At 45.4% G+C, this 144,179-nt stretch overlaps 2 protein-coding genes across 4 annotated transcripts in view; one reads left to right on the plus strand and one right to left on the minus strand.

The window, feature by feature from the left end:
- Positions 1-4,698, plus strand: part of SKP1 (S-phase kinase associated protein 1) — a 9,333-nt gene extending 4,635 nt beyond the window's left edge. The window contains exons 3-6 of the mRNA XM_066560248.1: positions 489-562; positions 1,713-1,856; positions 2,526-2,666; positions 3,435-4,698. Of these exons, the coding sequence (XP_066416345.1) occupies positions 489-562; positions 1,713-1,856; positions 2,526-2,666; positions 3,435-3,470 (395 nt within the window). The 3' untranslated portion in view covers positions 3,471-4,698. The remainder of the gene's footprint in view (positions 1-488; positions 563-1,712; positions 1,857-2,525; positions 2,667-3,434) is intronic.
- A 4,992-nt stretch (positions 4,699-9,690) lies between these two features.
- Positions 9,691-79,422, minus strand: TCF7 (transcription factor 7). 3 transcript variants are annotated; one of them, XM_066560222.1, is made up of 12 exons: positions 79,225-79,422; positions 79,054-79,120; positions 78,561-78,667; positions 28,523-28,655; positions 25,437-25,527; positions 20,919-21,005; positions 18,928-19,038; positions 18,556-18,718; positions 18,252-18,359; positions 15,701-15,749; positions 14,114-14,186; positions 9,691-10,217 (listed from the first exon to the last, which is right to left on the minus strand). In XM_066560222.1, exons 1-12 carry the CDS (start codon positions 79,420-79,422, stop codon positions 9,926-9,928), a joined length of 1,479 nt encoding a protein of 492 aa, XP_066416319.1. In that variant the 3' UTR covers positions 9,691-9,925. The 3 variants fall into 3 exon arrangements, with proteins under 3 accessions (XP_066416319.1, XP_066416320.1, XP_066416321.1); XM_066560223.1 differs by lacking the exon at positions 20,919-21,005; XM_066560224.1 differs by lacking the exon at positions 14,114-14,186 and having other exon boundaries at positions 10,025-10,217.
- Positions 79,423-144,179: the final 64,757 nt, after the last annotated feature.

Genomic DNA, 144,179 nt, shown 5'->3' on the forward strand with positions numbered 1-144,179 from the left:
AGAGCAGCACTTCTGTGGCTACAGTATTTCCTGCTCCTGCAGAGGACAAGATGCTGTGTCTATTTAACCACAGTAGATTTGAATTCTTATTTAATCATTAATGGAATGGGAGCCCTCAGTTAGAACTTGTGGGTTGAAACTATGTAAGTGGTAAAAATTCACAAATGTTTGTCAGGTTGTTCAGCATCTGAGTTCATATTCAGAACACTGAGTTAGCAAGTGACAGCTTAGCTGATGGTTTGTAGATAGTGTCATTTGATGAGGCAGCCTTATCAACCACTTAACCTCAGCTTGGTACAACCTAGGATGTATAATGCAGCCATAGCTCCACACAGCCTTCCAAAAGCTCCTTACCTCGCAGTCCTTTAGAGGTCCTTTGTTACCAATCTTCAGCCTCAGTGTTGTCAAAATAGTGAAGAACTGATGAAGCATCCCAGTTCAGTAAATGGTGTTGTCTGCCAATTGCTCAGTCATCTTTCCATTTTTAGATTTGGGAATGGATGATGAAGGTGATGATGACCCAGTCCCTCTTCCAAATGTTAATGCAGCCATCTTAAAAAAGGTAAGATGATGAAAGCTGTTGTGCTCCATGGCAGTAAAGAAATGTAAAATTCATCTTGGAGTTGGGTATTATGAACTACTGGTTAGAAAATATTTTTCATGTGCTACAAGCTTAACCAAATCAAGGTGCATGAGCATGGGTGTGTGGGCTGAGGCTGGCAGGTGGGTGATGGCAGAGTGTGTACAGGGGTGACCTGGAACAGCAGCTGTAAGCCAGACAGGCTTCCTAAGGAAGTGGTGCTGGGCATCTCTGCACACTGGCATTTCATGGTGTTAAAGCACTGCTTTTAATTGGATTCTGTGAACTGAGGTGGCTGTTCATGAGATGCAAATGTTTGGAGACTGGATTAATGGACAGGCAGTGGTGAGAGTGGCAGTCACTGTCTCTGGGTGGCAGTGACAGTGCTTAAGAGACACTGTGTGCCCTTGGTGGTATTAAATTCATTACAGACCATGGTCATTGGGTTAAGGGAGAAAAGTGTAGTTGTGTGGTGTCCAAGATTCTTTATGCTTTCAGATAGAAAGAGTAGTGCCAAAGTAAGCACCAAACTACTGTGCCCATTTTGGGGTAAACATAGGGTTAGGAATTGTTTCCCAGTGAACAGACACATAAATAACTTAAATTTGTGGAGTCTCTTGGGTTGGTGAAATGGAACAGGATTTTGCTTGCAGTAGATCCCTGCTTCTTTTATATGTCTAGGTCATGAGATTGCATGTTCCCAAACTAAAAAAAAAACCAACAAAACAAACCCCAAACCAACACTAATGGCAAACTTGCTGTCTGAACTTTGTACTGGGGTGAGTGTGACCTGCTGGAAGCTGTTACCACTCTGCTCTCTTCCCCTGTGCAGTGTCTGCTTAATACAAAGTATGTTTCTGCAAACAGATTAAATGCAGCAAAATGAGGTTTAGGTTTTCTTTGTACAGCCCATGTATGTTAGCCCAGGGACTAATAACTTCATAGCACCAGCTGCTGGCTTTTAAGATTAAGTAATTAACATGCTACTAAATCAGTTGGGATTTTTGAAAGCTGTTGTATTCTGGGATTGGGGATCTATTGTTCTAATTTATTCCAAAATGAAGTTAAGTTATAGTTGGGGTTTCATGGAAGAATCACTTGGATAAAACTTTAATATCAAAACCATAATTAGGTGATTCAGTGGTGCACCCATCACAAGGATGATCCACCTCCTCCTGAGGATGACGAGAACAAAGAAAAGAGAACAGATGACATCCCTGTGTGGGATCAAGAGTTTCTGAAAGTAGACCAAGGAACACTTTTTGAACTTATCCTGGTGAGTGTCCTCAAGAAGGGCAAAGCCTGTGCCTGTGAAGCTATGCTATGCACCTGAGAAATAAAGCCTTTATGCTTCTTGAGTTGCTGCTTCATTGGAAAAGGGGGGATGTGGGGAGGGCAGGTGGCTCTGGTGAGTATTGGCTGAAATCGGTGAGGATGTTGGAATGCTTGTTAGCCTAATGTTCATATACTATACTTGCTCATCAGTCAAAATACTTTACTAAATAGCACTGTCTTTTATTCTTGTTGCTCTCAAGTCCAAGTTGAGGGCCTATTGCTAGTTACAGAGTTCTGGAGATCTGCATAAAAATGAAAATCTGACTTTGACTGTTAAATTTGTACTGTGTATGGACTGTGAGCCAGCATTACCTGCCTTGGCTAGTTAGCAGTACTGCAACACTGAAGATCTTGGATGTTTGCAGACTTCTGAAAGCTATTTGTAAAGGGTGGAGCAGGAGGAGTGTTTTCCTGGTACAAATGACTGCCTTCTATTTGGCAAGCAAGTTTTAGGTACTGTCCTGAAGGTTTTAGCTAGAAGCTTCTCAAAGTGGGGATGATCTGTTTGCATACAGTATTCTAAAATTTCAGTGTAAACTTAACTTCTGTAGTGCATCTACAGACACAGAATTTTGATATGTAGGCTTTAAATCTGAAAACTCTTTCACAGGCTGCAAATTATTTGGACATCAAAGGTTTGCTGGATGTCACATGCAAGACAGTGGCAAACATGATCAAGGGTAAAACTCCAGAAGAAATTCGCAAGACATTCAATATTAAGAATGACTTCACTGAAGAGGAAGAAGCACAGGTACTTGGTCTGGGTTTAATTACAATTTAGATGGCTGTTTGTGCTTAATTACTGTGTGATGCTTCATAACTCAATTTGTGATGCAGCAGACTTGTTACCAATCAATGTAAGCTAATGCATCAGCTCCTCATAATTGGGGAGCTACTAGCAGGAGACTTTTTGCTGTCTACCATGCTTGCAGCCCATTACCTGAAAAGGTCAAAACAAAATGTATTGATTTTTCTAACTCCAGCATGTTTAATAAGAAAGCAGGTAGGATTGTTTGTGGCAGTCTTAGTTCATTGGTTTGGGACAGTCATGGGAATGCTGAAGATGTATTGCTGCATGTGGCTGGAGAGGTAAGTTTGGGTTCTCTAAGTAACAAACTCATTGGTCTTTAAACTTGACCAACAAACCAACTGCAAAATGGCAGAGTTGGGGAGAAAGCAGAACATGATGCCTGGTTTCAATGTGGGACAATGAGTTGTAGGTTTTTGAGGCTATTTTTCAATGCTGTGTCATAAACAGCTTAGACTTCAGATATTCCATTTGCTTTGTTTGGTCAGAAAATTTCAGATTTGATCAAACCTAGGCATGAAAAACCTGGCTTACACTGATAAACAGGCCAGCTTGGAAGACAGATTTTATAATTGCAAAATCTGTGTGAAAAGCATAAAGCTGCTCCAAGTTTGTCTCTGTGCAGTAAACAATCCTGAAAGCTTGTGTGTATTTACAGCCAAAGGCTTAGAATTTCACTGCCACATACTGACAGTTAAACTGCTCTTGCAGGTACGTAAAGAGAACCAGTGGTGTGAAGAGAAATGAAGTTTTGTGCCTGACACTCGAACACTGTAAGGATTGTTCCAAATACTAGTTGCACTGCCCTGTTCATAATTGTTAATATTAGACAAATGCAGCAGCAAATGAAGTTGTGTTAGCAGGATGTTGTTCCCTTTGCATGTGTAGTGTTTTTTTGAGTACAGATCTAGATCTCTGAGTTTTTACTAGTGTAATTGGATGTCTTTTTACTTTGCAATGAATAAAACTGAACTAAGTGTGGATTCTGTATGGGAAGTAGCACTTAAGGTTGTCATTTTCATTACACTTTTAAACTGTTGAAGTCCAGATATAGTGCTAAGGATTGACTCTGTTGTAAATAAAACCATCTATAACTTCTTCCTCAAGAAGAGCAGAACACATGTATTTACAGGGTATTGATAACTTGAGAAAGAAAAACAAACTAGAATGTGTCTTGGGGAACTAGATAATATAAAAAAGTTACTGGATTTCTTACAAAAGCATTGTGGAAAAGTTAAGTGTTACTTAAAGCTATATAATTTTCAAGATGGTTCTTGTCCTGCATTTAAAAAAAATTAAATATTTGACCACTTTCTTGTCCTTTTAGTCTTGCCTTATAGACTAGTGAAAATGTGGTTTAGAACTAAACAAGCTCCTGACAGATAAATTTGAGTACTTCAGCCATGTCTTGAAGACCTGCCTCTAGGTGATAGCAAATAAAGTGTGTTGCTTTATGCACAGGATGGGTGTGTTTTTATACATATTACTGTTTAAAGTGGAATCCAGATTTGACCAAAAATGACTGACATTACCAAAGTTAATATTATTGACCTGTGCATGCCGTTAGTGGCTGGTTTTTAGGCAGTTTTAAAGATCCTTGTGATGTAGCTCTTGGAAACATGGTTTCATGTGTCCACAGGAAATCTTTTGCCTCTGTATGTGATACTTCAGCTTGTAGAGACTTAATTATTGCATACAAAGCTAATGCAATATCAAGCTTAATTTCTTTGGACAAAGCCACTTGCAACTAGTTGAACAGTAACTGGTTTTCTGATTTTTTTTTTTTTTTTTTTTACAGTTCCCTTATAGGGAGTAGGGGATGGTTGTGTGGTAGATCTTTGAGGTGTGCTCTTAGCTTGTATTGCATTCCATTCTCTGTATAAACCTTAGAGTAGAATGAACCTTAATAAACATACTTATCTCACTTGAAATATTGGTGTTTCACTTCTGAATTAATAAAGGGCTTTTAAACTTTTGTTTGCAAATGGTTCTAGTTATTTGGAACTAGAAAGTTTTACTGTCACTTATCACTGAGTGTAGAAATAATAGCATTGAGGCAGTGGTTAATGGAAATAAAACAGATGTAACGTTTTTAAGGGATTAATGCAGGGTCAGACACAGTGGGCAGCTTTGAGATGAAGTTGGCTGATGGTTAAATATCCAGAGAAATACTTTTGATGGCTTACCAGGATTGCCTACGTTTTGGATGTAACCATTATGAAAGCATTCAGAATTTGCTCTAAAGCAGCATTCAGACCCATGCTTTGGGTAGAACTGCTCCTCACTTCTGGTTACTCAGGAGGTTTTGGGGCCTGCTTTTGTGTTGCTGTGCATTATATTGGGTGTATTAGACATTGTTAGTGGGCATAAAATACTGCACTGCTGCACTTGGACATGCTGAGGCCTTTCCAGCAGCCTGTATTGCAAACAATGCACCTCAGTTTAAAAGTGCTACTAGAGGAAAATGTGATGTGCTTTCTGTGGCTATGTTTGTAGTTAACATTCAGAAGCCTGGTGTAATTGTGTTTGGTGGCAGCAGCCTGTGTAAATTCCTTTGGGTGCTTGTCACGAGCCCAGTGTCAATGTTTGTCAGCCTTGCAGGATGCCACATGCTGCTTCAGGGTGAGGGAGGGACAAAGACACAGTTTATCTTCCTCATTGCACTGCTCCAGCTGTGCTGTGCCTGCATAACCACACCTGAGATTAAACTTGGTAGTTGTGAGAGCAGCTGGCCCAAATCTGAGCTGTGCTGGGCAGATGTGCAGTGCTGGAGCCCCAGGTTGTGACACTTGGCTGTTGGCACTGAGGTACCTGTGGAGGTGTAGGGAGGGCTGCTCTGGGTGCTCAAGGCATTGTGTGGCTCTGTCAGATCTGTAATACTCTCACTAGTCTTGGTAGTTAGGATTGCATAAAACTCACATTCTCTAATTGAAATTCCCCTGCAGTACTGACTCAGACTTCAGCCAGATTCAAATTCTGTAGCTGCCTGGCAGGGATGTCAGCAGGAAAAGCCTGGTTTTTTGAATCTCTCAGTTGTCTTACCCATTCCAGTAATACTAGTGCTCAGCTGTAGAGGAGGACACTGGGGAGGTGCTGGGAGTTTGGGCTGTCCTGTGGCTGCTGCTGCCTGTGCTCCATGTTTCAGCTGAGCCTGCTCCTTGCTGCTCTAACAGGCCCTGGCTGTGTACTCTGAGACTGATTTCCCACTGTTAAACTTTCTGTTGCTGTTTAACTTGTATTAAAGCTGCCTTTTTTTTTTCCCCTAACTTTTTTTTTTAAAGTCAGTGCATGATCTGGGATCAGGCTTTTCTTGGATAAAGGGATTGAGTGTGGGGCTAGGGAGAGGCAAGGCTGGGTGTCAGTAGGAATTGTAGGAAAAAAGTATTTTCTTTGTACCCTTGGCTTAGTATTTCAGTCTTACCCATTGAAGGTTATTGGCAGTTATTCTAAAAACTGTTCAAACATACAAATGTTGAAGGGAAAAAACAAAAGCAAGCAGGAATCCTCTTGAATGCTGAGAAATAGTTACTTGAGAGTTTGATAGCATTATAACTTCCAGTGGCCTCTTTTGAACAGCCAGTCTGGCAATTACTTTATTTATAAAGCTATAAACATACTTTGAACATAAAAGCCAAAAAATACAAACTCAGTGAAGTAAAAAAATTACAACAAATGATGGATAGTCATTGGACAAATGAAGGTACAGCTGCAAAACATTTATCCCTGCTACATACATACAGTGGTTTTACTTGATTTAATGAAGTGGTACTTCCATGACTTCTACATTCAGACTGATTCCAGGAATTCAAATACGTATTTCAGGAAGAGTTATAACTGCTGTAAAATAACTAAAAGAAAATTCTTGTTGAGATAAAAACTTCAGGGCAAAGTCTTCCTTTTATTAAAAAAGAGTATTAACACAAAATAGCAACACTTCATATGGCAGTTTGAAAGACACTCTTTTTGGTATTAATAACTTTGTTTTGGCATTGGTTATCAGCCATGGGGCCATGGAACAGAAGTCAGTCATGCTATTTTATCTTGGAAAGGCCAAACAGTAACTTTTCTGTGTTTTGGAATAAAAATAATGACATTTTCTCAGTTTCCCCAGTATAAACTGGGTGCAGTATATCACAAGTGGGTATTCTGAGTTTATCCTGCAGCAGCTGGAAGCACAGGGTAAGGTCTGGCCTGTATGCATAGAGCAGAGCACACAACGCTGTGGCTGTGACTGCTCCAGCTCTGGGGCTCTGACAATGCTGCTGTGCCAGAGGGCACAGGCAAGGGCTCCTGGAGAGGGATGTTGGTGTCACTAAGGAGCTTTGGCAGGAATCAGTGGAATTACAGTGGTGAGAGGAGGCTGTAATGCAGATGAGCCTTTTGCTGGTCCAGGCAGGGACTCCATGGAGGGGCCAGAGGAGCTTTGAAATAAGTGGGTGAAAGTCCCAGGGGGTGAAATGAACGAGGGCTGCTCTGGGTGCCTCGGCCAGTTTAATACTGATAGGACTTGCCCTGAAATTTCCTCTGGTGTTATTTAGATACATCTGCTTTTTCTTTTCTACCTGCCTTTGCTTTGCTGCTAAGTTCCATCTGTCATCCAACCATGCAATAGCAGTTGGGTGTTGAGTTGCACCAGCCTTGCACCCAGGATGGGGTACACCAGGCTGTGGTGGCTGGTCTGTCATCTCTGATGTTTCCAGGAGGTGACACTTACAGCACCTTACAGCAGAGGGTCTCAGAGTGACAAATGATGAGCTGAGACACAACCATTTTTAAAGCTGTTTTTTTTGTTTGAAAATCATATGATTAAAAAGACCATATCAGGTCTGGCAAGTCTACTGAGTTCCTCTGTTCAGCACCGGAACATGCTGTTGGCTACGCTTGCTAAAATAATTTAAAATGAGCAGATTGCATATTGATCTAGTGCTATGAAATTAACCCTCTGAGTGCAGTCAGTACAAAAGTGTACAGTTGGCATTGGATCAGGTCATGCTACTTCTCCAAGGGTTAAAATGATTCAAACTTCAAAACGACTCTTTGCAAACTTGTCAGGCTTGTGCACATAGCTTTCTGTCAGTGCTTCTGAAGTTACATTTATACAGGAGAGGAATAAAGAAATAGGTTTACATCTTCAAAACTAAAACCAGAAATAAAAAATGTACACTACTAGAAGCAAAACTATCTAAATAAAGGGACTAAACCCAAAGCTGCTCTACAGACTAGTTAGGTTTGGCTATTTTTTTTTTTTAATTTTTAAATCTTTGAGGCATAAACTTGGTTAAAAAGTTACATTTAATCCAATGTAAAAAATTATGGTTTGTTTTTTTGCATTAAGAAAAAAATATAAAAATAGTTTGTACATTATAAAGGTCATCTTAAATTTCTTGCAGTTCTACAATAATATTACTACATAATTTGTATTCAGTACTCCAAAACCCATCTATTAAGTAGGAAAAAAATAGTGCCCCCTCTACCTCTGTGTGGTGTAATTTTTCTCTTCAGCAGTCTGGAATAGATTTCTTTCAAACAGGAAAAAAAGTCTGCACTGGACTAGACTGTGGTCTCTGAGAAGACTGTAAACCTGAAGTAAATCCAGAACTTGGAATTATTTGGGATTTACATCAGTTCATGGAGATCATAATCCATCCACAGTGTTTTTTGTTTATCAAATTCTAAGTATAAATACAATACCAGAAACTGGTAAACACTTTAAAGCTGGAGAGCTTTATGAACATTTGGCATCATCATCAGGGTGGAGGGAGAATCTTTTAGAAAAAGCTAGAATAAGGTTTTTTTAAAAAGTTCTATACTGAATCATGACAAAGAGGGTTCTTATCTCACCAAGGGTATGTACAGACAGATGCCTACAGAGCAGGGCAGTGAGTTCTGCTGTGCTGCCACACTGCCCTGCCACAGGAGAGCTCACACCTCCCCCTGAAGGACCTGATGGGCCAACGTGGTCCTGGGCCAGTGAAATCCTGCACCACTGGCCAGTGTGATCCTGTGCCCTGGGCCAGTGAAATCCTGCACCACTGGCCAGTGAGATCCTGTGCCCTGGGCCAGTGAAATCCTGCACCACTGGCCAGTGTGATCCTGGGCCAGTGAAATCCTGCACCCCTGGCCAGTGTGATCCTGTGCCCTGGGCCACTGAGATCCTGCACCCCTGGCCAGTGAGATCCTGGGCCAGTGAGATCCTGCACCCCTGGCCAGTGTGATCCTGTACCACTGGCCAGCCTGCCGGGGCTGTTGGCTCCCCACATGCCCTGCCCTGCTCACTGCTGTGGAGGTGCAGAGCTCGATCAGAGCCTACAAAAGCAACAGACTGATTTCTGAGGCTTTGGCCAGTCTGTCTGGTGGGATTTCTGACCGTCCACATCTGCAGAGGACAATTCCTAACAGCAGGGCAGACCCTGCACCTGCCCGATGCCCTGAGCGACCGTCAGCCTTTCCAGCAGCAGGTCTTGTGCTCCTGTGCCTGGCTGGTGCTCCCTTTTCCTCTGCCTTGCTGTACAACCATGGAATGGGACATTTATCCCTGTTACCTGCAAACAACATCTTCCTGTTCTCGAACAAGAAGTTCAAAAAATTCACCTCTTTAAGTATTTAATTTCTCTTTTACCTGGTCAGATCAGAATGCTGGTATTGGTTTGTTTCCTTTTCAGACATAGGGGCTTTTAAAAAATTCTCCTATTCCAGCTTTTCCAGCTCCTTGGTGTAAGGGCTATGGGACATCTGTGAGTGACTACACTTTGAAGCAGCTCGGAGGGCAGGGAGTGGAAGCCAGGGTTAGACTGACAGCACCTACCACCTACAGCAGCAAGCTGGGGATGTGGCTTTGCTCTCTGCCACACTTGGAGATAATGCAGTAAAAAAGAAACCAAAACAAAACCCCAAACAAACAAAAAAAAAGCATCACAGGGCAGGGACAAAAGGCTTGTTTACTCATCAGCACTTTAACTTTTTGGCAAGTACTTATTTTTTACCTTTTTTTTTTGAAATTGCTTTTCTATCTTTATCACCCCTCCCCTCCAAAAAAAAACCCCAACCAAGTGAGTTTTCCATTATCCTTAAGTCATCCTGTCGCCAAACTTTGCATGTTTTACAGTGAGATGGGGATTTGGCTGTGCCTCTGGTCCTCGTCCGGGGGCAGCGGAACCAGGCGGGCGAGCGGAGTGCCCGGCGTGGCCAGCGGCTGGCAGGGACTATGTCCCCGAGGAGGCGCGGCTGTAGGCGGGGGGCGCCGAGGAGCGCCGGGCGCCGGGTCTGGAGGGGCCGGAGGCGGGCGGGAGCTGCGCGGACACGGGGCAGGGGTCGGGCTGGTCGCGGTGCGCGGGGTCGGCGGGGGCTGCGAGCTGCTCTGACGGGAAGGCGGAGGGGATGCATCGGAGTGCGTCCGGTGGGGATGGAGGGGAGTCTATAGCACTTCCATCGGAAGAAACTGGGCTGGCACAGCGTCCTTCTCCTTGTAGGTACCGAATGCACTTCTTTTTCCTCCTGGAACAGCAGAGAGGGGCCTGTGTGAGTAACGGGAGGGTCCCGGCAGCCCCGCGGAGCCGCCGTCCCCCATCCCCGCAGGGCCGGGACGGCGCTGCAGCGCTGCGGGGACACCGCCAGGCGGCGCCAGCGGGCCGCGGGAAGGGGCTCGGGCAGCGGGGCCCGCGGGAAGGGGCTCGGCCGCCAAGGGAGAGGAGGAGGAGGAGGAAGGCATGGAACAGGAGTAAACACCAAAATATTGTGATTAAAATAAAAACACACACAAAAAAAGAAAAAAGAAAAGAAAAAAAAAGAAAAAAAAAGAAAAAAGCTCCCCCCAAATTAATAATTATCAAAGTCGTGAAAGGAGAATAATTATAAAAAAGTGAAATAATACAATTTAAAAATAATTTTATAAATAATAATAAACACCCCCAAAATAAAAAAAAAAAATTGGAAGAATAATAAAAATCCAACCCATGAGGTCATTCCTCTCCAGCCACCAACCCAACAGCTCGGATTCTGTGTGGGTGCCTGGGTCTCACAAGTTTAGGACTAAAGCATTCCCACCATGGATCCCCTCCCCAGCTGCCACAGGGCCCACGCAGGGCCCATGGGACATTCGTGTGCACAGGGCACGTCAGCCCCAGGCTGTGCTCTGCTGGGACACTGCTCTTCACACCAGCCTTGGCGTTTCTCATCCCAAAATCTGAAGGTTCCAAGAGTTCATTTCCCAGCACTTTCCTAGCCTTGTGCACAGTATTATCTACCTAGAACCATGGACTGGTTTGGGTTGGAAGGGACCTTACTGCTCATCCCATTTCAGCTTCCCTGCCATGGGCAGGGACACCTTGCATTAGACCAGAGGTTGCTTCAAGTACCATCCAACCTGGCCTTAGCTCTCAGCTCTTCTCTTCTGCTCTATGTCTGCATGTGAGTGTACTTCCCATTCATCCCCACCTCCAAGGACAACTCAGTGAGTGATACAGCTGAGCAGAAATGTGCTCAGCTACCATTCAGGAACAGGGAAAGAAAAGGCCTGGGACTGGCTGGAGGGAGATGGTCTGAGGGTGTCTGAGGTCCTGCTTTGAAAACTGGAACAGTCCTGAGGCCTTCAGAGGACTTGTTGCTCCTTGGAGGGCAGATCACCTTTCACCTGCTCACTGGGCTGAAGGAAAATCAACCCTGACAGAGCTACCAATGACACTTCAGCCCATGGGGTTCCTGGAGAGGAAGTGTTGGCTGTGACCTCCCCTTGGGATGTGACCTTTCCCTTGGGAAGTGGAGCACAGGTACAAAGTGCAATGCAGGCAGACACTAGGGAGAGAGATTGGCAGAATGGTCCTGCAGTGCTGACTCAGTTCCATGCTTCCATTCTGTGGAGTGTGACAGAGCTCATCAGCTGGGGATGGCTTTACTGACCCAAAGGGGTTTTTACAGGACCAGGTTTTTACCCATCGGGGGCAGCTCTCCTCCCCCAGCCCTGCTCTTCCAGCAAGAAATCTGCTGGGACTGGGAAGGTCCCTAAGGCAGCAGCACCTGCCTTAGGGAGCAGGGACCAGCCTCCTTTAGTCCCTCCCGGAAGAAACACTCAGGTTCCCCACATGTTTGTATGTTATGATTTGAAGGTATCAAAGATACAAGTCACACATCATTCTTGCTGTAGCTGGGTTTGGCCATGATTCCTTCACATCCTGTGACAATTTTGGCAGTATTTATCCCGAGTTCCAGGTGTCACCTTGTACATCCAGATTGTTTTAACCACCCCTGGCTGTCCAGAGTCAGTCCCTCACACTATCTTGTCTTCAGTGTTTGTTGAGCTGTTTTCCTTCTCTCCATGTGACAGATCCCTCATGTCACCTGCCTTGGGTCCTTGAGCACCTCAGAATAGATCCTCAAACAAAAGAGCTCTCAAGATGTCACCTTAACAGTACTGAAGGGACAATTCCCCTGCTGGAGCCTTTACAGCTAGAACAGGTGAAAGAACACCTCTCAGCCAGCTCCTGCCTCGCTGTCTCAGCTGAGGAGAACTCCCTAATGTGGGCACACAGCTGTCCTTGATCTGCCTAATGAAAAACCAGACAGTGTGAGGATGAGCATTAACTAGTCCAGTATCAAACATGACTTGCACTGGATGTGAACAAGAGCAGTGCTGTTACTGCTGTCAGTGCCATGTTAGCCCTGCTGACCCAATTAATGTGATAGGGAACATGAACTATTTAACCTGAGGGTATTTTCCATGGGCAGTAATTCCCCAGAGAGCAGCCTGAGGAAGAGCTGTGTTTCCCAGAGACATGTTGGGAGCAGCTGCAGGATAGTGTTTCAGCGACCTGTTTAAGATTAGAGGAATGTGCCCATTGATTGATTTGATTTAAAGTTACAGGGGGGAAAAAACACCACATGTGATACCACAGACTGCTGATAACGGCCCAGTCCATGGGCTATGCTGAGGTGGGTGTTACACAGCTAAAGGTGTTTATCCCTCTCTCTTCAAGGGAACTTATCCCTCTCACTTTGGAAACTACAGCACCCTGGAGTGTTTGTCCAGGGTATGGGGGAGGAGTGTGAAAGCTCTGGAGCAGGAACACCCAGTCTTAGCCAGTTTAACCTCTCCTGTGGAGTGGGAATCCTCCTGGGGAAGTTGTTCTCCGCGGGTGAGCAGAGCCCGCTGGGCAGGAGCCCCCGAGTGGCAGCAGCACAGTTAGTACAGAATTGCAGAGCAGCTCTGGCTGGCCAGGGCTGGGTTACACGGGGACACAGAAAAGCATGCCAAGGTGCCCAGGCACTCCAGCAGCCTGTGTTAATCAGGAAGCCGTGCAGAGGAGAAGCTGAGCTCAGAGCTGGAATGGAGGCAGAGGGAAGGTGGAAGGAGTGTCCGTGGCAGAGTGAGGCACTCAGCCTGGCAGCACAGCTGCAGGGGGCATGGGGCACTCCAGCAGCCCCCTCTGGCATTCAAGTGTTAATGAGACACTAAGGGAGCTCTGCCTGGATTCTTAATCAATTAAAAATGGTGCTTGATGACACTACCCAGGGAATAAAAGGCAAACAGGGAGCTCTGCTGTTGTGGCACGCTGAGGTGCAGGAGGGGACTCAGCCACAGGGACTGGAGCTTGGGGTGCAGCAAGGTATGGGTCAACTAAATGATTTTAGTCACTTCAAGCTGAAGTGAACACATCAAGCAGTACTTTACTGCCACCTTTTTCCCTCATGCATTGGTGTAAAACTGCAAATTGCAATGTCTGTCTAAGCTGGGGTCTCTGTGCTTTGGCACCCAGATCCAGAAGCTCCCAGGAGCTTTCTCTGCCTGCCTGCCTTTGCAGCCCCTCTGAGCCCAGCAGCACTTCATTGATGTGAACTTTACTATTTCTTGACCAAATCTATCTCTGGGAGCCTGAGGAGCACAGCACTGCTCTGTTTTGCTGCTTGAGGCTATCCCACCCACCCATGGTGGGTACTGCAAAATTTAAGGCTCAGGAAGAGATGGATCTTGAAATACATAGTTAGCCCACTATAAACAGGAAAAAAACCCCATTAAATCCTCACTTGCTAGCCCTAGGGTGCCACTAATGTGATTTGAAAAAAAAGCCTCATGTAAGGATCACAGAGGTCTCCATCCTGGAAATAAATTTTAAGATCAGGGAAGTCTATCAGCTGAGGAATATGTACAGCACTAAACCAACACTGCCCCGGGAGGGATAAAAACCCCAGAGAACAGCCTGTCCCTGCAGCTCAGAAAACTCCTGAGGATGCCCAAAGCACAGCTCATCCCTGCCGGGACCGAGCAGCCCCTGCTGGTGCCAGGATGGCTGCAGGACACCTGGATGGCTGCAGGGGGACACCTGGATGGCTGCAGGGGGACACGTGGAGCTGAACCCCTGTCCCGGGAACACCCAGCAGCGAGGAGATGCCATACACACCTGCACGGGCCGCACCAGTCCGTTTGTTGGTTGAGGCCAAAGCGAGCTCTGCATTTCTTAGGAGAGGCAGGATCTGAACACAGAAGCATGCGCGGCGAGAATGGGCAAGGCAGAGGCACAAAGAGGAGGAGGAGCACGAGGAAGAAAAGAGGCAACATCATTTTAGCCACTGTGACACACGACTAACAGACCACAATCCCATTATTTTCTGCTACAGAATGGCGCTGGCACCACCTGGAAGAAAGTGAGCGTTAGGTAAATATCAGTGATCACTGCTGGCAGCTGGAGGTGGTTTGGGAAACAGCTTTGAGAAACGTGGGCAATTACGGGGAAATTCACAGCTTCCAATTTCTTAAGTCTGGAAAAGCTGCCAAATCCGGAGGCAATGCCTGACTCCTGTATCTGCATCCTTGCCGGCTCCCTGCCCTTCCAGCAGACACCACGGGCTGCGCACCGAGAGAAGAGGAGGAAACGTTGCAGAAGCAGGCGGAAAGCAGAGTTAGCACCACGGAGACCTGGGCCCAGGTATTCCACTCTGCCCCCAGTTTTAATGGAAAAGCTGTTCTCCACGGCCTTCCCTAAAACACCGCTGTGTTTTGCTGTATAATTACAGGACTCATTAGGGTGAAGCCCTGTTTGCTTTCAGGCACATCATGTTTTTCTCTGGTGTTGGGAATGAGACTGAACAGCACATTTCTGTGCTGGATTCAGCCTCTCTCTTTAACCACCATCAATGTCTCGTTGTGTACAACAAGCTGGTTTTCAATCTGTAACAGGTGAAATTCTAATTTTTGTATCACACAGACAAGACATATATAAGGATATATAAAAATATTCAATACACTCTACATAAAGGCCTAAAACCTTGTATTCTTCTTATCAAACTCGGCACAGAATGAGATCAACAGGGTTAATTAAACTGAAGGTATTAGTGAGACACATCTCTTGATAATGACTCCCTTTTTAACTAATATTGATTGGTACAGATAATATTTATTCATGCTATGGCAGAAATACTTCAGAAATCAGCACATGAATAGCTTGGATGATGGGAATGTGTCTGTGACCAGCTGAAATCTGTCAAAAGGGCCTTTTCTAATTGGCAGGGTGATACAGGGAGGTGGGGTTTATTATGACTTTGCTTCAACTCTGCATTACTTTGAAATGACAACCAAAGTTGGAGTAGTCCCATGAATGATCTTCAGTCCTGCCACTACATTTCATCCCACACACAATATGGATGCACCTGAGAGGAGTTTTCTTTAGTTAATATAATCTGTAGGTCTGAGGGGGACATTCACCTTGGATGTTCTCAATAGATAAAGTTTAGTCATAGTTTACATGAAGTTATTATACATTTGCCAAAATCCAGTCTTTTCAGTTTTCCCTTGCTACCCATGTTCTAAATCAAACGTGCCTATTAAAAAGTCACAGAAATGTTAATTTACCATGGCTTAAAAAATGAGTGTGTATTTCTCTAGTTAAGCTCTGAAGAATAAAAGAAAACATGGTAAAACACAACAACTGCTTTGGATTCTCCCATCTGAGCAGGGAAGCAGGAACAGCTGCCAGGCTGCAGGCACTTACCTGAGCTGGAATCTTGCTGCTTTTCCCGTGTTCGTCTCTTCTTCTTCCCCTAGGAAATCAAAGGACAGGCTGTTACCTGTGCTCCAGAAAACTGAGGGTGCTGTGCAGGGTTTTTGGGGCCGGACTGGGTGCTGGGGATGGCTCAGCCCATACCATGGTGCAGCTGGCTCAGCCCATTCCAGGAGGAGATGAACTGGAAGAGGCTGCAAAGGGACTACTCAGGTTTATCTGTGAGAGTGTCCCTTCCTTTCCCCTCTTCCCATTCCAACTCTCCTAAGAAGAAACTCAAGAGGAACTCTCAAAGAGAAACCCAAATGTGTTTTTGTGATCTTGCTATGGCTTCTGCACAGCACAAATTCATTCTGGGCTTGTGCCTTTTCTCAGGAATTAAACCCTCATTTCCAGTGAGCCCAGATCCAGCACCACAGGCATTTTGGCTCAGCACTTTGAGTGAGATCTGTGCATATTTGGAAACTGCAATAAACCCAAGAGGTGGTGGCAGCCATGTCCCCACTGCTACCCCCACATCTGCTCCATTTTCTCCCTAACCCACTGCTCCATGCTCTGCTTTATGAGTCCAGGACTGTGCTGCAAACACAGTTAGGACCCAGACCTATGGTGCAGGCTGTGTCAGAAAGTGTGAGGGGAAATGTTAGTGGATGTAAACCAGCTGTAATAAAGCCAGTGCCTGTGCCTGTGCTGCTCAGCACCTCTGCAGGTCCCACCAGAGCTCTTCAGCCCACTCTGATGCATCTCACCTGGGGATCCCACCCATTATTGCTTTAGTTAATGAATTGATGATTTAATTAATATGTTTGATAAGATCAATGGAATTGAACAAGATTTGCTGCATGCAATAGAGAGAGTATGATCAATAGCTGATGCTCCTGTCATATTCTTGTGTCTCTAAAACGCACTTGGTCCATTTTAGAACCTTCCCTATTTCCAAAACATGCTTTAATGTGGTGCCTTATACCCAAACTGAAACTGGTTCTTGATATTCCCTGGTTCCAAATGGGAAAGAAAGTTTTAGGAAATCCCCACAAATTTATTTTTAAATAGTACTAATCTATTTCAGTGCTTTTGCAGTTCTGGACTCATCTCTTATTCTTCTTCCACAAATAAAAAAGTCCTATTTTATCCCCAAACTGCCTCTCTGATTCACAAGATGCAGCATCTCCCCTTGTCCCCTAATGAGCTGATTAATGAGGGCACAGCAGCACGGAAGCAAATCTGGCTGTGTGGCACAGGCAGCTCCCAGGGCTGCCTTTGACCTGTGACTTTTTATATGACTTCTTGTGGTTTGAGTGAAGGTGGAAAGCTCTGAGCTGTGGTGAGCTTTTCCTTTAGAGGGGAGCAGCTGTATTTCCTGCCTGATTTCTGCATCACGTGCTGCACCAGTGACCTCCATTCCTCCTCCTCCTCCTCATCCCTGCTCAACTTCCAACAACATCTCTTCCAACCTGCATCTCTTCCAACAACAACACCCAAACCAGCTGGTTCACCGTGCTGGGAGGACCAATATGCACTTTTAGAGCCCACCATCTCTCCTCTGGAGAAAGGAACCACCCCTTGGTTCCCCAAGGAACCAGATGAAGATGATACAGGACTGGGACTTCCATGGAGGATGTGCTCGGCCTTGGAGGAAGATGGTGCCATGCTCTCAGCAATGCTGATGCCCTCCAGATGTGTGCCCATCAAAATGTGGGCTGGTGGCTTCCCATCACCTCTGCTTTTTCTTGGTAGAGTTTTGTCATTCTGGAAGGAGGGCTGGAGTCAGTGTGGGAAGGATGGGCACTCACTGTGCAGTTCCCAGGGGTAAGAAAGTGTCTGTGAGGGAAATGATGGAGATGTGTGGATGGACAGACATCTGAAGACTTATGTGTGCTTTGCTTCAGTTCACTGATGAGCTTGTTAGGCATGTAATATCAAAACAGTTGTGAAAGTCACAAGAAAAGGCCCCCTACAAAAAGAGCTGCTATTTTAAATCACAGAATCATAGAATTATTTGGGTTGAAAGGAACCTCAAAGACATCCTGTTCCAACTCCCTGACATGAGCAGGGATGCTTTTCACTATCCCAGGTTGCTCCAATCCCTGTCCAACTTTTCCTTGAACACTTTCAGGGATGGGGCAGCCACAGCTTCTGTGGGCAACCTATGCCAGTGCCTCACCACCCTCACAGATACCTCAGCTGCTGTCCAAGATGCACAGAGCTGTTTCCTTCCAAAAAATTACATTTCCAAAGATACATCCACAGCACTTAAAACCTTCTCTTCCTTTCTATTTGTATTTGCTTGGACAATAAGAAAATAAAAGCTTGTGGCTGATGGGGGCTACATCGTTCATCCTTCAGACAGGCAATAAGGTGTTCAAAACACTCCTGAAATGTGAATTTCTATGGCTCTTGTGCTGCCAGGAATGGCATTTCCAGGACCAGGTGTTTGTTAACACCAGCCAGTCCCCCAGGCCCTTGTGGGCCGTGCCCACGGTGGGGGTCCCAGCACGGGGGCACTCAGGGGGCACTCAGGGGGCACTCAGGGGGCACTCACGTAGTTGTCTCTGGCAGACCAGCCGGGGTAGAGCTGCATGTGGAGCTGCCGTTCCTTGCGAGCCAGTTCGTAGTACTTGGCCTGTTCCTCCCGGGACAGCGCGTGCCACTGCAAGGACAAACAGCACTGAAGGATGGCCCTGCTGTCCCCTGCCAGCCCAGCCCACCACAGCCACCCCACCCCAGGGCATACCCAGCCCCTGTGTCCGTGGGATAAGAGCAGATGCTTGTTATGTATTTAAATAGCAGCTGTAAGGGACAAAGATGTGGCACTAGGTGATGACACTGGCCCCGTGAGCTCTTACCCTCCTGCCCAAGATCTGGTTGATGGCAGCACTCTCCTTCAGGGTGCACTCAGCGATGACTTTCGCCCGCATTTCTTTCATATACAACATGAAAGCGTTCAGGGGCTTCTTAATAGTGGGCTTCTTGGCTTCCTTCTCTCTCTTTGGTTCTGGCTGAGGTTTCCTTGGTGGAACAAAAGAAGGAGCTGTCAGCATCAGAGCCAGCAGAAGACTCAACCCCAAAACAACCCAACAGCATGAGTGGGGCGGGGGCTGAGATTTGCTCCTCAGATGCACAGCTCAGTGTCCATCCATCCATCCTCCCCCTGTGTGAGCACTGACAGTGACAGATGAAATGGGAGTTGAGGAGCTGCTGCAGCACTTCCCACTCACATGTTTCGGTCGTAGTGCTCCATCTCTTGCTTGCCGGAGTGGGGCACAATGGCGGGGTGTGGGATGCCGGTGGTGTGCATGCCAGAGCCCAGCATGAGAGGGTGAGTGAACCTGCAACAGAGAGCAGGTGAGCTGTGCCAGAGGGCTGCAACAGAGAGGGGGTGAGCTGTGCCAGAGGGCTGTGCCAGGTGGGGACACAGCGAGGGCCGAGCAGCCAGGACGTCCCTTGGAGTGCCAGGCAGCCAGGGCATCCCTCGGAGTGCCAGGGCATCCCTTGGAGTGCCAGGCAGCCAGGGCATCCCTCGGAGTGCCAGGGCATCCCTTGGAGTGCCAGGCAGCCAGGGCATCCCTCGGAGTGCCAGGGCATCCCTCAGACAGCCAGGCTGTCCCTCGGAGCGCGCTCTGACGCGGCGAAGCAGACGGAAAGCGAGGACATGGAAAGCACACAGTGCTGCCAGGCTGGCAGGGGCAGGCAGTGCCCATCAGCCCTGGGTCGCCCTTGTGGCACGGCTGGTCAAGCTGTGGGTATGTGGATGGAAAGGATCCAGTGCCACAGCGAGGGAACCCGCCTGCAGCAGGAGCCAGCCTGGCTGAGATCAAGGGTGCTTTCACCCAGCAGTTTCAGCTGCTCAGGTCTCTATTGCTGCACTATCTCATTAGCACTGCAGAAAGGAACAACAAACTCCTTTGGGAGTTTGGGTTTGGATGGGAGAGATTAGGACCACCCCACACCTTTCTTTTAACAGAAATAGACTAAGTCTGAACATGAACCCAGCTGCAACTCTAGGAGGTGCACCTTGCCTAAGCAATGCTCTCCACAACATGGGCTGAGATCACGAGAGGTCTCATTAGCTCTCAGGCTTCATTAGCTCTCTCCCAAGTTCTGGAGGATAAAGCCAGCAAAGTCAGCTTTGCCAAGCTTGCCACTTTATGACTGCAGCTTGAGATGGCAGAATTGCCCAGGGGAGATGAACTGTTCATTAGATATGCTGGCACGAAAAGAAAAGCTGTTTAATTTAATCCACCAGCACAGTCTGATCCTTATCTGGCCAGGTGTACTTTCTCGGCTGCAGCAGCACTGCTGCAAAATCCACCCCAAAATCCTGCAGGCAGGAGCTCAGGGAGGCTGCTGGGGCTCCACAGGGAACCGTTAGCTCCTCTTGCCTTCACTTTTGAGGCTGTGAATGGGTGATACCTTGTGAGAAAGGAGGGCTGGCACACTCCCTCCCCTCTTCAGCAAGGCTAAGGGGCTCCATGGATCAAGGGCTGCATGGATCAAGTGTTGTATGGATTAAGGGTTACATGGATCCAGGTTTCTGTGTGGCTAAGGGCTTGCCTGAGCAAGGGTTTGCATGGTTTTCCTGTGGGAAATCTCCACTAACAGCTCTTCAGGACAACATGAAGCAGAAGCAGAAGCTGGTGTGGCCCTATGGAACCAGGAGGGCTTTGCCCAGCAGCACACCTGGAAGAGCTGGGCTTAGTGATTCCCATCACAGGTGATGCATTTTGCTCACTCAAAGGCAGAAGCTGTGTTTGTATCTCACAGAAATGACTTGTTCTGATGGGAGGGCAGCAAATCACTGCCCCCTCCTGTCCTGCTTTTAAAACTAAGACCAAGTAAACCAGATCCATCTCTGCAGAGCAAAGCGCTGGTGGCAGCAGGGACACATTCAGGGTTAGTGACATGGAGCAAAGTCCTGAGCAATGGATTCCAACCCATTTCCCAATGCTGAGCTGAAGGCTGGAGTTTTTTTATTCTCTTTAGAGCACTGCTAAATAAAACCCAACCGTTGTGCATCCTTCATCCTTAATATTCCCCTGAGCACCCTTTGGACCAGACACTGCCTAAAAGCGCCTTCTGTCCCTGTGGCTGCCCTGGGAAGGGTGTGTGGCTGTCCCTGGGTGGCTGTGGTCTGCTGCAAGCTCCTGCTGCACAAACTGCAAGCTGCATGACCAGCTGAGCTGCCCTGTCTGCCACAGCTGATACTCACCTGGAGAAAGAAGCCCCAGCAGAAAGCGCTGACGAGTACGGCTGTCTAAATCCACATGACGGGAGCGGATAGACAGACTGGCTCTGCCTGGGATCAGGAAGAAAGAGTCTATAAAGCATCCACAGCCACGGGGTGTTTCCTAAAGATACCCTCTGCTAACGGGACTCGGAGCACTGATGCTCCTGGCTGGGTGGACACTCCATGTCCCTTAGGCTTGAGGGGCAGTGTGGGCTTTGGGTGTTATTTTGAGAGAACCTGGGCCTTCCTGCAAAGGTTGAATCCAGTTCTGAACCCCTCTGTCCCTGGTACTGACTAATGCTGCAGCTCTGAGTTGACCTGGTAACAATGCGAAGTGCAGAGGCATGCTGAAAAATCAGATGTTGCTATTGTACAGGAGAAGTTGCTCAAAAGAGCACAGTGTGACCAAAAAAAAAAAAAATTAAAGCCTGCTCAGATTCTCTGTGTGGTGCAAAAGAAGCTACACCAGGAGGATAAATACAAGGAAAACTTCCTTACTGTGCAGTGACCAAGAACTGGACCAGGTTGATCAGAAAGGGTGTGGAGCCTCCCTCACTGGAGATATCCCAGGATGGTCTGGATGCAATCCTGTGCCATGTGCTCTGGAACAACTCTGCTTGAGCAGGGAGGTTGGACCAGGTCACCCACTGTGGTCACTTCCAACTTTATCTGCTCTGTGGTGCTGTGATGCCCCAAGCACAGGAGACTCCTGGAGCCTGGAGAGGAGGTAGCTACCCTGCCTTTGTGCTTCAGGAATGCTCTGACTTCCTCAGCACACCCTTTTAAGGACACCCATCAGTTTTAAAGAAGCCAAAATCTCAGTCCTGCATTCTTTTTGAAAGCTGTTTCATACTGGGGACCAGACATGTATCAGACCTGCGGCTGGAAATTATTTTTGAGATAGTAAAATAACTATGCAGGAAGTTCCTTGTTGTTCCCAGCAAGGGAACCCCCACATTTTCATATGGAAATAGCTCAAAAATACCTTGGATTGTTCTGCAAACCTGCCAAAAGATGCTTCTAGCCTAAAACTGCACATGGAGATCATAGAATTACAGAATGGTTTAGGTCGGAAGGGACCTTAAAGCTCATCTCATTCCAACCCACCCTGCCATGAGCAGGGACATCTCCCACTAGACCAGGCTGCTCCAAGCCCCATCCCACCTAGCCTTGAGCACTTCCAGGGATGGGGCACAACGGGGTGCTCACAACTGTGCTGGTACTCGAGCTCCTCTGGCCAGGCTGCACAGAGCTGTAGCTAAACCCAGGACTAGCTATTTTCAGCTCTAATGATGAAAATAATCCACAAAAAGTCCATTATCATGAAGTGTGGTGCACTGTGAAGGACCCAAGCTCCTGGATGCCTGAGATTTTTTTGGGCTAAAGAGAAGTTTCTCTCCTGAAGAGGAATAATGACAGCGGGGCAGCATCAGACCTGAGCTGCGCTGGGCAGGAAGGAGGCCCACGTTCCTGCTGCTGTCCGAAATCCTCCTGGCTGGACTGAAATCTGTGGGATGTGTCTGCAGGAAAGGCAGCCAGGGCTGTTTACACCCTGGCAGGCAGGAGCCCTCTCCGACCCCTCAGATGTCGGGGGTATAAACACACCAACAAACAGCCGAGCACCGGGAAACCCAAACAGCCTTTGAAGGTGGAGGCGGCTGCCCCAGGGCCAAGAAAACACTTGGAGCTCATCCAGAAGAGACCTGGGTTACTCCAGGGGCTGGGGTATTGGGATGGGAATGGAGTCAGGCACTTGCAGCTTCATCCAAAGTCCCTCTGACATGAAAATTAAAGCAACTGCAAAATCAGTCCCTGATGGTTGAGAGTGCACGACTGCAGCCCATACCATGGAATTACTGGTTTGGGTTGGAAGGAACCTTAAAGCTCATCTCATTCCAAGTTCCTGCCATGGGCAGGGACACCTTTCACTAGATCCAGCTGCTCCAAGCCCTGTCCAACCTGACCATGAATACCTACAGGGATGGGGCAGCTGCAATGTCTCTGGGCAATCAGTGCCAGGGCCTCACTACCTACCACCCTCTGTGTAAAAAACTTCCCAACATCTGATCTAACTTTCCTCTTTTAGTTCAAAACTGTTCTCCCTTGTCCTATCACTATCTGCCCATATAAAAAGTGCCTCTCCCTCTTTTTTATAAGCTACTTTTAGGTACAGGAAGGGGCTCAGGCCTCCCTGGAAACTTCTCCAGGCTGAACAACCCCAGCTCTCTCAGCCAGTTTGCAGAGGATCAGCTGGTGATGGGAGGGTGGCTCAGTGAAGGGCTGAGGGATGGAGGAGGAGAGGCTGCCCTGGCACCACTGAGCTTGGCCCTGGGCACAGGTGAGTGACACGATTTGCAGGTTCCTGGCTAATGTTTACTGCCAGGCTCCCATAAGCAAAACTCACTTGACTGGACTCTTGGAAGCTTTTATCTGACTGTCATCCCAACTTAATTACAGAGAGAGTGATTGCAGCTCCTCCTCCTGAAGCGCTCGGTGAGAACAAAACCAGTTTGTGCCCAGCTCCTGCCTGCCAGCTTGTGGAGGAAAAGTTGCTTCCCATGTGTGGCTGCCCTGGCCTGGCAGCTGACTTGGTGGCACCAGCACAACCATGGAATCCTGTAATGGTTTGGGTTGGGAGGAACCTTAAAGATCATCCAGTTCCAATGCCCTGCCATGGGCAGGGACACTTTCCTCTAGCCCAGGTTGCTCAAGATCCCATCCAACCTGGCCTTGGACACTTCCAGGGATGGGGCAGCCACAGCTTCTCTGGGATGCATCCCTGGCATGACCATCCCCAGCACACCCATCCCTGGCACACAGCCCCTGGATGCTGCATGAACCTGCCAGGCTTCAGTGCTCCTGCACCCACCCACAGCAGTGCTGAGCCTCTGCCGAGGATTGGTCACTACACGAGTGGGGCTGGGGCTCTTCCAAACATTTCAGGCAAGGAAAAGAGTGAGCAAAACTCTGTTAGACATACATGCCTCAAGGTGCTGCTGCATGTCAGGCCCTTTGCTGCTTTACCATATCTGCTCTATTAATGAAGCCATTAATGAAGACATCTGATGAGGATGCCAAACCCCATGGATGCTGGAGCAGCTCTCAGCCATGAAAGCTCTCTCTCTACCACCAACTGCCCCACAAAATCTCCACAAAAACCCAGACTGCTCTCCCTTCATGAGCCCAGGGCTGTCTGAACAGCACCATCCTAACCCAGGAGTGGATCTTCCATTTGACAAACAGGCTCCTTTCTCCCCACTCCAACTGCTGCTTTCAGGTTATAGCAGAGTCACCCCAGTCCTTGTTTTTCCTGAGGATGAATCACATCATATGAGGAGTTAAATCATCACCCAAGAGTAGCAGATTTAGCACAGAAGGCAAAATGTAATCTCTTTGAAGCCAGACTCTGTATCAAAGGCCTCATTCTCTGTTTCCTTGTGGTTAAATATCTGGAACATGAAATTCATAAACAAAACAAAACAAAAGCTAGCATTTTACTTTGTGCTTTGAGAAGCTTCCCCTTTCCCACTCTACAATAGGTTCTTGTACCTGAAGCTCTCTGCTGGGCTTTGCCAGGGTTTTATCCACTGGCACTGGGGGAATCTGGCCACTGTCCCTGCACCCTCTCCTCATCCCAGCAACCCTGAATTGCCACCTGCAGCCACCAGTCTCCCTGCCAGCCTCTGCCATGTCCCTACATCCTCAGCAGGGATTAAATATTAACCTGAGGAGTGATGATGCCCACATGGCAGCACCTGCCAGACCCGCTCTCTCAGTGTGCTCATGGTCACAGGGACAAAAGCCAGTGGCAATGACCACAGAGAACACACTGGTGTATTTTTAACTTGTGTCCCCAGGGCAGGTTTACCAGCAGGCTGTGCTTTGCAGGATGCTCTGCAGGGCTGGCCCATGCAGGTGGTACATTTTGGGAGTGCTCCAGCTCATGGTCTCTCCTTTCCCATGCCAGCTGGGGCAGTGGTTACCAGCTGGCCAGGCTGTGGGTACCAGGGTTGCTTCCTGGCAGGTCTCTGCCATGATGTACTCTTTCCCTGTGTGTCAGATCCCAAGAAACACCAGGGCCTGGCAGATGGAGCATCCCACGGGATTACTCTGCACTGGTGGTGTGCTCAGGGAAAGCACTATTTGTGCAGAGAAGTCCAGTGAGGGAGAAAATTACCTCCTACTCAAAAAAGAGACTTGTGCTGTGATTAGGAGGGGTGGGTAGGAAGCTCTCTCTGGGTTCCCTAATCCACACAGACAGATGTAAAGCAGGAGGCAGTTTTGCATTGGGCAGGCTGTAACCCCTCTCCAGGGATGCCTCAGCCAGGATGAAACCTTCAGCCTCTCCATGGGTCTGCTCCCACCTCCAAGACAGACAGGGCTGGATTCTCCTCCCTCTTCACACAGCACACAGGAGGGGAGAAGCTGGGGGAGGCACTGTGGAGGACACAGGGAGCAGCAGGAGAGGTGGGGTGGCTCAGTGAGCCGTCCCTCACTCACCATCCCATCGACGGCGTGATCTGCCCCACTCCTCCGGGGGGCAGGGGGTAGAAACCAGGGATGTCTGAGGTCTGGGAAGGACGGTGCACTCCTGCAAGAAGGCAGAAGGAGAGCAGTTGAACGTGGCACTGCACTCCCTGGGTGACCCAGCTCGCTCCCAACCCCCTGGCTGCTCCATCTCTGGGCACTTGAGGACAGCCACATGAAATAACCATCTCCAAGTGGCAGGGTGCTGTTCCCTGTGCTTCTCTCTGTGGGGATGTGGTGGGGCATCCACATTGCTGCAAAATCACAGACATAAGGGGGGGTGGAGGAGACATCTTGCTCTTGCACAAGCATCACAGTGCTCCATGCCACCCTGAGGCCAAGGAGCACCGTGCTTTGGTAAGGATTTGGCTGACTCCAGGCATCCCTCTGCCTTCCCCAGAGAGCCCACTCAGGTGCTCAGGGGATGGTCAAAGCCATTCCTGTGCTCCCTCTCCATCAGTCATCTGCAGGACCTCCTGTGAGCAGGCAGTGGGGATGTTCCAGCAGGCATCACTTCCAACTTAATTTTAAGCAATTTGAGTTCAAAACAATCGTTCTGCAGCTCTGTGAGTGCCAAGGAGCTATGGAGGTGGGTATGGTGCCAGCTGGGAATTCACCCTTTGCATGGGGAATCCCTATGTGATCTTCAAAGCCTCTGGCACAGCAGCATGGCCAGGGGACAGGGCTGCAGCACTGCTCCCTTCCTAGCTGGGCTGGAAAACATCCTGTGCTGCCTGGGGCTGCGGGTGGGACTCAGACAACCACAGTGCTGCTGGCAAAACCAGCCCCCAGCTGACCCCTGGACTGGGAACTGGAGGGTGCTGGGGCTGAGCTCTGACAGCAGCCCAGGGTAGTGATGGCTGCTACTGAGCCTCAGACAAAAACTGGGAACAGGGATTATCCAGTGGCCATCCTGGATGACAAACACATGGACTAAATTGGTGATGAGCTGCAAGCAGCTGCAACTGGATTTTTCTCCTAGGTATTTGAATGATACCTTATTAATTAGAAATGATACCAACTGGATTTTATTAGGAGTCAGCTAAAATAAATACATAGCTGACCTGACAGGAATCTTTAACCGAGTACAAGATTTCCTTCAAGTGGGACTCAGTGGCCCATGGAGGGTCAAACAAAACCAGGCCTGCCCAAGGCAGCTGATGGAACATCCTCAGATCTGCACCCCCAACAATAGGAGTTGCATAAGCCAGAGCACAAGTTATTCTTGCTGGCCCAGTGGTTGGGCCACCAGCCACTGACTCAGAATTCCTGCTTGTATTTCCTGGTCTGTGTGTCCTTGGGCTACTGTGAGAAACTTTAAAGGGATGCTGGGAGAATGAGTATGAGAGTGCCTCTCAAGTGCTTACACTGGGTGATAGTGGGAGCTGTTTCAGTGATGAAAACACAGATGGGGCACTTCCCCATGAACACAGGAGAAAACCCTCACCCCAGCAGTGTAGGCATTGGGCATGTGTGATCACAGCTGCACCACAAAGGCAGGACCCAGCTGAGCATTATGGGCTGAACCTTTCCTTGAATTGCACAAGGGGGTCTCTGGGACACACTCCCTTTGTCTGTAGAAGTACAGGCTAAATGGGAAGGGGAGACTGGACAGTGCCTGCACTGAGGGCCAGGTGGGCAGCCCAAGGACAGTGTCCTGGAATGACTGACCCACTGCAGAGCTGAATGCTCAGGGACTGCTCCAGTGCCAGCTGTAGCCTCCACAGAGGGATACAAGCAGCCCTGCCCTTGGGTGAGCTGCTCTTGTACCACTTAAGGTTTTCCAGGCTGACAGTGAGTCCAGGAGGCAGCTCCTGGAGGGGCAGAGCTCTGCCAGGCACAGCAAAGGCAGCGTGGGGAAAGGTGTGTTGGGCTGACTTCCTGCACGCTTTCTCTCAGACTCAACTCATTACCTCAGCTTTTAGTAGGTTAATTTTGTTAACTCTTTCTGGTTTTCTGCTGAGTTTATTATGCTCTGATGGCTGACAAGCAGTGTCCTGCCTGGAAGACACCCAGGATGTGCCCTGGGTATCCCTTACCCCAGACCTAAATTCTACCCATCAGCATCCCTGATGAGTCCAGAATGTGGCCTCTAGGTTCAGACCAGGGATTATTCAGTGTGTCCTCCAGCCAAGAGCGTCCTCAATAACCCATTGTTTTATCAGTGATGTTAATTTGGTGAAGCTGATGCCTCTGGGACCGTTTGGATCACTCCTGAGTGGAGGCCTTTGCCCAAATCACAACAGTTGGTTTTGTGCCTCTGTTTTGGCACTGTCCTCCTTCCTGAATGCAGTTTGACACAAAACTGTCAGGTTTTTTTGCTTTCCCATGAAATCAAGCCCAGGTTTGTGTAAAAAACTGGGTGATCTGAACAAGATGTTCTGCACTAAGGTAAGGTTGAGAAGTTTGATTTTACACTCAGTTTGCCAGGAACCCATGAAGAATGATGGAATGATGGACTGGGGTGAATTCCTCAACACATACTTGTATTTACAGTTTATTTTAGAGGGTTTAACCTCAACATACTGTACTTTCCCCTATAGCCTCATGAGCCAATTGACACAGCCTGGGCTCATACAGGAACACAAAAAGCCAAACCAGGTGACAACCACATAACATGTGGCTACGGGGACACACATGTCACAGTCCAGTCAACTATCAGACACCAATTCCATTTAGTCAAAATATTTCCTGTTTCAAGTATTTATTTTCTCAAAATGACAACTAGACAACAGTTTGGGTATGAGTCAAAGGAAAGATTACTTTCCATTTTCTGGTTGACTCTTGTGCATTATCATGCAGGCTCTGGTGTGGTCTCAAGGTGCAGGACAGCTTGTACAGAGAACTGAGCACACTCCATCAGCAGGGCTGGCACTTTTGGTATCAAACTGCTCACAGCCAGATCACAAACATTGCCAATAAACTAAAAATAATCCTCTCCTGCTAAGCTGACCAAAGGTGCTGATTTTTCTCATTGATTTGGGAGCAGGAAGGTGCCAGCCTCAGCAGTCTCCAGCTGAGCCCCCCTCCCAGCACAGAGGTCCCAGTGGTGGCCTTACCTTGTTTCTGGTTGATGTCAGCAGGCAGGTGGGGGGAGTGGGAGCCGTGGCTGAAGTGCTCGTTGCTGTAGGGGATGAGCGGGGTGAGCGGGTGCACTCCGTGCGACGGCTGCACCACGGGAACTTTGTTGGACTGCAAGACACAACCACAGACAGGACTCAGGAGTCATCAGGATCCACCAGCAAGGACAGCCAGTGCCCTCTGCAGTCCTGATGCTGGCAGCAAGGCTGGGAATAGCTAAAAACACTAGACAAACACTAAACAAATTACTAAACAAACACTGTAGCATCCTGCAAAAAAACCCAAAACCCAATCCATAAACCAAGGAGGGAAAACAGCTGGAGATGATTTCTTGGATAAGTGGAAAACAGATCAAACCAGCTTGAAGTTTTCAGAGTTCAGAACTTTTTTTTTCCATTCAATTCTAGTATCTTTTGCTCCAGGATGAATGCTCCAAGTTACCCAATGCAAAGCTCTTGTTCTCTGTCCTGGACTACCACAGGATCTAAATCTGGACTTTCACAGTGAATCCTTCATATTCACTGTGAAAGTCATGTTTGGGCTTTCTTAATCAGGGCTGTCATGCAAGGACAGACACAGGATCACAGAATCATTTAGGCTGGAACAGACTTTATAGAGATCATAAAGTCCAGCCATTAACCCAGCACTGCCAAGGCCACCATTAAACACTGAGGGTAATGTCTTTGAAAACAGGACACGGTCACCAGTTAGCCCTTGGGCTGAAATCCCTGTTGGACTGAGCTCCAGTGCTGGAGAAGGAGCACAGGGAGCTGAGGTAATGCTGGAGATGCAAAAAATCCAGGAAAAGTAAGCAAATAAAAATCTGTCTCCTCTTGTAGCTGCTCCTGGTTACGTGCAGCGTGTCTGTCAGAGCCCAACACCTTGGAAAATGCCCTTTTTGGTGAACACAACAGGAAGTCCTCCTGTGTGTTGGAGCAGAGAGAGGGGAAGCTGTTTGGAAGAGCTGCACAGCAGCAAGGAGCACACACAGACACTCACACACTCACACTCTGCCATCTACGCAGCCTCCTCGCCTCGAGCGTCTCGTGCTGTTTCCTACATGCCCAGTTTCGCCCATGGCTGCCTTTAAATCCAAACTGACTTCATCTTGGTGGTGGAATGTTAGAATTTGTCCCAGATAAATCCACAAAAGAAACCAGGACTAACAACACTCCAGAACAGGGTCAGTTTGGGAATGGAGCAGGTCAGACAGCTCTCCAGGGGCTAGGAGCTGGGCATGCCAGCCAGTTTTCATCAGTCTCATCAGAATATCTGCAGATGATTTGCTGTGTGACTTTTGACAAGTCATTTAGGATCCCTGGACTCAATTCACTGATGCTTTCCATTTTGGTAATGATTTTGCTCAGGCAGAATGAGCACAAAGCTCTGGCTGGCTTTGGTGAGGGAGGCACAGAAACACACAGTGGCTCTGATCAACCTGTCCTGGGCCCATCCTTGCTGCTCCAAGTGAACTGGGAGCCCTGGGCAGGTCTTGTGTTTTGCATCCCTGCTCTGAGGAGGAAACCCATGAAGCGGAAAAGAAAACAGACTGATGGAGACACTGCTTTACATCTGCCTTTCCCACAAAGGTTTGCTCATGCAAATAAAAACCAAGAGGCATGCAGGTTTGCATTTGAGAATGAATGAAAACCCTAATTCCTGGTGCTTAACAGGTGTAGATTTACTGCACACAGTGGAGTACTGGGAATGTAATCCCCCTTCCCAGCACAAACTGGTGTGGCACATTCCTGTCCTGCAGCAGGGCCATGGGTTATGTGGTTTTCCCACTCAGACCAGCACTGGGCTGGTTCCTGCTTAGTTAAACACATGTTTGGAGCTCTGAGCTCTTTCTATTCTCAGCCATGAAATGAGATGAAGAAGAGCTTTTCAGTGATATTTCTAAAATTAGCTATGGTTTAGCTTATTTAAGAGCCACAAAGCCTAAATGAGGGATATGCAATTCTACGTGTACATTCTAACATGACACTGGAGCAGAACAAGCTCAATGTTGAGCTGTTTTGAAAACCTCAACTCAAGCACTTCTGTTAAAAGTAGGGCAGATCTTTCTTTCCCATTTGCCTCATGCTTGATCCAAGCACAGCACCATTCAGCAGCCAGCCTCACTGCCTAATGACTGTGAACAACTTTCAGAGCAATGGCAGGAGACAGGGGATTGGAAGGAAATGATTTTTAAGGTCCCTTCCAACCCAAACCATTCTGAGATTCAATGGTTCAGTAGTAACCTGGTGGTACAACAAGACTTGCAGCTCAATTACTCAGTTTTTCCATCAGTTCAGATGGAAAACAACATGCTGCCCCAGTAAGGAGAGCTTCCCCATGACCCTTCTACATTGGCCCTTGCCTCACTCAAAAACTTCTCTACTCCCTAAAGCCATAAAGATCTGGTGGGAAAGGATGGCCAGCAAGGAGACAAAAAATTTCTGCAAAGGGCTATTTATCCCCCTATCCACTTCCTCCATTAGGGAGTTTGTTACAGGACTCCATCTCCCAAAACTAAGGGAAGAAGGAAATGCTGCACAAAAATATGGAGAAATAGAGAAAAACTCCATGTTGATCCTGGTTCAAAGACTGCAGCTGCCAATGGTTGTGGCCCATGGCCACGACTGCAGCTCCTGGTCTTCCCCAGCTGCACTGTGAAACCATACCTGGCTTACAGAAATCCATATCCCAGAGAAATGGGATCAATTCCCCGTTTTTTGCAAGGTCTAGATTGTGCTCCTGCAAATCAGCTGCAGCACGTGAACCTTGAAGAGGCTTTTCAAAGCCAGGACTTAGCAACTGACAATGTTTTATGCCATAAAGCTGCCCTGATGTAAATGTTTTCTCCCAGGAGGATTGAATTGACACAGGGCAGTGGTTTGGTGTTCCCTGAGAAGATCCCCTGGGAGGACAGTGGGTGCTGCTGCTCAGGACATCACAGGGGCTGTGCTGTGGTTTGGTAAAGCATCTCATTTTGTCTCCTGGGTTTCAACACAGCCCAGAGCTGCAGTGACAGAGCTGCTCACTACCCAACCACCAAAAATAACACTGCTGGTGCCAAACATCATGGCCCCAACATCAATGTGTCACCTCCTGTCCTTCAGCAGCCATAGGGGGACCTGAAAGGGCTCCAAGGACAGCTTTGCCTCACTTTTTCCAGCACAGCCCCTTGAGGACAGACTGGGGAACGAGCTGTGCAGCCACGACCTCGTGCAGAAATGAGGAGACACATTTACAGCAACTGCAGAATGGCATTTCCAGAGGGGATGGAGCAGCAAGATGGGGTTTGCAACCCTGAAGGCCTTTTCCCCCTCTCTCAAATTTGCTAAATTGCAGCTCTGCTGAGTGCCCAGCTCCCACGTGAGCACTGTCCCCTCCTCCCCTGTGTGCTGGGCCAGGCACTGATGCTGCAGTGCATCCCCTCCCAGGACCAACCATCCTATCAACCTCCCTGAAAATGACTGAAAAACTCAATGCTGCTGAGGGAAGAAGATCCCTCCTTGAAGCCAAGATGTGTTTAATAACTAGAGGTAATTGGAGGAGCAAAGAGAAAAGACAGTAGCATTAATTATTAAGTAAGATTAATTGTTGGCAAGGCAAAATTAGATCTCCCCAGTCAGAGATGGGTGTGAGAAGAGAAGAATCACACAGAGAAGCCAGGGTGTGTGATTGTGATGGGATCTCAAGGCCAGACAGAAAACTCTCTGTCCTCTGAGCACATGCAAACCCAGTGGATCTTGCATATGAGGATCACCCTCACCACTGGAGTTTCAGTGTATTTGGGCTCCAAGGAGCCTGATCAGGCTCAGCATCCATTGCCTTTGCTCCCATTCTCCATCACACACGCTCTGGCCACAGGAAGCAGTGGGGTTATACAAGCTGCTGGGATGCTGCTGCTTGATCAGAACTATAAATGATTTTAATCAAAATGTGGGGTTTTGACTAGAGAATGGTATGAGATTATAATCAACATTTTCTGGAAAGCACCTTGTGTTAGCAAGTATTTTAATTAATGTTTTAAAGACTTATCTATTTAGTCATGACATGCTAAAAATGAGTAGTTTTACTTTGCTGGTTTGATGGATGATTTTTCTATTAAACTTTAAAGCTAACCTTAGAAAAATGTAGCACAGAAGGCCAAAAGTCAAAATTTGAGTGATATGATCAAACTAAAAAATTTCCATGGCTAGTAAAACTCTTTGAGTTTTTAACTCTGAAAATATTCTAGAAAAAAAAAAAACTTTTTCCTGCTTGGATCAGTTTAGGAAAAGAAGCAAATGAAAAAAAAGGAGGATGTTTTGTAACCTGTGAAAAGTATTCTTTGCTACAACTGAACACAGCTATTAAAAGCAGAGGTGGTGACACCACACTGCCTGGGAGCTGCTGAGGATCCCAACATCCCACCAGTGCTGGGCTCCACTGCTGCTTTTATAGATGGGAATGACTTTAATTAATTTTCTGGTAGAAGACAATTCAGAACTAAAATAAAGCAGTTTAACTCTACTGTCCCTTCCAATAGTGAAAAAATGTTAATTTCATACTGTTAAATTTCCTTTGGGGATGTGACTTCAAGTGGTACTGTGCTCCCCATGGAGGATACCAGGGTGCTGCCTGCCTTGCACAAACCACAGCTCCCAGAGCATCAGCCAACATCCCAAGAGCTCAAACTGCTGGAAAACCCTCCACTGGGGGAGCCACTGTCCATCCATGGGTGCACAGGAGCCTGCAGGGAGAGGAAGGTCCCACAACCTTCCCACAACCCCTCTGTGACCCTTGGAGCTGGTGGATCCATGACCCTGGCCATGCTGAGGAAGGCTGGGAGAAGGCTGCAGGGAACAGGAGCAGCAGGAGCTGGTGGCCCCATCCACGACCCTGGCTGTGCTGAAAAGGGCTGGAACAGGCTGCAGGGAGCAGGAGCAGGTGGCCCCATGACCCTGGCTGTGCTGAGGAAGGCTGGAGCAGGCTGCAGGGAGCAGGAGCAGGTGGCCCCATGACCCTGGCTGTGCTGAGGAAGGCTGGAGCAGGCTGCAGGGAGCAGGAGCAGCAGGAGCAGCAGGAGCAGCAGGAGCTGGTGGCCAGGGTGAGCGCTGTGGTTTCCAGCCTCGCTGGGGAGACGAGCCGCAGTCAGGTGAAATTACTCACATCACTTTCAAATTTTCCCACGTTGCCAGCCCCAAAGACAGAGAAATGAAGAGCTGTGGGCCAGCCTAGCAGTGGCCTGTGTGTAGCAAAGGGCCTGACCAAGGGAAGGGAGCTGGGGCTGGCAGCTGTGCCATGCTGGTGGCCATCACCACCATGGCAGAGCGGGGTTTTGGCAGTCCCAGAGCCCTGTGTGTCACTGGCTGAGCTCTGTGTCTGGCTGCTGGGAGCATCCCCCAGGGCTGTTCTCAGCTCAGATGTCAGGCTGAGCTCTGAGCAGGTCTCTGTGCTCCCTTGCCCTGCGTGGGTGCCTAGATGCAGCACAGGAGCTGCAGGTTGCAGTCCAGCCCCGAGTTGCCCCATCTGTGTTTGCTTTGACATCACTTCTCAGAGAGAGTGAGATGAGTCGATGTGCTGGCTGTGACAAACAAAACCTACCAAGGTTTGCTGCTGCTGATTCAATGAGGAATTAATTCCTCTTCATTGCAAAATTAGTCATCGTGCCACAGAAAGAGGTATAAGGTCAGGCTGCACCCAAGCATGCACTGCTGCTGGGGAAGCTACCTGTGACCAGGGGCACTGTGCCTTTTGCTCTTTATCCTCCAATCAATCCAAATTAGCAAATCATGAGGGATGGATCAGGGACATGAATCCAGCTTGGATAAGGCCCTGGGCAGCCTGGTCCATTGGAAGGTGTCTCTGCCCATGGCAGGTGGGTTAGAACTGGATGATCTCTAAGGTTCCTTCCAACCGAAACCATCCTGTGACTGATGATTAAGGACATTATTAGGCACATCCCACAGCATCAGACGCCAGGAGGGCTTCCAGGGGAATGCTCTCACCTGGGACACAGGGGCCCAGAGCCCATGACTCAAAGCCAGCTCTGCACATTCTAAGTTCTGGTGACACCTCCCAGCTCAGGGCCCCAGACTGTCAGCAGACCTTGGCCCCTCATTTCCCCGTGGTGCTGCAGCAGGAGATGCTGTGATGAGAGATCCCCCCAGGACCCACTGCAGACCTGTGGCACTGGCTGTGATCAGAGAACCCCACTGCAGGCCGTTTGTGGCACTGGCTGTGATCAGAGATCCCCCAGGACCCACTGCAGGCCGTTTGTGGCACTGGCTGTGATGAAGGATCCCCCAGGACCCACTGCAGGCCGTTTGTGGCACTGGCTGTGATCAGAGATCCCCCAGGACCCACTGCAGGCCGTTTGTGGCACTGGCTGTGATCAGAGATCCCCCAGGACCCACTGCAGGCCGTTTGTGGCACTGGCAGTGATGAAGGATCCCCCAGGACCCACTGCAGGCCGTTTGTGGCACTGGCTGTGATCAGAGATCCCCCAGGACCCACTGCAGGCCGTTTGTGGCACTGGCTGTGATGAAGGATCCCCCAGGACCCACTGCAGGCCGTTTGTGGCACTGGCTGTGATCACAGATCCCCCAGGACCCCACTGCAGGCCGTTTGTGGCACTGGCTGTGATCAGAGATCCCCCAGGACCCACTGCAGGCCGTTTGTGGCACTGGCTGTGATGAAGGATCCCCCAGGACCCACTGCAGGCCGTTTGTGGCACTGGCTGTGATCAGAGATCCCCCAGGACCCACTGCAGGCCGTTTGTGGCACTGGCTGTGATCAGAGATCCCCCAGGACCCACTGCAGGCCGTTTGTGGCACTGGCTGTGATCAGAGATCCCCCAGGACCCACTGCAGGCCGTTTGTGGCACTGGCAGTGATGAAGGATCCCCCAGGACCCACTGCAGGCCGTTTGTGGCACTGGCTGTGATCAGAGATCCCCCAGGACCCACTGCAGGCCGTTTGTGGCGCTGGCTGCTCGTGCCGGCCCGGAGCCCTCACAGCCCGCAGGCAAAGGCAGCACTGACTCATTTCTCAGCTCAGCACACTTTTTTCTCTTTTCTCACTTTTGCTGCAGTCCCAGCACCCCAGCCCGCTGCCGCAGAGGAAACAGGGAAAGTTAAAGCCACCCATGCTCGGGCACTGCTCTCACCCAGCCCTGCACCCCTCCAGCAGAGACAAATTTTGGTGGCAGCAGCAGCATCTTCCTGGACACTGCCCAGGTCAACCAATTTGGCTGAGGCACAGAGAGCTGAATCTGGCTCTTACCCTCAGCACAACAAAGGGTTCCTCCATAGACCCCGTCCCCAAGACCAGAAGAGTCCCACTGCCCTGTGCACCCCACCTCTGGCTGGCCCTGACATGCTTATGAGCAGCAGTCAGATGGAGAGGAATGGAATAATTTCCAGTTATTAATTCTTGCATCAATTCTGCTTATGAATTGCAACAAGAAGCTGGTTGGTTTAAGAGACATATCACACACAGAGGAAAATGCTGTCTTGGCTCAGGTTTTTATCCAAACATTACCCTCACTCTGGTTTTTACCCCTGCACTCTACATTTTGTGGTTGACGGAGCATTCATTTCCCCACTCTTCCCTTTCTCCCTGATTTCTTTCAGCTTCTTTAAGATCCAGCTCTGCTTTGTAAATGCTGATGAGGCACCTGGGTAGCCCTGATCTTCTTTGCACATTCCAAGGGATGTGCTTGCCTCAGTGGCCAAACTCATGTCCCTTGATCCTGATTCCCCTGTGAGTGGGACGTGCATCAGAGAACAAGTTCCCTGGCATTTCACACCTTCTGTGTCCCAGCTCTCAGAGGATGACCAAGCTCCAGACAGGATGGGGACAAATCACAGAATCACAGAACAGTTTGGGCTGGAAGGGCCCTTAAAGATAATAGTTACAACTCCCTGCCACAGGCAGATAAGTACCACCCACTAGCCCATGCTGCTCAGGGCCCCATCCAATCTGCCTTTGAACACTTACAGCAATGGGGGAAATACAGGGAAAGAACTTAAAAACCTTCCAAAATTTCTCAGTGCTGCTGCTGGTTTCTGGTTTTAAGCAATAATGGTTATTATTTTTCAGTCAAACTCTGCAGGGGAAATGAGCTGAGTTTTTCACCATTTACGGGCACAGGAAGAGCTGTTTCACTTCTCAAGTATTTATCTTCTAAGAGAAAGATGTAGGTGGTTCTTCCTGAAAATTTAAAAATTAAAAAAGGTATGGAAAAATAAAGATGAAAAGTCCCTCTCAGAGGTTGCTCTCTTAGGGTGACAGGGGACAAGTGTGGAGGCAGCTACACCACATACCAGAGAGGTGGAAGCCTCAAAAAATGCAATTTAGACATCACCACACAATGTTTACAGTTCCATCCACCTCACTCCAGATGCCTCAAACCTGCAAAAAAGTGCCCTCATGCAATGCTGCCTTGCTTGGGAAATGCTCCTGCTGTGATGTTCAAAGCATTTGCTCAGGAGGGTATAGCAACCCCCCTCCAGTGTGCCACAGCCACAAAAGGCAGAGGTGCCATTTGGCTTCATGGAACCAAAATGCTGGGGCAATATAACCCAGGGGCTGCGCTGCAGCACCAAACCCCTGCTATTGCCCAAAAACTGCCCAAAAGACAGGGCAATTTAATTCTGGGGCTGCATCAACCCCCAGCTTGTTCTGAAACATCCATCCCTGGTTATTGGCTCTCTGGTGTTCTGGGCTACACAGAAAAAAAAAAAAATCTCTGTCCCCATCATGCCCTGTGGTTCTGAGAATTTGAATCAGAACTTGCAAACCCTGGAGTTACCGGTAACGCTTGAGGCTGTGAATGCAAAGGCTCCCATTTGACCTGTGGAGGCTGATAGTATCTGACCTCCTTTATTTCACTCCACTTCTCAAAGGCAAGCAGCTGGTCCAGTACCCAGAATTAATCAGGAAAATGTCCAAGAGGGCAAGGGAGGAAAGCAGAACAAAAATATGTCACAGAGGCAAGGCTTGCCCTGTGGGCAGGCTTGAGACATCATTTCCCAAAGGAGCAGGAGTGTCACTCTCCACTGCCTGGCAGCACCAGGGCCAGCCAAACCTCAGGGTGCAAAGGTTTGGTGAAACACTGATGGTCTGAACTGTGAGAGCCATGTTGTGATCCCTTTTGCTGCTCGTTTCAAGGATTTTCTCCTGTTTTGAAAAGCCATTTGCAAACCCCAGCCCCAGCTCCATGCTGGATCTGAACTGAGCAGGCTTTGGCATCTGGCTGTCACATCCCTAGATATTGGGAAGAAATTATTCCCTCTGAGGGTGGTGAGGCATTGGCACCAGTTTCCCAGAGAAATTGTGGCTGCCCCACACCCCAGAAATGTTCCAGGCCAGGCTGGATGGGGCTTGCAGCAACCTGGTCTAGTGGATGGTGTCCCTGCCCATGGCAGTGGAGGTGGAATGAGATGGCCTTTAAGGTCCCTTCCAGCCCAAACCATTCTGTGATTCCAAGATCCCTCCTCTCCAGGGATGTGCTTGCAGCAGCAGATGGAAAAACCTGCAAGATTTCTGGGGCCATCTGCCAGCAACAAGAACCCTCCAGGTGCCAGTGTTGTGCAGTTTTCTGGAGGCAAATGTTTGCTTACAGAATCCCTGGGCGTGAGGAGAGGGGTCCTGGCTGCTGGCTGTGTTTTTTCTTTCCATTTATAACAAATACAAAACCAGCCCGTGTACTTGAAAGTGTGTGTGGGAGTTTACAAAACACAACCCCTCAAAAATACTGATGTGATTTAAGACGTTTCGATTAACCAAACATCAGAGGGGTGAAACCTGCCCCTCCACATCACAGCAGCGCCAGGATGCAAAGCCACCATGGGTGACACCATCCTGCTGGTGCCACCCCTGTCACACCAGGACCTGGACAGGAGATCTATCACAGGATGTTTGCCCCTTGTCTATAGGCTTGGGAAGGGACAGTTGTCAGCCCTTCCTGGCAAGCACTAGAGTCCCTATTTTCTTTTCACTTTTCCTCTCCTCTCCTCTCCTCTCCTCTCCTCTCCTCTCCTCTCCTCTCCTCTCCTCTCCTCTCCTCTCCTCTCCTCTCCTCTCCTCTCCTCTCCTCTCCTCTCCTCTCCTCTCCCTCTCCCTCTCCCTCTCCCTCTCCCTCTCCCTCTCCTCTCCTCCCATTTTTGAAATCTGCTAGTCTCACAGCTCAGCTTCAAGGGAGATCTCACTCCCTGACAACATCACTGGCTGAAAGAAACAGACAACAAACCCAAGTTTCTCACACCGTCTGAAATCCCCAATTTGCTGACAATGCTGTGAAAAAATAACATTAATAACAGGAATAATAAATAAAAATAAAAATGGTACTGTAATGCTGCTGACATGTCCAGAGGGAGCTTTCTCCCATGGCATCCATGGCCAAGGCCACACACTCACAGTGTGAGATGACACCATAGGAAGGCGTTTTACCACGTCAGAGGTGGCCATGTCCAAGCCCATGCCACAATCCAGTAACAGACAAGTCAAAACAACCAGGGAGGATGATATGTAAGATTATCATCCTCCTTGAGTGCACATTTCTCTACTCTGGCAAAATCCCTTCAAATTTATACAAATGTCAAGCACATTTCAAACATGGATGGCCAGGAAGGAATGAACCATGGCTGCTCTGAGCCTTCCCCAGGGTCTGTCCCAGACCCCTCTACATCATCATTCCAGCCCAGTGTGGGGACAGATGTCAGTCCCTCCCCAGCACTGGTGCTGCCAACCATCCCTCCCCACAGGGACCCCAAACCCCCCTGGTGATGCTGGCACGGAGAGAGGCGAGCTGCCCGCTGCCACCCCCACATTATCCTAATCTGACTCACATTTAGCTCCCAGTTTTCAGATAAATGGCTCTGTGGGGGCCATGGAGGGAAGATAATCCCCTCTGGAGCCAAAGGGATGCTCTGTGGACACCCTGCAGCAGCGAGGCGATAGCAGCTTTCCTTGTTGCTCACTTTCAAGGGTGACATGTTTACAAAGAATGCTACAGCCGCTAATCCTGGATGATACCCTGTGTCTGCCTGGGAGAAATCCTAATTTTCTCGATAGGAGGAATTAGTTCCTTTAATGCTTAATACCCTTTTTTTCCTCTGAAAGCAAGCAAGCATTATTGTGCAGAGCGGAATAAACATTTTAATTAAAAAGTGGAATTTATCTTCCAGTCAAATTCGTACGAGCCCCCGATGACACGTCAAACTCTGCTTTCCCATTTTGAATCTTCCTCTGATCTCTTAATGCGAGCAGCTGAATTAAAACCTGGGCTTGGTGGATTTGCATATAATTAGAGAGCAAGGGAAATTAATAGGGAATTGAATGGGTTTCTCCTCTGCCCATCTGATGTTTTTACCAGATTAAAAAGAGTTGATTTTTTTTAATGACTGCAAAAACATATTAAATATTATTTAACCTTTTTTTTTTGTTGGGGATAGGGAAGCAGACAGACTAAAGAAACAAACTTATACATATGATAATGAACAACTCCTATCGTGGGAAGCAAATATCATTGTAATTAGGATTAGAAAGGAATCCTAATTAATCTTGTCCTGCCACTTGACTTCTAGAAGTTCCTTAAATGTTACCTCCTATGAGATGTAAAACAAGGAGCAGTTTAAATGCTTGACAGCTAATCCTGGTAGCCTCAGCAGCATGGGGAAGAGGCTCTTGGATGAAATTTAGGATGGAGAGGTCTGACCCTGTGAGCTGGACTCAGACTGAAGGGGAGCATACAGCTTTGCTGCCTCAATCTCCTAATTGCTCACAGCAAGCCAGGTAATGAGTTAGCAAACCAGGAGAGATGTGATGCACTAAGCACCACAGCAACCCCTGACTCCATACAAAGCATCCTTACAGATCTTTTTCCATTAAAAAAAAATAATATTGTCTATTCAGAAATACTTCTGGGGCTCATTTTCAGAACTGAAGTTCAGTAAGGGGTGGGAATATATGAGGTAACTCTGGTGCTGTGCATCCCCACCCCATGCCTTGATTTCATCTTCTCCACACTCATGATGATAAAGATTACCCACTGTGCTAGTACTAAGTCATACATATTTTAACTCAGCTCTTGTCATGTGTCATCAAATCCTGTTTTTCAGGTATTGAGATTCATAGATTTAATTGCACAAGATTTTACTACAGGAGTGGATGGTCATGAGATTATTTTCATCTTTGTGTCTCAGTATGGAAAGCAGCTTGGAGAGAGCTGGTTTCCAAACTTCAGGGCCTGGATGAAAGTCTCATTTTCCAAATACAGCCAAATACAGTGCCAGGAGGTGCCACAATGGGAGATTATGACTTGGCCTATTAATAAATGCAGCAAACTTTATTTTTATGCTAAAATAAAAATAATAAATGAATCCTGCAATGGCTAGGCTGGCTTCTCAACATATTTTTACCAAGATTTCCCATCAGTTATTGGCTATGGTGTTATGAAAGTGACTGTCAGCAATGGCCCAGGAATGACCTGGTAAGGTCAGATGTGAAAAATTGTCACTTCGAAACCAGAGACCACCCAAAATGTTCCCAGTCTTGGATTTCATTTTAACACTGGCTAATCATCCTTTCACAAGGCAGGACTGATGAAAGGCTTCACACTGAAAAAATAAGAAAGTCAAAATTTCATATGGTTTTGATGAGAAAAATAACTGATGAAACTTTTCTCTTTCAACTTGGTTTTGCCTCGAATTCGGGGTTCATGGGAATACAAGCAGCAACAGGAGCAAACCTGTGAGGGATTAGTAGGGTTCTAATGATGCAGTTCTTCCTGAGGAGCTTACCACCTGCTCCAGAACTGCATGGGGCCAGGAATTTTAAGCCACATTATTTACTTTTCTCAGAAAATCCACAACTCTTCATAGGCCGCACCAAACGTCACCACAGTTTTGCTGGGAGAAGATTAAGTGCATGACAGAATCCTGGTGGATGCACTCACCTTCCCAGGAGGCAGAAGACCCAGATATAAGCCACGTTCATCCCAACCCTTTCTTTGATTCTCATCTCTGGTGACATTTGCAAGCTGGGCTGTCCCCCTGGCTGACCACGGAGAGGGTCCTGGTGGCCTGACCCTGACTGGGGAAAGCAGCCCCAGGGAAGTGTCTGCTCCCATCACCCCAGAGTGAGCTATCACCATTTCACAGAGGTGGCAAAGGGCAAAAATGTTAAAGTACCAACTCTGCTAGCTGAGGTCAGACTTGTTTTCCAACACAGCCTGCCCTGGGAGCTTGCCCTGCCCCGAGGTCAGCCGCGACACAGCGCTCCATGGAAAAGGTTTTCCAGAAAAGTTAAACAAAGCAGAACTGAGCAAACAGAAGGGTGTGTATGGAGTCAGTCCCACGGGAAGCAGGGACCAGGGTGGCTGATATGCAAGCAGCTGCTGTGTCCCAGCACATCCCAGTACGTCAGAGGTGCCAGGTCTGCCTGCACCAGCAGCCCCCAGTGATGCCACCATGGTGCCACCAAAATGCCAAAAGCTGCTTCCATGAAATGCAAACAGATCCACAACTGCCCCAGCATTTACACACAGATGAAAAGAAAAAAAAAAAACATTCAAGAAGAAGGAAGAATGGATGATAACATGAAGCTTCTGGCATAGATTTTTTCCCAACCAGATAATTAACTAACTCAACCAGCACCAGAGATCAGCTATTTAACTGCAGGTCATTTTGTAACACAGATTTTTTTTTAAACTTACTTGTCATGGTCTCTGATCTATTACAGTAACTGACAGCTGTATTTGCTGAATGATGGAACAGAGATTACAGAGAACATTGATTATACTAAAAAACCCCAAAACATCTACCACACCTGTATGCATACAACCTCCACATGCCTATAGTGACATTTTTAAGCTTAGGTATTATTTAGAGCTTGAGCAGGAAGTCCATGTGTCCCACATCTGCTTTTAAAAGAATCTGGGAATGAAAAACTTTTCTTTCCACCAGGACAATGACACAGGCAAAAGATTCCTTGCTTCAGGACACTGTCACATGATTAAATCCTATATTAGTATTGCATTTTTTGTAGTATAAGTTCTTTTCATTACCATGGATTGTACATTTGCTGAAAAAAACAATTAAAACACTATTGCCATTGGGTTAGGATTTACATTCTTCCCAGTGAAGTTTGCAATTAAAAAATAAGCCCATCTATCTTCTGGCCATCATCTAAGCTCCTTAGAATGCAAAAGGTAAAAATCCTACGGATTACAGAGAATTACACTTTTTTATAACTCTCAGTTTTAAGTGAGGTGCTACACAGATAAATTTCTTCTTAAAACACATGCTTAATATAACATCTTCCATCTTCCCTTTAATTCTCTGGCTGGCTCTCTCCTCTATTTTAGGACTTTCTGAAGAAATAAATCCCCAAGCTGAGCTGAGACCCAGTTGATGGGATTCCTAAGGAAAAACCATCTCAGAACATGTGAACTCTGTGTGTCCCCAGCTGAAGTGTTTGGGGCACCTCCAAACACTTTTAGCAAAAGATTAACAATTTAGATTCATGGAACTGAAAATAAGATACAGCCTGTGCCAAAGTCAATGAAGTTTCCCCACTGAGTTATCTCATCGAAGGCCAAGAACACAACATTATCTCCAGTGCTGGCAGGTGTTCATTCGGGTCTTGAATCACAGAATCGTTTAGGTTGGAAAAGTCTCCTAAGATCATCGAGTCCAAATGTTAACCCGGCACTGCCAAAGCCACCACTAAACCATGTCCCCAAGTGCTACATTTACATGTTAAATCCCTCCAGGAATGATGACTCCACCCTGAGTGCCTTGGGCAGCCTCTTCCAGGGCTTGACAACCATTTTGGCAGATATTTTTTCCCAATATTAAATATAACTTTCCCTTCCACAACTTGAGGCTGCTTCCTCTTGTCCTATCACTTGTTTATTGGGAGAAGAGATGGATCCCTACCTGGCTCCACCCGCCCTTCAGGGAGCTGTAGAAAGGAAGAAGGTGCCTCCTTTTGTCCAGGATCAGTCCCCCTAGCCCCTCTCCTCATGACACTTGTGCTCTGGACCCTTCCCCACTCCACTGCCCTTGTCTGCAAACTCTCCAGCATCTCAATGTCTGTCTTGGAGTGAGGCCTCCAAACTCAACACAAAACAGAATGAGGTGCAGCCTCATCAATGACTGTATAAGAGCCAGAGTTTCCCACAGACTGTAGAAGAGCCAGAGTTTCCCACAAGATAAATACTTGTTCATTGTGTTGCGAGGAGACCAGCCATAAAACTCTGCCTTTAGTCCATCTCTCTTATCATCACATCCATCTGCCTTGGCCTGACTGTCTTTTGTGTGTACAAGGCTATATTTGGATCAGTAGTTTAACAGAAGTTGCATTTCTTAACTGTAAAGTGTATTTCAGGGTAGAGACTTGTTATCTCCTGAATCTGAAAAAGATGGAGCTCAGCAGACTCAGTTCTGCTTGTGGTCTTCACCAAGCAAACAGTAAATATTGTTTGTAACAGGAAATTTTACATAAAATATTTCTATAGATTTGATGCAATGGCATAATAATAACTACCAGTGACTGACCAAGGTCTTACAGCTCAGGGATTTTCTCTGTCTGTTTGCTGGCTGACCCCAGAGAAAGAAGGGGAGTGGGGAAATTACTCAGATACAGAGGCTAATGAGCATTTTTCATTATTTTGTCTTTATGACAGCAAAGTTTGCCACTGATTTCAAGAGGAGTACTGTCTACCACTCTGTAGCCACTAGCACAGAAATCTATGAGCATTAAAAAACTTAGGTTAGTGAGGGCATAAATACGTGCACACACACGAAAGTCCAGGCAAACATGCCCAAACATGCATGCCAAGGCTCTCCTGCACCATGGAATCACAGAATCAAATGATCTTGGGATGGTTTGGGTGGGAAGGGACCTCAAAGCTCACCCAGTTTCAACCTCTCCTCAGAGAGCCCAGCATGGGAGGCAGCACTGGAGCATGGGGTGGATCTGGCCCTTACCAGCCCTCCTCATTAATCCTCAGGCTTGTTAGGTTATCAGGACCCAACTACTCCCACTAAACAAAATCCACATGCATGTTCCATTTAAAAAAAGTATTAGTATTTTAAATTACTACAATTTGTGCTTGGAACTAATAAATCTTAATTATTCAGCAGAAAACAAATTGTAGTGTGGGATTTAATTCCTCATGTTTATCTACTACAAATGAGCTACCACTGATCTAAGAATGAGCTACATGGCAATCAGCAATTACATGATTTATTTTTTTATTTTCATTCTCCACTGGGTATTATTTGAATACCTGCAGTGCCTCTGTTCTCACCTGACATGTACCATGCTGTGCTGGCTGCAATGACATCTGCTGGTGGCTACAAACCTTCTCAGCTGGCCTAGGTGACTTTATTCGCCATAATAAAAGAAGCAACTATGTGCTCCTGCACTTTTGGCTTTATTATGGAATTTTTTCCTCCAACTCAGTACAGAGCTGTGGAACAGTATTTAGGTGAAAAAGAGTAATTCTGCTACATCTGAGCAAACTCAAGAGGTAAAACCCACCCCAGCAGCCTATGGCACTGCTCTGCAAGTCTCAGTGGTTTCTCCAAAAATCCCATGTGCCATGGGTAAGAAAGGAAGGGGCGGGTTTCACTGGAATGGAAGAGTTAGTGTAATTATAAGTTACAGGATCATGGCAAAATCCAGATCAAAGAAAGGCATTTCCCATGGCAGATCTCCAGCAGTTTCAAGGAAAGATAACCTCAGTTCTGTCTGGGTGGCAAAGAAAGGCATTGGCCACTGCAGCAAAGGACCACACGACCAGAGTACTGCAGGACTCTGAGCCCACAAACTGGCAAATGTTTCCCTTTTCCTTGCCCTGGGGGTGGGCTGGCACACATTCCCCATGTCCCAGCAGGGCTGCCACTGCTGGGTGCTGTTTCCCATGGAGCCCACAAGCTGTTCCATGGAGGAGAGGCTGTGCCACACCATGTCAATGCCAGGTGGGATGGGGCTTGGAGCAAGCTGGTCTAGTGGAAGGTGTTTTTGCCCATGGCAGGAGAGCTGGAATGAGATGATTTTTAAGATCCCTTCCTACCCAAACCATTTTGTGATCTGTGACCATGAGGGACTGTGGGCTATCAGGGCTGCAGGACAGTCCCAGGTGCCCCAAGGTGCCATGCTGTTCATTGGGTGCCCTTTAAAATAATAAGCATCTTTAAAATAATTCCTCATGGGTCTCCATGAAAGCTATTTATCTTTATGCTAGTGGATAATTCAGAATCCTAGCTCCCTTTGTAATGGGATTCCCACTACCAAACCTGAGGTGTGAGGAGACACACCACCAAAGCCAATGCATTTCAAAATCCAGAGGCATGCTGCAGATGCCAATAGGTAAAAGAATTTGCCATAAACAATCCATAAACAAATGGGCCAGCACTCATGGAGGGTGGTGTTTGATGGCATCTTTCTGTTAAGACTGAATTCCTCGTGTTCCTGCACCACAGACTTGAACTCTGATTACAACAGCCCTGCCCCAGCCAGGGTAAGGACACATTGGGAAGTATTTACAGTCATCCCTGCTGTTTGGGATTTTTTCTTAGAAGGTACATTACTAGAAGAGAAATGCTGCAAAATAATTTTAAAGATTTCAAAGAAAAAGTTATTGCCCTGAGTAGAAAGAAGAGAGCATAGCCTGATACCACAACTACTTTACATAAGGGAACTACTTCTCATCACCACTTACACCTGATGGGATCTCTATTCTGTCATATTGAAACAAGGTAAGAGTTAATTTAAATTCTGGAGATAGTCACTTAATGATTTTAGCAGGAGGGGGCTACAGGCAGATTCCTTGCAGGGAGAAACCTCCAAGCCCAGCAGCCATCCCATGCCACAGCACAACCCAGCCACCATCTGAGGACTTCCAGGCAATGCAAGAAGTGAGATGATGGGTGAGATCAGGGTAGAATGGAGACTGAGGGACATGAAAAGGCAGCTAAATTTTTCATGTCACCAAAGAGTACCAGTCTATGAGCTTAGAAGCTTTGAAGAGTCTGATTTGTAAAATTGAAAGAAATGAAAATAAAACAATTAAATAAGTTAGATGGCAGCTAACAGACTGCTCACCTAGCATTTTCCCACCTCGGGCAGGAGCTCTGATTAATGCTAATTAGCTTATCTTCACATTCGATCCAGATGATTCATCACTTACTACCCCAGGAATTATGACGCACTGGGGAGAGATATATTTGTAGATTCCATGGGTGTATGCCATGTCTGGAACACTTAAATGATTTTGGCATGAAAAGGGACCAACCACAAGCCCAGCTAATCAAACCAGCATTTCTCAACCTACACCTTCCAGTAGTTATAAAAAAGATTCAGAGCAAAGACAAGACTATGGCACTGAAGACAAATTTATCTGCCTCATCAGTGGTGTAGAATCCTTGCAGAACAAAGGGCTTTATTGGCAACCTGCCAGCAGCCTGTGGCTGCTCCTCGTTTGCATATAAATTTAAAAAGAATTTTAATAAGTGTTAAATGCACACGATTATTTCTTATTTATAGCTGAAAGTAGGTGTATGCAATGCTTTATAAAACATAGAGAAAAGAAAAAGTACCTTTGGAAGTCTGAATGGAAATCAACAGAAAAACCTGAGACTGCTTCACTGAACTAACTTTGGGGTATGTGGCTTTGCTCCCCTGTGGACACAGGCACAGTGGGGCCAGCTTGGAATTCCAGCCTCCTCCTTTCACATGTGATGCATCAAATGAGAAAAGATGTGCTCACAGCTGTGTGCTCCTCCCTGGAGAGGTGCACAGATGGCCAGCTGTCCCCGTGCCACCGGGTGACTGTCACTCAGCACGGGGCTGCAATGGAGCAGCTCATCCTCACACAGCTTTGGCAGGGGTGGTCTGCAACACTGGGCGATGCATTTGGGATGGACTTTGGCCTCAGTTGCTTTGCATTCAGTTGTGAGCAAGCATGCAAACAGCCTGGAACTTCTCTTCTGAAAGCTTTTGAACTGTTGATCACATAAATCCCAAGCCCTCTTGTTACATGTAAAACAGGAGTAGCTGTCATACTTCTCCCAACAGAAATTTCTATTCTATTCTATTCTATTCTATTCTATTCTATTCTATTCTATTCTATTCCTCTCTCTCTCTCTTATTTGTCACTGAGCTGCAATGAAGGGAAGGTCATTCCTTCACACTCATCACACCACCAGGACCTGCCACCTGCCTGTGTTTGTTGTAAACAGGATAAAACAAAAAAAAGCTGAATTTTACTGTGGGGGTTGAAGTTTCAGCTGTCTTTCAAAAGCAATGTGGAGTCATGAAACAGAAGAGATCAAAGACTTATTTGTGAAGTTGAGAGTTATTATTGGATACAGTCCCTTCTCAGTCAAAGTATCTTGATCTCTTCTGGAATTCAGAAGAATTTCCTCAGAAATAGATCCTTGCACCACTGTGCAAGGAGCTGCTGTTAAATGTTTGACATTTTATTTAACATTTTATTTACAGGTTGATTGAGGAAACTGTTCCAGCCCAGTCATCTCTCAGTGATGACATCTCTTCCTTGAAGTCCGTTTTTTCCAAGGAAGACTTTTGTCAGACCATGCACCTACAGTACCTGTGTTTGTTTATCCCTGTGAGAGCCAGCAGGGAAATCTGGGGCAGGACACTCCTCACCTACTCACTTGTGTAACCAGCACTAGGGACTGGAGATATGACACTGAAAGTGTCATCACTTTCCCATTTTTTCCTAGCCCATGGGTCCTGTGAAACATGAGCCTAAACCAAATCCTAAGGTTCATTTGGAGAAAAATATTAACCTTGGCCTCAACTCCAGTCCCATCTGATGGGACTCTGGATCTCAGTGTAGTTTCTACCCAAAAAAAGCATTCTAGCAGGTCCACCTGGATTTAAGGCAGGTTATATAGCTTCCATCTTTGTGCCTTTGGTGAGAGTTTTGGTTAGGATTAGTATTAGGCAAGGGGAGAACAATGGCACTGAGGCTGAAGTAGGTGTTAGGATCATAAGTCAGGTCAGGAAGAACAGATAAATTTGGGTCGTGAGAAGATTCAGTGGAGGCAGGTGAGCAAAGTATGGGGAGAGAAGAGGGAGCTCTTGGAGATAATTTTCTTCTGGAACTGGTGCAGGCTGTGTGACTTTGGAAGGTCCAAAAGACACTGATGGGCTAGGATAATAAAGGGATTTGGGGGAGACAGCACTGAAATGGAAAGCTCATGGTGAGTGAATCTGTGACTCCTGTGAAATCTGGGCTTCACCAGGAGTCACTGGAGCAGTGAATAGGCTGAGGTTGAGGTCAGGGTTAGAGTTTGAATCCAGCAGATTATATGGTGGACTCTGCTGCCACATCTGCAGCCATTTCATTTAGTCTGGGAACTGGGAGAGGTTTCTAGGGCTGGGCTGACATTGAATGTAGGGTTAGGGCCCGAACCAGGAGAAACCACTGAGATTGTACTAAGGCATCACTAAAACAACATGAGAACTGCTGAGTGCCCCTGGGCCATGCTTCCAACCGCAGCCAGCAAGGCACTGATGGCCAAGGCTCAAGGCAGTAGGTAGAGCTCAGTTGGTAAGTGCCAATTGAACAGTGTATCATGTCCAGATCATGAGTCCCTAAGCAGCTACACTGTCTCAGGGCTTTTCTCAGATAAATCTTAGCCCTAAAATTTTCCCTTCCTATCCAGTGTCTCCCAACAGCCCTAACCCCCATGCAGATCATTGCTCTGTCCTTGTTCCCAGGCTCACTTCCAGCTTTTGGTCTCCACCAGCCCAAACCTTCACTCTTAAAACATATCCTATTCCAACTCAAAAACCAGATCTCACTTTTTTGCTAAACTGTACATTTAAGCCAAATCCTCACAAAATTGTCGCCATGTGAAAGATGATTACATCTTGGCTTTCCCCTCCCACTGGTGTTCTGCAGCCAGTTCATTCTGGGCCTTAGTGCTAATGAAGAATACGAGGAGTAAATGAGAATGAGAAACTATACCCAAAATCTGTTTCCTCCAGAGCAGGCTGACTGACCTGTGAAACCCACATGTTTTGTGTAACAGACTGTAAACCTTTAACACTGCAGGAGAAATCAAAAGTAAAAGGAATTTATGGATGTGGGAGTTCTGTCAGCCACCCCATTAATGCATGATGATAAACACATACAAGGGTCCTTTGCACAGATCTGTAGTGGGAGGTCTCTTTTTTCCCCCAGTCCAAAGGTGGAAACGATCCATTTCAGATGATGCATTATAAATGTGGTGTACCATACTTTTCCCCCTGACTTACTGGGCAGCAAACAAATAAACCCATGAAGATTCACATCCTGGCTTTCCTTTCACAGGCACGAGTCACTGGAAAACAGGCAGCAGCTGTAACTGTGCTGCCAAGAAACAAGGCATGAAAGGACTCCTGAGCCTCTTTGTGTTTTTGGGTGTTGCTACTTGCATCTTAATCCTCAGCCTGCTTGGAAGCAGAGCAGGGCCAGCCTAAATGAGTTCTGCGCACAAGTAATCCTTCCTGTCTCGCTCAGCTCCAGTGAAGGGCCATGCCCTGCCACCTCCAAGCTGGGAAGATGTGTCATCCATATGAGATGCTGAAACACACAGGTCTTGTATGAGCAAAAGCAAGGAAGATTTTCATACACTTACAAATAAAAGAAAAACTTGAACGTCCTTACAAAGATTTGTAGAATCCTAGAAAGATTTGGGTTGGAAGAGACCTTAAAGCTCAACCAGTCCCAAGCCCTGTCATGGGCAGGGACACTTTCCCCTAGACCAGCTTACTCCAAGTCCCATCCAACCTGGCCTTGAACACTTCCAGGGATGAGGCAGACACAGCTTCTCTGGACAGCCTGTGCCAGTGCCTGCATCCTCAGGGCTAAACAGATGCTGAACATGTGTCCAGGTATGCATGGAATACTGCTGAGGTCACATCCATAAGGGCTGACTCCCTCCCAGCCCAGCGTCCTTCCCAGCAATAATCTTCCTTCCATGGCTCGGGGGGCTGGGGCTCTGCTCAGCCTCTGCTGACACACACACAGCTGCTCACTACAATCTGACTGCTCTGCAAGCCAAAATGGCACCAGGACATCACCCTACAGCAGCCTGGGCAGGTGTGTGTGTGTCTATCTGTATTTGTGTGCACAACGAGGAAGTTAATTTTGGTTTCACATCTGAAATTCTTCACTGCTTTAGCTACATGGTCTCCTCTGTCTTTGGTCTGTGTGTAGCCAAGTTCAGGTGAAAAACACCATGTCTGTATTTTCCATGGTAAGCCACACAGGGTTTAAACTCATAGCACTGTATTTGCAAACATGCAACTTCTGCATGAGCTGAATCCTTTTTCATTTGAAACCCTCAGCCCCAAAGTGTCTGACGTTAGAAAAAAGAAAGTTCTTGACCACAAACAAAAAAACCTCATTCTGGCCCCACTGTATCCTGTGAACACCATTAGAGAAATAGGAGCCTGTGTTTTGATTTCCATGCCATGTTGTCTTTCTGGTCTGGCTAGGGTTGGTCTAAACTGTATTCTGAGCAGAAGGAGAAGCTCATTCCTCACCACCCTCCCTCTGTGCCTCCCTGTGATACAGGACAAGCCCAGGTGTTCTTAGGCATGGGAGCAGGGATAATCACCCTCCAGTACCCCACATTAATTTATTCTGCTCTGTTCCTAAATTCAGTCTCTCTGATTCAATTATCATTTTTCTTTTCCATGCAATCAGCAGCACAAGATTCTGCAGGCTGGGTATTTCAGGCTGTCCAGGTCCTAATTTCTTATTCCTTTTCCTGGTTTCCCATGTTATGGGAGCCTTTTATTTGCTCTATACATTACCTGAAGAATGGGAAGCAAACCCAGGGCTCTAAGACCATTTTTTACCACCCAGACTCTTCATTATATGGCTCCCTTTTTAGCAGGTGCTTTAAACAGAAGCATTTCACTGGGGGAAAAGAAGATTAATCCAGTTGTGAATGACCAGATACTCTCATTAGCACTGGCTGACAGGCTTTTCTTTGGAAAGTTGCACCACCGAGTCTTGCCTGCCTGCATTCTTTGGAGGCAATGTAATCCTCATTTAAAAGTTTGTGGCTGTCCAACGTCACTTGTTACCTCCCTTCCACAAACAGCAGGGGAAGGCAGAAGATGCAGAAATTAGACTTCATCATTGGCTTGTACTCCATGACATGTCACAGGCTTAGTTCACCTCAACAGAAATGAACTAAAAAATTAGGAGAAAACGAGCTGAATTCCTTGTCCCAGCTTCTGCAGCATCAGCAGTGTGGCAGCTCCAGGCAACAATGCCCAGCATCCAGGGACAGGATGAATTTGGGATTCACCCAGCCCTTGCCACTGCTCCAAGTACCTCCCTGCGTACTCACTGAGTAATGAGCATTATACCCTGCTGACTCATCCATTATTCACAAGTAAATCCATGTGTGGTAGCTTGGAAATGAAACATGAAGAGAGATTTTTATATAAATTTCTTTCTAAATGTGTCCTGAGTATATTAGCCAGACTGAAAAAGAAAGTCCAAGACCAGATCAGCACACATTTGCTGTGAGGGGACAGAAATCATTCCCAGTCTTTCCAAGGAGTGGCCCACTGCTCACTGATGGATCAGTTCCAGACATTTCCACTCCTACCCGTGATTACAGCAGCTCAAGCTTCTCCCCTCCCTCTCTCTGGGCATGTTTTTGGGTGACCCAGCAGCTCTCTGGATCTCCATTGCTGCTGGTGGCCCCAGCACCTGAGGACACCACCCAGGCTTTCTCCATCAGGCAATAGAGCTGACTCTCTCCTTTTCAGCTCATTCCACCCATCCTTGTTGCAAGGGAAAATCCAAATCTCTGAGCCTGCTAAGGGAGCAGGAAAGCAGAGATCAACACCCAGTAGCTCTTGGCATGCTCTGCTCATCATTTAAGGAGCTGAATTTTAAAAAACGTATCAGAGTAGCAACACTTTGCTGCTTTTCTGTTCTCTCCTGATCCAGTGTTCCCAGAATGTGTTATGTCCTAACCAAATGCCCCAAGGGGCAGAGCAGTGCACCCCAGTGAGTCACCCTAAATAGCAACGTCCATGCTTCAGCTGAAGTGATGAACCCAACAGCCACTTGTGCTGCAAATGGGAGTCAGGACACTTCCACACATGTGAAACAGAGATTGACACAGTTGATATAGAACAGCCCTTTCCTTAAAGCTGATCAAGAATTTGCTGAGTTACAAGGCAGGGCAACAGGAGGTGCTGTGGGAATAATGGAGCTCCAGAGTAGTACCCAAGGATGCTGCTGTCCTGAGGCACCAACCTCATGGGCTCCCTTGGGAGTTTGGTACCCAGGGGTCATTGGATTAACTCCCTGTTTCACAGGCACTCACTGTACTGCTGCACCTCCTCCCTCCATGTGTGATCTGTCTGCTGTCAGTGAGCAAAGAAGGGGAAAATGGAGAGGACAGAGTGGCCCAGAGATGCTCCCAGGGAATGAGGACTCGGCACCCAGGTGGCACAGGGATGCAGGAGAAGGATGCACTGGAGATTTGTGTTTTGATGGCAATCCTCTGCCCCAGGAAGATTCAAACAAATACCCACACTGCCACTCTAACCTCTACCTTCCCCCAAGGAGGGAATTCCTTTGAGGACTGGGGAAATCCCACAGCATCACTAGATTTTCTGGGAAGGCTGGAGGATAAAAAAGGCACCTGCCTCCATTCAAGTCTCTAAAGCCTTAGAGGCCTCTTTGCCAGCAGAACATCAATGAAATAATACTGAGTGGTTTGTGGGATTGGGATAATTTTATGTAGAGGCATTTTGAAAAGGCTGGATCACCACCACCTGGCAAGTGTGAGTACATCTGAAATCCTCCTCAGCTGCAGAAGGGGTGCTCTTAACATGGCAAAGTGCTTAAGAGGAGAGCTGCTTTCCAAAAAGAAAGCAATTAACTCCTTTGTCTTAATTCAGGTGGATGAGCATCAGGAAGTGACTCCGGAAAATGCCCATATTGGGTTCCATGGTTGTCAGCCTGTGAGTTCATGATGCAATTCCAAGACTGAAATTATATGGCTGTTTTTTCAGTATTAGTCATGCAACCTTTCTCTGGGATCTGAATGTCAAGCTGGGTCAAGCTCTCTCCTTCCTCCACATGGTCACCAATTCTAAGGAATATATAGGTCAGATTCTATGCAGACACTCCTGCAAAGCTATTACTTCAAATTATACATCAATTATATGTGTTGAATTTAGCAACTCTTCCTTTTAAATGCAAGCTTGTTTCATGACTTTAAAACTCTTGGTATCTGCAGTAAAATATTTTGCCTTACATTTGTTGTCCTGAAATCAGACAGGACCAACAGAGCATAGAAGTTTTCTTCTTCAAGGAATTCTGTGGTGGCCTTCAGAGTCAAATTCTGATGACCAGAATTGGCCAGAGAATCTCAGCCCCACCATTGCCCCTAACACCAAGGGAAGGGTAGAGAATTGAATTGACAGAAAATACATTTCACTGTATTTCCTTTCCTGACTTTTCAGTTCACTTAATTCCTCCATTTCTCCTTTCATTACTTTTCATGAAGTAAAAATTCTTCATTTAGTGAAAGGAAATGAAATCTCAAGATTTCAATGAAAATAATTTCATTAAGGTTTAGCTCATTTCACTACACTCCATTTCATTTTATTCCATTTAATTGTTTTCAATTCCTTTCAGAATTTTCTTTTTGTTCACACCAAACTTTCAGCAAGCTTAGGGCTGCAGCTGAGATGCCCAGCCCCATGCATGGCCCTAATCTCAAAGGTGTGGAGGCAGCAGTGCTGTGGCTTTGCTATGATCCTCCTGGCACGAGTTTTCCAGGCCAAGTGTCCAGGGAGCTCAAGGCTATTTCCCTCTCTCAGCCCGAACTCTCTGATGGCAGCTTGTCCTGGGCTGAGGTCCCCATTCCCATGGCTGGTCCAGGTCAGAAGATGTAGCTGCAGCAATGTTGTGGCCCTGCTGTGATCACCTTGGCAGCCTTTTCCAGCCCCACTGTCCCTGGAGCTATCAGCTCTTGGACTCTCTCAACCCCAACCCTCACCCAAACCAATTTTATGATTTCTGCCTTTTCCAGATCAGAAAGATGTAGGAGCAGCAATGTTGTGGTCCTGCTGTGATCTCCCTTGCAGGCTGATCCTGGAGCTGTAGGCTCTTGGACTCTTTCAACCCCAACCCCAACTCGTACCCTAATGACAGCTTGGCACTGGGCCACAAGTCCTCATGTGCCCAAGTGGCACAGGTTGAAAAGTGTGGAGTTGGCAATGACAGCACCCTGCTGTGATGCCCTTGCAATGCCTTTTCAAGTGTCATTGTCCCTGGAAGTGTGGGCTCTGTAATCCTAACAGTAGCCTGTTGCTGGGGCTGAGGTCCTCATCACCATGGCTGGCCTGGATTCAAAAAATGTACAGTGAGCAACCAAAAAAAGGATACACTGATCTAGAACTGTCTACCTCTTTAGCAAGAAACCTTTTCTTCAACAATGAAGAAAAAAATGTATGCTGAAGAAAGCTACGCTCACATGGAACTCAGGTGGAACTAGGGAGACTGGATTAGAGTCAGGATTAAAGAAAACATTAAAGAATTATATTGCTTGTTTTGCATAGGGCAGTGCTCATGAAAAAACACCTAACACACAGAAATAAGCATAACTCATTTTCCTTCACCTAATCTGCAAAGAGACATGGGCAGCATTACACACATGGCAAAACAAAAATGTAGGAAGCCAAGTGCAGCCAATGACTCCAACAAGTAAATGAAGAAATTCAAGCAGAATAAGATGAAGATGTAAGACTTTCTGAATGATGCTGTCCAGAGTTGCTTGCAGGCTTTTGCAGCAGCCTGGTTGGCTCCAACAGCAGGACATGAGATTTTACCAGTTCCATGAGATTTTACCATTTCCTTCATGATCTAGAGATTATAGATTTGGGAGTTGATTAAGCAGAATTAATTTGCTTTTATTGTGGAAGTTCAGTACTGACCAAATGACAGAAACCCATGAGTGATCAAGCAAGAAAAGCCTCATGTGAAATGCAGATGGAGACAAACTGGGAGGGCAAAGGTGCCCCCAACTTTCCAAAGCAAGATTTCACTTGGTGCGATGACCTAGCTGCCCACACTTGGAGCACAGCAGATTCCAGACTCCTGGTGCATCTGCACTGCAAGCCCTGCCAGCTCCCAGACCACATGAATCATGCCTTAGGATTCTCAAATTCAAAACATGCAAGAAAAATGCTCCCTTTTGATACCACAAAGGTCCTAAAATGTCTTTGGGACTGGGATTTAGCTTTCACCACTCTGTCTGTGGATGAGGTCCCCTCCCAAGGGCCAGTCTGCAATGTCTGGAAAACCATGTCCTGCCACAGCAATGGGGTGCACCAGGGTCACTGCCTGGGAACATTTTGGATGTGTAATGATAAAAGGCTTTTTCCACATCTGTCAGAGGTGGAGGTGTTGAGCATGTGAGGAAGCGGAGAATTCACAAGCTAATTTAGCAAAGAAAAGGAAGTTTGAGAGGCTTTGTGGTAAAGTCAGTTAAAGCAATGGTATAGTACTGAGGTAAAATAACTGAAGATACGAACCCCACATCATCCTAATCTCTGTTTAATCAATGCCATTCAAAGAGGCTGAGAAAAAAAATGTGTATTTCATTCTGTCAAAACCAGGCATTTTTGGGCCTTGATTGCTGGCAACACATCATTGGAAATGAGGCATCCTACAGTGAGCTGACCTGAAGAAACATCCTTCAGTTTATAATAAATTTGAAAAATTTTTAAGTACCTAGATCTGCTCAAGAAAGGCGTACAAGTGCTTTTCATTGAAATTCAACAAGATTTATGCAGCAGAGACCTCTGGGTACACAGTCAGCAAAGCTTTCATGTAGCAAAACAAAAAAAATTTACAAATTAAGTCCTTGATCTTGCATGTATAAATCCAACACTTGCAAATACAAATATATACAAATAATTTTATGCACCAATTGTTAGGCTGGTTTTGACGAGACCATCCATATATGTGAAATCATTTCCCTACGTGAGCATCTGCAGGTCCAAGCCTAACACCAAGCAAAGACTTTGGGAATGCTGCCCATGGAAGAGGCAGTAACCATGAATTTAGCAAAACAAAGCATTTATGGCCATAAATCCTTGGTATTCATACAAATCAGATGAGACACAAATTTTTAATAATTAATAAGTTTGCTGTGCTGTTTGGCCCTGGCAAGGGCTGCCCAGGAATGCTGTGGATGCCCCTTCCCTGGAAGTGTTCAGGGCCAGGTTGGAAGGGGCTTGGAGCAGCCTGGTCTGGCGGAAGGTGTCCCTGCCCATGGCAGGGGGTTGGATTGAGAGGAGCTTTAAGGTCCCTTCCAGCCCAAACCATTCTGTGATTCTGTGACTTTGGTACTCTCTCTTTTGGACTCTGATAGCCTGCATTCCTTATTTAAGAGAATTACAGAACTGAGAAGGGATTAAACCAATGTAATATGCAGATATTAAACAGCTGCCTGCAGAATTTTATCTAGAAACCTACACAACTTTTAGAGAATGATTTATTTAGTCATGAGCACATTGATCATGGTCGGGAAAGGAGTGAAGAATTCTATCTCTGATCTTTATTCAAGAATTACACTCCCTATCACAAAAGTACATAGAAATAAAACCCACCCTAAGATGATCTTACACCCTCTGGGAGTCTTGCACATGGGTACACAATATCCGGAAGTTTCCTAGGAATCTGAGGACATGGCTGTTTTTTGGGAATAGTTCATAAGCAACAAGAATAGCCAAAAAGTAGGAAGACCTGCTGCTGGAGAGAGTACAACAGTGGATCAGACAAACCAGAGGAAAACGCAGAGCCCCAGGAAAACAAAAGCTTCAGGGCTTTCCCAGCTGCTGACAGCACACAGAGCATGGCCCTGCCAACTCACCAGCTGAACATCCAGCCCTAGCTACAAAGGCAGCTACCCAACATTGTCATATTCCACCTTCAGAGCTAAAGAAAACAAATTACCCACCAGCAAAGAGATAATTTTTGCTACTAGCGTGTTCTGCAAGTGTAGGATACAGCACTCCCAGCTTCTGCCTTTACTTGTCATTTTGTGAGCAGAGATAAAGCATTTCTGCACAGCCCTTATAGCAAAGGCAAATTGTAAATGCAGGGTTATAATTTATTTATGTACATTAGAAACTAGCTAATTTGCACTAGTGACTAGATATACCCTATTGGAGCTTTTCATATTTTATGAATCAGCAAGTGAGCTAATGAACTAACAATTAAAGAGTGAACAAAGAAATGTACTTTGTTTGTTACTTTTAGAGAGCTCTAGTAATATATCATATTAGTGAATACATTTGGTTCAAGTGATGCAGTCTAGACAGTAACCCACACCATGTGCTGCTATATTTTAGAAAAGAAGGGAAATGTTTGTGCAGGGCATGATACTGAGAAAGAAGGCAGGGTTGTGCACAGTGGTGGGCAAACCCAAGGCAGGCAGGGAAGGTCTGTCTGATGGGATGGGAAGATTACCAAAAAGGAGCAATGCTGCTCTGAAAGATCTGGGTTGCTATCACAGACTCATAGAATGGTTTGGGTTGGAAGGGACCTTAAAACTCTTGCTCAAACAATCCTGACATGGGCAGGGACACCTTCCACAAGACAAGATTGCTTCAAGCCCCATCCAACCTGACCCTGGACACTTCAAGGTGTGGGAATCCTTAAATACAGTTGTGGGTCAATAAACATGCAGCTATTATTTGCCCAGAGAAAATCAATATATTTAGAGGAGGTAGAAATTAAAGCAATCAGCGCTGCCCAAGTAAGTGCAAATGCTGCCATCAGTTGAGGAGGTGCAGGCTGCAGGAGGGCTGCAGCTCTCAGCTCCCAGAAAAGAGAAGTGAGGTGCTCCAGTAGCACATTCCCCATTTTTAGACCAGCCTGGCCCTCTCCAGCCCTGGCAGGAAGTGTGCATTTGCACCCCACCATGGCAGGGGGAGCCTGGCCTCCTGGTGCAGTGCCACAGTGTGCAGGTGTCAAAGGAGATGTGTCTGCAGCCATGGGCCAGTTGCTGAGGGGGCACCCCGGCCACCCCAACCCTGCTGCCACAAACAGGGACCATGGCTATGTGCTGACAGCTCTGCTGCCAGTTTCTGCACCCCAGCTCTCCTGCCATCAAACAAGCCCAGCAGCTCCACTAGGGACCAGCAGCTCCAGCTCTGGCTGGCTCTTTTTAGGCCAGCTATAAAGCTGGTAAACACTTGGACTTGTCTGACAAAACATTCAAGCAGGAGGAAATGGGGTGTGTGCAGAAATACTCCATTACATATTGTAATGGCAGACGTTAATTCAATGTTAATAACACTTTGCACTTTTCAATCACATATTCTAAAGCCCTATAGATAGGTGGGGAAGCATTTGGCTGATGATTACTGGGCAGAGCCCAAAGGTGTATTTTTCCCTTAGGCATGAGGAGATGAAGTGACTTGTCAAAGTGGCAGAGCTGGGAAGGGAATCTACATTTACCCATTTCTAGACCTACATTCCCATCTAGTTGCCAGAAAGAGGAGTTAATTTAAATATTACCGTTTGCTGACCTACTTACAACGCTACCATCAAAACTTCCAAGCCGTGATCAAGAACATTCCCCTCTATACTTGGGCTTTTTTAGGATAACAGAATCTTTGAAGTACGCCTTTCAGCTGCATTAAACATATGGATCATTATTATTTGCTCCAGTTTCTTAACGAGTCCCTGTTTGCTGCAATTCAGCTGCTGCAGACTCTGAATAGACTCCGGCTCAGCTTCACAGCCTTGAGAAACACCTTCCCAGTGCAAGGATTGCCCTCTGCTACTGTCACCCACGGCCATTGCCACCCTCTGCCCAAGGAGCCTGTGCAGAAAGAGCAGGAAATGTGACTGTCCCTGTACCTGCTCCTGTTTGTGCTCTTCTCCTTGGTTCTCTTTCTAAACAACTTTCTCTTTCCTCAGCCAGCCCATCTTGGGTACTCAGTGGGACATTTTGTCACCTTTTATTGTCAGCCTTCCTCCCCCCACCGAAACCCCAAACCCTTTCCTGCTTGCAGAGAGAACTACAGGCATAACCGAGCATCAACAACCACAACATGCAACGTGAAAGACAGACTCACAACACACTGGACTCCTTCCCAACAGGCACAGCACCCTTTATCACCCTTCACATCACCCACCACAGCTCTGCTCCTGCAGTTCCCTGTGCCCCAGCCCCCACAGCTCACCAGGCACCTCAGTGCCAGGCAAGACAAACCCCTGACGGAAGCTTCAGCCGCTGTGCTAGATTAAAAAAGCTGATAAGCAAAAATTGGATGTAAGAGGACAGAGGACATGGCCAGCAGTGTGCCCAGTTTTGAGGGCTGACCTTCCCAAGTGGGTCACACTGTGAGGAGGTGAAATCATGGCTGCCTGAGCCTGCTCAGTGAGAGCCTCCTGGGTACAGTCACCCCTGCCACACTCTGCTTGTCCCACACACTGCCGGGAAAGCCGACCTGCACAGCTGCCTACGGCCATGAAAGGGCAAAATCCCCATTTTAATCCCCTGGGCAATTCCACCCCAACCAAAACACCATCCCCAAACCTTGGTGTACCTCTCCCTGCATCTCCTGGAGCCGTTAGCTGTCCTCAGCCCCGCTGTTACCTCACTCCATCCAGACTGTTTACAGACATTTTATCGAGGTGCACCAGGTGTGGATGCGGTTACCCGGCTTTGAGACTGTTTACCTCATCCTCCCTTCTGCATCACATTGTCACCAGCTGTATGTAAAAATCAGATAATGATGGTGCTTTGGTCACAGCCAGCTCAGCCTCTGCACCTTCCCCTCACACATGCACTGGAGGACGCGATGAATTTACAATCCTCACAGCAAACCACACACGAGCTGCTGCAATCAAATATCTACCTTATCTATTTTTTTGCTGAAGTAAATTACACTGAATGGTTTTTTTTTACCCTTTTCAAAGCTGATACATAAATGACAGGATGTTGTTGAAGGAAAATATGAGCTTTCATAAGCTATTATTATTAGCACATGTGCACCTCTCTGCTGCTTTGATCTTACTGTAGGTTTGTGTTTATTCCTCCTGACTCCGTACCGACTGAACTCAAACCCGATGTCTGCTCCGATAGAGATCATGAACAATTAAAGCTGGATTTGTTAGCCACAACATTGTGGAGCCAGAGCTATGGGATAATTACCAGGGTGACATTCGCCCCAATACACTATATATAGTTTTCCCAAGGTCTCTGGGCTGTGACAAGGTGTTTGCTGTGAAACGGAAGGGCGGTGATGTGTACTGAATAAGGGCTCTTTGATATTTCACATGTAAGTTAGAGCATGTTCAGGTTTTGTTTGCAGCGGAACTGTGCTGCTTCTATTGTTTTCTGAGCAGAAAAAAAAAAAAAACCAATGCTCAAAAAACCATTACAGGCCTCCTTAAGGATGGTGTCAAGGATTCACAGCCATCTCAGCTGGGTCAGTGATGAAAATAAATGTATATATTATTATATATAGGGTTTTTAATACTTCAGCTGGCAGCATGGAGTCAACATTGCTGCAGATAAGGAATTCCTAGCGTGGTTCTGCTTCGATCATCAGGGAATCCTCTGCTGAGCTCCAATCCATAACACAACCCCAATCTCTCTGAAGGCAAAGGAGTCATACAGAGCAGTTGGATGGGGCCTGAGCGACTTCATCTCTTGGGTGCTATCCCTTCCCATGGCCGGGAGGATGGAATGAGAAGGTCTTTAAGGTCCTTTCTGACCCAAACCATAGTGTGATTCTGGGACTCACTGACTCCAATCAGGCAGGTTCCATTTGTGCTTGGTACTGTGCAGGCTTCAGCTGCAAAGGCAGCTGAAAACAACCACATTTACCAGGGCAAATGGAGAGAATGACTTAAAGAGAATAAAGTAACAAGAATGGGACAAGTGTTTTTAGACATTGGCTTCATGCACAATTAAAGATTGAAGCCCAGCCTAACACATGCTCTAACACATCAACAGACCATGGAAGGCAGCATGTGGGGACAAGCACTGCAGCGGTGGGACACTCATGTCTGGAGGCTGGACTAAGTCTGTCTGTCCTTCCCCGCATCTGTGGTGGTACAATCCCCTTCTTTGTCCCCATGGGGGACACAGAAATGCATTAAAAACATCCCCACAAAATGGGGATTTCTAGAACCCTGCTCAGCTCATTGACCTCCACAGTGCCCCACCAGTGCCTGCAGCCCCAGCCATGCTGGTGGCATGTCAGGGCTTGTGCAGAGTGATGCCACCAAAGTCTCAGTGAATGCCACCAGGTTTGGTGGTGACACACAGGTGGTAGGTGGCTTGCAGTGCTGGCACAGGTCCGCTGCAGGACCAGATGTTGTTTGTGTTGAAGGGCGATGGCAAACTGTGCGACAGCAGCATCAGGAGGCTGGAGAGAGCCATGGGAGAAATACACGAGGGAAAAAAGAACATCAAGGCACAATGATGTTGAGGAATGTGTCTGTGAAAATTCTAACCTGGTGAAAAATGTTACTTATTCAACCAAGGGAGTGAAAAATAACCACAGAGCCCAGACAGTTTTTGTAAAAGACAAGAAGTTTGCAGAACTCTGAAAATCAGCCCTAACAACTGTGGAAAAGGAATTGGGAATGGCAGCAATCACAGGAGACAGCGGCTGCCAGCACTGCTGAGTGATATTTACATCAATGTCCTGCCAACAATACCATTACTGGATTATCAGGGTGGATTAAGCCTTTAGCCAATTACCCCGACTGGTAAATTGTAGATTGTCTAGACTTTTTCATGTTCAACAATATGCATGAAGTTTCTCTTTATCGCTACAGCATCACACAATGCTCCTGTGGGATGTAATCCTGTGCTTCCCTGGGAGGTTCAGGTGAGCCCTGCCTGCAGCTCCAGGTTGCCTTAGTGTGGCCCTGTACACAGACAGATTTATTTCAGACAGGATTCTCATAAATTCAGAACGACTTCCAAATTTCTTGACTAGGAGATCAAAGAGGCAAGCATTTGCTTCATGCCATCTGGGGAGCTGCTCGACAGGGCAACGCAGTCTGGGGAGGGGGGAGGAGAAGGGAAAAAAGAAAGTCTTGGAGATTATGCCCTCAAAAACAAACTCAAATGCCACCCTCACATTAAAAAGCACTGGTTGGCAGTAACAATTAATTTCTTAACTGAAACCCGCCCAACTGTGTCCAAGTGTTTTAATTTGCCTATTGCTACAATATGCAAGGGAGCTGGCAGTAATGGATTTGCAATTAAAACTAAAACTGGCAAAGAAATCGCAAAGCTGGCAAAAGAGCTAATCTGCAAGCCATGATCACAAGATTACAAAGTGTTTATGAACATGTTAATTACCGAGCACATCGCTGAGAATGGCTTGTAGCAGAGAACACTGGGTTTGCGTGATCTAAATCCCTGGATCTACAAGGCCAGTGAAGTCGGTGCTCTACCTAATTCCCACAGCTCCCAGCAGCTGGGGAACACAGGGAATTGCTGTCTGGAAGCAGGAAGAGGGACAAGGGACTGAGAGACAGAGGGTCCCTGTACCCTCCTGCATCCCAGCAGGGGAAGCAGAGATGGCAATTGCCTCTCAAGCAGGTAAATGCTGGTGGTCACTGGGACTCAACCGGAATATGGAGACCATCAGTGTGAAATTAAAATCAGCCTGAATAAAATAGTGCCCTATTTACTTTCATCCTGCTATCTTTTGGCTTTATAAATAGTTATTCCAGCAGGTCCTGGATATTGCCGGTTGCAGAGCACATGGCCCATGCTGCAACCTCTGAGAGCAAACAGGCATCTACTGCCACGGGCATGAAACCTTCACAAATTACCTGCAAGGGACAGGATGGGAAGGGAAAAGGGCTTAAAAAGTGATCAAACATCCGTGCAAATAGCTCATAACAGCAAGTGACAGTGGTCAGGGGCACCGTGAAGAGCAATTTTGAACCACAGGAGAGCATTTCAAGGAGAAAACAGAGTGGAAGAGTAGTCCCAGAATAAAGGGCTGCTGGGAAAACTGAGATTCTTTAATATATAGGATTAAGGATTGCCAGTATCCTCAGGGAGGAAATGCAAATGGGGTTCAGACCATTTTTTCCATAAAAATTAGGAATGAGAAAGAATAGACTTTGAAGTTCAACATGTTAGCAAATGAAAGCAACAGCAAAGGAGACACAAAGAGAAAGCAAGCCCTGGACGCCTGGAATTATGTCTTAAACACTTGGTACCGAAAGACAGAACCTGAGGTGATGAGGAGACTTCCCTTAATGCCATGCACAGATCCCAGAAAATCTCTAGATTAGGAACTGCCTGAGAAAAAAATTATTGCACAACCAAGGCAGGATGGAGTACAGCACCCAAATGGATTCTTGTTTTATTCAACCACACTGGGATGGATGATGAGGCAGCGCGGAGCAGAGCGAGGAAGACATGGTGGGTATGCCAGGCTGCTCTTGGATGCATGGAGCAGGAAAAGGATTTCTGGATGGTTCTCTTTGCTCCATGAAATGGTGGCTAAAGTTGGCATAGAAGGAGCTGACAGACATCTATGGAGATGTCAGAAATCCAACAGGCCCCTCTGCAGAGATCTGCAGGGCTGGCTGCACTGATGGGCACCGACCACTCCCAACACTCCCATGAAAGCCAGGCAGTGAGTCCAGGCTGCAGAGAGGTGGTGAAGGACCAGGAGGACACTGTGAGGACACAGAGCAATTGTCATTGCTGGCTCTGCCCGAGGATGGGTGGTCTTTGTGGTGACTCCTCAGAGGCAACAAGGGTCTCACTCAGATCTGAGAGCTGGCTGGGATGGGCACTTTGTATTGAGCTGACGGACATTTCAACCTGAGTACTTGGGTAAGGCAATTACAGAGTGAGTTCAACCCATGGTTACTGGTGGCCATGGAATGCCATGTGTCAGGAAATGGCACCCGACCAGCACTGATGCTGATTAGCGCTGTGGAGTTAATTGGTGCTACAGAAAGGGTGGTTCAAGGGAGAATTGCTTGGAAATTAATTTATCCATGCCTGCCTCTAGCGCACTGTCAAGCAGTTAATGTATGTTCAGATGGGGTAACTGAGAGCAACTTGGGAGTCCATGGCCTAGAGGAGATGGTGCACCAGGATAAAACAGAGGTGAGATGATGTGGGTCCCTCAGACTATGAACACTGTGGCTCTACAGCTGCTTGCTCCTTCCTCAAAGTGAGATGTGTGGACTCTAAAAGTTCAAAAATTATAACACAATCACAAAATCTTCAGTTGTGCCTTTTTTTTTCTTTAAAAATATATACTTGGGAGAAATATTTCCTAACACTGAGAAATTAGGTTAGCTCCTGTGTGCTTTTTATCCAGCATCTAAACCAGATTCTGCTTCTGCTGGGGTCTGCCGTTCTGCCTCTTACAAGGAAAGCCCCAGATACAACTGTTGCCTATTTAAAGTCATCTACAAACCAGTTTAATAAAAGCTGACTGCATCTGCTTCCATGTTATTAGTTCTGCCCCAAAACTCTGTTCCTGGCAACACAATGTTCCACGCTAATGAGCCAAATCTTCCCCTCCCATGGCAGTACTCCTAAACCTCCACACCATTCAGTTCACAAAGTTACCACCCTGTTTTTCCCTCGGGGGAGGGAAGGATTGCAGCTGCAGAGGGGGTTCTTCAAATAATATGAAGGCCAAAGATCTGTGGGAAAATCTGCTCTCAGACAAATAGCACTTGGGGGCATCTGCAGAGAGAACCAGCCCCTCTTTACTTCTGTCTGGGTCCCACGTCCTTCTGGCAGCGGAGTTTTTTATGAACCAAGCTGCCATTAATCCCCTGCCAGTTCCTACACACTACCATCCTCTGTGGGCAGACAGCACTGAGTGGGAGATAATGCTGCAGGGAAGTGGCATTGACTTCAGCTGGATTTTGTGGACTCTTGGGAGAATTTCGACTCGGGGCAGTTATTTCTCACCCGCACCTGCTGCAAAAGGGAGGAATTTGGTGCAGACCAGGGCAACTTTTCTCAGCTCCTTTTCCAGTGAATTTTCACCCATTCTTGCCAATTTTCCTCCTGCAGCACTGAGCATGAGATAAACAGCAATTCGAGGTTATCGCACTGGAGTGATGCTGGCCAGATTAAAGGGAAATCAGATAACTCATTACCTAACTGAAACTCGCTGCTAGACTTTTAGAGAGAAGAGATAACATCTGAGAGCTGGAGGACTCTGCTGCCCTGGCAGACACCCTGCAGCACCCCAGCTGAGCAGGGGAGGCTGTGCCCTGGCTCTCCTGGCTGGCTGACTCCGCACCTGGGATGGGGGGATGCCTAAGGATGTGGAGATACCGGGATGCAGAGATGCAGATGCCCAGGGTGGTGAGAAGTAGAGATGTCCAGGATGCAAAGATGTCCAGGACACATATTCAGGATGCAGAGACACAGAGATACGGAGGATACAGAGATGCAGAAATGCCCAGGATGCAAAGAAGGGAGGCAGAGCCCCAGCCACCACAAACACACGTGGTTTTGGCCTCCACACACTCACACCTGGAGCCTCCAGTAAGGAAAATTTCAGCTTAGAAGCTGACATGGGTGCAACTGATGGCGTTCACATTCTACACATGATGTGCTTGCAAAAGCTGTCTTTGCCCTGTTGTGCTGAGTTTCCTCATGATTGTAAAAGTTGGACTGAACTCATCTGACCGCCTCCTCTCTTGCTTTCTGCTATAAACCTTTCTGCACCCCGTGCGACAGCAGCATCGCCCTGGAAAAGTTTTCATCTGCTTCAGATTTTGCCTCAAGCCATTAACTGACAAACTGGCAGCAAACTACTCTTAAATGATTTCCTAGAGATTACTGTTTAAGTAAAAAAGGTTCCAAGATAAATAGACTGATTCTTCATGACAAAGAATTTGAATTATGCATCCAGAGGTTTGGTACATGTGTCCAAAAGCTACGCTGTGTGATCCTGGAAGTTGTTCTCATCACCATATTACAAGTGGGTAAATAAATTACATTTGTTCCTGGTTTAATAACGAGGATTTATGTGTCATGTGTATTTCAGACAATGTGTTGGATCATGCCATCATTGCTGCCATCCAGCTAATGCCACTATATGAAATTATCATTTAGGCTGAGAAGATTATTTGTTTTTAAAGCAAGACATCAGCTGCCTTGAAGGAGCTGTGGTCTTAGGGCCACCTGCAACTTCCTAAAAGATTATGAAATTGCAATTTATTTATTAATATGTTGAAGTAAGTGGTCTAATAAGCAGCACAGCTTACTCTTTTAGGCTAGTTCTTCTCTGATCATTTCTGAAACATCCCCTCTTGCATCAGCCCGTGTGGGATTTTATGTTTTGTTTCAGTATCGACACTGCCGTGCTCTCCAAGCATTGCTTGCACATGAAATAATAAAGCTCCTAATGCTCCTGGGGGAAACTGAGTCACAGAAAAACAAGCTCCTGTGGTACTGGGAGCTGAAGCTGGGATAAAACCCTGCTTCCTCTGCCGTGGCCATGCGCAGCAGTTACAAGACTATCCGGTTCCTCTGCTATAAAACTTGGTAACATGCCTCACTTCTTACCTGATTTTGAGAACATCCTGTGTTAACACATAAACAACTGGTGCTACTCATGTCTGTTTATTTGGCTATTTACACCGTCTGCCACAGCACCTGGTGCTCTCTGGTAAGAGGATCACTCAGATCCCATATCAAACGAGCAGCTCCTGCCCACGGAAACAGCAATGCTCCCACCCCACAGCCAGGCATTTACCACTGCTTTCAGCAGGAAATTTGGATGAAGAGTGATGCTTTTGGATATGGGAGCTGATCTTTCAGGGATTCACTGCAGCCTGCCTCATCCATCGCTATGCATTTATAAGCAGATCCATGTGCTAGAGCTGTACAAATAGCGTATTGCAATTTGAAAACATTCTATTTTGGAAAGTGAATACATGCATGTAGTTATATACTAGTTCCAGTAAATGTCAACAGCCAAACAATTGGCACTAACATATCAGGTAATTTTCTGTACTCTTGAGTCAAGAAATTCAATTTTCTGTACAACAGCTCTTGCATTCAAGCACTGTCAGAAGTCCCAGCCAGGAACATTTAGTGCTTTTACCTGAATTCTGCTCCTAGCAGAAAAACCTGAGCTCACCAAAATAGTAAAAAACTGACGTTGCCAGATATAATCTCATTTTCAGATACCCAATTAATTATGGAAAAGAGAAAAGGGCTTAAGCATGACACCAGCTTCAAGCCAGAAGCATTAAAACTTTTTAGCTTTTTCTAAACACCGCTGTCTGTTGCATTGTAATAAGCAGGATGCCAAAAGGAGCCAAAATTTTTCAGCCCTCAGTTGGAAAGAGATCCTTCAATTACTGATGATTTCACATAGAAATTAAGTCATTTACACTATAAAACTATTGCCTTGTCAAGGTGTTCCCATGTCCCCTAGTCCGGCTGTTCTAGGGAGCTAAATTAGCAACAATAAACCCACTTCCTTGATGTCATTTTACAGCATTTGATTCTTCAGAATTGTTAACAGCCTGCAAGAAATCAACTGACCAAGGTAAAAACTGGTGAGCCTTGGAACAGGACCCCCACCCAGGACAAGGGACAAGAGCTGCCCTGCAGTTAAAACAACCTGGAACAACTGCACACCTCCCTGTAAATCCCTTGGAGCTGCATTGCTGGGCGAATTTGTGTCCTGCCACAACAACCAGATGTACATCTGATTTGAATGAAACTTCAGACTTCATGATTTTCATGCCAACTATTTCAGAAGCAATGTCATTTTCTTCAACACCCTGTTATTTCACTTGCCATCTCCACAGATTCTGCTCCAGTTCCAGAAGCAAATTTATTTTGAGGATATAGACTGTTTCCAAGTGGTTTTAGAAGGGCCACACACTTAAAATCCAGGACAGGCTTAAACCACAGACTTCAGGAACCCTCAAGTGAAGGTGTGCATCTCCAGCACCATCATATTTCTTATAAAAGAAAAATGCAAAGAAGAGATCAGGCTGAAGATTCTGATGTTTTTCAGAAAACGATCCCTATAACAATGCTTTCAAACAAATAACAAGCGAAAACCAAAACACAACAGCAATAAAACCAAATTTGATGAGCTCTTCAAAAAGATCTCGAGAGATATCAGCTGGCAGGACTCTGTTGTCTGTCCCAGAGCTATGGCAGTTGATCTCAGCCAGGGCTTTGCTGCGAACACACCGAAGGCAGGAGGCTGCAGCCTTTCATATTCCAGAACAAAAGCCAAGTTCTGATCGCTGGGACAAGGAAGAAATCTTTTCTTGTGGATACATTACTGTGTAATTACTGCAGATTTCATTTACTTTCTTTTGAGTGCTACACCAGATACAAAGGCTGTATAGATGTGGCAGCTTCTTGTGTTATTATATAATGCTCTAGGTTTACATTTTAACAGTTAGTTCCCCAAAATACTGGGGATGTGTGCATCTATTGAAGGAAAGAAAACATGTATTTCCCTGCTGGGAGACAGGGAAATACAACTGATATCGCCAACCACTGTCAAACTGACAGCAAGGAAAGAGTTTTACATAAAATCTAAAAAAAAAAAAAAAGTAATGTATCCATTTTCTCAATAAAATCAGGGTTAGAAAAATGGGATTAAGATCAGAAATGAATGCTCCTGGGTAAAGGACTATCCATGGGATGAGATGTAAAATTCCATAAAGCACAAATGTAGCTAATATTAAAAAGTCAAAGCTTTCTGTGGGTGTGCATGCATAGAGATGTCAACATAACTATTTCATGATCACCGAAATTGCTACTAGCCTGCATCCTCTCTGAATGGCTATTTTTAGGACCTAGCCTTTCATGTGGTATAATGATGTGGATTTTACAAGAGCATTTATAATATGTTTCATATGGTGTACAGTCCTGGAGAAATTGCTTTATATCAGAGAAAGTCAAACAAAAAGGTCTGGATGTTTATTTAATTTTTCTAAAATTTTATTTCTTATTTTATGTTATTACTTCTGGTTTCAATTTTGGGTTAATATGCATACTTAATTTATCTATTTATTTAATTTATCTAAGCACTCCAAGGAATACTCAGCACAGCATGATGCAATCTTGCAAAACATCACTTGTATTTATAAATCCATATATTTTTTTGGATGGTGAGATTCCAAATCTGACAGTGCCAGTCCATAAGTTATAGCAAGAAGCCAAAGCTCAAAGGCCAATTTTTGACCTGGGGTTTGGTGGTGTCAGGGGTTGTGCTGTGTCTCCCACTTAGAATCCAAAGACAACAACTCCTCCTCACTATCCTGACTCCCACACCAGGAGCAGCAACACGTAAGGAGAATCACCTCATCAGCCTCCCCATGCTAAGAACAACAAATTTTCATGTGGTAGATCTTACAATGGTTTATTTCCTAAACATGAAAGCAATCTCCACAGTGCCATATCCTCAGCGTCAGAATAAAAATCCCACATTTCTGATCCTTTCTGAGCATTTTGCTGCAAAGAGCCTCTTCCTGGCAACTCAAAAAATCTTTTCCCAAGTGCCTTTATAATCACAGCCCCCTTGCACCCAGCCAAACACACTTTATAACCTTGGGATTTCACATTTTACTTTTGTGTGGGTCCCATCAGAGCAGCACCTCAGTTTATGCTCATGTACGCTACTCGACAGAGCAAACTACAGCAGAAAATAAATTCAACGTAGAGCAGACAAGCTGAATCACTTCACAAAAGAAAAAAAAAAGAAGCCTTATTTTGGTCAGTCTGTGATTACTATGTAGCTCCTCAAGGCAGACGTGTACTTTGTGTATTACAGTTCCAGATTTTTCAGTGGAACAAAGGAGATACTGTTGAGACCTTTTTTTTGCCTATCATTTAATCAAATGCAAAGTTGTTATAACCAGAGGGGAAAAGTGCTCTAGATTCTAGTATCCAGTTTTACTTTGGTTTCAAAAACTTACCACAGCATTGTTGAGTTTATTGTTTTCTTTCACAAAATACTAATTTCGGGACCCCGTGAAACACAATGAAGCAGATTCTTCTCGTGGCAGCTGAGCTGTGTTTAGCACAGAGGTGGTGAACGGGAGAGGAGCAGTGGTTTAAAGCCACTCTGGTGACCTCCTGCCCAGCACCTCCAGCCAGCAGGATGCTCTGGGTGGGGACAGCTGATTTCATCAGGTTTTGCTAACCCTTTTACTGACCAAGTGTCCTACTTCCTCCAAGAAGCACTTCACAAAGGGGCTGGTGGTGGAAGAGCTCTTCATTGGGAATGGTCATAAACAGCATGTCCAGAGAAAGGCAATGGAGCTGATGAAGGGCCTGGAGCACAAATCTGATGAGGAGCAGCTGAGGGACATGGGGGGGCTCAGCCTGGAGAAGAAGATGCTCAGGGGGGAGCTCCTTGCTGTCTAAAACTACCTGAAAGGAGGGTAGAGCCAGGTGTGGAGGGGCTTCAGTCTTTTCTCCCAAGTAAGAGGCAATAGGACGAGGCAATGGCCTGAGGTTGCACCACGGGGACGTTCACATTGGAATGCAGGGAAAATTTCTTCACTGAAGAAGCTGACAAGCCCTGGCATAGGCTGTTCAGGGAAGTGGTGGAGTCATGCTCCTGAAGAGATTTAGAAGATGTGTAGATGTGGTACTTGGGGACATGTTATAGTGGTAGCCTTGTCATTGCTGGGTAAAGATTGGACTCAATGATCTTAGAGGGCTTTTCCAGCACAATTGACTTTATGATCCTAAATTATAAAGACCAAAGACAAAAACCAGAGACAGAATAGTGCTAAGTTGCTGTGTAAGGAGGTGTAAAGGTAAGAGCTCTTTGTCCAAGATAACCCACCAAGAAGAAGATCCTGCTGTAACCAAGCCTTAGAGGCACATGGTGTTCCAAACCCTTTCTTTCTGAAACAGTCAGTGGGTTTGTGAGCCACCAGGATGTGCTGAACTGGCAGTCTCATGGTGAGAAAAAGACCTTGGTTGATGCTCACAGAGGGTTTGGTCCAGACTTTGCAGGTTCTCTGGACATTCACCCCATGAAACACACGCACTGCCTGGGGCCTGGAGAGAGCTGTGCCCTCTCAGACAGACCACTGGACAAGCCAGCAAACAGAGCAGGCACCTGGTCTTTACTGATTCAGCTGGATTAAAACTGGAAACTAGGAAATGAACAGCTCTGTATCCTGTATCCAACCCTCTGAGTCACCTGTTTGCCTACCAAACCTTTGTTTCATCCTCCAGACACAGAGACTAATGAGCAAGTATCTTGTTATAGCCTTTTTTTAAAAGAGAGATTCAAACTACAGCAATGAAAGAGCCTAGAAGGGGGACTCACACATCCCTGCTTGGCACCAGCCTGGGATTTATCAGACTGAGAAGCTTTCCCTGCTGCAGTGGCTCTGCAAAGAGTTCAGGAAGCAACTTGTACCTACTCTCCTATTGCTGTGCCCTCCACCCACCACTGGTAAATGATGAGGTAAGAGCATGTGTACATCAGGCTGGCAGAGATGCTGACATAAGCCATCTCCTGGCTCCCCGAGCAGTGAGGTGGAATGGCAAAGGCACGGGAAACCAAGGGCCCTGAGCAACTTGGAACAGTGGCTGGTATCCCTGCCCATGGCAGGGGCTTGGAATATGATCATCTTTAAGGTCCCTTCTAACTCAAACCATTTTGTGTTTCTATGAAATGAGCAGCAAACAGGAAAGGGAGCTGCAGCAGCTGTGGCCAAAACATCAGAGGGGTGGATAAAGAGAAGCTCCCACAGTGGCCATGCCTTCAAAAAGACAGTTTTGGCACCTAGTCCCTGTTCAAATCAATGGAACAGACAGGGGAAGACAATCCTTGAGGATTTATTGAGGAAATTGTGGCTTACACATGGTGCAGGAGGTTTTAGTAAGTGAAGAGCAGCACGTGTCTGACTATGGTTCACCCAAACCCTCTCTGCCCAGCACAGCCTCCCTGAGAGAGGAACGATGCTCACAAGTGCTCAGGTCCTTCCTCACCTGCTCTGTGGTGAATTGTCAAGGGGGCTCAAAGGCCAAGCCATAGGAAACAAAGACTAAATTTGGTCTTGATGAATCATGGCCAAAAGGCAGATAAAGAACTGCAGGTGTGAAGTTAATGGCAAGCTGTAGATGCTTCCTCAAGAGTGTTGATGTTTCTCAGCAGGAGGCTCTGCTCTGCCCATAACCACCATGCCATGTACACACTGACACACACAGTCCACACCAGATTGCCATCTTAGGTGTGCAGCTCACACCAACCCGTACCCCAAAATCCTGCTTCCCTTGCAGATCACTCTGCAGATAGGGAGGGTTCAGCCTGTGATTAGGATCTGGCCCTGTGCAGAAGATCTCTGACAATGGGCAGGGGAGTCATCCCTCCGGAGCCAGCAAGGGCTGTTTAGTCACAGGAACACACGCCGTGCTACTGGCCTGGGGACCTGGCAGAGCCAATGCCAGCACACCCCACTGCATGGATCAGCCAGGGCTTCTATCCCAGTGCAGGAATTTAGAGTCATGGCATGAGAGGGACTACAAGCTGTGAGGCAACACACGAGTGAGCACATTGTAGAGCTCCTCCTGCTCCCCCTTCTCTCAATTACAGCTTTGGATACCAGACCAGCTCTGCACTTTTCATCTTGGATGTGCCATGTGCCACTCAAACCCAAATCGCTTTGTTCTTCACAGCTAAAATTTCAAAACCACTAATCATTAACATGGATGAGCTTCAGGAACTCGAGTTGATGTTAAGTTTTTGCTTTCCTCTCCAGATTCTCAACTGGTCAAGCCCATAAAGTTTCACACACAGCAATGGTTGGAAATTTGCAGGAACGGTGCCTTTACCATACATATCTCATAGCAACTCCCTGCCAACAAAGCATCCCATGCCTGGGAAGCCAGTTCCAGGGTAGCCTGTGAAGGAATCCCAGTGGGAGACCAGATATTGTTGAACTGTCTGGATCACGTGCACACTTATTCACATGCACAGATTTACATAAAACTTGCTTTTGTTTCCCTGTGACATTTTGCTTTCTCTTTTTTTCATTCCAAACAATTTTAAAAATAAGGTTATATTAGACCACACACATCCAGTGCTGTATCATGTCACTGCTTCTTAAGCAGAACTCTCTAATTTATTTCAAAGGGAAGTTCTGCTTCAAAATTGAGGGTGTGATATGAACTCAGAAATTAACACAAGAATTTTCCTTGGGGGAAACCAAGACTGAATGAGACATGCAATAAATGACTTCGTAAGCCCTGTGCCTTGGTACATCCACATATCCAAAACTGTGCTTTAACACAAAACATTATTTTCAATATTATCTTATTTCAAGCTAGGTAGAAGAGCTGAAAGAAGTGGATTTGCTTTGGTCAGGAGGGAACAAATTACTCATCTGTCTGTCTGCCAGAAGGTCCATCAGCAGCACTGCACTCCTAACGCTGTGTGCCGGGAATGTAACAATTCCTGGGGACAGGGAACCCTCCTGGAGAGGTGAGAGCCCTGCTGCCAGGGAACCTGGCTGGGATGCTGCTCCCCCCGAGCAGCAGGCACTGCTGGGAACACACAGAGCTCCTGTTGGCTCCCAGCTGCCTCCCTCCCTCCCTCCACACACAACATCTGCAGGGGGATGCAGCCGCCCTCTCACAGCGACAAATCCCCATCGCACGGACACTCTGGGGAGTTTTCCCACTGGTTTCAACAAGATCAGAACCCAACACAGGAAAAAGCAATACTAAAATATTGCCCTGACAGTGAAAGTCAGGACAGAGAGGCAGAGGAACAGAAGAGCTGCAGATTTCCTTCCGCCAGCTGCTGTAGGGGCCACAGTGTCCTCCTGCAGAGGGATGGAGCAGCCTTGGGGAGGGGATGCAGCAGAAGCAGCCATGTCCTGTGCCTCAGCTGCTGCTGCTGCTGCTTCAGCTTCTGTCCACTGAAGAGCAGCCCCAGACTGCAGCTCCATGCTTTTTTGACCTTGTGTTAGACATTTGGGCCCTGTGGCCCCAGGCCAGCAGTAACTGCACTTTCATCTTGCCCTGCCCAAGGGGACATTTCATACCCTCTGAACAAGCTCAAGGAGCCCAGCAGACTACAGGGACCAGGCTCTGAAAAGCCACATTATTGTGAGCCCTGCTGTCTTATCTGGGGACTTCAGCTGTGCAGGGCTTGGAGAGGTACCCCCACTCTTCTGCTCCCTTGTAAGCTCTGGTTTGACAACTTAGTAATTAAGAAAATGAGGTAGTGTCTGTTTTCCAAAGAAAAAGAAGCTCTTGAACTTCTGTTTCTCACACAGACAGAAAGTCCAGTGCCTCAGCTTTACACCCAGAACATTTTCATCCTGCCTTTACACTCCTCACACACTCGCCAAACACATATGAAGTACACAGAAAATGTGAGGAGCTCCCCTGAAATCTCTCCCATCAATGGCAGCAGGGAGACCTCCTGCTCTATATACAGGGCAGCATGGCTCATTCCCCTATTTTATAAACCTATTTACGAAAAGAACTTAAAGGAACTTACAAGAGCTCTTTTTACCATTTAACTACCACATAGTACAAGATATAACAATGTTCAGAAAACCCCCTCAGGTCTAAACTCAATTATACAACTGTAGCAAGAAAAATATTTTAATCTGATCAAAGTGTTAACATGTTTGACCATGTCTGACCTCTAATGTTTGTAACCACCTAAAAGGCTGCTGTTCTTACTAAGGATGTACCTTAATTTGATTTAAAGTCATTTGTACTATTTAAAAAAGGATATAGTTTTATGATTTTATATTTAATTTAGAAAAACAGTTCCTCAACTTGTTCACATTCTTTGGAAGTTTCTTGCAGATTTTTAACCCATAAGTCCTATATATTTCACTCTGGGAAAAGCTGGACTTTGCATAAGATGGGATAAAGTGGAGCCTTGAAAGACCACACACACAACACCTGAGAGCCAGGTGAGAGATGGCTCTCCTGGGGCCTTGCAGAGTGTCAGGATTTCAGATGCACACACAGGCTGTGCCAAGATGCTCTTAAATACCCTTGACTGTGTGTGCCCTCCCCAGCCCAGCAGCTGATGGCATCCACAGCTCCCAGAAGAAGGGACACCTGGGCTCAGCCCTCTGCCTTGTCCTCAGCTCCAAAGCGCCTTCACACCCTGCCCACGCCCCCAGCTCCACTGCCAGTCTAGGAAAGCTGTGCCTGCCCCAACCAGCAGCTCTCCAGCTGAATCATCCCACACTGGCATGGGCCACCTTCAGCCAAGGAGGGCCACCCTGCTGCAGGCAGCTCCTGCCACCCGCTCTGCTGCTGCCCTCCAGGGAGCATCAGCCGGGCTGAGGGCAGCTACCCAGCCATCTTCAGAGCATGTCAATAACATGGCTGGGTGTGTTTTGGTAAAAAGAGGCAATTTTGGCTGGGAGATGTGGGGACCTGAGCAGGATGCTCGGGTGAGCAGCATAACAGTTAGTGGCTACAAACACCTTGAGGGAAACAAAGCAAAAGTGGTGCTGCTGACAAAATCAGCAAGAAAATAGGAGATAGAGCAGCACGTCGGTACTGCTGTAGCAACACACCCAGCCAGGCAGGCGCTGGAGCCAGTCCAGAGCCACTCACAGCTCCCCCACAGGGTTCGTGGGGAGCCCACCGAAAAAAATGTGGTTTTACAGAGCGTTGCAGGGCAGGGGTTCAGCCCAAGCCTCAATGCCAGCTGCTCTGTATATTTCAGGGAGTTATACTCTGTTTTCAATCAGGTAAATTACTGTTTTCAGTGTAAAGCCCTGACAGTTTGCCAAAGTACTCCTGGTTTAATTTTTTAATTGATTTTTTTTTTAAGATTCTAAAATTAATCCTACTTGCAAACAACTGTTTCCAGGAAGCCTCATTAACCAAAATACAATCTCCACTATCAAGTGCATGCATGATTGTGATACCTAATCCTATTCACTCACACAACCCTCCTCCCTGACTCGTGCTAAAGTGTTAATTAAATACACTTTTATGGATGGTTAAGTATCCGCAATCTTCGGTCACAGATCTGACCTCCTCGATTATTGGAAGCAGCCACCAGATTATAGCCCACACTTTATATAATGTACACAGCAGCAATAAATCTATATGAGAGCAACCCATAATTTACCATGATAATCTTTGCACAGTCAATAGAAATATAAGACAAAATTGCCCAGAATGATATATTGAAATAGTTACTGTAATAAGTTGAAAAAATGCAAGACCAGCCTTCTTCATGAGGAAGGAATCTTCCCCTGTCAGCCAGGTTTTTAACTGAAAACATCAAATCAGATCTTCATAAACCATGGCAGGATCCAAGCAGGCCTAAAGGAAGGTGTTTGAGGCACTGGATGATTTTGATGGCCCTCAAGGGGATGGGATCATTCCTTCTCTGCTACTTATATCTTCTCCCCTTCCAGTTCTGCACAGTTCATTTGCTCCTGTCGGCTGCTCTGACAGCAACCGCTCGGATTTTATTCTGTTATCAAGGGAAAAGGTGATTCCTAAACCACAATCTACTCTATAGCCTAGGTGCTGGTAAATAGGCTATTGCACTTTGCTGCCCATCTAGGAAGAGTTTAAGATTAAAAAAAATATCCCACCATAGCAAAAAGATGCTGGATTGATGGAACTCTGGACTTACTCAAATTCTCTGTCGGGGAGCAAATTAAGTGTGTTTACATAAGGCACATTTAAAAACATTTAAAGTTTATCAGGAAGAGAACAGCTTAATATTTTGGGGAAAGAGGGGGATACCTGGTACCTGGATAAGGTGGGAAGCACCAGAAGAAATGCTTATTTGGGATACAACAACGTAAGTGTGCCTTGCCCTGCAAACACATCTTTTCTTGCTGTAAACTGAAGGAAGACTTAAAAATTTAGGGATAGATCCTTGATCTTTGCAAACTTCAGCCAAGTTCCAGCAGTCTGCAGCCAGGAAAAGTGAATCTCCTAGGAAAAGCTGTTTGGCTCATGCAGGGACCTGTCTCCTGCCACCCAGGCCAGCTGGGTCAGGCATGAGGGTATGGCACCGATTTCCACACATAATTCTAAGTTTGATACTCCACAATCCATCCATTTTCCATAACACCAGTTTGACATCCTACGCCTCTTGTGAGCAAATGACCAGAATTAAGGACACGTTTACATATTCTTTTAAACTTTATCCCTTTAAAGGTTAAATCCTGAAACTGAAATAAACCAGATTACGTTCTGTCCTCACTTTCTGACGGCTAATGCGGAACAATGTCTGAAACAAACGCAGCAGTGCCGACTCCCAGGAGTGACACCAGCATTGACTGTCTGCTGCAATGTCAGGACATTATTTTCTCAAGTTCTGATCGAGATGGTGGCGGGAAAAGACAGCTTTTGTAAAGAAGCTTTAGTTTTATCATTCAGATGGCAAAACTTAGAAACGTGAGAACATACAGAATTTCTAAAGCTGATTTAAACTGAGAGGGAAAAACTTTCCAGGAGGAAGATGGGAACAATCCTCCAGCAGTACAAAGCCTTTTCCTGAAAACCTCTATTGCAATTTAAGAGGCACAAGATCCATTTCCTGGGCCATCATCCACAACAGAGCCCTAAGACACAAGCTCAGCTGCGGAACATATCCCTGAACACAAACACAAAGACCAGGAGCTGCTCCCTCCAAAGCCCATAACCCAGAAAAAGGAAGAGACACTCTTCCATGAGATATTAGGATTTGACTGCTGGAAGAGTAAAGCCAAACCTAGAAGATGAGGAGACTGGAAAAGCAGCTCCTCCAGCAAACTCAGAGCGAAGCAGGCGCTTCCTGCCAAGCATCTCTCCCCCTTCCCACTGTTTTACCTTTTGGCTTGGACAGAACAGTGTCCAGCAATTTCAGAAACTGGGCTCCAATTTGTCAAGAAAAAAACATGTGTAGGTGCCTGCACAATATCTGCAACATACTTCAGCAGTGAAAGAGGCCACAAGACTTCTCCATACGGAGAGGAGGAACTCACCAGAGGTGACATAGATCCATTGGGCAGATACGGATCTGAGAGCATCAGAAAAGGGTAACCAGAATAGGCAGATCCTTTATACATCCCTGGGTCCTGATGTTTCATACCTGCTGAAATCAATGCTCCCTGTCAAAATTTGTCTTATGACACGCGACTCCTCCACCTGTCAGGGGTCCCCAAAGAGGTTACAGCATGTTGTGGGCATCTTTTTGTCCCATACTCCTCACAGAAGGTGATGGGGAGTGCCAGGGTCCCCCATGGATGCAGACTCCCACAGTGGCGACACTGGGAAGCCTAGGTGCTATCAGAAGTAGTTTTCCCGCTGGGGGCTGTGGTGACCAGGCTAGCATCCCTCACTCCCAGGGGTGTCAGAGTGATGGGCCGGGGAACCGGGGGACCAAGCACCAGACGGGGCGCACTGGGGAAGACCAACAGGAACCGGGAACGGAGAGAGGGGGACGCACAGAAACACGCGGAGGTTGCTGTGACTAACCATCATCCATGTGGTCCGGGAGCTTCTCCTGGTACACCCTCTGCGGATCCTGCACTCGCCGGAGGGCCTGCACGGGGAGGAGAGAGAGGGGCAGCGCGGGGGCGTGGGGCGGGGGCCGCGCGGGGCGGGGGGCGCGGGGCCGCCGTGCGGGGCCGCTCCGGCCCGGCTCACCTCGGCATCGGCGGCGGCGGCGGCCGGGCTGCCGCTGCCTTCCGACTCGTTCACCAGCGAGGACTTGAGGTCGGCCAGGTCGCGCTCGGTGAAGGCGTTCTCGGGGATCTTCTCCTCCTGCTCGCCCTCGTCCTTGAAGGCCAGCATCTCGTCCGTGGCGCCCAGGTCGTCCCCGCCGCCGCTGCCCAGCTGCGGCATTTTCCTCCCGCCGCTCCCTCCCCGCCGCGCAGCAACTTTCCCGGCGAGTATTGTTCTCCCGGATCAAGCCCTTCGCAATTAGTATTTTTTTTTTTTCTCCCTCAATTATTTTTTTCCTCCTCTTAAAAAAAAAAAAAAATTAAAAACAAAAACTAGCTCCCTCTTCAATTTTTCTCTTTAAAGTTTTTTTTCCTCCTTTCCTTTAACTTTTAAACTTTTTTCCTCCCTTTAATTTTGTTCCCCCTTTCCAAATTCCCTTTAAATCTTTCCTTAAAAAAAAAAAACAAAACAACTAGAATTACTTTTTCCTCGTCACTCTTTTCTTTACCCCCCCTTGTTCCCTCCCCGCTCCGGCGGCCCGCGGGGGGCTCGGCAGGCTGCGGGCGGGCTCGCGTCGCGGGATGCCGGGCTCCACGGGCCCCCCCGTGCCGCCGCCGCCCCCCCGCCCTCCGAGCCCCGGCAAGTTTGGCTGGAGCAGCGGGCGCCGGCGGCTGGCGGAGCACGGAGCGCCCGGTCCGACTGCGAGCGCGGCGGCGCGGCGGGCGAGCGCTGCGACATCAAAGCGGCCGCCGGGTGATTGGCAGCGCCGGGGCGGGGCCGGGGGCGGGCACACACAGGGACACACGGACACACAGACACACAGAGAGAGGCGCGCACACGCGGGCGGGCACACGGAGACACACACGGGCACGCTCGCTGACACACGCGCTGCCGCGCCAAGTCCCTGCGTTAAAGGCGCAGCCGGCCTTTAACACCGCGCTGTGGCGGGGTGACCCCCTCCCGGCCCGGGGGGGCTGTGGGGGTGCGGGGTGGGCAGCGCCGGGGGCTGGGTGCAGCCCCGCGTGTGTGTGTGCACGTCTGTGACACACACGCATCTCTGCTCGCACATCTGCACACGCACCTGTGCCTACCTGTGTGCACACACGGACGTGCCTGCACACACATCTGAGCACACACGCACACATCTGTGCCCGTCCCCATCCCTGCACACACACATCTGCACACGCACCGTGGCACAGACTGGCCTGCAGCCACTCCTGCATGCCCACGGCAGAGCATGCACCTGCACCAGTCGGTGCTGCCTCACACACACAGCTGCAGGCACACAACTCACACACAGCCACACTTACCTGTGTGTGCACACACGTCAGCATGTGTCGGGATCTGCACAGCCCCACACAGGTCCCTACACGGGTGTATGTACAGCTGCACACACACCTGTGCACACACACAGCACACACAGCTGCACATCTGGCACACACGAGCACTCACACAGCAGCACACGGCAGAGGGATCCACACACAGCCCCAGATACACCAGCACAATAGAACATGTAACATGAAAAAGAACATGTAACTGCACACATCAGCACACACAGCTACACATCTGGCACACACAGGAATCTGTACACACACAGCTGCACACACAAACACATCTGCATGCTCACATGCACCTATGAATCTACAAGCACTGATCAGCAGCACATGATAAACACAGAGGACAGAAGGCCAGACATGGTACTGCTGACACACATCAGTGCATGTGTGTGCACACAGCTCACATGAGAACACACCAATGTGTGTGCACACACTGAGACATCAGGACATGTATGTGTGCACAGAGAGACATGCATGAACACACACACGTGTACATAGCAGGACATCAGGATGGGTATGTGTGCACAGAGAGACATGCATGAACACACACACGTGTACATAGCAGGACATCAGGATGGGTATGTGTGTACAGAGAGACATGCATGAACACACACACGTGTACATAGCAGGACATCAGGATGGGTATGTGTGCACACAGACACACCTCAGCACGTGTATGTGTGCACTGAAACTTGTTGGGATGTGTGTACAAACACACACTGCAACACCAGGACTTGTGTGTGTGCACAGACAGACAGACGTGAACAAACACACACTGACACATCAGGGCACGGATACCTGAGCTCAGGCACACACAGCACACGTGTGTACACACAGATAGACAGACAGACAGACAGACACACTGCCCATTGCCAGCTGTGCTGCTGGCACACCCGTGCCACACGTGGGTGCCCCTGGCCACCCTCCGTGCACGCCGGGCACGGGCGGTGCTGCCGCCACCGCACCCTCGGCCCCTTCGCAGCACAGACGTGACGTGGGGTGGCAGAAAATTATTAGTTTTCCTGCCTGGCCCCGAGGGTCAGGAAACAAGAAATTACCATCTTCGCAGCCCATTTCGAAGGCACTAGACACTTGTGTGTCGGCGTCGGAGGGTTTTTTAAGCAGTTCCCATGGAAAAGGAAACTCCCCATCTCTTCTGATCACACACGACAGGTCCTGTGCATGTCTCCAGTAGCTTAAAACAACACACCGATATTTATTTTCCTTAATTAAGATTGCACAAGATAGCCCTGGGTCCTGGAGACTTTGCTACAGACTGTAATGACGCCATGTAAATTGTTTTTTATGACCCAATATACAACATATTGTCACATTCAGCCCTTGAATAGGAAGCTAAAAATCTTGGTCCCTACTTCTCTTGTTAATTAGGGTATTATTACTAGGGATATAATCTCATTACTTTTTGGGGAGGAGAAGAACTAGTTGGAGCCACTTTGAAAAGTACTTGAATATATTTAAATGGAGCAAAATCTGTCTTTCTGCTAATTGCTGATTTTGCATGACATAGAATTATTGCTCTGATTTTGGGGCACAGTTGATGCCTGGCTGAAGAAGATGGGAAGGATGCTGTTTGCTTTTTTCCTGCTTAGCTTTCTCCTCCAAATGAATAAACTGCCCCATAGGAAACTCCGTTGGCAAATTTCCATTCTTTTAAACATCCCCAAAATAAAACAAGATGCAGCCACTTTGAGGAATAATCATTTGAATGAAATATTTGCTACTTTAAGATTTTTTTTCCTTCTTCTTTCAGATGATCCTCTTGTTTTGCATGTGAAAAAAATCGTCTGAGATTTACAGCCCTCCCAAATGGAGATAAAGCCTTGGCAATGAGTTGGAAACCTGTTGTAATCTGTGATCCAGGAAACAAAGAGCCTCATTAATGCAGAGACTTTGGTGAGCCTTTGATGTTAGCTAGCATAGCATTCACTCTCAGTTCCATTTGCATTTAAACATTCATAAAAACATCATCTCTGCTTCCTTTGCCTTAAGCAATTTAGGAGTAAAGTATAGCTTCTATTTAAAGAAACCCACTGTGGTGAGGCTTAGAATACAAATATCACATAATCTTCAAGCAGAGCAAATATTTTATCCTACATTTCTGGTGGGCACATTTAATAATATTATATGTAAGACCCAAAATAAAACATCCATCTTATTTTCATTAACCTTACACCACATACTTGAGTCAAAAGAGAAAACGGGCCCTGTTAATTCTAAATATACTACATACCAATTTGTGGAAGGAAGAGAATCCACAGGATTTTACATTATTGACAAGAGCTGAATTTTTGAAAACTGCATGCCTACAGCAAGGTGCCTAAATCTGTATTTAGGCACACAGCACTGAAAACTGTGAACAAGTTCAGGTTTATGTATATATTTCTGGACTGCAGAATCTACATCCTGGTTTGAAAATGGAATAGAAAAATATTTTTTTAAATTTATTTTTAACAGAATCAGAGAAGTAAAATACAAAAAAACCCAAACCAACAGCAACAACAACAACAAAACAAACAAAAACCACCCAAGAACCCAAAAAACCAAAAAGCCCCACCAATCAAACAAACAAATGAAAAAAAACCCCAAAAAAGACCAACCACCCCCCCCCCCCAAAAAAAAAAAACAAACAAAAAACCCTAACACATGAAAATTTTCTTCCAAGAGAAGGCACTGTTGCTCCCAGATGGCATCTTAAGGGAATGACAGTATATGGGGAATTTGAGGAATCACTTACAAAGCAAAGGCCTGTCCATCTTGTTATCTTCACAAGTATTATTCCCCAACACACCTAGGGGAAGTGGAACAGTACAAAAAATACTGTAGTTGCTTGTCTTCACATTTGGAAATATTCAGCCGGGGTTGTCCATGTTTCCTGTACCCTTAAAAGTAACCAAGCAATGGAAATTGATCCTGTGACACACTGGGAGTCCTTGATATTCCCCCTCTTACAAGCAAATACAAGAAAATCTTTAGGTTTGGTGCTGTGAGTCAGTGTAGCCTGGTGTTTGAAGCATTATAAGCAAGTTTCCTATATGATGAATATCCAAAATTAAAAACTGAAATGGAAAACACTTAAAACCAACTTTACCTTGGATAAAATATTTCTGGAGCTGGATCAAAGGAAAACAAAAAGCCTGGCTTACTTGTCAGATCATATCTGCACTGAACTTCAAGGTTTGATTTGTATTATTTACATGGAAAAGGTCCCAAGAAACCAATTTGGCACTAAATATCTTCATTACGTTTTTTCGCTTGTATGGGTGATTAAATCAATCTAGGGTTCCTGTTTTAATTTTATTTGAAAGGTGCAGCCATCTGTGAATTGAGGAACTTTTCTGATGTCATCTTTGTGCTTCAGACATACTTTCTCCCCTCCTTTTTAATTATTTTTTTTAATAAGGAAACTTTTAAAGGAGCATGTTTGCTTTACTATTAGAGTTTCTAGCTGTCCTTCCAGTAACTATTTAGAATTAAGGGTATATAGTAACATTTTGGAACATTTTAACTGTAACACCTGCAGGTAACAGTAAACCAGATTAAAATATAACCAAGTCTGTCTGTTAGTCTGCCTGTTCCTCATCTTGCGTTTATCAACATGTTCCCTGAATGCTGTGTGTGAAACTCAGCACATGTATTTTGCACCATGCTATGCACAGCAGCACTGTGTGGTTTTACACCTTAGAGTAAATGAAGCCTCTCCTTTAAAGTCCATGTAAATGTTGCCTCTGACTTCTCCTAGACCAGGGTTCCACCTTCTGTACTTTAAAAGGGCCATCCTTGGATTTATTTTATTTAGGGGATTTTCTTCTCTCTCTCTTTTTTTTTTTTTTTTTTTTTGTTGTTGTTGTTTTTGTTTTTGTTGTTGTTCATTTGAATTATCAGTTTGCAGTAGCTCCCATTTTACTGTTTGGACACATTTTGTCCTTGCACACAAGTTCATTTAATGAGGGTGAGGAACACATCTACCCCTGGCAGGTTAAACATCCTACATCAGCTTTCCTATTTCATTATATTTGCAGCAAACATATGCATATACAAATCCAAATATGCTTTAATTTAAACCCAGATTTATTTCAGGGTTTTTTTGTTTGTTTGGGGTTTTTTTGTTTTTGTTTTTGTGTTGTTTTGGTTTTTTGTTTGTTTGTTTTGTTGTTTTGTTGTGGTTTTTTTTTTAGTCTATTAATCAGTTCTCCACTAACAGAAGAACCTTCTAAATATTTACCATCCTTTTGGAGAAAAACATGAGCACAACCATCCCACAAGGATGGCTTGACTGATAGATTGGCAGGGCAAACATTTCAGATGAGACGGATGAAAACTTCTGTGCGGGATTCCAGCTGGGAGCAGGAGCTCCTGGAGGACAGGCTGGTACCAGCTGAACTAATCCTGGCAAGTGACCAGCGTAAATCAGGGCACTGAAGGCTCTGTTTTGCCCAAAGGGGTTTACACTGGTGTAATTACCTCAGCATAGTCATAGCAGGAACATTTCCTTAGTCTAGACAAGCTCTAATACATAAAATAGATCTATCGTTTGCAGCTGAAACATCCCGACCCAGCTGGGCCGGGGACAAGGCTCTGCTGTCCTCTCCTCAGCTGCTCTGTGCCCAGGTACAGCAGGATTTGGGCTGCAGCATCCTCCAGGTTGGTTGGTCTGTGACAGAAAAAAGGGTCATGCAGTGGCTCAGCCATTTCCTGACTGGATTCACTCTTAATCTTAAGGGATTTTAAGTGTTTATTTGACTTCATGCATTGATCTAAATGTACTTACAGGATTCCCTGACAGAAGTTTGCTTTTAAACTACCAACAGAAAATTGACTCCCTGACACTGCAATATTTAGGTTGCTTTTCAATATCTACAAGATTTTCTGGAAATGCTTCTAGCTGCTAGGACTGAAGACTCCATTTTTCCCCTTTGGGAGTCAAGTAGCAAAGGTAGCAAAGGTGACTGGGGCCAGCATCCTGCTTTCTCCAGGAAAAGAGGATAATCTCTCAAAAGACTTCATCAGATGCCAAAAGCCATGGTGTGAAGTCCATTTTTGAGCCTGTGATCTTAGTATGGCACAACATGGCACAACCCATCATCAACTTTACCAATTTTTGGTTTTTTACCCTCTGTTCTGATTTTGTCAGGTTGTAAGACCATCTCTTCAGGCAATTTTCACTTAACAAGTCTTTTCTTTGCTTATGATACCCATAACACTTCAGATTATTAAATGATTTAAAAAGACTAATCTGTTTTTCACTCTGTGTTTTTGCTCACCTCTTGCTGTTGGAACTGGACCAAGCAACTGGCATAGCATTTAATATTTCTTATTACTCTCACTGTCAGGTTCTCAGGCGCTTGCCCAATGCTGAAAGATCTGAGGTTCAAACAGGAAGGAACATGTTTATTTGTTTACAAAAACACTTTTCCAGGGCTGCATCCTGTGGTCACACAATCATCCAAGGAGTCCCTGCTCCGATGACTCATTCCTCTAAATTAAAAGGATCCATGAGCACGGATTTGCAGAATCACACTCATTTCTTCCACAACAATTTTTACGTAAACTATAGGGAAAAGTATGTTAATTTTTCAGGTCTATAACACTTGATTTTTTACCAAACCAAGGTACAGGGCTGCTTTTTTCTCCTAAAGCGTTCTTTACATTTTAAGCAAACCTTACAACCCATTGGAAGTAGCCTCTCCCTGTGCATTTGCTACAATTCACATAAAGTACACTTTGTCCTGGGATTCCTGTTTGAACACTGGATGGGACAAAGTACAGGGGAAATCCAAATATTGTCCTTTTAGCTCAGGCTCTGCTCAGACATGCTGTCCAGGCTGCAACTGAGCCTGGTTAAGAGGTGGTGATCCAGACCCATCTTCCTACTGCTCCTTCCCTGGAGTATCTCCCACCAAGGGTGTTCCATCAGACAGGGCAGTGTAATTTCCCACATAGGCTCTCCCCAGCTTGCTTTTGTCTGAACGAGCTCATTTCTAAAGGACAGCTCTGGTGTTAAAAGAGTCAGCAGGGGGAAGTGGTGGAGCCACCATTCCTGGCACCTCCTGTTCAAAAACCAAGTTAATGTGACACTTTGGAATGTGATTTAGTGTGCATGGCTGAAAGTTGTTCTTGATGATCTTGGAAGTATTTCCCAACCTTAATGATTCTGTGATTCTGTGATTCATTTTGAAATTTTAGGAATTATTTGGAAAAATCTAGGTTAGGTAGATCAGAAGGTGACAATAGGGCTGGATGGCAGCAGTGAACTGCTGAGGTGAGTGATAGCAAACAGTGAAACTGGTTTTAGTTGTGGTGACCTGGGACATCTGAATGGAAAACTGCTCTCTCTGGATGCTTGAGAGGGCAGTAAAAGGAACAAGATCCAAACCAGAGGCTGCCTCAGCAAGAGGTCCCTGCAGGGACTGGTGCTCCTGAGGAAAAGGGGAAAGGGCTGGCTGCAGCTCTCTCTGTGATCCCACATTAGCACATCAAACTCGTGCAGAGCAGGGCTGGAGGCTCTGGCAGCTCCTGCCTTGCACCCATTTGAGTCCCACGGCAGGAAACCCTCCCTGAGCCTCTGCAGCCTGACCAGCTCTTCCCCAGAGCCAGAGCCACGCAGAAAGAAAGGGGGAGTGAAATGGAAGCAGCTGCTAGGAAGTGAGAATAAAGGGAAATTGTCAGGATAATGGGGGTGGGATAGAGTGGCCAGATCAGAAACTAAAGGAAAATTATTCCAATGTCTGAAATTATTGACCCATGTGACTTGGGGTGTATTGGCCACTTCTGATACATCCAGCATCACTCCAGACCCACACCAAAAGATGAGGTTTTTTCCTGCAGGGTTTGTTTTTTTTTTTTTTTTTTTTTTTATGATTGTTAGTGACAAAGAATAAAATTATTGAAGAGATGAAGGGGCAAATGAAGCAGGAAAAAGAATAGGGGATTAGGTGGATGCTGAATTTATAAATGTTCACACCAAAATTATTGAAAGAAAAAGTAGGAAAGAACTGAATCATTTATTTTAAAATCTGAAGTCATCAAGGCAGAGCTTTCTGTTACTGTATGCAGAACACTTAATTTCTGACTTGGAATATATTTTTATTTATTTTGCAGACATCATACCTTTCAGATCTTTACTGGTGACTTTCTCAGGCACACTGACTGGGAACCAGGCTGAGGTTGTCATCATTGTGCTTTTCTGTACTTCAGACTGAAAAATGAAAGGAAGGTGAGGACATGTGAAAGCAGAAGAGAGGATTATATTCCTGTACACTTATGACACCCCCTCTGTCCTTGATACTTCCCTCTTGCCAACAGGTTTTTCACTTGCCCCAGCTCCGATGGATGTGGAGGAGCTTGAGCAAAGCACAGCAGGGCTGCTCCTCTCATACCAACTTCTGAGCACTTCCAAAGTGGCTATAAAGAAACCAGATTAAAGCAGCATTAAAAGCTGTGTTACAAATCCTACCATATTAAGCAATACAATTCTAATAGCTGTTTTGGGCTAACTGAACAGAAGGGGTACCTTGGAGTTGAACTGCATGTTTCAACAGTATGTTGTTCTGAAAAGTGTTGTATATGTGCCGACATCCGCTGCTGGCATGTGTACAGACTGGAGCTTGCCAGCTCCTCCTAATCTGGAAAGAGGAGACATGCAGTGTTAAATACATGTGTCATCACCAGCCATTCCCTCCCTCCCCCCAAATTTTATCATTTGGTTGTGCAACACATTTGAACCAAGTCAGCCCATTTAGTTTAGATGAACTCAGGCCAAGTAACTGTACTGGAGCTGACTTCAGAGGCTTGAGAGGAACTGCTGGTGTAGCTCGTCCATGAGTAAATGCAAACACTGTGTTATGATCCTTACTCTACTCCTTAGACAAAGGCCTTTTGGTAGGGCTGCTGTTGGAAGGAGGGAGAGCCCCTGAGAAAACAAACTGCAGCTCATTGCATCAGATGACTTTTGACTCCCATCTTGTTAAACCTTATGGGCAAAACAGGGTCAGGTCTAAGCAGGGCTGACAAAGAGGACTCCAAGGAAATCCATGCTGTGAGGGGTGGTTTTGGTGACTCAGTAGGTGACCTGGGTTTTTCTGAGTCAGAATTGAACCAGTGTGCTCTCATGACGTTAGTGCACCGCAGCTTGGGATGTGTTTTAGACTGACAGCCTGCTACTCATGCCAGTAAGGGTCCTGGGGGACTTCTGTCCTCATACAGAGAGTGATTTTAGTCTCCTGGTTGAAGTCCAGCTGTATGAATTGTGTTTTGCCCAGTATCCACTTTGTAGGGTGTTAGTCACTGCCCCCTTTAAGGCTGTGACCATGGTTCCTACCACAGCCCATGAGTACAGGTGGAGCTGCACTTTTAACTCACCAGGTGGAAGTGAACACCTGGCACCTACAGCATCAGCTGCACAGTATTTAAGGAGGGGTCTCAGGGCTCCCTCCCTTCCCTCTGACGATGGCTGAGCACCAGTGGTGAGTGAGCTCAGTGGTTTAAACAAGCTTGAGTGCTGTCCCCAGGGGCTGGACACACTCCCTGGGGCTCTTGGGTGACTGGAGCTGTCTTGCATGGCTCTGAACTGCACCACCAGCACTTCACTGGCAGTGGGGTGTGCTCAGGAGATACCCACAGCTCTCCTCTGGTTTATTTAAATGGCTTTGCTGTTCTTTATATAGTCCAATAAGTGGGCTGAAAAGAGAAGGCCTGAATACAGTCAGGAATACAGGGTATATCTTGGTGGACCCTGGTCCAGACTTTAGCTCTTGGGACCTTCTGTTTTAGTCTGTATGTGGGCTTATTTTGTTAATTCAGTGGTGAATCTGTCCTGATCCAGAATGATGCAGCAGCATCAGACGGTGCCTTTCTGAGGGCTATGGAGATGTGGAAGGTGTGCAGTTGCCATAGGCAGTTTGTTAACAAAGAGAAGCTGTGAAAAGTTTTGATGATTAGAGAAGAAAGCACAGAAGCAGAGACTTTAGAAGGACAAGAAGAAAAAGTATGTAAAAATGTGATCCCCCATTTTAATGGCTAAACATGAATTATGTTATGAGATGCTTTCATCTTAGTATAGGTTAGCATTCCCTAGCTTTTTATATTTGTATATAAATATTTTTTCTTGAAGTAAAGTCAGCCTAATTGGAAGTAAGAGCCATTCTATGTCATTTATTTTAATACTCTAATATATTTCCCCTAGTTAATCATTGCTATTTCTAAATATAAATTTCCTTTCCTTTTCTTTCAAGTCACTTAAAATGAAAGGGCCTGCTTTACTCTTTGACCTTCTCTAACAAGCAGACCCTTGAAATGCAGAATTTCCAGAAAGCAAGCTGTAGGAACTACAGATGGATTTAGTAAATTACAGCCTGCAGATGAATTGTATGAGGAGTCAGTTTGGGATGGAGGCTTAAAATACACAGAAATTTTCTGTGCTGTAGCTTTTTTCTTCCTGTCAAACACTGCCTGGTAAATGCATAACTCATGTGATGTTGGCTTTCTGCACGGATTGATTTGTAAAAGCTATTCCATCCCAAATTACCAGCTCTTTGGGTCCCAGCCTACAGCCCTACTCAGCCAGGAGACTCTGTCCTTTAGGTATGTTTCGGTATTTTGCATTTCTTTTATTTGCTAAAGCTATTCTGACAAACTACTTACCCTGATCAGCAGATTCTAAAACCTGTTTGTGGTTTCCCAGGGATTTCATAGACAAATTATTAGTGCATGTGTATTTGCAGGACAGGTGACTCCTAAATGATAAAAATGTAGTTTATAATCAAAGTGCCTAGCTTGTAACAATAATCTTGAGCTAGGCATTTGCTTATCTCCTAATGTGTTAATCCTTTTAGGATTAACAACTCATTTTTCAAAAGCATGGTCTTGGTTCTGCAGACCTTGTTGACATAACTTAATCTTTGTGAGTTCATGAGATGCAGTTGTGTGCAAGGACTGCAGGAATGGATGGTCACCTCAAGAGGTTTCCTCGATGTGATTTAGCTCTTGCTCTGGGGTGTGAAGCTCCATAATGTATGTGATGCAGAGCAGAAGCAGTAAGTTGTCATTGTGATCAAACACAAAGCCTCTGTGGGGAAGAATAAATTATTTGCATGGGTGTGATGAATGCTTGAAGGAATTTGATAAGTGGCATGTTGAGCACTGGGAAAATTTCTGAATATGATCCACGTTGTTCTTTGCAGTGTCAGAAACTTAACATGGGCTGTCATCCCTAGCTCTGGTTATTGCACAGTTTTATTAAAGGTCTTACAAAATGAATCTAAGATAGAATGGCCATCAATATGAGATCAGATAGGCTTAGGGGTTTTTGCATAAATAAGGATTTATTTCTATCTACTCCTGTATTCATAGGATGGTCAATAATTTTCTTTTTACAACAATTTCCTGTGATACATTTGAGAGTGCAGTCCTTGAAGTCACTTGCATTTAAATCAGCCTGTGACAGACTTTAGTGAGTCTCTGCACTGGGTTTTTGCATCCAGCCTATATTTTTCAGTATGGGACTCTCAGGAATCCTGTCTGCTTGAGCTAAAATGTAATTCCCTTTTGTAAGGAAAAGATGCATATGGTAATAACAGTCTCATCAAGAGACTTGGGAAGCTCATGCAAAATACCCTCAGTGCTGCTTTCTGCTTGGCCTCTGAAAGCAGATAATGGCATCAGGGGCTGCAGTTCAGAACTGCCCTGCTTCTACCACAAACCCACTGGGGTGCAGCCCAGCTCCCATCCCCAGGCATGGCCTGGCAGAGGAAATCAGAGGTGTGAGGGTGGCTGTCCATGCCCATCCTGCCTGGAACAGCAGCAGCACAGGGCTGGGTGTGTGCCCAGGGACATGGTGGAAGGCAGGGAGCCTCTGCCCAGCCATGCAGATCTGCCTCTGGGGAATCCTCCCATGTGCCTGTGTCTGGAGCTGTAAGTGCTCTGCTGGCAGAGCAGTCTCAGTGCCACAGCTCTTGATGTGCTGGTAGCACCCACAGCCAGGCTGCAAACCCTGTGCTCACAGCTGGTAGTGGTGTTAGGAGACTGCAAAATTTCCCCACAACTCACAGATCTCCAAGAAGGACTGATTCCATGAGAAATAGTGACACCATGCAAACCTGAACAATTCCAGTAGAACAGCAGCCCTCACCTGTCTCTATGAGCTTCTTCCAAAACAAGACACTCTGAGTGAAGGTACAATACTTTTTCCTTTCCAGAAGGTCTGTCCCACAAAAGCCATGTGCATTGTAGGTTTCATGGTGTTCCTAGGGCTGCTTGGGTATAAAAGAGCTGCAGGATGCACACTAACCCAATGCCATGATTTGCTACCTCTCTAAGGTTTGCATCTCCAGAACACAAGTTGTTGACACAGAATATTGTTGGGTTGCACAGTCCTTTTCTGGAGCCACTCACAGCAAGGCTGTAATGGTTCAAGGGCTGAAATGTCCAGCTGGAGCTCTGCAGAGAGCTGCTCAGGGAGGCAGAATGTAATTATCTATGCTGGAGCCTGGCCAGGCTTCCAAGGTTAACACCTTTCATCTTGACATCAAATCTTTAATGACCTCATGTAGTAAAGACATTTGTTCAACATCTCATTTGGGAATGTGGCATCGTTACTGAGCCTCTGTTGTCTTGTATTGGTTCAGTATTGGTTTAAAGGAAAATTGCTGTCAAAGTCCTTCATGGACAACCACACATTTCCTCTGGAAATTCCTGTTTGAGTATAACCAAGACCCACTGGTTTGATTTTTCCTTCCTCCAAATCATCTAGTCTTCTGTCCTCCTTACAAGCTAATAGAGAACACTGTAATTATCCTTATTTTCAGGCTGCCAAATAAAGTAATTAGAGAAATAGGCATTATGATTTTGGAAAGATACATTAGAGAATGAAGGGGAGTGATGAGAGCATGTTCTCACAGAGCCAATTAAAACACTGCTGAGGAGATTCAGTGCTTCTTCCTGGCAGTCCAAGCAGACAAAAGAGATTCACAGGGATTTACTCAAACAGAAGGATGGCAGAAACACTCCTTTCTGTTCCTGAGCATATGACATATGGAAATCCAGCTGGGGAAATAACTTATGCAGTGACTTCTTTGAGCAGTACCCACCACTTAGAAATGGTGGAATGATATGAAGCATATTTCTTAAAGGCATTTTTTGTGATATCTGAGATGGCCTAGCTGAAACAAAGAATCTTGAGTTCCATTTACTTAAGTTGTTTAGACTTTGTAAAAGACTTCTCTTTATGATCATTAAAAATATTAAACTATTCATGCCATTCATCTCTGTTTAACTGGAACTTTTGCTTAGAAAGAATTACAAATATCTAGGCTATGAGGGTTTGAAGCACAAACAGAATGTGTGCATGGGGGTCAAGGAGATCTGGAACACCTCATATTATGCTGACTGTAAACTCTGTGCATGTTTGGCTTTGGAGAAATGCCTCTTCCTCAGCAGCAATTTTAATTGCTGAATGAACAACTGGATCCCAGTTTTTGCCACTCTTACAAATGAACTACACAATCTTCTCCACGTGCCAAGGTGGTGCATGAGGCTTCAGCCTAAGTCTTGGGTTTTTTCCCTTGATTACACATCCATGAAGCTCTTCATACCCACTGCTCTTTAGCTACTGTACAGTGAAGGGTTTTCATTTCACATATTAGCAAAAGGAAGCTTAGATATTGCTTGTATGAAGTTAGAGAAAAACTAAAAGTTTCTTAGCCTCTCTTTCAATACTGATATTGGATCACACCACTGTAAAGCCAGGAAAAGTTGAACTTATCCATTTCTAATGCCACAGGATTTCCTGAGCTCAGTGTGAGCCTTCCTGGGTTCTGTACAAGGTATTTTTGTCCATATGAAGTAGTATTTGAAGTACAATAAAATTCTAACCTGTGGACTGAAGCAAGAACTTAACTTGAGCTAAATTCTCCCCTTCCAGAGGTCATTTCCCCCCCAGATTATTGACATATATATGTTTACCAGTAAAATTTGTGATCTTCAAAACAAACCAGTCCACTTTGTGCCTGGCATCTGTCACATTGGAACTTGTATTTGCTACAGTGAGCTCACATGCTCACAGGTGTTAATGCTGTGTCATTTTGCTCTGCCCCTGTTTAGCTGCTCCTCTGGACTCAGTCTGGGCTGGTGACTCTCCTTAGGGGCTGTAAAGCAGCAGGAGTTTGGTGCTTTCTTGTCTAGAGAGTGACTGTACACTGTGTCAGTGTTCATAGAAAGAAGTGTTGTAAGCCAAGACAGAGGCTTGTAGAAGCTTTGGCTGTTTTCCCTTGAGGCGTGCACATCCCAGGTGGCCAAAAGGAAGCTGCAGCAGGAGCTGTGAGCACTGTGTGCCTCACCTCTTGGTGTGCTGCTCCCTGCTTAAAAGGAGCAAAAAGAGTTCTGTGGTCTGAGAAGGTCTTTCTGTGGATGTCAGTACAGTTCTGTCTTGGTGCATTTTTTAGCAATGTGCCATATTGTCTAAGAAAATAAGAGCATGATGGCTTTCCAATATTAAATACAGAGGTGAAAAGAACAGAAACTGTAGCATTGAGACAATATTGATGATAGGTCACATACACTGGACCCTCTAGAGGCCACACCAAGATCAACTAATTACAACAGAAATATCTGCTATAAAAGTTTTCTTTTCTTGTGGTTAAACAATAATGCATAACTGAATCCAGAGAAGGTGTGGGATGGGGCCCCTTCCAGCTTTCACCAGAACCTGGTTATGTGCTTTGTTTCTCATCTTTCTGTCAGTGGCATTCCAGCATCCCAAAATATTGGTACATTTATGGCTTTGTCTAGAAGTAATAGTAAGGGGCAAGTGCTCTTCTCCAGCTGCTGTTCCTGCTGTAGCTCTGTCTGATCTTCTGAATGTGCTTTTGATGTGAGAGAAACCTGGGACCACTCCTTGTAGATCCCCCGAAAAGGGGGAAATCTTACAAATCCTTTTTGTTTTAAGGTATTGGAAAGCACAGAGTTTCCACCCAGCTTCACTCCTGATGCCACAAGCCTCTCTCAGTGGGGAGGCAGTGGGAATGCCAAGTCCTATCCCATTCCCCTGCACATCCTGCCCTGCTGACCCACTCCTGCCCCTCTTCCCCTGAGGCATTGAGTGTTTGGGACATAAAATATCTGTTTGCTCTTTGCAGGCAACCTTTGTCTTGGTGGCTGAGGAGCCTCCTGCCAGGGCCTGAGCAGGTTAAATGCACAGAATCAAATGTTCCTCTCAGGTTTTGATGCTGGGGTTGGCAGGACTGTAGGTGCTGCCCAAGCACCTGGCCCTGGCCGAGGAGCCACCTGTGCCTGCAGTGCTGGCAGAGGAGGCTCAGGGGCAGCCCTGCCCCTCCACCCTGCTGCAGGGTGAGCTGAGCCAGCCTTTCCCCTCCTCCTGTCCCTGCTGTGCTCAGGTTGGCCCCCTCCCACATCCAGCCATTGAATCTGTGTGTGACCATGCCCTGGCAGGGGCTGAGCCTCGCTCCCAGCAGCCTCTGCCCAGGCCTGCACTGCCCCAGCATCCCAAGTTTTATCCCCATCCATGTGGGAAGCTGTAGAGTTCTTGCTCCTCCAGCCCCAAGACTTGGCTTGCTCTCTATCTCATTTAAAAAAATCATAGTAAAAACTCTGGTTTTCCTTACTCCAAAGAAAAGCTGGGGGTAAAGGTCTCTGTTGTCTGAACCAGATAGGAAGAGAATGCCTGAACATCTTTATCCATTTTGGGGCTCTTTTATAAATCTTGTGATTTCTTAAGAATCAAACCTCTCTATTATTTCATTTTATGAGCAGTCTGACTATTGACTTTCGTAAACTTGTGTTGGCAGAACTAACAACTGTTAAATAAAATGAGTAATTGTTTTCATTCATCAGTGGCAAGAGCAATTATAGTTTCGGTTTCTGCCCCCAAATGGGGGCTGAATCCTCCAGCCATGGATTATTTATATTACCTGTCTCCCTGTTTACATTCTCCAGCCCACTGATGGCTCTATTCAGCATCCAGGCCCCTTCTTGTAAAATCTGGTTGCTTCAGATTTCAGTAATCCAGGTAACTGCTTCTCCTTTGATTTCAAGCATGAAAGAAGTTATAATGAATTCTTGTAGCTTGATTTTTTTTCATTTGGTGCTAAGTGGCTACTAAAATGTTAAGATCTTAAATGTTAAGAAGCCTTCACATAATTTTCTGACATGTAAGATTCAAGGGGAAAAAACCCCATTGAATCACAGAATGGTTTGGGTGGGAAGGGACCATTAAAGATTGTTTTGTTCGAAACCCCAGCTGTGGGCAGGGACACCACAGCAAACCTCAGGTTTCCCTGATCACACACCCAGTGAAAGAACCAGAAATAGCAGAAATAGTTCAGTCTGAAAGGGTTAAAGAACAGACTAACCTGTCATGTGCCTGTTGGACACGAGCTGAGGGACAGCTGCTCTGGCAATGGAGCTGGTGATACCCCGGGCAGGGCTGAAGGATGAGTCTCATTGTCTGGGATTTTGTCGCAGTGGTGTGGTTGGAAATCATAGCAGGATGGAACAGCTCAGCAGGGATTCAAGGGCTCTCTCCTCCAAAGGTCCACTTGTGGTCAGGTACACGGCCTGGAGCACAGGGAGTGTCCAACCCACGGGAGCAGTGGGAGAGATGTGTAGGAAGGGAGTCATATTGCTGCAGGCACCTCCATCCCTGAATCTTTATTGCTTTTTGTGCCACTTCACTGCAACATGGAAAAGGCACAGAAATTATCTACTTTGGCTCTATCTCAGAGCTGAAATTGAGCCAAAAGCCCAAGAAAAGACAGCTTTGCTGGGTTCTGCAGTATTCTGGGCATGGATTGGAAGTTTGTAATGTTCCCTTGTCTTTCTAGTGGGAAGAAGTAAAACTGATGCCTTGAAAATCATTGAAGTCTAAATAGCGATTTTCCCATCTAATCCAAATTTCATAGCTTTATCCTGTTTCTGCTATTGCAAACTCCATTTCTGTGGATGACACCCTGAAAGCCACAGTGCTCATTCCTAACCCCCTGATCTGCTTCTTGTCCACAGAGCAGCTGGAGTTGATAGCAAGTAATGAATGGAGAGGGGGGAAAAACAAATCAAAGTGAGAGTGGTAATGTTAACAGTCTGTTTTGTACTTGGCAGATCTCAAAACACCTCCCAAAGTTAAGGTGCCTAATTTTAAGTCCTTCAGCCACCCAGTGTGCTTGTTAAGAGGAGGGAGTGGAAGCATTTGTTTGTGACAGAGCTATTAAATGTAGGATTTGTGTCTTATAAAGTGGCAGCGTTGCTTTTGCAGGCTGATTGGAAATGGTGAATAGATTTGGGTCCCACGGCCCTTGGAACGAATGCAAAATTCACTCCACTCCAGTAGGAGATGGATAGGGAAAATTGTTCCTATTCTAGTGTCTTCCCCTGTGAGTGTCATAGTAATGTTGTCTTGAATTGCACAAACATTGTAGGCAGGTTTTGAATGTTCTGGAAGCAACCTTTAATGCTAATGGGTAGTAAAGTGATACTAGAGGTATGAATCTCCAAGAATTTAATTTTAAACAGTGTATCTGAAAGCAATGCAATTCTATTACAACATCACTCCTGCTTTGCATGTATATATATTTCTCTTTTCCAGGGCTCTCAATATGATTTATGAGCAGCAATTAACTCAACCTTTTAACAGCGTGTGACAGGTGTTGCTGGGCCCATTTATGAACCAGGCAAGCTGAGGCACAGAGGTGTCAAGCATAGTTTGGCAGAAAGAATATTGCAAAATGAAGACCAGAACCCAAGAATCCTGAATCACAGCCCCTATTCTATGAGCTCTCCATTTATTGCTAGGAGAGAAGATCATTAAAATCCACTGGGCTTGTCTGGCAGACTTTATAAACTTATGCATGCTTTTAAATGCAGTGGGGGTTATCGTTATTAAATGATGAATGTAGGAGGGTTTTTACATAATGCTGAAGAAACACATTAAACCATGATGGAATGAGAATCAATATAGGTCATTAAAAATAAGCATTCTGCTGAAATGGATTTTTCCTGTCATTCAGCAATGTTTATATACTGTGCTTGCTTCATGCTTTTCTGTAACAGAAAATACTTTTTTCAGGTGTAAATGACAGGTGGCTTTTAGAATATTGTACTTTAGTGCTCACAGACCTTGGGCTTCCTTCCCCTGCTTAGCAGGGCTGAGGCTCTGTATCACAGCCTGCAGCACTGGGGGAGGTGTGGGCTCTCTGTATTTTATGCTTACAGGATAGTCTGGGGTTTCAAATCCCTCTTGGGAGAGTGACCTTGGTGCTCTCACTGGCAACCTCATAGCATGGAATAATGCTCCTGACTGGGGAAAGATGCTGGAGAAAAGGTCCTCCAGTGAAGATAAAATTTGCCCCTCCTCAGCTGAGGCCACAGCAGAGCACAGACCTTGGGGACAGTGCTCATCCTCAAATGCATCACCACTGAGGCAGAGCTGGAATTAGAGATGAAAATCTGCTTCTAGTCATGGTCCTCACAGATCTGCAAAGTTCTAGATCAATAGAAGAGGGGCACTTCAGCTGAAATCTGGTATAGCACATGTTTTGCAGTAGAAAAAGGGGGTCTGAGCCTCTATTTTTCAGCTCTATGTGCAAAAGAAGAGTAATTTTATAATGTATCTTGCAGTTCCTACCTGCAAGTACATTCATATCACTAATACACTTAGAATTCCAGAAGTTCTACCTTGCTAACTTGGGTGGGATAGAAACATGCAAAAACTTGATAAATGCAGCATGGGGATTTGCCATGTGCTTAACTCTTGGAAAGGGAAATGCTTTATTCACATGTGAAATTAACAGCTAAGTAGTAGTGGAAATAGGACTTTTTTTGTGTTGTATGGAGTTTTCTGCTGTATGGTAGATGATTTAATCAGGGGATTTTTTAAAAATGAAAAATAAAAGTAGAATACAGATGTGGGTAATTGAATATAGACGATCCTGTTTCTGGTTTTAGTGTAAATGCATTTATTATTTGTAAACCTGACTCATTTGTAAAGTTGCACCCCAAAAAGTGGACACACATTCAGAATTATCCAAGCCCTTTATGAGTGTGAGCAGTACTTCATGAACTGGTGTCAAAATGTTCCCCAATAATGGCCTGGGCTACCAATACATTTATTGCTGCCAATGAGTAAATCTTCTATACGTTTATTTTCACATGCAACTGTATTAAACTCTGGGCAGTATTTTGCCCTTTGCAGATAAGTACTTACAGAGAATCAGGTAAGCTGTGAATATTGCTGAAAATAACCTCAAAAATGTAAAACCCATTCCTAAAATCTAAGCCAAAGGCAAAACCAGTGGTCTTCTAAGACCCTGTAACCCAACAAAAACTTCTCAGCCCATGAGGCTGGATGGTCTGATGATCCTTATGTTGCTCTGGACTCTTGATTTAAACCCCAAATCCTGTGAAATGGTAAGGCAATCCCTGCCTATTGTTTGTTTGGTACGTGTGTTGTTTTTTTTCCTCTAGCTGAAGGTGCAAAGCAAAATAGGTCTGTGGTCCCACTGCCATTACAGACTGTGAGAGTTTGCTTACACTGAAGTCACTGACAAAACCCTCAATAGCTTTAATGGGGGCCAGAACAGGCTCACCGTGATTTACTCTAAACTGTTCAGCTCAAGGCAGAAAGACGGGGGCTCTTTGAAAATGACAACTTGTGGGTTTTGGAGAGGTCATTAACATATTTGTCATGGGGGAAAGAGGGTAAATAAGGAACTTGAAAAGAAAGACAGATATTAATTACGCTTCAGACAACATTGTTGTGTGCTGATGACATGCTGCAGCTCTCCAGACGACTATAATTTGCAAGGGAACCCAACGAGTAGGAGACTTTACAACAAGCCAAGCAATTAGTTCTTCCTGAGTTGCAAGAGTGACATCATGTGTGCAAAACATGCCTTCGCCTTCAGCTAACAACACATACTCATTTATTCTTCCTGCAGGGTCACTGTTGGCTGTGAAGGCCATTAAATCATTCCTCTGATGGATGTGTTAACTTTCAGAGCTGAGTGAATAAGGGTCCCTGAAGTGCAGATAAAGGAACACGTGTCCAAAGCTCCAACTATCAACAAAAGCAACCCCAATATCTATTTTTGTGTGCTATAGCTGGCTTTCGAAACTCTTGTATTCTTTTAAATGCCTTAAGTAATTCTTCATGGTCTTGAAAATTTGTCCCTGTTGTAGGGTCTGACCTGATAAGTGAGTGGGTTTTCTTTGCTAGGTTTTGCTTGCTTGTTTAGGTTTTGGTTTTTTGGTGTAGGATCTTTTTCCGTGTCTGAAATTTGTCAAGACGTTGTTGGACATGCTGAGGCTTGCTTTTATGAGCTCTTTGTATACAGTTCTGAGAAAAAAAAAAAGGGCAAGGATTTTATTTGACTAGGAAATTTAATAGAAATTAAATACTTACACAGCAATGTTAATATATATCTGGGTATAGATTTCCAGCAGAGCGTGCTTGGTTTCCTAAATTGCATCACTTAGTGCTTTGCACTGCATGAGTTTATTGAAGAGACAATAAAGATCTATCTGATACTCAATGGGAGTAAATTATGGCATTGATCTGGAGAGACAATTACATTTATTCTTTAATCAGATACATAGTCCCACTGGAGCCAGATACTACTTACCTGCTGTAAATTAAGCTCCTGCTTAAGTGCTTTGTAGAATCAAAATCCAAAAAAACCTAACTTGTGAAGATATTTCAAGTCTTCTGTCTGTTAGAAGTGTGATGCAAATTGTCATGTAGGTTTTTTTCTTTCCTCTGGATTAATGAAAACAAAGAATGAGATGTGAACAAGCTTGACTTTAGAGATCCACTTTAGTGTGTGAAAAGCTGTTTTATCTTTTGAAGAAAGCTGTTACTACAGATGCAAAACTAACGTTTTACCACTACTTTTTTTTTTTCTTCTAAACATAGCAGTAGGCACAAAGACTTGGCAGAGCAGATGCAGAACAGGGCCACAACCAGCTTGGCACAGAGAGCTGCGGAGCTTTGCATCAAACAAGAGCAGGTTTCCCTGACTGGGATGAGGTTCTAGACAGGGCTCTGCTCACCCTCATGGCCTTTCCCTGTCTGACAGTGTTTGCCCAGTGTTGGTGGCTTTCAGTACATCTTTATCTGTCCCAGATTTGCCTTTTCCAAGGAAGCAGAAGGAAAAGCTGCTCTTTTCAGCCAGACCCACGACACCCCTGTGCTGCACTCTTCTGTGGCAGCCCAGGGCAGTGACTTCAGTACAGCAGGGTACTTGGATCTGACCACCCACCCCAAGCTTTCAGCAAATAATCTATATGGTTCTTTTGTTTGTTTCCAGCTCACATGTTTACATAGTCCCCAGAAGCTTCTAAAATTAGAACCTGAGGAAAACAGAAACCTGTTCTCCAAAGCCAGCAGGATGTTTTAATAGGAACTGTTATTGCTATTATTAAGAATAGTAATAATCTTATGTTAACCAAAGGCAGGGATGAATCTTGCTGGACTGTGCCTGGATGTGTGCCATGTCTTTATATCCTTGCAAAGCTGTGGCAAAGAACTATCCCAGAGAAATGTTAAAGCTGATGGTGGCTGTTCTGTAACAAGTAATACAAAAGGGAACTGTGCAACCTTTTAGTGCCTGAGACACTGAAGTTTCCTGGTGTTTCTTCCATTTGTGACAGTTCATCCAAGCAGAGAGAGGCAGATCATGCAGAGCACTCAAGTGAGTTTTCTGCAGTAAAGTTCCTGTTTTGGTCACAGCACTGTAGGCAGGCAGACATCTGAGAAGGTGACAGTAAAAGTGCCAAGCAGAGCTGAAAGGGAGGAAGAGAATTCTGACTTGGGTGAAAAAGCTCTGAACCCTGCTCCTCAGCTACAACTGCAGGGACTTTCCTCCCAACTGAACCCTGAGGATCCCTTCATATGAGCCTGCTCATTTAACTCCTTTATCTGTAGCTGCCAGCATGGCCACAGATGTGATAGGGGAAGCCACTGGTTTTGGTGGTGTGGTCAAAAGAAGAGTGAGGCATGTGTGCATGAACTTTTTTGGCTACGAGCTCTGCACAGCCTGAAGAATTGAACCTCCCACAGAGCCAGAGCTTGCCTGCTTTGTGGGCCATTCTGATTGAATTATTCCTCTGGCAATGCACCCCCTGAGCTAAACTTAAATAATATGAAGCTGGTGACAGGCTGGTTTAGGTTTTAAGTGCATGTTTTTGATTAATTTGCTGTATTTTGAGAGAAAAAAATGTGTAAACTTGGTCTGTATTAAATACTAGACTGCTTTTCATGTGTTGTGGGTCTACAAAAATCATATGCCTTTTTTGCCTACCTAATGTACATTTTCACATATGGGAGAGGCAGAATTGGGACACTCCACATTTAAATAAATACTTAGCAAAAGGGTGTAGGGGGAACTGAGGTTCTGTAAGGATTAGGGCAAAACTTTCAATGTAATAAGAAAAAGAAGCAAAAAATGCAACTATTAAAACCCATACATTCTTGTGCTCTGTTCACTTGGCCATACTGACACATGGTGTATAGAAGAGGTGAAATTCTCTCTTCTGTACCCACACATTCATGTGTGCCTTTTTGCCCATGTTCATACCCACCAAGCTCCCACAGAGCATGTAAGAGAGAGCCTATTTAGTGGTTTTAATAAAACTACAGTTTCATAGCTCTAATAATCCACAGCTAGGAAAATACATGGTTTCTTCCTTCATTTTTAGATTTATTTGAGAGATTTTTGTTTTGCGGTTTTACTGGGTGACTTTTCCAATGGAGTGGCTTAAAATAATTTCATTTCTTCGAAGACCATAGTGGTTACCATAGAAATACGTTAGCTGCAAAACAAGGAATAATTAGTTTATGTGTTCCTTTGTGTCCCCTAATTTCTTCCATTCAGGATTTTTAAGCATATAATTATAGGGATTATTCAGCTTCATGATCTTTTTCCCCCTCTATAAATTCATTTAAAGACAAAACTCTGATGTCTGTAGAGCATAAATAATAATGATTATGTGTGGTAATTAGTCCAACCCGTTTGTCCACATAGCAGAAACAATGTGTTTTCTGTCAGAGGCTGCAATGCTGACTAGTGGCCACTCTGAGCTTCCAGAGTGGCTTCTCCAGTTATCTCTCTTATCCCTTATGGCTGCTCAACCAGTGACCCTGAAGAGTTAGAAATGGGATTCTCAAGAGCCCTGCAGGACATTTGTGCTGCTCAGGCTCTGGGACAGGCTAAGTTTGACAGGGGAGGCATCAGCAGGCTCAGAAGTCTCTAAGGTTGGGTGGCTGTTGAGCAAGGACAGGAGTGTTGCGACACTGGGGCTGCTGTTTAACACCTCTCCCCTGGCTGGATTTGCAGAGTAGGCAAAGTTCTGCCTCTGTGGAAGGGCTGAGACTTGTAGGACTCCTCCAACAGCACTTGTGACAGATCAGGCTTTTTGCAAAATAAGAGTTTTCCCTGAACACAGGGAAGGGTGCTGGAGCCCTTCAGAGTAGTTCAGAGATTGAATCACTTTTCAACTATTGTTCTTTGGGAGAGGTGTTCTTTCTCTAAAGCTCCAAGATGAATAAACAGGAATAAGAAAGGGAACAAGTGTAGGATAAGACTCTTTCTCCAGTCCAATCTGTCTGGAAATGTTCCATACAAGGGTAAAGCATCAGGAGCAGGATTTATGCCCAGCCTTTCGTTGCCCACAGCCTGCTGCTTGGGAGCCAGGATGTTGCTTATGGAGGAGGTAGCTGTGGCCCTATGCTCCTGAAATCCTGAACCTGGGGAGAGGTAAGGCCCTATGCTCCTGGAATCCCAAACCATGTCCTAACTCTGAATTCTTCTTTGGAGAAGAGAGGAATACTGCCACTACCTGTTCTGGTAAATACATTCCAATGATTCTCCTGGATCTAGCCTTTAAGGAAAAACCAGTGTCATGTGGCTTTCAAGGATTCTGGTCCAAGCTAGGTTAAGATTGTGGAATGATTTGTATTGGAAGGGACCTTAAAGCCCATCTCATCCCAGCCCCCTGCCATGGGTGGGGACATCTTCCAGCAGACCAGGCTGGTCTAAGCCCCGTCCAGCCTGTGCTTGAGCGCCTCCAGGGACGGGGCAGCAGCAGTTTCTCTGGACAGGGCGCTGATCCCGGCGATCCCATCCCTCCTGGTGTTCCCAATTCCCAGTGTTTGTTTCCATCGTTCCCAGTGTTTCCATCATTCTCGGTGTTAGTTTCAATCATTCCCGGTGTTCCCAATTCCCGCTGCTTCCATCATTCCTGGTATTTGTTTTCATCATTCCCGCTGTTTCCATCATTCCTGGTATTTGTTTCCATCATTCCCGGTGGTCCCATCCCTCCCGGTGTTTCCATCATTCCTGGTGTTCCCAATTCCTGGTATTTGTTTCCATCATTCCTGGTATTTGTTTCCATCATTCCTGGTATTTGTTTCCATCATTCCCGGCGGTCCCATCCCTCCCGGTGTTTCCATCATTCCTGGTGTTCCCAATTCCCGCTGTTTCCATCATTCCTGGTATTTGTTTCCATCATTCCTGGTATTTGTTTCCATCATTCCCGGTGGTCCCATCCCTCCAGGTGTTTCCATCATTCCTGGTGTTCCCAATTCCCGCCGTTTCCATCATTCCTGGTATTTGTTTCCATCCCTCCCGGTGGTCCCATCATTCCCGGTGTTCCCAATTCCCGCTGTTTCCATCCATCATTCCCGGTATTCCCATCCCTCTCTCCCTCCCTCCCTCTCGCGGTCGCTCCCGCGCGGTTCAGCCGCTCCCGGCAGCGCCCCCTGGCGGCCGCGGGCGGGCGCTGCTCCCGGCCGGGCCCCGCGCATTGCAGGGCCCGCGCTCCAGCGGCTGCTCAGAGCCGCCACCAGCCCGGGATAAAACTCTTATTCTGTTTATTACTGGTTCGCATGTGCTTTCAACGAGTTCCGATCTTGTACAAACCTAATTCACACTTTAACATAATCTCTGATACTCAGAACAAAATTTCCAGTTTGTTTTTTTTTTTTTAATATTTTTCATAGATGAACTGTCACCTTTAGTTTATTGAAATATAAAATTAATTTCCTAGTGCAAGGATGACTTTTGGTAATAGAACATAATATCCGGGCATGGACACTCAGAGTATTTCACTTAACACAATACTTGCACAATTAGGAGTTGCTTACCTTAAGAATTATTCTGAGGAGTAATAAAAAAAGAGTAAGAAAATTCCAGTTAATAACCTGGGCAAAACAATTATCCTTCTAAGAGTCTTTATTGAATCATGTATGCAAAGCAGAGGAGTTTTTCATAACAGATGTATTTAATCTTGATGCAATAATGGTTTTAACCCCACAGTGTCTCACAGTTCAGTCAGAGCTTAGACTAGTTCTGATGTGCTTGAATAGAGCCTCTGGGATCACAAACAAGACTCTACTGCTGTGGAAGCCCCTCAAAGTCTTGTTATTTTCCAGCACTAACCATAATAATGAATGCCTGGAAGATCATTTATATAATGGCTCAATGGTTAGTTTTCATAACTGCCTACAACAGGCCTCTGGAAGCTCTCCCAGTGTTTATTGAAATAAATGTTGGGGTGAGACCATGGTGTTTGTGTCATAGATGTAAACTCTGGAACAAGGAGAACAACCCCATGGCATGCCCTGCTCTGGAGTTTCACCCTTCCAGGGTGAGGGCAGCACCTGGTAGCTCTCCCTGCTCTGACTGCCATTCAGGCTGGCACCCTTTGTGCTTGGCTCCTGCTGGCCCTGGTGGCCGTGACATGGAGCACAACAAAAGCTCAGGTCTGTGGAGCTGCATCAAACAGAGATACCAAGAAAAGGCTCTCCTAAAAACAAGGGTGTTGATCTTTACCTCATTGCATCCCATGATGTGGTCAGGTATAAGTAGAGCACTGGATCTTACAGCTGGCAAAGCATTAGTGGGTCACCAAGACAATTTCCCTTCTTCACAAAATATGATTCTCCTTGACGAATATTTGCTTTATTGTGCTGGCTTTAGAATTCTCCAGTGAAGAAATTTCTGCAAATTACCCTTTTACCCCTAAAGTACTTAATATTCTAATTTTCTCCTTTGATTTTTTTTTCTCATGTTGAGTCTAAATTTCTCTTTATTAAGTTTCCTGTAATTGCTCCCAGATATCCGTCCTATCCCACCCCACCTACTTCCCCCCCTCCATGTGAAGCAGGTACCTGTCAGATGCTTCTGGACCATTTCTTTGGTCAAAGATATACATATGTAATTCCTCTAATCTTCCCTCTACCACCTGTTCCCTCAGGCTCTTCATTATTTCCCTAGCCCTGCTCTGAACAGCTTCCCATTTATAAATATTATTTTATGGTGGGTCCTGAATGGCTCATTCTGCCATCACTCTCTCCCCTTCCCAAATCCACACAATGCATGGAGCTCGTGGTTTGGGTACAGACCTGGCTGATCCCACTCTCTTACCAAAGGGAAGCTTCACTACCAGAGAGTTCCTTGTCTCAGGAGCAGAGTATGGCACATCAAAGGCTTCTTGCAGTTAAATATCTACCCAGAATAAATCATTAATGGCAAGCATGACTGATGAGGGAAGAAGACATTTGTTTCTTATGACTTAAAAATCCTTTTCTGAGGACTTCTCCAGTGTCTGAGATCTTTCCTTGCCTGGCTTTTTTTAAAAGCAGGAATGGTCACTGAGAGACAGTGGTAAGTTATGTAACTTGCTTTTTAAATCACTCTTTAGTCTCTGTCAATATTATCTGCTGAGTGCAGAAGACCAGAATCTGTGCTTGCAGTGTCCATCTTCTGTGCTCTGGGATTCCTGCTGCCATGGAATTTCTTGTGACAGTAATGGAATGGAATTCAATGCTGGTGAGGGACTTAGAGTGACTCGTGGTGACAGCACAAGGGGGGATGGCTTCAAATGAAATGCAGTAAGTGTAGATTGAATCTTAGGAAGAAATTCTTCTGTGTGAGGGTGGGGAGGCCCTGGCACAGGTTGCCCAGAGAAGCTGTGGCTGTTTCACCCCAGGAAGTGTCCAAGGCCAGGTTGGATGGGGCTTGGAGCAACCTGGGACAGTGGAAGGTGTCCCTGCCCATGGCAGGGGGTTGGAAGAAGATGAGCTTTGAGGTCCCTTCCAATGCAAACCATTCTGTGACTCTGTGATTTCTGACTGGGTGTGGAATATGAGCCTATGTTGCTGCTCTAAGGACTTTTATATTTATCTAGAAAATAAGCAGTTAAAGTCTGCAAGTGGAGTTAGTTTTGGGTAAGAATATTTTAAGACTTGACTTCACCTTAACCTCTTTGATACAACATTTCATTCTGTAATGGACTAGTAAGTTTGGAGAAATATATGTTTAGGAGTCTTTTTAGAATATATTATGTGTATGAGTAGAACAAAACCCAACTTCTAAAACACTAAATACTAGTAATGAAATATAATGACCACCAAGTATTTAATTTCTTGAAATAGACCCCAAGAGAACTATATTTGAGTGTTTTGTTGACTAAACATCTTTTAAAGAAGTTAATCTTTACAAGAACAAAAGAAAAAGCTTGAACAATAAGACTACATGAAATAATTGTGTAAGTAAATATCCTCCCAGTTAAGGGAGGATAACCCCAGTGAGCCTCATGCACAGAGCTTGTGAGAACAATAATTCAGACCGTGGCTGAAATGGGTGGCCACACCTTCCTTTGGGATAAATCATCAGCATAACGTGTGGATTTGGCTCAGGGTTTATGATTACAATGTCCTGCTTCTGCTTGAAGTGCAGGATGTTCTGTTGGATGTTTACCTTTGCCTTGGCCAGTTCTGAGAAAAAAAAGGGAAGGAAGGATAGGGGTGTGAGGCAGGAGCTCCTGGGACAGCAGTTGTTTTGCTCAAGGAATGTCCTACACAATTCTGCTGCTTGGTTGGCAATTATTGTTACTGATTTTTCTGCTACTTAATTTCTTCCTGTCTCCTGGTGCTTGGGAAGGCTGATCTCAGAAATGACTTCTACAAGGGAAAAACCCTTAATGTCCCCGTCAATGCTCAGATATTATATTGGTTGAGGAGCTCAGAAGGTTGTAAGGGACAGCCAGAGGTGGGAATGGGAGCAGGATGATGTAAGATCTGAGAGCTGGGCCAGTGCCTTTGTGGCTATTGTTGTTAGACAAAGACTGCAAAAGAAAATATGAGCCCAATATCTGCCCAATATGAGCAGATCATGCTGTGGAAAAGTGCTCCATGCTCCTCACACAAGCCAAGCCTGTTCCTAGAGAACTCATGAACTGGAAGTGGAAAGCAATCAAGGTGAATTCTTCCCTGTTCCCACCACAGATCTCTCAGCAGAGTGAAATTGCATCACCTCTGTGGACTTTCTGGGCAAGGTTTGCCACTAACTGTTGTTGAGGGTTTAAAAAAAAATCCAGAAAATTGTATCATTGCAACATCCATGGATCTGAAGTTGCTTTGTGCTTGGTTTGGTGTTCACTTTGATGTGCCTGGAGAATCTAACCATGGTTAGCTGTTTAATAAACAGGGGAAGGACTCCTTGCGTCTTTTGGCCAATCCCCTGAACCACTACAGGAAAAACTGCCTTCATCATTCAGGTGAAAAACTCTTTAATCTGCTCTAAATTACTTCCCATGTGGGAGCTCCACAGCCTCTCCAGTCAACTGATTCCAGTGCTTTCCTCTCATTCAAAGGGTTTTCTTGATGTCTAACCTGAATCTTTCTTGCCAGAGTCTACGTCCATCCTCCTCACTGAATTTTCTGTGGATGTGCCCAATAAAATGTTTTCTTGCTTGGAAGTATTTTAGAGACTGTGGTCATGTTATTCCCTTGCTGGAGCCCCATTCATTGAGCTCAGCAACCTCAATTTTCTTAGTCCTCTCTCATGGGCCATATATTTGGGTTGTCTGATAATTTTTCTCTTTGGCTTTTGTATTCTTGGACTCTCTCCAACTGTTCCAAATCTTTCTTGAAGTTGAATCCCCAAAATTGTTGGCGGTGGCACAGCTGGGACTACAATGACACAGAACACAGATGTTGCATTTCGTATCCTATAGAAAATACTGCATATTCTTTTATTTTTTGGGAAACAAATCACAATTATTGACTCCTGTCTGGTGTTACTCTTTCACAGAGTATATCTGCAGGGATGTATTTGTGCTTATTAATTTCATTTATACCTGTCCATATTGGACTTGATCCATTTTTACTTCTGTTGTAAATATCATGTTTCTCTTCCTCTTGTTCTCTGGTGTGTTTGCAAAGGCTTCTACATCCACATTATCTGGAAATTGAGTTTCCTGAAGATCTTTGATGAACCAACATGATAATGAGGTATTGATTGGCTCTCTAGCTCTGCCTGGATACCCAGGTCCTGGGCAGTGGGGGGAGCCACTTTGACACCCATGCTGCAGAATCACTCAGATTTTATAGGACCAAAAGTGGCCGAGTACCCCCAACAGTTTTGTCTAAATATGACCAAATCTGAGGTTTATTTTATGGCTGAATTTTTTTTTCATAGATGGTCCAGATCAGGAGTTACTGACCCCCCCTGAGGGCTAAAACTTTACCTTCTTTGGGGACTGGGAGCAGCCTGAGAGCCACAACCTCATAAGATTTCCAGCTTGTATCAAGTAGTTTCTGTGTGGGTAGGAAGCACTGCGGTGAAGGGATCTGAAGATAAGAAGGGGCAGAAAACTTTCAAACAGAAAGTGTGAACCAAAGCTTGGTGAAGTCAATGGAAACTCTCTGACTGATAGCACGTGGCCATGTGGAGGGCTGTTAAAGAGGGGCTCAGAAAGAAAAGCTATACTGTTGAAGCAGAAAGGGTGTTATGATAGGAGAGGAAAATACATTCTGTAGTAACTTCTAGGGTTCTGGAAGTACAGCCTTCACCAGGTTGCTTGGAAATGTTTAGAGAAAGCCCTGTTGAATTGAATAATTATGGTAACACGGGACTTGAAAGAGAGAAAGAGGAGGTGGAACAGAATAAAACTAAAACAGAAATACAACAAATTTAGAAAAACTAAACCAAACTTCTGGCTTTCTGAAACTCCAGGTGGTGTGTGCTATCCTGTACCCTTTTAGGGTTTCTGTTTTGAAAATTTACTTTCTCCTGTCTGTGTACAGAGTACATCATGGTTTCCACAGTGAAATCTGATCATTGTTTTCAGTGCGGTAGCTCCGTGGGCAGCGGGGATGATGGAATTGTAGGCTCTGGGTGTCTGTGGGACCCAGTGCCATGCAGATTCCTTCCCATTGTCCTCTTTACTTGCACATTTTGCTGCCATTCAATTAAAGGTGCTGTGTGATGAGGATGGTTGAATGCAGCATTTTCCCCAGACAGATAATTACTCTGCCTTTTGCCTTGTCCTTCTAATCACTGCTAAAAGTGGTGCTGTTGGTGCCTTTTGTGAGCCTGCAAGTGTTCGTGTGTTTACATAAAGTCTGAGGGCAGAATTTGTCTGTGCAGTAACGTTTTATCAGCAGCAGGTAGCAATTGCAGGAGAATAAGTCTCTGTCTGCTGCTTGGTTTGCAGAGCCTGTAGACTGCTCGTTACAATAATGAGAAATGCAAGTAAGCAGCGTCGCTCCAGCACTTGCAGTCCCACTTTCTATTGCTGTCATCAAAGGGTTCAGGAAAGTTTGCATTCAGAGTAGTTTTTTTGCTAATGCACATATACATGTGCACATTTCTGTCTGGGAAATCTTGTGCTGCACATAGCAATTTATGGGTAAGGCATGATCTGGGTTTGGGAGCTCAATTCAGTGGCTGTGGCCAGGTGAGAACTGGGATTGAGAGCAGAAGGTCAATGTAACTCCAGATATCCCAAGAAATAAATGTGTCTGGGAGAGGGATCATGATCAGAAAGCTAAAAATGTGCAGTTGTAGGGCCCTGGAGCATGGGGGTGGTGTGGATTTTAACCAAAAAGCTGGAATCATCCTGACACTCACAAAACACTTAGGAGAGAATTGTAGTATCCCACTTTGCAGATGGCTCTTGTCAATTTATGCCTTTTCTTTTGTTTTGTTTGGGAAAGTGGAAGTCTTGTCCTGGCACTTACAGTCTTGTATTGAAGGAACAAAATTACTGCTCTTAGCCTGGATTTCCAGCTACGGAAGAGTTAGTGTGGAAATCTGGTATTAAATCCCATGGTGATTTCCCAGTGTTGCATTTCGTGCAGTACTTTCAAGTTTACCAGTCACACAGAGGCTGGATAAAATTGATGCTGGTAAAATTCACAAAATGTGTTACTACAGAGAATCCTGAAATGGCATCAAAAGGAGCCCCAGGAACACACCAAGGTGCTATATGCAGCCTCTGTTGTGGCCAAAAATAAAACATTTACACAACCCAGACCTTGAAAGTGAAAAAAAAATTCACAGAAACATTTACTAGGAATGAGAAAATCATCAACTGAAAAATTGCATTTGTAACCTGAGAGTAACCTTTTTCTTTTAAGAGCAAAAGTTTTTTAAAATTAATTGTGGCTTTATTTTTCTCTTTTGTCCTTTCTATTGTCCCTGTACCTTGGAATAAAATAAAGTGAGGGATTGCCACAAAATCTGTGTAGCTTTTATAGCTTCTGTGAAGTTTGAAGAAAGACATAAAATGGAAGGTACCCAGCTGGTACCTTGGCCTCGTCTGAGTGCCAACTTTCATTTTTAACAAACACTCAAAATCTGGATTTTGCACGAGATGAAACACAACTATGTGTTATATTGAAGGATCTGACCTTTCTACTTGTGTACCTGCCCATGTGTTAGATTTTCTCCAACACTCAGAGGCTATTTTAGATGTCCAAGAAATACTGATGTTCCAGTGCTTTAAACCTCCAGGAAGGCTCCAGGAAGGGTAATTTTTTTTTAACTTATGCTACATTAATGATTTTACAATATTTCAGTTCACATGCCCTTTTTTGGTGTTCTCCAAGAATACCCTTTTATTTTTCTTTCCCAAACCTACTGCTACACAGCTCTTCCTGCTTTTGGGCACTGGGGGGAGGTTTACTGGAGAATGAAATGATAAATTCAGGAAAGCCTTCAGTCTATTATTTAATTTCTGTTTCACATTCTGGTTTTACAGATAATTTTTACTGTCAAAGGTGTATTTTTAAATTTTTTTTTACCAAGACCAAGAAAGAAACCATCAGTTTATAGCTATTAACCGTGAGGAGAAGAGAAGATTCTTGAAGGCACTGGATTTCTGTAAGAAAGCAAAGTTAGTCAGTCGTCATCTGGATTTTACTGGATTTGGTTATTTCAATTATTTTTAAAGTTTGATTGCAAAGAAATGTATATCCTCTTTGGAACTGCTTAAGTATTGGGATGAATATTTAACACAGGATTGCCAGGGATGGAGCTTTGAAACACAATGTCATAGCTATTAGAAAATAATGCATGGTCTCTTAAATACTTTTTTTAATATCCTTTGCTTCCTTTCCAGTAAAAGGGAAAAGAAAGCTTAATAAAAAAAGAGCAAATTGCTTTTCTGTTTGCTAGCAGCAGTTGATTTCTGTGGACACTTGAATGGCTCTTCCAGCAGTGCTGGGGAATGAGCACGTGGATCTCATCAACTTCTGGATCAGTTCCTGTGGCTGAACTGAATCTTGTGTGAGTTTGTGAGTTATCACAGTCCTGCTGAACCCCCAGGGCTTCACTCATTCCCAGTAGCTGATGATGGAGTCTCTTTTTCTCCTCAAACATGTGGTCAGTGTTTTCTAAACCAGAAATAAAGCATTCACTGGTCAGAGGAGCGTCCCTGCAGGTTCAGCCAGGCTCTGGTGTTGGCACAAACCCCACCTGTCCTCTGGGCAGGCCAAGCCATGGGGACAAGCAGTGAGATGTGAATTGTACCACTGAATTCTGCTCAGGACCTTCCACGTTGCAACTGCTTCACTCAGGGGTTCAGAAGTCATTTTTCTGCTAGAACGCCAAAGAAATCTTTGAATTAAAGACAATTATTTCACTTTTATATGTTTGGTTGTGCTTTGGTGCAGGTCAAAGCCAGGCTCAGAGCTAACAGCTGCACTCCCAGCCTTGCTGGATGCTTTGGGATTGGCTGTAATTCATGGAAAGCACATTAAAAAATTATTACTGAAGAGGTAGGAGAGAAATACAGAGCTGAGCACACTCAAACTACGAATTTTAAAAGTTTCCATTGTTTACTTATCTCATTAAGAATCTATCTCCATGCAGGCACACAAGCAGCAGGTACAAATATATCTTGATGTCTATCTTTGTTCCACTGTATGTTTGCCTGCAGCTCTCTATAGATAGAAACATAAACTGTGTGTATATCCTGCTGCTTTTGAAACGTGCAGAACATTACCAACAGTTTCTTTTCTCTAGTTTGCTCAAATGCTTGTGGTTAGATATTCTGAAAGTATAGAATTAAAAAAAAAAGTGAAAAAGACAAAAAGATTTTGACACTTTGAAAATGAGATGCTTTGTTAAAAATACGTTTTTAAATTTTTCTTTTATTTTTAATAAGCCAACAAATTATTTCATTTCTCGGCCTCTGCATGTTGTATTTGATAACATAAAATCAGATAATATTGGTGATGAATGAATTAATTCAGAGCTGGAGGCACATGTGGCAGTTGAGAGCTGGAATTTGAGTGATATGGGGGGATTTTCAGAGCAGGACTGTATTGTGTGTTTGTTACCAGGAAAGTCTGGATTTAAGAAATAAAGCTTCTACTCAGAGTATACAGAGTTCTTTTTGTACCTTATTGGCTGTCTCAAAATCCAAAATAAAAGGAGATGTTGAAAAGAAGAAATTTAAGTAAGATGAAGAGGACTTTAGTAATTATTTTATTCAAATAAGAAAACATTTGGTTGCAGCATTTAAACATGAAGAGTTAAAAAGGGAAAATTCTTTATCAAAATGATGCTAAAAGAACGTAATGAACAGAAATTATGTTTAACAACTGAATTAAGATTACCTCTTGGGTAATTCGATTATCTTCCTGATTTACCATTAATATTCAAAAGGTACAAAGATTATGAGCATACCTGGCCTTATTATTTGATAAAACAAGACTGAGTAGATAGGAACAGCACTTTGAAAGTAATAATTCACATCAGTACTTGGAGCCTCAAAGGAACAAAGATCTGTAATGTGTTATTTCAAAGAGTTTTACTTCAAAAGTTATTGAAAAAATTGCCATGGATTAGTATTTAAGACAAACTCTTCACTCCTGTAAATTTATAATGCTGAAGTGCTGTAGATAAACTACCAGGTTTTCCATTTTTTAATATTTTTCATTGCCATCATGTAACACTGCATTAATTCAATGTTATTTCTAGTTAGGACTCTACAGGCTTTTTCCTATTCATGATAGAGTTAGGTTTCATCTTATGTACTTTTAATAAGGCCATTTGTAATGACACTGGTATGAATTACTACAAAATAAGTAATGGTTTAATCCTGATATCATCAAACAAGTAGTAAACGGTCAATGATTTGTTGCCAGGAGGATTTATAGCTGTGGTTCATGAAAGCTCTTAATGCAGGTATTAAGTTAACCAGGGGAATTTCAGTGTGAGACCATTAGGAACATACTGCTAATATTGCATTTGTATCCTCTGTGCCAGAACCAGCACTCAAAACCCAGCTGGCAAAATCCATCCAGGATCATGGGGAAAAACTCCTACTCTGCTAAGTTTACAAAAATTAGTGTAGAAAATTATCAGTTTATCTGACAGGGTTCTAGCTGGGAAATGGAGACAAACACAGTACTCAGTATTTTAAGTGGATAATTATTTACTGAGTTTCTGATCCTCCAGTTATGTTCTCTGAGGGTTTGAGCCCTGCATCAGGTTTGTAAGGAACTTGTAGCTTTATTTCTGCTTCAAGCTTATTAGAAGTTACTACAACTAGCTCAAGAAAGGCTTTTGCAAGCTAAGTGGATTTGTGGCTAGCCCAGATAAATCCCATTATTGAGCCACAACTGGCTGGAGTTGTTCTGCAGAATTGTTCTGTTCCTTGATTCAATGTTTTAATTTTCAATTTACTGCCGTGTGTATTACAGCCTGCACAGTGAAAGCCTGTTTTCTGTGGACACTGGCTGCAGTAGAAGTACCTCACACACATGAACTGGGAAAAATGAAATAAGAATAAATCATAGAATCGCTGAATGGTTTGGTTTGGAAGGGACATGGTGGTTTCCTGGTGAGGGAGCAAGGTGTTAATGTTCTCCCAGGAGGGTGTTCTTCCTGGAGAACCATGTTCCCTTCCTCAGGGGTGTTTGCAGAATTGCCTCTGGTTTTGTTGGAAGCTCCTGCGTGGGCTCAGTTCGGGCTACAAGAGCTCTGGTGCCATCAATTTGTGATTCACAGTTTTGAGGAGAGCTTTGCCTCAACAAAGTGAGCTGAAGCAGCTCTAAAATTCTCCTTCAGCTGACATGGAGCTGTGAATGAGCTGTGTTCTCTGATAGACCTGGGCTTAGCAGGGCTCTGGGTTGAATAGAGTTTTTGAAAGAGGTGTTTTACATTCGAGTGTAGGGGGAAATTGAGGCTTAGTTTTTTATATACAAAGGCACTGCACTGTGGTGTTGAGGGGTCAAAAGGAGAAGGCATTGCAAGTGGTTGAGCACAGATATGAATGCTGATTTGGAGAGCTGCTTGTCACAAGGATGGGACCAAGCAGGGCCCTTTGAGCTCTTCGCACCTGGAGTCCTGGGCTGGAGGGCAAGCTCCAGGCATGGCTGAGCTGCTGGCAAGTGTCTGGTCAGCTGGTGAGACTTTGCCCTAAGGTGTGAGGAAAGAGGAATGTTTAGGGGTTGCGTTTTGACATGGGATGAAGCTTTGGCTTCATGTTTTGACATGGGATGAAACTTTGGCTGTGCTGTGAGGGAGATGGGGCTTTGGCTGCAGTTTTGACTGATCACTTGGACAGGGCTCTTTGGGAAGTCTCTTGCAAATGGTGCAATTCTCAACAGCCCCTCTCAGAGCTGGGCTGGGTGCCGTGGTCCAGTCCTGTCCTGTTGGCTCAGCGAGAGCTCTGCCTGCATCTCCATCCAGGTCTATTCACCTTCCTTTCTGCTGGAGAATATTCTGTGCCATTCCCACAGAATCTCCCGTCTGTCCTTGCTGCAGGTTTCCCCTTCAGAAACCGTTTGAGTAGTTCTGTTAGTGAAAATCATAACCAAGGAAAGTTTTTAATTTCAACAGTCAGACAGACATGCACACACAAAAAACCAAAGAATGATCTGGAAAAAAATCCCCCAAACTCCATTCACCTGCCCCACAGTGACAAATGGAAAGAAGGGTGGCCACTGCCTGTACTCGACAACACTGCGACGTGGTATTTTTGGAGGTATCTCGGGAGCATCTACCGCATTTACAGCATGTGAGGCATCTCATCTGGAGCCGTTTTGATCTCCTGTAACCTACTCACAAACGCACATATTTCATAACAGGCCCTGTACCCTGATAAGGATCTCTGAGTTTCTTCTGCGCGGTATCTGCAAACAATTCAAAGCTGTTCCACACAAACAAATGTGAGAACCCCCTGACCACAGACTGCCTTTAGAACAGACCAAGATTTGATGTTACTCATATCTTCCAGTACCTGTCAGAGTTCAAACAGGAAACCTGGTTTTTCCTCTCATGTCAACAACTTTTTTTCTTCTTTTTTTTTTTTCTATTTGAACAGGCGTTCGGCAGCAGGCTCACGCTCGAGCGGTGGAAGTCCTCAATTTCTACAGGACAAACAAGTATGTGCTCTGGTACGTCATTGCTGACATTAACAAGAACTGAATATGTGGTTTTCGGTGATCCTGTGGGTGCTTCTGTAGAAACGGACACATTGGCTTTGAGCAACCACACAAAAAAGGGATTCATTCATACAGGATATAGGTAAAGCACAGCCCAGGGCTCACTGCGAGCACTGCTCTGCTTGGGAAACGTCAGAAAAACTGGCTGCTCTTTCTCCTGGTACCGCTGCATTTTGTGCTTACACAGTAACACTTTTTAGCATTTCAGCCTGTTTGTCATTTATACGATATCCTGCTTGCCAGGGCTCTAAAGAAAAGTTTAAACTGAATAATTATTTACTGATTAGAAAGTTTCATCTGAGCACCTAAACTAATAATTATCATGTTTCCAGAAAACATGAAAAAAACCTCATGCCCAAATCAGGGATTTGGCCACAGCCACTCATTAATATTTTGGGACTGCTGGGAATAGAAATCAGGAGTTACAGATGTGATGCATTCCCCCTTACACACTACTTATTACTTAATGTTTCATAATGCAGATCAATAAATGTAGCAACTTTCACCAACTTTCAGAACTTTCCAGTCCAGGCTTGGAAATGCTTTAATAACATTTAACTTAACCTGTCCGTGAATGTGCGAAGTGAAAAGTTCATAGTGGAGAACAATTCTTGATAAAGGCTAATATTTGTGACAGAAAATACTGATTCTGTGAAGGAATGGATGACTTCTGAGGATTGTTTCCCCCCATTTGATTTATGCTTGACAGATGCAAAAAAAACCAATTCAAATACAGCTGCATTAAGAAAAGAATACACGGGCATTTCCATGACTTTCATCTTGCTTTGTATTTATGTCATGATAAAACATGATTTTGTGGCTTGCATCATCAAGGGGCAGAACATCTGGAAATTCTTATAACAGAAAAGTGTCCATAACGCTAAATATGATTGTTCTCTTTTTTTTTTTCCTTTTCATATGAAACTCTAAAAGCAAACAGCTGGATAACAGTATGACTAGTAGTAATACTCACTGTGAGCGACACATGCTGGAATGAAGGTTATAGGATCCCAAAGGAAGAGGCAAAGAGGTGTCATAGAATTTCTCAGTGGTGAGCCAGGGCAGAGGCATGTGTGGCAGTGGGTACCCCTGAGCTGCCCTGAGGAATACCAGGTTAAAAGGAAAAACAGCCTTTGGGAACCACCTGCCACCCTTGAAATCATGCAGGCCATTTCAGTAATTTGCATTGTTTTATCTTTATATCTTTATTTCTGTATTTCCAAAAGGATTTCTGCCCAGATGATTGAATTTGATTCCATGTATTTTTCCAGTAGTTGTTTCATGAGCCAAAGCACTTTAGATAAAATCTGCAATCAAAAATGGCACTGTCTTTATATTTGTACAGCTCTGCATTGGTGCTCTGTGTGTTCCACTGAGCAGCTGCAGGCCTGGAAAGGCTGTCACCCCCTGCTCTGTCCATCCATCTCTGCCTTAAATGCTTGTAAACCAGTGTCAAAAAGAAAGGAATCATTTGTGTCAGTAAAGGAAATATTTGCTTTCTAATTTTCTTCTAACTATTAATATTTCATGAAGCCTCAGTGAAAAAAAATAATATTCCAGGTATGGGCTGCATGGAAACCTGATTCAGAGAAGAAACATGGCTATATGTTACATGGCTAAGGTCATGCTGTAGCAAACATCCTGCTGAATAAATCAGTACCCACAGTTCAAAGTAGCAGCTCTTATCAGAAATGCGTATTAGAGCATTTACAAGCTTTTAATTATTTGCCTTCTGCTTTGAAAGATATCTTGATGTGCCCACTTGGTTGGCCCTGCATTATCCACGGGATCGGCACTCACTGCCTGTGGTTCCTGGGGCTGATCCTGACTCAGAGGGTGCTGGTGATGAATGTGGATCTGCAGATGTGCCTGGCTGGGCTTCCCTTGCCTAGGGTGGCCAGAGAGGGGCAGATCCCGAGAGCCAGCCAGTGTCACCAGAGTGACTGATGGAATGGATCAGCTCCTGCCGCTCACATTCCCCAAAGGCAACTCAGTGCTCCGTGCCCATCACCATGGCCAGAGGGTTCTTCATGAAAGTGCTGCTGATCCCTGCATAGTCAGGGGTATGATGAGCTGAAATTGGGTAAATATATGTAATTACAACCAACTTATCTTCTAGGGCAAGCTAGGCTTTCCTCAGTAATTGTAGGTACTGCTGTTACCAGTGTGTGTACAGTGGTGCATATTTTTATTTTACTGACAATTGAATGATAGATCATTGCTACTAGCTTGTGTATCCAGGAGAAAACAGATAAATTTGGTTCTTTTTGAAGGGTTCTGTTACAAATAGGAGATCTGATCACTCTGTAAACTTTAGCAAACAAATGGTTCACATTGCTAGAGATTAGCACATGCATTAGGAGCTTGTGTAAACCAGCATCCACTGCAGCTCTGGTGAACATGTTCATTGGTATTTATGTAGGGTTTTAAACTGATTGAATGGGCCTGTGGAGAATGCAACATCATGCCCCAAAGAGCAGCTCCTGAATCCCTGTAATGTGCCAGTAAATTGGGCTCCTACCAGCACAGCCAAGTTCTGGGAATCCAGTCATTGTAAAATCTGTTTGTTACTATATTTCATGTTTTCAGCATGGCCATTGCATGCTGGAGATGCCTGGGCCCAGCCTACCTGCCTGCCTGGGTGGTGCTCTCCCAGGTGAGTCCTGTGGGGTCTGATGTGAGTGTTAGCTCTGCTCTCTCCCCCTTTAGTCGGGCCAGAATTGCAGCAGGGCCAGCCCTGCCTGATGCTGTCTTTGTCAGAGAGGGAGCTAACCTGGTGCCCCAGACTTGTTTATATCAGCTGTTAGATGGAAATTCTTTTGGACTCTGGGTTGGATTTTATCTGTTTGAAATGGGAAACTGTATCAATATCCTTTCATGTCTCTTCCTATTGTATTTTACAGTACATAAGACAGAGGGAACAACGTGTTGAATTAAAGTGATTTACAGATTCTGCTCCAGAACCTTTGCTTGATTTCTTGGACTATATAAGGTAACAATATTGATTTACTGGGAACACCTAAGCCTTCAACAGAGCTCAGACAGAGGGATCAGGACTTGTCTCTGATGCTCTGGTACCTGCCTGCTTTACACTGGGCAGCAGGGCAGGGAGAGATACCTGTGAGAAACCACAGCCTGCCCTGTGGTGGGTCAGCTGCCTTAGGATGCCCTTTTTAAGGGATGACTTGGGACTTTTGGGAAGGTGCTTCATGTTTAAAAGGCCATAAATAACCTCTAAGATGTCAGGCTGGCATGTAGTGGGGAACAAGAAGGTCCTGCCTTCTTGTACCCCTACACTTTCCTCTGTGCAGCCCCAGCCACCTGGCCAGCAATGTGTGAGGATTGCACCAGGGAAAAACCATCCCTGGCTGCTGTGCAGAATCCTATTCTGGTTAATACCCACCGCAGGAGTCACAAGCTCATCACTCAGGCCAGTGGCAATCTGCTGAAAACAAAGGGTTCCTTAATAGCCGAGATAAGCACACAAGGCACGGCTGTGCTATTTAAAGCACAGTATTTATACCTGAATGAAGTTACTCCAATTTCGGAGCAGAGTGTTTGCTGGGAAAGCTGTATTTACATTCCACCCCGGGGACTGGAGCGCCCTTGCACACTTTCATGTATCTCCTTTCTTCAAAGTCAGATGTTTCACCTACAGCTTCATTCCTGCCTACAATTACACCAGGCAGCTCCCTTCAGTCCTTTTGTAGCTTTTTTTTTTTTTCTTGATAAACAGTGGTGGCAGGCACAGAGGTGGCTACGAGCTATGTCTGCACTTCATTACCTGACTCAAAAGAAATGCTGTGTGCTTTGGGACAGCCCTGTGAGTTAGGAAAATGGTGTTTTACAGATGGGGAAGAGAGACAAAGAGCGGGTGAGCGCCTTGCCCGGGATCCCACGGGATGCTGGCAGCAGGGAGCTGTATTTCTGTCTAGTGCCCTAACCACTGATCCATCCTGTCTCCTGCTTTCGGGCGAGAGAGTCTGAAAATGCCATTGATTTGCACTTTTTAGTTCTGGGGAAGAAAGGTAGGGCTGACTAGACTATACAGGGAGACATGCAAAAATAAACAGCATGATGTAAATTAGCTTTGTAAAACTTTAATAATCTAAGATGCTATTTAGAACACACAGGCAAGGAGATGTCTGTTAAAAAAGAAAAAAGAAAGATATGATTTTAACCAGATAAAATCCCTTTAATTAGTCTGAAATTCTTGCCTATGTTTTATAGCAACACACTTCCATATGCATGCCAGAAAGTCGGGGAAACATGGAAATCATTGTCAATTTGCAGCATTCACTGCTGGGATGCAGCAGATTATTTCAATGAAGGCCAGATAAACTGTGCTTGTAGAAAACATTTATTTGGTGGTCTCTTTGCTTTGTCATCTTCCACTGCACATCTGGTTTGGGAAGGAATAAAAGAGCCTGTGCTCAAGAATCAGGTTGCTTACATGATGCAATATTTAAATGATTTTTGTTTTTCATAAGTCTGGAAAAGTAATTGTCATCTTGGTGGTGCTGGTTCTAACACTGAACCCCTCTTATTGTTGTGGGTGACCTTGAACCATGATGGAAAGCAGTAGTCTCCAAACTAGAGATGTTTGCCCTCACTGATATGGGGACAAGGCTTCTCTTACATCTGCTCAGCATCAAGGTGGTCCTGAAGGGAGTTTTGGAATGTACCATGACATAGGCAATGTGGATCAATGGTTGGAATAAAAGTCACGAAATCTCCTTGTTCATGGAGATGCACACAAATGGACTCTGGGTCCCAAAGGCGTGGGGCACAGGAGGAGCTCTGCACCCGCTGTGGAGCAGGCTCAGGGCAAGCGTGCACTGGGCAAAAGAACGTTCTTGCATATTTTCCATTGCACTAACCACAGGCAGTTTGTTTTTATGCAGTTCTGTTACTGCACTGTGGCAGGAATGGGCTGTGTGTCTCTCCCATTGCTGTCCCCACCTGACACCTGAGGCACGTGGGGCTCTGGGGCTGAGAGCTCAGCTCTGGCTGGGGAACCAGGACAGGAGCTGCACATGCTGAGAGCACCTGCTTGCTCTTGCTGACACCCTGCCTTTAATCTTCAAACACTGGAGGTATTTTCCCCAGATCTCTGGTGGCCTCCATGATGTGTTTGTTTGGCCCTGAGCTTGGCTGCCAAAGGGGGGACACCAGCTCTTTCCCACCCCAGCTTCCCCAGGAGGGATGGTGCAGCCTTGACCTCAAGCACCAATTAACCACCTGTAAATTAGTACTGATGATATTTTCCCATCAGGTTTTAAAGCCACTGGTGTTGGCTGTGACAGTGGACAAGGTTGGGTGTCACCTCCAGGAACCAGGTGATTTGTCAAGGTCATCTTTCAGCTGTGCAGAAGCAGAGCAGTGAGAAAAGGGGGTGGATTCAGAGAATCCCATGGTTTGGGATGAATGTTGGCTCACAGCCCACAGCTGGCACAAAGGGGGAACACAAAAGCTGTATCATAGCAGGGAGCTCCCTGCCTTCCCTGCCAATGTCCCATGATGGGAACATGGGGAGAGCAATTTCCTTTTCTGTCTCAAGTTCTCTGCTGCCTTTGTTTCCAGGTGGCTCCATACATGAGTAGTCTTTTGGTCTCCAGTTTTCACAAAAGTTCCTGTCCAGCTGAGAAAAAAATCAGAGCACAGCTTTGAAAATACAGATTTTTTATTTACATCTCCTAGCATAATATTCTTCCATAGCCATACTCTCCACAGCCCAGTCTGTGGTTCCGCCAGAGGAACTGCTGGCAGCTGAGGACACCTCCATCCTGAGGGACTTCCCTGGACTTCCCATATCCCTGTGCAAGGATGCACCCCTTGTGTGTCAGGTGTCCCCTTGGTGGCTGTTCCCACCTCATTCCAGAGAAGGAACCCTGGGCTAAGCTGGGATATTGGCACTGTCTGCTGTCAGGGGTTACATGGCCTTGGAAGAGGCAAACCCTTGATTTTCCAGTCACTTACCAGCCTGGGTAAGAGAAGAGCTGTGCAAATAAATGCAGTGTTTAATAAAAGTGAAAACAGACAGAATTGGGTATTTCACACTCACTGTAAAACTGAAACCCGATTTTTTTTTGGTTAAAAAATTCACTGGCTTTTTTTCTTTTTTTTCCATTTAGAAATGAGTGATTTTTGAATAAAGAGAGGAGAACTTGTTTAGAAATGAGTAAAATTTGTGCTATCATTAAGCAAAGGGGATTTGCAGTGGGAATATCTCAGTTTGTGCTGACATCTTTGTGTGTGTTCCCATGTGAGAACTCGGCTTGACAAAACACACATTTGGGGCTAAGCACTAACTAATCTGTTTGAGCATCACTCATGAAGACAAGGTGAAAATGCTCTGCAGATGCACTTGACAGCTGTTTGCCAAGCCAGAGAAGATTTCTTTTCCTTTCTATGCTCTTGAATTGTGGCTTTGTAAATGCTTTTTTTGTTGGGCAGTGGGGCCTGTTACTGCAAGAAAGAATATTTGCATCTAATTTGTAGAATAAGAATTGTTAAGGTTGGAAAATACCACATTTGAGATCACCAAATTCAACAAGGAGGGGAGCATGTCCAGAGAAGGGCAATGGAGCTGGGGAGGGGTCTGGAGCACAGGCCTGATGAGGGGCAGCTGAGGGAGCTGGAGGAGCTCAGCCTGCAGAAAAGGGAGGCTCCAAGGGCACCTTCTCATTCTCACAACTCCCTGAAGGGAGGCTGGAGCCAGGCAGGGTCAGTCTCTCTCCCAGGGAATAAGCAATAGGATGAGAGGAAATGGCCTCAAATTGTTCAAGGGGAAGGATTAGATTGGATATTAAAGAAAATTTCTTCACTGGAAGGGTGGCCAAGCCATGGCAGAGGCTGTCCAGGGCAGTGGTGAAGCCACCATCTGGAGGTGGAGGGATTATAAAGGTGTTTGTGTGGCACTTGGGGACATGGTTTAGTGGTGGGCTTGGTAGTGTTGGGTTAATGGTTGGATTTGATGATCTTAGAAAGCCTTTCCAATTCTGTGATTCTGAGAAGGCTCCATCACTGCAGGAACGCTTGCCACGCTCCCTGTGCATCCTATTCTGCTGTGAGTACTGGGGTGTGATTTATGGTGGTGCTCTGAACGATGGGATTTGCTCTGATTTGCACTGATCTGAGGCTCAGCACAGCCCTCCTGCATTCCCAAATGCAGAGCCCTGGCCTGCAGTGCACATGGCCTGACTGATGGGGCTGCACTTTGGGACAGAGGAGAACATTTTCCCAGATTAAGAAGGAGCTAAACAAAGCCCAAGTCAGATATTAATTACATATCAGTAACCCTCCTCTTTTCCAGAACTATCCACTGGTGTTTTTGTCTTTCCATCTCTGAAATGACATTACTCTTCCTGTAATTTTGCAAATACTATCACTGTTTCTCTAAGTTCTCTGTCCTTTCCAGACATGCCCCTCTTCTCATCATGCCATGGATATATTTAACAGAAGAAAACCCAGTGGATTTGTTGTCTGCTCTGTGGTAATGATGGGATCACTTTAGCTTTGCTAAATGCTGCTCTGAAGCAAGTCAAGAGGGAGCACAAGTTTAATAAAGAGCAGGTCACAACATGCACAAGGATTTTTTAAGAATCTGGGTATTATAGGGTTTTTTCAAGTTGGGCTCCTTCTCATGTTTGAGACGAGCACTATAGTAACAAGACAACCAGATGTAAATGAGCTCTTGATTTCATTTTGAGATGACAAAGATAATTAAATGCCAGGAAAAAGTTTCCCCTCTGCTGCTATTTATTGAAAAAATTTACATTTTCTTGAACGCATCCTTTAGGTGATTATTGAAAAATGAAAGACAAATCCAGTATCTGATGATGTGTCACACTTTTAGATGAAATAGGTAAGTGAAGCTGTTCATTCTCATCCACCTCTGATTTCAGGAAAGTGACAGAGAAGTCTTTTTCAGGATAAAACATCACTTACACAAGTATTTGCACAGGAAACAAACCAAGGTAACCAGGTACAATCCAATTCCTGCTTATCAGTGCTTACAGATTTTATGGTTATCTGTAACCACCTGTTTTACTGAATTCCAGGTTATTTAGTGGACTGCCATAAAGCTGCTGAGGTGTTGCTTTGAATGTGCTGTAAACCAGGAGCTTGGCTCCTCCTGTGCTGGCACAAGGGGCAGAGAAACTGAAGTCACTCCATGGAAGAGTGACTCCATGGAAGTCTGATCAGCTCCACTTGGGAATGTCGGGGGGATCCCACAGCCCAGATCATACTTGATCCCACCCTGAGGGCACTGGAGGTGCAAGGAAGAGGGCATGGGTAAATGAAGATAAAGTTTATCTACTTCTGTTGGTGTTGCAGAAACAGCTCATTTCACACCCACACAAGCAGCTGAATTCATTCACTTTTCTATTTATCAGTAGTGGTGGTCTTGCCCACAACACCAACTACCTTAGTTCCCATTCCTCACAAACAAGAAGCACGAACCATTTATTCCAACCCACGTTCCCGGTGCCCTGGCACTGGAGATAGGGATCTCTCCTGGGTACTTTGATTTCTGTGGGCACTGTCACCACCTAGTGGCATCTCCCTCCTGCTTTGCGGGGGCAGCTGCTGCATTCTCCTCCTGCAGGCGTTGCCCCGTGGTCATTCATTTCAGCCCTTATCGCCGTGGCTTTGCCGATTGCCAAGTTAAAAGCTGGTTGAACCAGACTGAGCTGCTCCCAAGAAAGAGCAGAGGGAAAATCTGCGGGATGAAGCTGCCACCCCACCTGAAAGCTTTTGACTGGAGGGTTGTGTTTAAAGGTGTTTGAGTGCAGGAGGAAAAGAGATCCTTTTGTGGGAGACTTTTGTGCTCTTGAACACTCAGGCTATTGCAAAGTGGAGATGTTGTGAGTTGTGACTAGATCAAATACAATCACTGGTAATAACACATCAGGGGTGTGTGTGGATGTTAATCATACAGCCATGGTTATGTTAGTTAGTGTTTTGATTCAGTTTACAAATCAAACACTGAGTGAAGATGTGCCCTGCTCAATGCTCAGGTCTCTGTGCCATCCCCACAAGTGTGAAACATTTGCCTATCAGGATCAAAGCTGAGCTCTTGCTTTTCTGTCTAATGCTAAATAAGTGAAAATGAGCAGTATTGTGTGTTTATCCTGGATTTCCCTCCCTTGTTCTGTCCTTGAAGCCCTTGGTGGGTTCTGTGATGTCCCAGCAGGGGCCTGGTGTGCTCAGCATTGCTCCCATGCAGGAGCTGGAGGGTGACCCCACTTGTTGTGTGATGATGCCTTGATTTTAGAGGGATTGTTTCCATGCAGAAAACCAAGCCATGGACCCATTAATCAAAGCAGAAATTTCCCATTACTGAGGCTGAGAAGGCACAATAGGCAGGAAGAGGGCTGTGGCACTCTGCCTGGCATTGTGGGCTTCTCGGAAATGATTTTCAGCACTATAGACCCACTCACTGTACATAATAATGTAAATTTAAGGTTTTTATTTTTCCCCTCATGTGCAGCTTTGTTATGAGTTTTCCTTGGTTGTGAGTCACTGGTGGGGCCACAGTGTGTGCATCATCAAGGAATCCATCCATGAGTTCCATTGTGAAAGCAAAGCCTGAGCTGGTGGATCCATCTGTCTCTGCCTTTCCCACAGACACCATGCAAAGCCCTGAGGAACTGAGCTGTTTGCAAGGCATTCTCTTGCTTAAGAGAGGAAGGAGTCACAAAAATAGTGAGGAAAAAGGCAAAATTTGATTCTTCTGTGTAGTCTGGGTTATCTGGCAGCTTCAGCAGCCCCTGCAGCCTCCCTGCTCTGCAGCAGCCCTGGATGTGCATCCTTGGGTGGGCAGCTCAGGGTAGGAGACACCTTCAGAAAATGGAAAGGCACTTGGGCTTCACTCTGTAACTTTTCCTACCACCAACACCAGTGCAACTGCAGGGCTGGAAGGTCTTGGCTTTATGCAAGCAAAGCTGATGTGAGTGGGTCACCCTGGGGAAAGTCTCATCCCCCCATGGAATGCCATCAGGGGCTGCCCTGGTTTGGTTTAGAACAGCCCTGCAACCTCAAATAATGCCACTGCTCATGTCTCATCCATAGCACTGACAACACTTAATGTGATTTTTCAGTTTCCTATCTTTTAATTTAAAAGAGGCTTTTCCCTATCCCTCTGCCTCTCCAGTTCACAAGAGCTCCGTGAGCAGGGGAGAGAGAAAATGAGGAGCTGGTCTAAGAAAAATGAAGGCAACCACATCAGAAAACACAGGAGCATAAACCTCACAAAGAACAGAAAATGAAAATGACTGCTTTTCAACCAATTAAGCTAACTGTTGGGTTTTTTTGTTGTTTTGTTCTTGGCTGCAGCTTGGAGTTAATGAAGCACAATGAAGCAGCAGATAGCTTCTTTGGAGATATACCCACTGCTCCTTCTGTGATCATTTGAAACAAACTGCTGTAAGAATTGTGAGAGTTCTGGTCAAAATTTGAATTAAGGTATAAGAGCTGAACTATTATGAATTTATGGCTATGTCATATATATGACTTACAGGGCCAGATCTTTCATAGTGTTACTGATGTCATCCTGGAGCCAGGGCTGGATATGTTGTTGGAAGATTATTCTAAGAATGGCCCAAACCAGTAAATGCCAGCTCTTCTTACTAGAATATACATGAATTTCTCATCAGCTGCAGTGGAATGTGTGCAAATATAGGAGGAGTTTTGGTGTTAACTAACTTAATATTGTGCTGTTAATGCTGAGGTTTTGCAGCATGTGAGGTGGAACTACAGCCTGGTGGAAGTCCGTGGTAAAGCTGTTGGCTGCCCTGGGGCACCCCTCCTGTCTCCTGTCCTGCCCTGGGAAAGGCACTGTGCATCTGTGTGGGGAGGGTTTGAGACCTGTGCTTGGGGAAGGTCTGGGGACCTTGAGAATGGCCTTTTTAAAAATTATGTTGCTATGGTATTTGGGAGGAATGGGTCTTAACAGCATTGATAGCACATTCATATTTATTCACCCTGAAATCTCAGCTTCAAAGGAACAACTCACTGTTCATTTTCCCTTTATTGGCACACTTTAAAAAAAGAAAGTGATTGTGTTCAGGAAGCCTACTTCTGGGGTATTGCCAGTCAAAATATTTGGTGAGCCCAGTCCTGATTAAAAGGCAGCAAATGGAGGCCAGTTTATCTACAGGAGTGATCCTGGGTGCTGCTGGTGCTGTGCAGAAGGGGAGCTCATGCTCACCCAGCATTTGAGGCATGTCCCCCCTCCATTGCACCTTTGTTGCTGGGAGGGCCAAATCTACCTACAGGTTGCCTTAAATACCTAAATTGCTGATAATCACCTAATAAATTCTGATCTCTGCCCCTTGCACCATTCCTCACTGAAAGCCAAGTGCAGTGAGGTTTGGAAGGGCTCTCTGGAGCCAGCACCAGAGATTTCCTTGGTTGGTCCATACAGTGCTTAAAGCCAGAATGTAATTAGCTATTGGTATTTGACCAGGATTCTGTGGTCAGCTCTTGTGAGAGGTCATGAGGTCTCCACTGACCACAGGAACATGGTTTTGCATCCCATGACAGGTATGATAAACCTTCAGCTACTGTCTCTGTATAATGTTTGGGCTTTGATCTCTCTCTGCAGCCATCCTTTAAGCTCAGTGTAATAAACCATGTCTGGGGCACAGGGAAAGATCCACTAACTCCTTCTGCTGACTTTGCCCAAAAGAGCAATTGGACACCTACTCTGGTACTTGCTTCTGAGTTTGTGAGTCTTCCAGCTGGTGCATTATGAATTCATCTGTAGAGAAACAAAGATTTAAATTTTGCCTTCACACCCCATGAGAAAAGCAAAGCAAAAGGGGTATAATGTTTTACACAGGTGTTCTGTAGAATCTGTTTTTGCAGCTTTTGTGAAAGGAAGTTTGGGGCTTTGGCTCAGTTTCAGCTGAGCTGTTATTACCACAGAAGAGCCAGGGCACCTCTCTGGGAGAGCTGGAGCACGAAGGGCTCGGTCAGGACTTGCACAAACGGGCAATGGACCTCAACCATTAAATGCAAGTTCTGACAGCATGGGTCAAACTCGCATGTGTCAGTCTTTGGGTTCCTCCTTTCTCATTCTCCTAATTGGGCTCATTTTCTGTTTAAAAATAATTGGCAGAACTTTATGATGTGAAAACAAAAATAAGGTGACTCCTGCTGAGATCTGTGAAGGCAAAATGTTTTCATGTGCTTTGGAGTTCACATAACAAACCTTTCTGTCAAAAGATGTGTTAAGAGATGCATTTTGCTGTGACATGCTTTAAGCTGGGCGTTGTAAGGGGCTGCTTTCTGGGACTGGCAGAAATAGGACTTCCAAGTTTGGATCACAGAAAATGGTGTGTGTAGTGGTACTCTGTAGATCAGTCAGGACTGAGGGGAAAAAACCCAAAACAACAAAACAACCCCAAAACCCAAGGAGGAAAACCACAATTTATTCTCCCCATTGATGTCTGAATACTCAAAAATAAGGAAAAACAGGCAAAACTTCTTTCTTGTCATATTCTGGAGGTTGAAATGCTGGACATGACCAGAGAATGTGCCTTTTCAGCCTGGAAAGGCAACAGTACCCTGGGTTGTATCAAAAACTTGAGCAGCAGGTTGAGGAAGGTGATTCTAGCCCTCCACTCTGTTCCCCTGAGACCCCACCTGCAGTGCTGCTTCCAGCTTTGGGACCCCAGCAGCAGAAGGATGTGTGGATCTGCTGGATCTGTGAGACCAGGGGGGACACAGAGGTGCTTCAAGGGCTTGAGCAGCTCTGCTCTGGAGACAGGCTGGAAGAGCTGGGATTGTTCAGTCTGGAGAAGAGAAGGTTCCAGGGAGACCTTAGGGCCCCATCCAGTGCCTGAAGGGGCTCCAAGAGAGCAGGAGAGGGGCCTTGGACAAGGGCATGGAGTGGCAGAACAAACTGGAATGGCTTCAGACTGACAGAGGACAGAGTTAGATTGGGAAGAAATTCTTCCTCTTGAGGGTGGTGAAGCCCTGGCACAGGATGTCCAGGGAAGATGTGGATCCACAAGGTGAGGCTGGATGGGCCTTGGAGCAACTGGAAGGTGACCCTGCCTATGGCAGGGAGCTAAATGAGATAATATTTAAAGGTACCTTCTAAAACAAACTATTCTGTGATTTTTAGAAAGCTTTCTTGTCACAGTTTTTGTGAAATGAAGGAGAAAAAAAAAATCATCTCCCAACACTTGGAGATAGGATTTCCTACTGACCAAATCCTGGCTCACCAATTAAATTGCAGTCCAGCTTTTTTGCCAATTGTTTGCTTAAAAATAACCTGCATGGAGTTGATGTATTTTAAAGACTTCTCAGCAATTCACTGTGAAATTAAAAAGGAGGAGGGAGAAAAGATAGTGGGCTGATTGGACAGCAGCAGTCCTGGACAGGATCACAACCCAGGGGCTGCAAGACTGGGCACAGCCCTGCAGTGCTTGACCCTGTGCTGGGGCAGGGCTTGGGCATGTCTGTCCACACATTGAAACCTGCCTGAAAATGGGCAGCTGCCTCCTCTCCTTGCCTTGCTCCAAGGAAGGAGCAGGCTGTGCCACAGCTGTGTGTGGTCCAGCATGGTCCAGCATGCCCTGTGGTCAGGTGCCATGGCCAGGAAATGCGTGCCCTGGCTGGCAGACCCACGCTGTGCTCTCCATCTCTAGGGGAAGGCTCCTGCCTGTGCCCAACCAAGGTCCTTGCAGTTATTTGTAGGGTATTCCTTATTCCATACAGTCCCCTGAGTCACTTATGTGAGTGATTTATTTCTGAGCAGTTTGTGGGTGTCTCTGGACTGTAAATTCCCATAGTTCCCACTGTGTGGATTGCACAATATGCTTCTGCTCCCTCTTCAGGAGCGGATATTTCTTGGTTTCCGTGTCTGGTATAAAGTTCAACTTTATCAGCTGGGAAATGTGCATTTTGCTTTGATCCTGAAACACAAAATTGCAATTTGTTCTCTTGGCGACTATTCCCAGTGGTGGCTTTATACATTTAGGCTTGGCATTTCACAGAGTCTTAATAGAGGAAACTCCCCATAATGAAAATATTCCTCATACACATCTCCTCTAGAATGAGTCCAAGGGATAAGACTGAGTAGTTCCTTGAGGGTCTTCTAAAAACTCCAACCAAAATATATGGACAAAACCAACATAAGTGGTTGTGTAACTGATGGAAAGCCATTAGATTAGCAATGGAAATATAAATTCACAGTTTGGGAGAAGACAGGAAATATTTCCCAGTTATCTAGGGGCTGGTCTAGGTGATATATTGTACATGCCGTAGCTGATGGTTTTACTTTTGTCAGAGTGAAATTTTCTGCTTTGCCAAAATCACAAGAAATACCCTTTTCACAGTTTGAGGGGCATTTAATTGAAATGCAGCCCTTGCGTTCACTGTCTGATGGTGAGTTTCACTCCAGTTAGCCCTTAGGGATAAAGATTTATATCATGTGAAAAGAGGCATCCAGAGATTTTAGCTACTCCTAACATACACTGCAACCCCCAAGAGTCCCTCTGACATCCAAGTACTGGAGGGAATTATAGAAAGTTGACATGACCATAAAGAATCTGCTGGCTTTATAACCATTGCACAAATAAGTCTCATACATAATTCTAGAGGATGCATCAGGAGAGAATACAAACAAAACTCTGAGCACTTTATATATAACCTTGTAATGTTTTTATAGGTCTGCATTGCTTTCATCCCCATAGCATGAGAGTTTCCTACAACCAGTGCTTTGGCATGGGGGAGCTGAGTAGCTGATGAATGAGTTTATGGAGGTATTGCCCCTCTGCCTGCATCCTGTTGGAGTTGCCCATGAATTTGAACTCTCTTCTCAGATTTTGGTTGCTGAAGGAACTGCTGCAATGGAATTTTAGCTGAGAAAGAGGAGAAAAGGTTGTGGAATATTTTGTCAGGTCTAGATCCAGCCTCAAACTGCAAAAGCCTTGATGATGTTTTGGCACTGCTATTGCTCTGCACAGATATTGAAGCTGCCAGATTTGTTTTTATCATATGAGGAAACAAACTCGTTAATGACTGAAAACAGATGCACAAGATTGTGTTGAAAGTCACTTTGTAAAGAATACAAGCCAGAAACATTGGAAAAGGCACCAAAAATATTAATGGAATTTATTCTTGGCAATGAAAGGTAAATACACATTATGCAGATATTCTCTTTTAACTGCACTGTACTCCTTCCTTGCATTTCCACACAATCCATGGGGAGTAGGACTTCATGTAGGACTCCAGCATGGTTCCTCATCATCCTGTGTAGCTCATCATGGTACACTGGCTGTGGGTTCCCAGGGTATTTTGTTCACAGAACAGAAAGAATCAGAAACATAAGTAGTTGAGAAGATCTGGTCCTCTGACAGGAAGCAGAGCAAATGTGAGTTACATCTTGAAAAGAGCCAGGCCCATATAAAAGCTTGCACTAACAGCTGGTTTCAGTTTGGACAATTCCCACTGACCTGAGTGGTTTCTCCAGTAGGATCTACACAAATTAGTCAGTACAGACTACCTGTCATCCACAAGGTACCCAGCACATGTTGCAACCTGTTATTCCATGAAACAAGCTAGTTAAAACTCTCTGAGAGCTACTGAAATGCTCCTAAACAAAAAAATAAAATACCTGGTTAAAATTGGATTGAACCAGAAGATGCCTTGCAACTTTGCTGCCCAAATAACTTTAAACTTCTTTGATGCTCATTTTACTAATACAGAATCAGATAAGCACCCACTGTAACTTGGGTGAGAGGCTGGTTTGGGGTTTTAAATCTCTGAAATTAATGATTAACTTTTCCCAAGGGATTTCTTTTCAATTTAATACAGTCAGGAACTACTACTAGTAGAATATATTGCATTGACAGCCTTGACTGTTGGTCAAGGTGTGGTGCTACCAGCCCACGTTTGCAAATGGACAGCAATGACATCTGGGATGGAACAAGGATGGGTGAACATAGCTGATGCCATTCCCAGGGGGGACCAGCACAATAATATGGGAGAGCCAGAGTTTTCCAGGTGAATCTGAAATGAAATTAAATAATTTGTGTTTGTTTAATATAGGGATGTCTGATATTATCTGTCTACAGCATTAGTCTGTGCTGCTGTCTTTGAAGCTAATAATTGGCATTAGGGTGGTGTGTTAGTTTCCATGTTAGGCATGAATTTGGAATGAATCTCAGTTATCCAGACAAATGGGCATTTTCATGGTATTACCCACCACCACATGATGTTACATATTCCTCATCAGTGGCTGTGCTCAGGTTTGGGCATCATTGGGGTTTGGAGCTTTTCCTTAGCTAATTAAGACTTGTGAGAAGGGCAGAAATATTTGGTGTGTTGGAGAAGAAAGGTTAAACCAGCAAAATATGTCAAACTTAGCCAAGAGATGCTTAAGGTGGTCATGGCTTGTGATGCTGATGGGACTCAGCACTGGGGATGTCACCATTTATTAGTGCAGTGTGTGGAGCGGCAGTTAAGGATGGGGAGAAGCAAAATGCAGATGAAACATCAGGATGTGCCCTTCAAACAAGATCTTTAAAGCCCAGATTGGTTGGTTGAAAGCCACATTGCTATAAATCCCAGGGAGTTTTGGTAGAGTGCAATCTCAGTGGGAGAAAGGCAGGCTGGAGGAGCCCAGGAGCTATTCACAGGCTTTGGTTCTTTGGTTTTGGGTGTAGCTGTTGACTCCATTGCAATGGGCTTATATTAAGGATGAGTTGGATCTGTTTTGTGCAATGGCCTGAGTTTTTTTGGATTGCAAGTTCTTAGATGATGCCCACAATGGAATTTTAATTAGGAAACTGAGAAAGGTTCTTCTGGGAGACGGGTAAACCACAATAATTATTGGCAGTGAGAAAGTCAGCAAAGAGCAAGTAACCAGAGGATTTATAGAGGTCTTATTGAGAACTACCTAAATTCCAGTTTTAAGGATACCTGTGAAATAATCTTTCATAAGAAAAATTGCTTAAAACTGTTGCAATTCCACTCCTCTGCTTTATCCAATGTTCAGCTGTACCTACAAGCTTTACTGAGTACATGGATGAGGATCAAACTGGCTGTGTGGCCACTGAATCTGTAATCAACACAATGTCAAAATCTCCAGAAGAACTTCCCAAGGGATGCTGATTCTATACTAATGACCATGGAAACTCCAATGCTCTGGCAAGGTGATCAAGATGCACAAAGAAGTTTGTCTGTTTTTCTGGGCAACAGAACCAGAATTCTCTCACAAAACACCAAATTGCAAAGTATAAAAAGAATTCTAAAGAGTTTAAGAAACAGTTTGTAGATTTGCTCTCCTGTCCAAGATTCTGAATACTAAGTAACCTGACAAGGAGTTAATCGCCAAACCAGCACCCCTTGCTCTGTGCTTTGAGTTCAAACTAACATGACCAATTTCACATGAAAATGTTCTTGGCATAGCAAAGTGCTTGCTTGGCTAAATCCAACCTCCTGCTTCTGTCTGCAGAAACAGCTGCACAAATTCCCCTCTGCCACTTCTGTGTATGAGAGGAGGGTCCAAAAGTGTCGCTCTGGGGATAAAACTTTACCTTTTCCTCACAGGTGGTTCAGTTGATGGGATGGGCAGAGCTGCCATGCACACAGCTGAAGGCTGCTGTGAATATGGGATGCCTTTACTGGACAGGCAGTGACACCCACTGCTTGACCTAAAGACGTGTCTGGGCTGGGCAATGCCCACACCTACGATCTTCTCATGGGAATCCTTCTCCCATTGTACGCAAAGGCTCTTCACAGCTTTGTGGTATCGGGTGTTTCAATCTTGTGGAAGTAGCTGGGGAGAAATACCTAAAAAGATCATGCCCTTCTTGTTCTAAATCCCTCCTCTGTCCCTGACTGAGCTTTGAGTCACACTGGGCAGTGGAAATGGGTTGGACTTCTCAGGCGGGCTCAGAAGATCAAATCTCATTTTCTTAGACTCTGTGGCCCTGCTCTGCCACCTGCTAAGGTCACCTCTCTGTGTATCAGCAAATGGGGCTGCTACTGAGGTCACAGGAGGTTTGTGTCTGTAAGAACAAACCCAGAACTTGCAGCAAGTGTCTTTCTGAAAGGATCCTGGCTCCGACCCTGAACTGCGCAGCCCCACGCAAACTGCTTGGGGCCAGACTGCCAAGGTGTTTAGGTGTTGGTCACCTTTTAAAGGCTGGACTTTAACTTCTTGATCTAGTATTCATAATGAAACAGGAAGGACAGCAGGAACTTGCACCTTCTGATGTGGATTTTACTAATTAGCCCAAATGCTGCTATAACACTTAATGGCTGTTTAAGGCCATGCATGCCATTAGTGCAAACTGCCTACTTGTAACGGAGCAAAGAGCACTGGGAGCCACGGTGTGAGCACCAGCAGGCTCCTGGCTGGGAGTCTGCCACAAGCTGATTCTTGTGCAGCATGTGGGAAGCAGGATTTGCCACAGTGCAGCTGGGTGTGCTGCTGATGGGCAGTGGCTGACAAAGGCAGCAGTGCTGCGTGACCATCACAGACAGCATCCCACACTGCTGGTGCAGCTGGAGGGGTGTCCAATGCCCCATCCATCACTTGGAGCTACAAAGCCTTGCTCCTGCCTGGCTTGTTGGGTGTTTTTGGGAAAGAGGGGAGAAGGGACAGCCCAGGAGCTGGTGGTAAATGGGTACCTGGTACCACCTTTGTCCAGGGGAGAGACGTGATGAAACAAGTGTCCAACTCTGCTTAAATATTTCTTCATCAAATCAAATGGAATCTGCCCATTAGCTCCTACATCCTGCAGAGACCATGTAAGTGTCAATTAACATGTCCAGTCTGACTAGTGCAGAAGGGCTTCACCAGCCTATGAGTACTCTAAAGGAAAAGGAGGATTTGCTTGATAAAGAAGGTGTGTCGCAGATGTCACAGGCTGAACACAGGACTGATCTGTGAGGCTTTCCTCTGCATCATTAGAGTTTGTATTACTGCTAAGCACAGAAAAACAAATAACTCCCTTAAGTTGTTAATTTGAATGTACAGAAGTTAAAGGAAGAATAGGAGGAAGATGTAGGTCAAGTGCTTCAGGAAGATGCCAAGCAAATGTTCAAAAAACCACAAGGCTGGTTTTAACCAGTGTCAGAGGTAGCTGCATGTAGTTTGGCTGATGGTGTGGAATTAATTTTGCTCCTATTAGAAGAAAAAAAAAGTAACAGCATGTGGTGCTGCTGGGCAATGTAGGGGCACTTTGGGGCAGCTTTTTGGTGTCCCTGCTTTGGAAAGCCCTCATGGTGCTGTAGTCATAGCCAGTGCTGTCCTCCAGAGCCCTCTCCATCCCTGCCCAGCTCAACAGCCACTGTTCCTGCTTGTAGGAGCATTAATAGCTGAGGCCAGCAAGGGGCTGGAGGCAGAAATTGCTGTCCCTTCCTTTTTAATACTGTCAAGGAGTAGGATTTTATGACTGATTTCCCTGATTTTAAAGGTATTAGAGGATGTTTGGGAGTCTGTAGGAGACTGGGGAAATTCAGGAGACTGGGCAAAATCTGCCACTAAGTCATTTTTTGATGAGAGGCGGAACTAAAGGGCCTTTAAATCTTGTAGGACCATCAGACTAACCCAGAAAAAAATCCCAACTCTAACAGCAAGGGTACTGGCCAGCAGTATTCCAGCTTTACTGTCAGACCTCCTCTGGCCCTGCTGGCACCAATCTGCCTGCTTTGTCCCAGTCCAGGGGTTTGGGTCCAGGTTAGTCACACCATGCCTCTGCCAACAAGCTCATGTGGTTAGGGCTGGCAGGCTTAGCCTGAGGAAACTCCACCAATGCAATAACATTATTTGGGGGCTGGAGAGACCTGATTCATAAGTGATCTCTGCACAGACACTGCTGCCTTTAATCAGGAAACCCACTAAACAGCCATCATTAAAACAAATTATTTTTTCTTAGCCTGACTTAAAAAAAAAAACAAAATCCAATTCCCCAAACACCCCAACTCCTTTCCATAAGTCTAAAAGGTTTTAGCCCCTTTGTTTTCACAGTACTCCATTTCTGAAAAAGGTTGTGAATGTGACTTTGCACAGCAGGCTGCAAGAGCTGCCTCCACTGCGTGTTCCTTGCCACATAAAGAGCACATGATTCTTCTTTCATGAAGGGGAAAACCTTGTGTTATGTATCCTCTGACCTATGGGGGGCAAGAGCCTCTGTGCAGATCAGTGCTCTGCGCCTTGGCTTTCATGCTCTGCTGGTTGCATGGCTTGGAGAGGTTCTGGGGAATTTTTGTGTGGCTCTTGCCAGCCCTTCAGCTGCTCAGTCCCAGCCTGGGCTGTGCTCATGGCATGGTCTCTGCTTAAACACTGCTGTGTGCTGGCTGAGGGTGGGAGAGAGTGCAGAGTGCAGATGTGGCAGAGCTCAAAAGCTTCCCCTGTACCCCTGAGTCTTTGAGCTGGACAGAAAGGGTGGCTGGGTGGGAGGAAACCTCTGAGCTGCTGTGCCACTCCAGATGAGCTTGTTTGTGCCAAAGGAACTAAAAGAAAGAGCAAAATTGACCTAAGTAAAGTTCATCTTGGATTCAAAGGACCAAGTGTTAATGATCACATGTGTGATCTGTGCTGGGTTCATAACCTGTTTCTGTTTTGGGGTTGAAAGAATAATGTGGGTGCAGTGCCTGTGTTCATGGCCATGCTGCTGCCACAGAGAGCCTGTGAACAGGGCACCTTCCAGGGAGGCTGGGGCTTGAGGGCTGATGTTGGTACCCACCTCCAAAACCAGCCTCAGAAAGTAAGATAGTAATAATAGAGTAAATTAAGTTTTTTCTTTTATTCTGTTTTCTTCCCCTGCACACTGCAGACTCAAAGAAGGAAGAGTTTGCAACCTGGGAAACACCATCCATGCGTGGTTTTGGAAGTGATGAATGGGAGTTTTACTCTTTGAGGAATTTCTAAGTTGTAATCTCTGAATTACAAGATTAAATTTAGAGCAGCTACAGGGATACCCATCAAATGTGTACTGCTGGTGGTGCAAATCTTACTGATCCTGAAATGGGAATGATTTAATTTCTTTAACTCATGTTTCTCTCTATTAAGAACCACTAGAAAGGAGAGTTATGCAGCCAATCTCACCAAGGGAGGCAGGAAAGCTAAAGCTGAGTGATGTTTTCTCCCTAGAGCATAAGAAGCTGATAATTGGGAAGATACATGGTGCTGGCCATAACTTTGGAGGGCTTTGCTCATTTTTATGGCTGCTCTTAATTCCATTCCTGACCTTCAAAGTCCAAGTCTTGTTGCTGAAGTCCTGAAATTTATTTAAAAGATGACAAGACCTAATGAAATCAGCTGGTAATCAAAGTTTTTTTGAAGCCATTCCATTAATCCCTTTTCACTCTCCAGCACAGATCTGATTTTGCCTGCTTTAAAGCATTTCCTATAACTTGGCAATAAAGGCAGACTGAGCTCTTGTCTCTCATGACATATCCCAGGCTGGAACATGTGAGAGGTGGAAACCTGGGAGAGGACAGATCTTAAGACAAGGGAGACAAAAAAAGGACCAGGCTCTGCTGAAACTAAATCTGTACAGAGATGTGGTCTGCAGCTGAAGATGTCCAAGCAAACACCACAAACACCTCTTGCTGGGTGTTTGTGGACACAGAGCCAGGCTCTAATGCATTTGGTGCTTTTAAAACCTTGCAGTTAACTCAGGGTGGTGCTGAATGTCCCTGCAGCTGTTGGAGGAACACAAGCCACTGCTGGAGACCAGCAGCACCCTTTCATGGCAGTCTGCAGAATGAAAGAGGAACAAGCTTTGAGTTTGCAGGTTGCCAAAGCCTCCATGGTCTTCTCCAGGAGATGAGATTTTTGAAAGTGAAGAAGAGAGGCTGAAGTCCAAGTGGAGGAATATCCTTTGTTGCTGCACTAAATGGACAACTGTCACAGGTGGAATAACCCATGATGGAAAGAGGAAAGGTGTGATCCCAGCTTGGGTGAAGGAACAAGGGGATGCAGACAGGGAGAGACACCATTGCAGCAGAGACGGAGGGACTATCAAAATATGAATGCAAATGGGGTATTATTTATGGTTTTTATGTTGGCATTTGATGAGCACCTTAATGTCTTGCCAGAAACAATGCTCTTAATGTTAAAAGAAAAGCTGCAGGCCATGAAAAGTGAGCACGAAAAACTCGGGGCTTTCAGGGATAAACTTAAAGAAATATGGGAGTAGGTGTATAGGGAAATGAGAGATAAAATCAGCAGTTATTTCAGGGAAAAGGGCAATCACTTGGGGGTTGAAAGTGAGCTGAACCATTCATCTTTCTAATGAAGAAGCAGGGGAACAAACAGTTTGGGAAGGATCTTGGGTGTCTTTCATATTGCAGATCTGCACAATGCAGGACTTGAAGCAGCAAAGGGAAAAGTCAGGTCACATCCTGAGATTCAATATCTCTGAAAGCCAACTCCTTGGAGAGGTGGATGTGAGAGAGCAGATTTCCAATGGGGGACTGCCTGCAGGGAAGGAAAGCACTGACCCCTTCCTCTCCCTGCACCTCATGTTTTGAAAAGAAATTTCTTGGAGTAGCAGGTGGCTACAACCATCCTGTGTGAGATGTAATTGCCTTGAAAAAGGTTGAAAATATTCTGCAATCAAGGAGGATAAATGGAAGCATGAAAGATGGAGATGTTATTGGTAAATATGGAAACTTCTATGGGCAGGCTGGACACCAAACACTCGTGTCACAGCTTTAATGAGTGTTTGGGATCAGCAGTGCCTGGGCTGTCAGTCCCTGTGCCCTCAGTGTGTTACTGCTCTGACAGCACCAGCCATGGAGTCCCTAGAAAGCAGCTGCATTTGCAGCCTTTGGTCACTCTCCATGCTGCTCTTCTCACCTCATTTTCTCTGCTGGAGCTGCTCTGGAGCTGCTCTGAAGCTGCTCTTGAGGAAGAGCTTCTTCACTAGCCTTGAGCAGTGAGTGCTGAGGTTCTCCAGCCCTCACCAGTGGGACATGAAATGGCCTCAACTGGCATGGGAGAGGCTCTTGGCTCTGGGGCATCTCTGGGCCCATCTCCTCCCCACCTCAGATGGGAAAATCCACACAAAACTTGTTCTTCATCCCAGTGACAAATGCAGCAGTAAGCTTCTTGGCAAAAGACATTTCCATTTTTAATGGAATGGTTATTCCCACATCCTCCTTCAGTCACTGCCCTTCAAACCCACTTCCTTTAATTAAAATGGTAAATGTCTGCCCTTCATTTGCTGCCTCTGGTACTTTGTCCTTATAAATCCTACGCAGTGCCAAGGCTTTGATCTGCCCATCTGCTCTGATCATGATCCCAGGACATCTTCAATTAACATATTTTTAAAAATCTTGGTTTTTCTTCAGATTTAAGCATTGCTGCCTTCTACTGGTGCCTTCTGCTGGTCCTATTTAGTTCCAAGTTATTAGTTAATCTAGTTACAGAATAGTTATTATTTAGTTCTTGGTTATTTAGTTATACTGCTTTTACCAGTGTAAAAGTGTATTTTTTTGTACATGTGCACAAAAGAATATGTGGATTTGAACACAAACCTTGCCACTATATTTGAGAAATTTGATTTGGGTGGTTTTTGGCTCTGGGCTCATATCAATCCTAAGCCTGTGCGTGGAGAGGGCTGCACCAGCAGCCAGGGGCTGTCAGACAGGGCAGCCTGTGCAGCTCTGCTGGTGGCCACCCTCGGGGCTATCCTGGGCCCTCCAGTCTTGCTGAATGTGTTCGGTATTGCCTGGAGAACTCCCAATGTATGAAATAGCAGCATCACTAGATGGCACATGTGAGCTGTTCTTGTCTGACTAGCCGAGGATAAGCCTAGCAGTGTGGTTCTTCCCTAAATGTTACATTTTTTATACTTCTGCTTCAGGCAGCTTCAGGCAGCTTCAGGCTGCTTCAGGCAGCAGGATGCATCTAATGCATCCAAACCTATAGCTCCATTAAATACCACTCTGTTATCCAGTGCTGCTCTGCCACCTCCCTGTTCCTACCCTTTCCATCCCAGGGATGCACTAGGATAGAGTTTTAGTTTGCCATCCTTCATGAGAATGAAATATAATATAATAAATGAAAAAAAATAATTATAAAGAGGTCTTAGCATATTTAATGAGCTGCCTTTCTAGAAAGGATTTCTTTAAATAATATTTTATGAATTCTGTCTTTGTATACATAACTGCTTGCAAAAACATTGGTAAGCACAGCCTAAAACTGCAGAATAACTGTTGTCTAATGGTCTTTGCTGGCAGGGAACAGGGTGGTGACTGTCCCACTGTGTGGCCCTTCCCCTCAGATGTTTGTCCCCTGCTGTCACTACAGGGGTGACAGGCATCTAAGTTATGGCCTGAAGGTGCTAAAACCAAATGTCAAACATGCTCCTAAAGTGCCCCAGGCTTCTGTTAACATCTGCTGCCAAATGGGACCTTTGTCAGGAGGAATTATTCTGTTTGTTGGGTGCCTTGTTCAGGACTTGGTGTGCCAATTATTGAACTCATGGAGGAATTTTCTTTACTAAAGCTTTCAATCAAAGTATAGGACAAAAAAAAATCAAAAAGAGACTTTTGGACAGACAGAAATAAAACACTTTGATCAAGAGAGAACAGAAAATGGTACCACTAATTACAGTCAATGGAATAGAGGCTGATGTGTGTATGTGCACCTGTGTGTAGGGAGCTGGGGTTTATCGTCAGCTTCTGCCTTTTTCTTTCATAACTGAGGGTATTTCCACATGGTGACTGATGTATCTCAGGACTGAGAGGAAAATTGCCTTTTCATTCTCTGAGGTGGAATAGATCAAAGGGCAGAGCTTCTTCCAAAAGAGGAAATCCACATGCTTAGAGGATGCTCTGCAAGCTGCTGTTACTGTCCTGCTCTTTGGACTTTATCCAGGCTGGATGCAGCAAGGAAAGCAAATACCTGCTGAGCTCTCAAGGTTTGCATTCCCAGGAGATGGGCTGCTCCCAGCCTCAGCAGAAGTGCCAGACACTGGGTAATGCTTTGGCTTGTGCTTAGGAAACAATCTTGCCTGCTCCAAACTCTGTTGTGATCCATGGAAAGGCTGTGCTGAGCTCAGCTGAGTGCACTGAAGCATCTAAACTATTGCTCACCTGTGCTTGAGCAAGGAGGTGGAGATTTTGCCCTGATCTTCCCTCTGAGTTGGAGGGGAACCCCTCCTCACCTCTCCCACATGGACTTACTTTGCAAGATCTTTTGCACCACTTTTACCCTGCACCTGCCTTTATTTTTATATAAACACCAAACCAGAAACTTTCAGGATTCTTGGCTCAAGTCACCCATTTCTCCTTCCTGCAAGGCTCAGTGGGATGACCTCAAGGCAACCAGCAATGCTCATCACCAGCTCTAGAAAATACTTCTTTAGGAATAAATATCTTTTAAAGTATTTCTATAAGCATAAAGCAGGCTGAAGGAGGGCTCCCAGGCAGCACTTTCCATGAGATCCTTGGCTGGAAAGTGTGAATTGAAAGGATCATAAAGAGCCCCTTTCCAAGGAGTCTGGTGACAGATGCTCTCAGCAGCGTGGCCCAGCCTGCTGCCCCCAGCAGGACCTGTGCCCTCTGAGGAATAGATAACAGTCACCTTCACAGATAAGCCATCTTCTTTTGTCTTTTTCCAGAAAAAACAACCCCTCTTTCCCAGAGCAGCCCCCAGCTTCTATCACAGCCAGCAATTTGTCTTGTGCTAATGCAGCCCTCCCTTTCCTGCCAGGGGTGGGATTACAAGTGCACTTGATACCAGCTTTAATCTGATGCCAGGACTTGCTTATGGAGCTGTGAAAGACCTTTTCTATTGCAGGCTCCTGACCATGTTGTCCTTCCTCTCAGATTTCTGCTATCACATCCTTACTGTTCTTGTCAGTCAGTTGTTGGCCAGTTCTGATATTCTGACTTTTTTTTTTGAAGAAAACCCATGTGTTTTGGAATGGAGATGAGAACCCTGGCTATTCCTCTTTAATGCCAAGGATGGGTCTAAACCCTCTGTGAGGTGGGAAGGACCCACTGGCCCCCTCTCCATGGGGGCTTTGCTTCTTTGCAGGACTGAGGGGAATGCAGCTCATTGCCAAGGGCTGCTCTTCCCTGAACCAAAGATTCCCCTGGCTCCCATGGGAAGAAGAAGTTCAAAGGGAAAAACTGTAGGGCTGTGTCTATCCTGTTGAGGATATCCAGTGATTTAATGGACCCTATTTATTACACTACATAAAAAGGTGAAATTATTCTGTTTTCCAAGTCCAGTGCTGATTTCCACTGTCTCCTTCAGTGCTAATTCCAGCTGTATCCACTCAGCAACAGCAGAAACAAGTTGTCACAATGCTTAGAGAAGTTCTTTGTACACTCAGTTTTACCTGGAGGAATTTAAAGAAGTGTAGTCTAAACCCACATGTCCTGTTTCATTGGGAACTGCAGCTACAGCTGCATTTCAGGCTGAGGTGCTCACACATAGCCCAACCACACTTAGATTTGATCTCATGCCTTCGGTTTAACTGCACAGAATAAATACAGCAGCTGAAGAACAGATGATCTTAGTTTTGTTTTGTTTTTAAAAAAAACCCCAGTGTTACACATCTGTATTTGCAAGATTATTTGATCAAGCAACCTAAATATGACCTGATTAAATAATCATTTAAATGGAGCTGAACCATTCCCCCTCCTGCTTTTTTTCTTTGCAAATATCAATCCAACGCAAATATTTTGCTGCCAAGTCTCTGTTTGTTTCTAGAAGTGTTCCAGTACTAAAACTCCATTGCTGAAGATGGCAGAAACAAGCAAACCCTCAGCTCCTGCAGCTCTTGTTTGCCAAGGTGAATTTTCCTTGACCATTTTACATGGCCATGAATCTTCCTGCCATGCTCATGCTGGCAGTCAGCAATGAGCCCTGGTAGCTTCTTCCTTCACTGAGTGCTCTTGCCTAACACTGCAGCTTCCACTGCTTGACCCTTATTCAATTAAGTTTTTTTCCAGTGACTCAATGACTTTTTTTCCAATTCTATTTAGCAGTCTGGTCCTTGACAAGTAAAAGATGTGTTAGACTATATAAAAGCTAATAATTGTGTCTGCAGCTCTGTAACCACAATGTAGAAACTTATCTGCCAGATTAATACCAATGATTCCTGACTTTAAATAGCCTACAAATGATGTTTTACTTGGCATGCATTTATCACCTATTTATCTGACATACTGTATCTTCACTGCTTCTCTAATGTTACTTGCAAGACAAGATTGTAGGGGGATAGAATATAAGAAAATAAAGAGTGTGGAAAGTAATCTCACCCCTAAGGTGTTGCAGCTGGGCCAATTATCAAAGATTAGGAACAGGCCTGACTTTACCAGGCCACAGCTGTAACCCATGAGAAGAAGATGCTATAAAAGAGTGGGGTGGTTGGTTGAAAAGGGAACTGGAGTCAGTTGGCTGCTTTGTGAAGAAGAAAGAGTCAGTGCTCTGAGGAGATGCCCACGAGAAACATCAAGAAGGTTTGGAACTTTTGTGATAAGGAGACAACAGTATAGAACCCCTGCAATAAGATGACAACACAAGGTAATTATAGTATTTAGAAAATAATGTGGCCTGTGATAATTTTGGATTTTATTTTTTTTTCTGGGAAGTGAAGAGGGTTGACACTTTCTTCAACATATGCAGAAAAATGTATGCTAGGAGGTCATGACTTCAGATTCTTTCTGCTCTTTCTTCTTTCTCTGAAGAAGAATTCATGGAGTGTGGGGTTAAGTGCAGTTGGACTTGATGATCTTATGGGTTTTTTCCAACCTAAATGGTTCTCTGATTCTGAGATCTCTTCAGTACCTGCAGGCACAGCTCCTTGCAATGATGGCACAGTCCATGCCTCTGT

Source organism: Molothrus aeneus, chromosome 15, assembly GCF_037042795.1.
Source record: "Molothrus aeneus isolate 106 chromosome 15, BPBGC_Maene_1.0, whole genome shotgun sequence".
NCBI classification, from domain to species: domain Eukaryota; kingdom Metazoa; phylum Chordata; class Aves; order Passeriformes; family Icteridae; genus Molothrus; species Molothrus aeneus.

Excerpts from the sequence above, each read along its gene's own strand:
- TCF7 (XM_066560222.1), bottom strand. The coding sequence starts at position 79,422 with ATGCCGCAGCTGGGCAGCGGCGGCGGGGACGACCTGGGCGCCACGGAC. Across the intron at positions 21,006-25,436 it reads ATCACGCCGTCGATGGGATG|GCAGAGCCAGTCTGTCTATC; the intron begins GTGAGTGAGGGA and ends TCCTGATCCCAG. Across the intron at positions 18,719-18,927 it reads GAGCACTACGACCGAAACAT|GAAACCTCAGCCAGAACCAA; the intron begins GTGAGTGGGAAG and ends TGTTCCACCAAG.